Consider the following 144,179-nt stretch of genomic DNA (forward strand, 5'->3'; position numbering starts at 1 on the left):
CCCATATCCACCTGCATGTGATTTTCATGAGTCTCTTCAAGAATTGAAAGCACAAACATATAATGAGAAAGTCAAATTGAAAAGGGTTTAATAGAAAAGGGAAATAGAAATTTCAACTATTTTTTTTGTTTGTTTTTTAGGTATGACTGTGGTATCTATGACTCTAGCATTTAGTACTACCAACTTGTTGTTGAAACAGAATCATGGATTTGGCAGTGTCAAGGGAGAGTTCATCAGAGATCATGAATTGACCCTCCTGGGGAATCCTCTTTCGTACGAGGGACATCCCAAGATAGAGTGAATGACAACATTGTCTTCCAGCGCCTCCTCTTTCTCTCTCTCTCTGTCACTAATTTTCAGCATTGAATTATACACTGAGGATGCTAACAACGGGCAGTTAAAAAAGTCTTAGAAAAGGGTCAAGCATTATTCCGTGTCAGGTGCAGGTGCTAGTTGGAAACGTTATCTCGTGAAAGTTCTCTTGCTTTACTCTCCCTCTTTATCAAATAAGGGAAGTTTTGTAGAATCACGTCACGGTCCAAACCAGAGTTGAGGGGGAAAATGGTGTATGTATGTATATTCAACCTGAACCTAACCACAGTGGCTCAGAGCTGCAGAAGCTTAATTTATATTCCAAGATATATATATTAAGGGTTCATGAAAGGTCAACATCACTTTCAGCCAGCTTTGAAGGGTTGCTATCTCTAATCATAGCCTTGGGATGTGCCATGAAAGTTGGTTTTGCAGCAGTGTCAATTGAATTGAATAAAAGAGGCACAAAAGAAGGTTTGGTTAGAGACACTTTTTTAAAATTACTAAATTCCTGTCCTTTCCCCATGCCACAATGTTTACTAAATAAGTGGACACTAGTCAACATTATCCATTACGTGTCGTGCCTTCCAAATCATCACACAAGTTTTTAACGCCTTGTCAAGTAGTATCCATAATTAGGCGTGGTAAGCACTTTAAAATTGTTTAGCCAAAAAGGTTTAGCAAAGAAAAAAAAAACACCAAACAAAGCCAGTGTCAGTTTAAAAAGCTTGTAAACTTTTGTAGACAAAACCATTTTGCTGAAAAGCAACACAAGTAGTAGTAACACCGAGAAATCAACGGGAAACATGTCGGTTAACTAGCCTCGAAACAATCATGCACAGATATGGCCATTTAAAATTCTCTTTCAACCTATTTTTATCAATCCTCTTAGTCTTTGTATAAAAAGTTTGTATATCTCAAATATCTATTATAAAACACTTTATTTTTTTGTCTAATACTTGTTTTATAAAATATTAACAAGATATGACATAACTAAAGTGTGGTTACAATCTTTTCCTCTTTTTGTTAGTGTATCTCTGATTCTAATGTGCAAACAAGTATATTCGCAGTCTAACCTGGTAAGGCAATAAAGGCATCTGAATGTTTGGCCATCTCTGCCTTCCTTTGGTGCATATCAGCAACAGCTTTTACTTCTCCCACCGTTTCACCAGTTAGCTGCAAAGGAGCATCAAAACAAAGGAATCCAAAGAAAGAGCATTTAGTAATGATGAAAGTTGCAGGGATGAAAATCTGATACATTTAACCTATTTTCAAAATCTATTCCAGTGGAGTACTACAGTACAAGACACCAGCACAAGCATTTGGTCGACAGAAACAAGTTACTAAAAACAAAACGCAAAAAAGAAAAAAAAGTGAGCTTTCAAATACAGAATTGACAACATGGTCGTGAAGGATGGAATAGAATGCATGAGTAGAATCCTTGATGAAGTTGAGAAACAAATTAAATAAACAAATAAACACAAGTAGGAATAGTTTAAAGTTTAAAAGCATGAAGAAAAAGGGGCTAAGCTTTTTCTACTGGTTTAATCAGATATACATACCTCTCGAGGCATGAGCGTCTTGGGAATAACTCTGCAAGAGACAATTACAAGACAAATATAGCATCAATAGTGAAAGAGACTAACAAAAAATACACAGTGGTTACTCATTGACTACGAATCCTTGTTCTTGCCTTTTACCCAACAACTTTGTGGGAAAAAAGAGAAAGGGGAATTAAAAAGAAACAAAAAAAAGGTAAAACGGTGAGGAAAAGAGTGTTTATTTTACTTACCCAATGACATGGCGACCGCCATCATGAACAGCTTGAGAAACTAAACCCATTAGACCAATGCTTCCTCCTCCATACACCAGATCGATGTTCCTTGAGACCTTCCAACATCATTCAAAATAATATTAGTCACCCTAGGAATAGTAAACAATAATAGTGGTGGTTATGATTGCGTATGATCTAAAACAAAGAGTAATGAATGACACTATAGAAAAACAATCCCCTGAGAGTACATTCTTCAATGTTTCAAAATGCAAGAGTAAAAGGGGAAATTATTCCTCAAAGCTCAATCACTCAACAGAAGGCACTTGCTAACCCCGTACAGTGTTCAGTTCAGAGCCCCTGAACCAAAAGCTCAAGAGGCAAGAAAAAAGAAACAATGGAGTCTTCCAGCTCTGAACAAAAACCACTCAAAGTTTAACAGTTTCAGAATGCTGAAGAGACATCATCGTTTGCATTGCGAACATAACCAACTCACGCGTTATGGTTTCAAGGGAATCAATAGCCATACCCAAATGAAAATGTAAGAAAGAAGTGAGCTTACACATGATGAAGTTCACTCTGAGGAAAAATATTTAACACCCATAAGAAAAATAGAGGAAAGAAAAGGTTTTGAAGATGTTGAAGAAAACAAAACAGAAGCATAATGCAGAGAAAATAAAGACATGAATAAACAGCGTACCAGTTCATTGCCGAGCTCAATAGCAGCATCTTGATAGCTACTCTTCTTTCCGGGGCTACTTCCACAGAACACACAAATCCTGTTGAACTTTGAATGCGCTATCTCACAACGTGTCTCCATTTGTTAGTTGTAAGGAAGATAGTTAGTTATATGTTATCTTTCACAGTCACACAAAGACTTTGTAATGTTTGTGAAACAAAAAGAGTGTCACAAAATCCAAATTCTGTTCCAAACACTATCTTCCCCTGTTTCAAGTTGTTACAAACAAGTGTAAGAGTGAGTGAAGCAGTAACAACAATAACAAAATTACACTCCTTGAGAAGAAAAGAGAATTTAGGAGAAGACTCTGTGATTGCTTGGCTACTACTCTTAGAAGTCTCATGCCTTTATATAATAAAACCATGTTGGTCTTCGCACGTGACCGCCATAGCAGTTGGCACGCGCGCACTCTTACCCTCCCACTCCCGAACTCTATTTCTGCAGAAATAGTAACTATTTTTCCGCTACAATATCTCTAAAATTAATACTCCTTATTAATTTTTAAGTTTAATATAGAAATATATGATACCACTTTCACCTGTTTTAATTTTTAAATAATTATACATAAAAAATAAGGTGATTTCTCATTATTTAATGTTGAATTCACAATATATAGAAGTTACCCTCTGATAATTGCATTTCCATACGAATTTCAAATGAAATAATGTCATTAATTGAATATGAAGATAGAAAATATCTTGACCTTTCTCTCCATAATGGTTGAGCTTTTTTTTTCTTTTCTAGTAAAAATACACGATAATTTTTCGTTGTTAATGCTTGTTTGTTCAATAATGGAATTGTACTTTTCTCCATTCCATGCGTAAAATAAACTTAAATACGACTTTTACCGTAGTATCATTTTTTTTATTATTATCATCATTTAATAATGGATCACAGAGCATGATAGCATTATTTACAAAATCGTGTATTTAACACTATCTATAATTCGTTTAAAGAGTAAGTTATTTATGTTGATTATGCATTAAAGTTAAACTATTCCGTAAATGGACTTGACTTAAAGCAATTCCTTCTCCCAAATTGGAATGAAACAGTAGGGACTGTTTTATGTTACATAAAAATAATAATTAGTTTTAGGCTATATGAGAAAGACATGTTGAAAACCACATAAAAGACGTGATTTAAGATCGTAATAAAAAAATTGTTAAAATATGATTGTTGAATTAATTAGCATAGATTTGTTTATTGTTGATTCTGCAGAAAGGGGGGTATGTAGTGGAAACTAAGTTCTTCCAAAAAGGACATGTTTTGGATTTTTTTCGTGAATTTTGATGAGGACCATACCTATGTGGTTGCAAATCTACATACAAGTAGTGGAGATGACATTCTGAGGTCTAATATCTCAGCATGTTGCCCTTATCTCTTCCTTAAATCATGTTCTTGTTCTTCTTTTGAGTTTTTAGACCTGTGATGTGAACATAGAGAACAGAGACTTATCCAAGAACACAAGGTGTGATGCCCAGTCACGAGTCTTATTAGTGTCAATAATGACTATGACCAACATTGCCATTTTTCTTTCCCTCCCACCCCTGACACTTGTTATGTTTTGCATTCATTCAGTTCTTACCCAAAAGTCATGAAATCATTTAGCTGGGCTTTATCTGCATCAACCAACAAAGTCATCGCTCCATACATAACTTTTCAACCAACCAAAACACCAGTGCTTCCTCAACTAATGAGAACAAAACCTCTTCTTAACCACCAAAAACACTTTAAAACAACTAATAATTCTTCCCTTGAAAAGAACAGCATAGTGGGAACTCACTGTCTCTGCTTTAACCCTACAAGGCCACCATGAAAAAATGACATACAATTCTTACCACCCTTGTGCCTTTCATTAGCTTCGCCTCCTAAAATGGAAAAAGGGTCTCCATCAAATCAAGAAAAATCAATTTTTTTTGTATAGAAAGAGTTGAGTTTGTCGTCAAAATAAAACGTGAGGTTGGCACAATTTATTAATCGTCACCGGTGGACACTGCTGTCAGATTTTCTTATTTAGTCTGTGTAGGAAATTTTTTATACGGAGCAAAGAGTTATGGGTAATGGGAAATGTTAGTGTAGATTGGACTCCCATTGTGCATTGATGATTGAGAAAAAACATAAGTGGGTTGTAGTGTCTGATATATATACCACCTTCACCTTCCCTTACTCGATACTCTTGTTCTATGTAAAGGAAACATTTCATTTTTAATTTACACGCTCCTTTCCTTTCCCCATATCCCTCTCTAGTCCCTCTATTCTTCGACCATATTCTCCAAAAATCACTTCTTTATCTATCTACTCATTATATACTTGGCTCTATAGAATATCTGTAAAATGATATTTTTTCTTACTATTGTTAGGTTTTGACAGAGGATTTTACCGAAAAGATACAACACCAATAAGATCCAAGTCCAATCACATAAGACATTGATACCACTTTCAACCCAAAAACATAATTAAATTATGAATTTTTATTCTTATGCGGTACTCTATTTATGACTTACATTTGGATTCCTACCTTTGATAATAATTTAATGTGACTTCAAAATTTGATATTTAAAAAAAATATTATATATTTTAAAATATCAAAATAAAGATCTATTAATATATTTTAAAAACACGTGAGAAAAATCAGAAAATTAGAGAAAAAACATAGCAGAACCATGATAGGGTTGGTTAGTGTATCTGAATTGATGGAGGCTCTGATTGATTGCTGACATTTTGTATATATCTGATTTAGCAGGATTATTAGAAGTGAAGTGATGCCTTTAAGCAAAGGGTTATTATATTAGTTTGAGTTTCAATCCCCAAATAACCTTTTTGGCTGTTGTGGTTTAGCTTTATTGACACCTCTGTTTTGTCTACTTTATTGTCTTCCCCTATGTTTAGATATTATAAACTCATAATCACTCTCTTAATGGGGGATTGAGCTTAGGCATAAAAATTTATGTGAAACTCCTGCATGCTCGCACGCGTGTTACATCATGTTTTTGCGTGTTAGTGAGTTTGCTGCTTGTCTTACTATGGTGGTATCATGATACTGATATTGAAATATGCTTCACCTTAATGTCATAAAATGAAAACTATTGAGTTTGGTTTGATTATGGTACATTCACAGGAATTCAAGGCACATATATACTTGGAATTTTTTTCTGAAATCCTTCCTACTACACAAGTTTTGAGGTTGTAGTCTCTGCAGCTTGTTCTGTTCAAGGTAGGACTAAAAGTTTACCAATTGGGGAAATGATTATTGCATTGAATTGATGTCAAAATTGTGTTAAGAAAAAGGTAGAGGCATGTGCATGTAATAACATAATTTAAACATTCAAATATATATATGTTAATATTTAGAGTTTGACTATATTTTAAACAAAATTGTCCTCAAAACAAAATTGTCTTCAAAACAGAAGACTTAAAAAATAAAATTAAATCTTAGAATGCAAATTTAATGAAAGCAGACATAAATATATACAATTTTTTTAATTATTATTATTAGAAACACATTCGTATATGTGCATCCACATGTATTTACTTTTTTTTATAAAATAAAAAATATATTAACAATAGATCAAATTGATAAAAATAAGTGTCCATTGAGAACGTTCACAAAACAATTAAAAGGTGAAGTAGAAAAAATATTTCAAAAAACTGAAAAAAATAATATACACTACTAAAAAATCTCGTATTACATGAAAATTTTCTTGAAGATTCGTTGAAAAAATTTGTAAGAAAAGACTTTTTCTTGTTATTTTTTCTAAAAATTTTAATTGGCGGATAATTCCTTCGTGGATAATTATTTCCTACAAAATTATAAAATTCGCAAGTATTTCCTACAAAATTTATTGCGAAAAGTGTTTTATACAAAATATTTTACAAAAAAATTGACAGCAATTTTCTGCAAATTTTTTTCATAACAAAATTTATAAGTATTTTCTACCAAAAAAATTTTAAAACAAAATTGACAGGAAATATAATTTTTTTTAGTGATATTAGTAAAAGGTAAAATTGTCCAAAAATTGTGTATACTAACACCGTAATTACAAAAGTTAATCAACATGGTTATATATGTATATTTAATTTATGGTATTTTTCAAAACATTGTTTAATTATTAACTAGATATAGATTATTTTTAAATTTTTTTATTAATTTTAAGGTTTTTAATTTCCTTCCTCGATCATACATCCATTATTTGCACTTTATATATATATATATATATATATATATATATATATATATATATATATATATATATATATGTACTATAATATTATAATTAATAGGAACTAGAATCTGTGAACTTAAAAATATACGTCATGTTGGGACTAAGACAAAAAGTGTGCAAACTACTAGTATGAAATATTTTTTAGTTTGTCTAAAAATTGTGCATACTACTAATACGGACTAAGACAAAAAAGTTTGTCTAAAAAGGCTTAGTAAATGTATTAATATTTCCATTAAAGAAATATTTTAAATAGAAAGCAAACAAATATTATTTGTATATTTAGAGAAACATTATAAATTAATTCATAGATTAATCCAAACTATACGTGAGTTGATGATACATGAATTGACTTATCCATTAAAACTTTAGTATGATTAAGAGTGAAAGATTTATTAAAATAACAAAATTAATATAGAAAAATATTAACTTTTTATTGATGTAAAAACGGTTTGAAGGATCTAAATATTACCAAATATTATAGAAAAATATATTTATATAAATTCAAAAGAATTAACCTTCCGCCATTGTTACTCTTACTCTCGTTGCACATTTTAGATTATGAACTTTTGCTCTTCATACAAAATGGTGTTATATGAAAAAGGATAGTATGTGTTCAATTTATGTGTTACAAAATGGTGTTATATGAAAAAGATAAGTGAAAATCATGGCATCATATCCACATATTATCATATAATTGATTGAATCTTTATTTAACAATGGACCACATTCATGAACAACAGAAAAATTGAAGTATACCCAATGCAGGGGAAATGCATGCATCATGTTTGTATAATGCAGTGGTTGTTGGTTCAATGCAACAATTACGTGTTAACATTTATACGTAACTACTAACACAAATCCTCAATATTATTAATAATATTCACATTCTTTTTTAAATCTATGTTGTAGTCTTGACGACAAATTTCTAAAGGTATGTACATTATTAATGTCATATATTTGACATATGTTTTTTTTTTATGACCTTTATGGATGATGGATTTAGAAAGATTCTATAAATGTATGAGATAATATATATGTATATGATTTGATAGGTTTAGGATATGTCAAGTGTTATACTTTGATGCAACTTGTTTATCATAACTTAGTGCCTTCCAAATTATGCTAAAATGCATGATTTATTTAGATAAATATGGATTCACATGCATTATGTTATACTCCGATATGATATTTAAATTTCATTAGTTTGCTATTGTATGTTTGTGTGTATACTGTGATGATCATACTTAGTACGAAAAATGATATTAAGTGAAAATAAGTGAACACTTCATACGAAGTAGATATTGTTACATGTGAACATAAAATGGATAAAATTTCATATGATGGGTTAACATGTAGTGTAGTGTTTTATTATAATATACTTTATTTCGATGATTTTGAATTATAAATATTTGTATTTGTATGATGTAACTATGTTCATATATTTTGCTTAAATTATACATTATCCTATTAATATATAAATGGAGAGTTATGGTAATCAATTTTTTTAGAAACATTTACTTTCAAGTATTGGATATTCATGAATGAAAAGTGAAAGAAAGGAAAGATGGTGAAAATTTTAATTCTTTGAATTAAAAGATAGAAAGTACCAAAGTGAAGAAAAAAGATAAAAAATTTCTTAATAATTTAATTGATAGAATAAATTAAAAAAAAAAACTATAAAGTGATATATTTATAAAATGATCCAACTATCCTTATTCTTGTAAATTAATTTTTCTTAAATATTGAATTTAATATATATATATATATATTTAAAAAAGTATTATTATTTTTTTATAATTAATTTTATGTTATAACGATCAATTATATGTACATGTAATATAAGCAACTATCGATTATATGATATAAGATACATAAACTTTGAAAACAATAGTAAATACATTAAAAGTTTGATTAAGTTTTCTTTCTTTTTATTTTGTGCTTTTCTTTTGTTATAAATCGGTGCACATCAAGGAAACCAAACACAAATGAGCACTGCATTTTAGTAGGCTTGAACAATATATCAGCGGAAAAGAAGAAGCAAAAAGAGTAGAATGAAAAAATAAACTAGCATAATATAAATGTGTTGAAGATTTTAAATTTATTAGAGATAAGACAAATTTATTATATATAAATGGATACAAATTTCACTTAATAAATTGATTTTGTGGGGTGAGTTAAATTTAAAATTTACTTTTTAACATGGTTTAAGAGTCGTGAGCTTGAGTCTTGGTAGTTTTATTTTGTCACCTATTATCGAAAGATTTATTGTTTGTTTGAACCTTATCAGACCGTTAACGGATCACTTATTAATATTTAGTCTCGTGTGTTCGAGATGTTGATATCTTGACATAGGAGATGTGTTGGGAATCCAACATTGACTAAAGATAAGACAAGTTTATAGTATATAAGTGAGTCCAAACCTCACTTTACAAGCTGGTTTTGTGAGATTTAGTTAGACTTAAATTCTACCTTTTATAAAATAATATGTAATTTTTTAAATTGGTATGAAAATGAAAATGAATATAAATCAAAATTTGTGTGGTCTTTACACATTATTAAATGCACTTTCTGCATTAGTATTATTTTCATATTCATCTCTACTGTATTATTTTAGTGTTTTTTATAATTTACCTGATATTTATAAATACATAAAGAGCTAAGAAAGATTCATAGTAATAAGAGAGGTGGGTTAGAGCATTAAAAAAAAAAAAGTTTGTAAAGCTTGCAATGATGCATAATGATGAGGGTTGAATGAGATATAGGGAGTGTAGAGTGGTGTGGTGAATGGTGAATGTGGTGTGCAATGCAATGGCTCTGACACTTGGCCCCTGTTCCTATCCCTCCATTATCTTTTTCTTTTATTTCTGCCAATTACTTAACTCAAATATGCAGCAATTACGTGTAGGGATCTTCTGTTTTCGCCACCACAAACAAGATGCGACGTTTCCTGGTTCCACCCAACTCATCATCATCATAATAATGTCTCCTTTCTTTGCCTTCTTCCTTCAACCACCCCCTGTTTCCACCAAAACATCAACGCATACGCATTCTTCATCTTCTTCTCTTAACAATGTCAAATACCCATCCAAATGCATATGTAATCAAATGTTTAGATTCTAATTAATCAATGTCAATTAATTCACCCAGGTTCTTATTTGTTCCGGTTCCGATCCAAGTTCATTCGTCAGTCATCGTTAGGAACAATTATCACATTCCTGAAATATTGTCTGTTTTGGAGGGTTGAGTTCCGTCACAATTTTGTCTACGTCGAAGGGTAGAGAAAGGTAAAAATATTTAAATTTTGTTTGACCTCTAAACGATATAAGATTTTATTGGGTACACCGAAACAATTTGGACTTTGATTTATTTTGTTTTCAATTTTTATCTGTGGTTCAATCAAGTTTAATTAAGTGTTAAATTGATTTAATGTCATTCTTTTCATTAAATTAAAGTTAATGTTATTCGAAAGATAATCATGTGTCCATCTAATCAAATGTTTACCTATTAATTTCATCCCTATATTCTTTTTTTAAATTAAATTGAATTTTTATATTATTTAAATAGAAATAATGTGGTCAGTAAAATCAGAATAATTTAGTACGTCTAAGTTGAAGCCATCTTTTCTATCTTTAATCCCTTCTTTTCTAATAGCATAATTCCACCGTCTCATTTAAATTTAATATAACATATGCAAGATCTTTATTTTTGTCAACTGCGTCGTCGTTGGAGATAAACATATAAACTGGATATGATTTATGGATTCGTTCCCAAGATCTATAAAAAATAATTGATGAACAAAAAATTACATTGTTTATATGTAAAAAGAAATATAAAGATTCAATTAAACATTTTATTATATTAACATGTGATCATTTTCAAACAACATTACATAGATTTAAAGTAGAGAACCACGTTAAATCAATTTAATATATAATAATATTTGATTGAATAAAAAATAAATATTAAAAAAACAAAAAACTTAAAATATAAGTAAAAGAATAATAATTAAACCTTGAAAGTACGAGCTTTCATGACTCAAGCTCTTATAGCTTAAGTTCGATTTTCCAACGGACGCTATCAAATTTATAATTTTAAATCTTGAACCGAAATGATGACACAGAGAAATTAATATATTCAGTCGAAATTTATCAAGCCATTGAGTTCTTAAAGATCTTGATAAAATGAGTTGAATCTGAGTTTTTTTTTTTAGGTGAAAAACATAATTGGACAAATTAGGTCATCATCCATTTGCCTCTCTCACCTCTTGCAAACATGACAGACTAGAGTGGGATAAGACGATGACCCATCTGTCACTATGAATTTTAAAAAATACATATAAATATTAAGTATTTATGTTTGAAGTTTAATACTATTTTTTTAAATTAAGAAAACCAAAATATACATTTTTTATTTTTTATTTTAGAAATTCAACCTCTCTGATATTAATAAAAAAACATATTTAAATAAAATTTAGATTAATTTATTAAATATTTTATGTCTTATAACTAAATTAATTTTTTTTACTTTCATGATAAACTTTAAATATTTTTTTTTTCAAATTTAGTAATTTAACAACCGATATCAGTATTGTCATTGTTTAAAGAAAATGTTATTGAATTGAACTAACACGAACAAATTCAGAAGAAAGCATACAAAGGTATTATGATATCACTTATAATTTATGTAATTAATGTACATGGATTTTTTTTTTGTCTCATTTTAAATTTTCACTTTTACTTAATTTAGAAATTTTAAACTCCTACTTCTACCTTAAACAAATTATCAATATCTTTGTTTAACTAGTTAATATCTTGACTCGTTTTTAAGGTGTTGGAAATGAAAAGAAATTGAATTGATAACTACAACACCCTTATCCAGATTCTCGTCCACCTTTGCTTCTTGTGTTTTCTTTTCTCTTCGAAATGTCACTATAATTTATCATGTTTCTATTTTTCTTTTTTAACTATCATTTTTCTTTTCTTTCTTGGTCTCGTAAAGGTGGAACTGGTGAAGCTGAGTGTCCCAATATAAAGGTGGCATTAGGTTCAAAAGTCTTCATTGAAATTACTCAGAAAAAATGATGAATCTTGTTAAAATTGGTGCTTTTTGACCTTGTTCCTAACCAATAAGCAGGAGCGTTATGTTTCAAAGTGAGGCAAAAACTGGGTAGGAACGTGATGGGATGTCGGTAATATTTCTCCAAAAGTAGTTTTTGTGTTGCTTCTCACTTTCACTTTCCAAGCCTAATTAATCAACTTGTCCGGTGTTATTGTGACGTGAAAAGGAACTCATGTGGCTGAATGATAGAAGAGGTAGTTAAGATTACATATTCTTGTTGGAAAGAATTTGGATACATTCTGCATTCGTCTGAGTCGATCACCGAAACCAGCTATCGACTCTGATATCACTTGTTAGGTTTAAGGAGGGAAGGAATTTACTTGGAAGATACAACAATAATAAGATCTGAGTCCAACTACATAAGATATTGACATCATTCTCAATTCAAAACTTTAAGACAATGAGTTTATGAGTCTCATCCGTATATGATGCTTCACTTTTTTATTTTTACCCCATAAACTTACCGATAATAACTTAATAACGACTAAAATAATAAATCTTATTAGGATAGATTTTATAAGTTAATAACAAGTTTACTTCAACACTATGCACTCATACCACTGTTAGACAACTTCAATTTCACCATTTAAACCGGCTTTTACTGTCATTAACTTTCTATCTTAATCATATCGTTAGTCTTCTCAACTATACCTAATTATAAAGTGATTATAATGATGATCTTTCAATTTTTAAAGTTAATTTAATCTCTCAGTTTTTTTCCGTTATCATAATTGATTCTTTTCGTTACTTTTCTTAAACTTCAAAGAGTACATGAAGAAAAGGCGAGTACACACATGTAAAATAAATCCCATTAATTAGTTTATCTAATGTAATGTTAGCATCAGTTTGAAAAAAAAAATGGTCTCTGTTAAAAGGAGATGTGTAGAATGCATAAATAAATAAATGAGAATTATGATTCTAATCATGCTGAAAAACATAAACAATTTCATTTCGTATACTTGAGTTTATTTTTTTGTATAAAAATGTTGTGTGGTTTAGAATTTTTGCATGTGTAGTTGTCCTCCGACTCTTATGTTATGATAGCTATGTTGCGTACAATAATCCAAATAATAGGACATAGATGAAAATGATATAACTGCTAAAACTGTCATATTCTAACTAAAATTGTCGCCAGAAACCTCTCCCTCATATGTCATGGACATTCTAATTTTCAAACGTAGGTCATAGAACAAGGATAACGCGTTATTTGTTGGAAGTGACATATTATTATTATTAAGGGACAACAATACATATATTATATAATATAAGCTATTTCTTACACGGTAAGGAAGACGCACTCTGAGACAAACTTTTATCCAAAACCACCTTTATAGACTATACATGCATTTGAATATTTTTATTTTATGGGAATTGTCTTTGCCTTCCCTCAATTCTTGAAGACAGGTTTACTTGTCAAGAAACATCTACTTTCCTTCAACATAACGTGAAAAAATTGGTCGGAAAACCATTTCATTTCTTTCTTCTGCACATGCTTTATCCTTAAACTGCTGCGGCAATTTGAACCGAAAGTGTATGCAAATTTTAAAATTAAGGTCAATTTCATCTTTTTAGAGAAGATCCTTAGGTATAATGGTGGTCATTTTCTGTCCCCTCCCTCAGGTATTGATGTTCAATTCAAGATTCATATATGCTTGGACGCCACTCAACATTAATGTTAAATCCACTATAGTTGATTTTACTCCATCTTAAAAGTTCATTTGGTACAAAAAGAAATGCATAGATATTTTTAATTAACTTTATATATGGTTATTTTATTTTTTATTGTTATCATAACAAAGAAATCTTGTTGGTATAAACTTTTGGAATAATGATATTTTGACTATTAAATTTTGACAATTTTCTCTTATAACATGAGATATCATCTTTTAAGAAGTTTTTGAATATTAAGAATGAGAAAAAAGAAAAATAGAAAACTACTTAGAAAATGACACCTAAAATTATAAAATATAAGGTTATAAAATATAAGGTTATCAAGATTTAGTAGTCAAAAAATCATTTTCCAAACTGTTTGATATCATATTTAAATATTAAGAAGTAAATTTTAAATTTAACTCAACTTCATAAAATTGATTTATAAAATAAAATTTATATCTGATTTATATATTATAAAATTCTCTTATGACTGATACGAAACTTTTAACATATTTAACATTAATGAATAATCTAAACTCATAGTATATTATTTCAAGAAATATTCATACAAAAAGTAAAAAAATGGAGGGAAGTAAAAGGTGAGGCCTGAGATGTGAAAATGGAAGCACAAGGGTATCTGAAATCCCTAGGGTTTCCTGAAAAATATATAGACAAAGATAAGGGTGGGAAAGTTGTTTGGCAAGAAGTGATTGGCATGTTGTAGCAGTGGATGAGGAAAAGAAATGGTAACATCTACAGTGGAAGAAGACGACAAATTCTGCAAAATGTGCATTCATTGGTTTGAAAATGGGGTCCACAACCACATATCTATCTGCTCGACAATAAGCATTGTGGCACAATAAAGAGTGAGTAATAAACCCTGTGGAAGGGTGATCAATCATTCTCCATTCAATGGGGTCATTACACGTGTCATCCCACTAGGACACTCCTACACGCACCCTATCCCTATGCTATGCCTACCTCTGCCTCTGCCTTTGCTATAGTGACCTCATTCATTACTGCTACAATCATGATTCATCATTTCTCATTTCTTGCATGCAATTGCAGCCTGCAGAGTACGATCTTCCCATTACTTGCATGAAAATCAACCTCACTCCCTTTCTTTTACCTTAGGACTATCTACATAAGGTTCCATTTTTTTGCCATCACTCTTTCTTAACATCACTTTTCAATTATCTCTTTGTTTCTATGTGTTTTATGTGTTAATCATCTATTCTTGTTTGATTTACTGATAAATCTACTAATAGTCCTCGCAGATGAGACAAGTTTGTTGCATTGTTACCATTAATTAGCATCTATGTTTGGAGTGGAAGTTGGTGATTTTACTCATCATTAGTCATGAGTGAAGTCCCAAAGCCTGATTTCAAGGAGTGCGACCTGTGTGAGTGAAGTGAGAACATAATCTGGATTCCCTTGTTTTTTGGAGCCACCTTAGTCAATTTGGCAATTGGTAAATTTAAGAGGGTATTAATGTAATACACACAACTAGAAACAATACACTTTATTTTTTTCGAACCGATATTGGTGTCGACAAAAGACATAGCATTACATTAAATGATAAAGTCTGATTAGTCGGGGACAATACAAGAACATAAATGCATGCATTTCAAAGTTTCTTTTTGCAAAAACGGACACATAAAATACTTTCTTTTTTTCTTGAAGGTGTGTAGCAAATTTGGTCTCTATGACCTAACTTGTTTCCTTCATCGGAAAAAGAAAGGATTTAAAAACATGAATAGAACAACCACCGCCATTAGTTTCCTATATACCTTTGTCTGTTATGCAAACAAACTTCTCTGTTTCAAACTGAAATGCGCAAGAAGCTTCTTTGAATTTTGGAAAGTTTGGACGCGACACCTTTCCTATTCCTATTCAACAAATTATCAACTTTTGGAAAGAAAACACACACAATTATGAATTCACAACAGATCATTTACTTTTTCTTTTCCCTTTTGTTTCTACTTAAAACTTCCACACAGGAAATCCAATCTTGAACCAGCTCTGGTCAAATAAAGGATTCCAAAGCAAGAACAATGATATGTAATCGATTGGGTTGCATGTGCTTTTGATTGCTTTATTCAACATTTGAAAACTGTAGCATATCCCTTACATACCCACATTTTTGGATCATAAGTTATATCTATGACCCACCGCAACTCAAATTTAAAAGCATCTCTCACTTTGTTTAATCCTGTTCCTTACATTCTTTACCGCACATATGCAGTGCTGCCTTTTTATTATTTTCATCAAAAAAATTGTGCCAAATTTTTAAGGTTTAGTCCCATTTTTTTTCTTATAATTCTGAGCTAGCTATGCTGTCCTACGCCATGCCATACATACTAACTCCTTTGTCAATGTGAATTTCACAGTTGCAATGATTGTTTTAAAAGGTCACATGAAAACCACACAATAATACTACTTGTTATACTGTCAAATTAGGACAATAAATTTATTTAAATAAACGCATAATCAACATCAGCCCATGATTGTATAAATTATTATGCGAGTATTTTTGGCTCCATATTCCTGTGCCCAGTTTATTACTTTATTGTTTTTTTCTTAAATATTTCAAAATACAATTTTTTAACCATAAAAACGCTGACGAACTGTTGGATTATATATCCTTTTATATATTTTGCTCGTAGGCAATAATTTTACACACATAAAATATTTGATACAACTTTTATTCCAAAATTTTAGAATAATAATATTATGGATATTTATTTTTATATAATTTTTAATTTTGTCTAAGACGAGACTTTTAATTCACACTTATATTTACAAACGCACATCTTGTTAAACTTAGGCACACCTTCTTAAATGATAAAACTGCAAATCCAGTAGGTGGGTCGAATCTGCCATATGCAAATTTTTGAATTGTGTGACTACAATGTGATGGGAATTATAAAGGTGGATGAAGAACTATCATTTTGGAAGAAAAGACAAAAAAGCAAAGGATGCATTTGAACATGGATTCCATTTGACATGGCTACCTTAAAGACTATTTGTCGCCAATTTCTGAGACAACGTCATACTAAGACTGCATTTCGGCACCACTAAAGCTGCTTCTCGGAACTTTCTTTCTTTCTTTTTCTTCATTTTCTCATGTTGCATGTTTTTGGTTTTTCTGATCATTTTTCTTTAGTTTTTTCCTCGCAAACTTAAGAGATAAAATCATTGGAGAAAGAGGATTAAGACGAGGAATCAATAACTTTTTCTTAGATAAAAATAGAGATTAAACATACTTTTTGAGAAAAAACAAGATAACAGAGAGAAACAGAACAGAAGCAATAAGTTATAACATGATGTGAATGGTATTTTTGTGTCTGTAAAAAAAGCAACCAGTGAAGTACTATAATGTCAAAGCATAGTCCACGCTAGACATGATAGTAAATGAATGAGTTAGCCACATGGATTATTAGTGGAACAAAAGCTTTATGGTATTATTTTTTGTTTTGAGTTAATATTTGTGATTGAGTCAGCTTGCACATGATATTACCAAAAGAGTCAACTCTTGGGTGTACTTTGTCTTACAATTTTATGTACTCTCTAATCATTACATTTAATCAAATCATTATCAAGTAATGAAAATTCGTTATAGTATATATGAAGTATTGAGTTGATACTAATAAAAGATGGTGAAAATTAGTTTTTGTAAAATGAAAGAATTGGAGAAAAATTGAATTCAAAATGGAAATATTATTAAGATAGAAAAATTTTAGAGAGGGAAGAGAAATAGGTTAAAGAATCTTTGGATGAAGTTGGTCAAAAGAATATGCTATGATTCCCATGCTTGTAGACTGTGGTGATTCCATTTATTTCTTTGCAGTCCAAACTTTGTGTCTCAACTACTATTTTGGGACCCACTTTAGCCATTAATGAAATTTTCATCATTTCCCAACGTCCATTCCATTCCAGTCATATATCTCATACCTATTATCATCACTTCATATTCACATTCATTCCTTTCTATCACTTTTTTTTTCCTAACTTTTTAAGAAGAAATTTTACAAATAAAAAATTTTCATAACCAATTTCTCTTAGGTGTAATTAGGTTTTTGAAAAATGATTGAATCTTAACAACTTTTTTTATAAGGTATATTTTAAATAATTTTTATTTTTTTATATTTTAAAATCAGTTAAAAGATATCATTTAAAATTATAAAAAAAAATTGTCAAAATATTATCGTCATTTTCTTTTTTATCTGTCAAATACAATTAAATGTGTTGCAATTAAAATAAATATTGTAATATACGCGGACTATTGATACAATATGTTGCAAACTTCCAAGATCTTAAGCCATTTGTTCTTGTGGAACTTCAATTTACATTTAGACTTTAACATTATTATATATTTTACTTTGAAAAATAAAAAAAATGGATTATTTTAAATTTTGTTTATATTTATTCTTTTTTAAAAAAATTCTAAAAGAGAAATATAAAATTATTTTTATACGAATTAAAATCAATTTATACATAAATTAGTCTGTATAAACGTTCTCATATTTTTCTAATTTTATTTTTAACTTTTTATGATATAATTCTGTTATAAAAAAATCGATTTTTTTTTATGGAGTGTTCCATTCCATAGATCCTTCTGGAGAAGCTCATGCAAGATGATGAATGAAAATGTTTAAAAAGATATCATTATTTAAACAATTTATGTCTATTAAACATATTTAATAAATAAGGGAATTATAAATAGTAAAAGCCCTTAAATTATTGGAACCAATTTGGGCCTGAATGTTTTGTAGAAGTCCACCATAAGCATTTTGCAACAGGTTTTCACGTATGCAACTAATTTTTGCACCCCATGGTTTCTTCCGCCTGAATTTCTATGGGTGTTAAAATGTCCGAAAACATACATCTCTTATATATATTTTTTTTATTGTGAAATTCAAAAATAAGCTTCAAGTTATATCATTCATAATGTATTTTTGGATTTGATAATGCATTTTCGATTACACAATTAAAAAAAATTATTTTAAATTATGTAATTTGTAAATATATTTTTAATTTCTTAATCCTAAAGTTTTCGATTGTGTCTATTATAAGTTACGTAATCTATAATACATTTTTAAATTTATACATTACACAATTTAAAATATATTTTTAATTTTAATTTATATAGTTTAAATACAATTTTAAATGATGTAATCCAATATGGTATTCTTTATCAAATTTATAATATCTTGTAGTGAAATCCAAAATATATTTGTGAATTCGATAATGTATTTGAAATTATAGAATTCAAAATACATTTACATATTTGAGTTATGAATTTTGCTATTCACAATATATACAAATTATACAATTCAAAATATTTTTATGCATGTGTGCATAAAGAAAATAAAAATGTGTTATAAGAAATGTTAAATAGGTTTTTAGTTCTTAGATTTTAATACAAAATTGAATTTTAGTTATGTTCTAAAATTTAATAGAGTTTAATTACTAAATTTTAAAAATAATGAATACAGTCTTCTAAATCTAATAATATTAAATTTTATTTATATTTTAAACAATATCTTAAATGTTTGTCTAAAATGTTATACGAAATATAAAAAAATTAATTAAATTAGATTATGAAGACAATGTCTATTTATTTTTTAAATTTTGAAACTAAAATATATCACTTAAGATATGGACATATTTTATTTCACATGAAGATTTAAAAACAAAAAGAGTATTTAACCCTTTTCTTCTTCACTTAAGTTGTAAAAAGCAACATCCTCAAGCCTCGATCATTACCACTCCTTTTTGTTTTTCTTCATATCCATCTCTGCTTAATTTTTTCATTTCATTTGCGTCCATTCAATACACTTTCACCCTCTTTACTCTTTATCTCCTTTCACTCAAACACACCCAACCATGGAGGTGTAGGAAGAGTGAGAAGAAGAAGATCATCAAGGAAGAAGAAGAAAGGAAAAATAGTTTCAAAAACACTTATGGTGGGAATTTTTTTTAATGCATTCCGAAATGGGTAATCTAAAACATATTTTTAAATCTAAAAATACCTTTCAAATTTCATAAAGTGAAATATATTTAAAATATATATTTTGGATTGTACTGTGAAAGATATATTTCTAGGTTCGAAAATCATTCGGCATTATACATTTTGAAATTATGAAATTTCAAAATATGATTTTTATACTATAAATTGTGCATTTCGAAATGAAAAAAAAAAAGTATTTCAGATTACAAATATATATATTTTAAAATAAAAGGTTTACATTTTAAAATACAAGAATTTATAATAATTGTGATTAAAATTATGGAATTACAAAAAAAAAATGACACAATTATACTTTAAGTGGGTCTGGATAATATCTCCTGTTTCCAAATAAGCCCAATAAATTAACTTACCAATACCGAAGGGGTAACCAATCAAATTTCACTAACTAAAGTCCTATTGTTTGAGGGTTTTTATCCTGTCCAAAAAAGCCTAATAAATTAACCTGCCAAATGTCGAGTGGTAACCGTCAAATGGGTTTTTCTTCCTCCAATTTTTTTTTTTTCACCTCCAAGTTTGACTGTGAAGATCATTATATCCTTAAAAAAATAAAAATAAATTATAAACTAAATATTTCCGTAGCCTGCACCTCCAAGAATGAAATTTGGTATCTGGTTTCTGAAAGTTGAGCAATATTAGTTTCTGAAAACCGGTAAATTTATGATTTATGTATCTTAAATTTATGATTTTTCTATGATGTTTCTTCCAAATTAAGTTTTACCCAAATTAGTATGAACCCTAATTATGATTTTAGGAATTCTTGTATCACATTGACATGAACCTTAATTATATTTTTACCCAAATTAGTACAACCTTAAATTATGAAATTTAAATGTTGTTGTGTTTTCTACTGAAATGGTAAGATTTATGGATATGTTTTGGGTTGCATTACAAATTCAGCTACACATCATAAATTAGTTAGATAACCTTGACTTGAAATAAAAATTATAATATTTCTATTGCGTGAATTCAATGATTTATAAATATTATAAATTAAAAAGTACATACGTGAATCACTCTATGAAAATGGTTTAAGTAAAAAAAATGAAGAATTTTTTATTTAACTAGAAAATTAATTTATATATATAAAAAATTAAATTTGGTACCCCTAAAATTTTTATTCATGTTTCGCCACTGTTTGTATCTTGAAAATCGATAAAATCGGATTCTGAAAGCTGGTAACACCCGTTTCTGAAAGCCGATAACACCGAATTCTGAATGCCGGTAACACCGAATTCTGAAAGCCGATAACTCCGGTTTCTGAAAGCCAGTAACTACAAACCAAAAGGGTATAAGTGAAATTATAAAAAAGTTGGGAGTGTAGGAAAAAAAATTGGGGGTACAGGAAGAAAAACCCCGTCAAATTTTACTTCATAAAGGTCTTTTATTTGAGAGTTTTTCTTTCTGTTTTTTTTTTTTTTCTTCATGAACCTCACATAAATCTTCAAATTACTTCTTATTAAAATTATAATATAAGCTTTTGCATCTAATTTTTTAATTAAGGGTTTGGAAAAATATTTTTAGATCTAAAAAATATTTCCAAAATACACAATCCCGAATGTATGAAAAGATACCTAGATTGAGTGTTTTATGAGATATTTCCGTATCTGAAAAATATCTTTCTAAACCTACCTTCAATGTAAAAAATATTTTTATATTCCAGATTTGATGTATATGAGGAAGGAGAAAAGAATGAAAAATGGAAATAAAAAAAAATAGATTATAATATATTTTACTAAGGTTAGTATGGAAATACTAAATTTTATTGGCGTGCAGAAAGAAAAAATAAAAAAGAGTTGCAGGAAGAAATGTCCTTAATTTAATAAAAGGTTTGTGAGACTTTTGATTTTGGCTCTATACTATTTTTTTACAACTTAACTGCAACAACAAAAACAAAAACAGTTTTTTCTTATAGCACTCCCATATCTTCTTCTTCCTGCACCTTTGAGTACCTGTACCACACCAACTAATAGGTTCAGTAAAAGATTACAACATATGTGATTGTAAGTATATATAATCTAATAAAAGTATAAAAATATAAAAAGTTGAAATTGATAAATAAAAATTAAAAATTATATAGGTTTCATATTAAATGTTGAAAACCAACCCAGATTAATTTGAATTAATCCGGCACATGTGTATATATAAGTATAAAATGTATGAAAATGTTTATATTTTGATATGTCTATATAATTTATACTAATATGATAAATTGTCTTATATTTAAATTAATTTTGACAAAAAACATAGAAGCCAGGTTTGAGATAGAAGGATTGTAGGTAATATTGCAATAAAATTCAATAATAAAAAGATTTTTTTAATACTTTTACTTGAATTTTTTTTGTATGTGTTTGAGAATTATTCATGAACTTTGTGTATTGTATTATTAATTTTCATGTTAATGTTAAACAAGTTAACTATATAAGATATGACTTGTAACTGATTTCACATATTGTTTTTTTAGAAATATTTATTTATATGTCGTTTAAGTTTAAGTATGTTTCATCGTATCTTTAATATGTGTTTTGTTTTTATTATTACAATAAATAAATTGATTAGAAAATTTTATATAGTGGGATTGTATTATACGATACAGGTTAGGTAGGAACACATGTGACTATATATTTTTTGTCTATTTTTCTCAAATATTTATTTGATTATTTATTTATCATAAATAACACAATCAAATTAAACAAATATTATGACAAAAAATAATTAAAACAAAAACAAAAAAATCAAAATTATATTTTAAAAAAATTAAACTGATATTTACAGAAATAATATAAATTGTAAATAAAAATTATTTCAAATTAAAATGTGAAAAAATTTACAAGTCACGGACGTGCACAACTATTATTATATAAATAAATAAAATGAATATCTAAAATACTTTTATCACAATTATAAATAAAAAAATGACATACTTTAGACAGAAATAGTATGTAAAAGATGTTTATTGTTGCACCTAGATCTAAATATAGAAAGAAAATAAGATGGGTATATGGTGAAGCATTTTCCCTGTGGAGGAAGTAACAATAGAAATGGCGTGAAGGTAGTGGTCGAAAGCATAAACAAAGTGAGGATCATGGATCACATGATTTTTTTTCCTTTTGATGGTTCTGAAGTTGACATCCCAAACATATTTTTATTCTCACATACCATTGCTACCAAATCTCACTATAATTAGAATAAAAAGTACGTTTGTATTATAATTTCGCATCCCATTACATCTCTTAATCTAGTTTGTGTATATACTTAATATTTTATTTATACGTTTATCTTAAAATAGGAGGTTCATGATAAGTAATATAATTATAAAATATATATTTTTAAATAAGCATTATATATAATTTAAAAAACAGTTTTTTTTTAAATAATTTATAAAAAATATTAGTGTTTATACATTCCATTATATAAAATATGATATTTTAGTTAACGGGAACAAAACAAAATTCTATAGTTATACATTAATAGTTTTTTTTAAGTTTCATGAAGTAACTTCATTTTACATCTGATAAGGGTTTCATACATAACATTGATATTTTTTAAGTTTCATCAAGTAACTCCGTTTTAACGTGTTTAAAGAATATTTTCTGATAAGGGTTTCATACATAACATTGATATTTTTTAAGTTTCATCAAGTAACTCCGTTTTAACGTCTTTAAAGAATATTTTCGTACCATTATTTTTTTCATTTTTGTGTAAAATATTCTTTTTTAACTAAAGCAACATTGTTTTCATAATATTCTTTAAGAAATCAAGTTTAATATGTTTTTACACAAATAACAAATAAAGTAAATAGAAACCATAAAATTATACCAACAAAAAAGTATAAGAAAAATATTAGAGAAAAAAAAAAAGTCAACCGATAAACTGTTGTGACCTAAATGTGTGATGGTAAAACAATAACAAATCACCACAATTACAACTAAATGTACTAAGATTTGTAATGTAAAATACTTTTTAAATAAAGGTAAAGACAATAGTCTTTTAGATTGAAGAGTTTCGTTATGATCAATGAGGGTACAAAAAGAATATCAATCAACCACACAAAACCAAATAACAAAACTTTCAAATATAGAAGAAGAACACAATTTTCAAATATAGAAGAACAAGAGAAGAAAAACTTATAGAATTACTGGCACTGCTGCAGTGCGAAATTAATATCTCCCAACTTAGATCTTGTATCAACGATACTCGACCAGTCAAAATAAAGAACAATATATTTCGAACCTGCTGTAAAATTTTTAGCTCGATTTAACGGTGAGCGAATCCACAGTGCTGATTTTATGGTGACAGTTTTATGAAAAATGTGAACATATTTATCTCTATCTTTCGCTTGATACAAGATTTTCAAAGTGTTCTAATTTTATTGTTTTACCTCTCTATTTATTTTGCGGTCTACTGTTAAATAACACCTGAGCTTCTAAGTTTTTTTTTTTTTTTGTGTCTTTTTTACACGGAGTCTAATACCCAACAATTTTGAGAGTTTTTGTTTTTTCTCTAAAAATATGAGTTGACTTTTACAATTGATTTGGCTTTTTCAATCCAAACTCAGTATAAATTTTCTTGTTATAAGAAGATCAACCATGGTTCTCTTTTAGTAGGAAACTTGTAAATGCTTAAATTAATATTGTATAGTTTATAATTTAACTAAATCTTTCTGTAACTATAAATACCACCCATTTTTTATTTTTTATTTTCAAACCCCACATCTGACAGTGGAATAGATCCAGAATAATATATTATATTGTGAAGATAAAGTCACCCAACTCTCTCATGTTCAATCAGTTTCATCATCATTTTTCATGTTTTGTTTCTTAATTATATTTCGGCCTTTGGATAAGAACGAATTCAATTGCATTCAATGACCTCTCATCCCCATTCTGTATTTAATTTGATCTTCTATAATTTCATGCATAAAAATTTTACACACTAATTGACACATAAGTTTTTCAATGTACAATCCCAAATACACCCTTTTCCCCCTAACATCCCTTTCTTCCCAAAAAATTCAACCTTCTTTTCGAATCTCACTTTCTCTCTGAATCATCACCCAAATCTTGTTATTCCTTTCCTCTTAATTATGTCAGTAAGCACCTTCAAAGTCTTCATTAATGATACACGTGTCAATTCATTTTCCATATTTCTTTATTTTTCATCGCATTTGTTATTTTATTTTATTTTCTCTCCTTTGCACTGTTGAATTGAATTTCAAAGCACACCCTCTGTTCGTTTTAACTAAGTCGTTTTTGTAAATATTTTCATTACTTAATCTGAATTAAAACAACAATAAAAAACAAATTAATTGTAGTATCTATCTTATATTATCTTTATTTCTTCTTTTTGCGACCATATTAACCAAAAGATTCACATTGACCAAAAGTATTTGGAGTTTCCTTTCTGTCACTACAACCACCAATTTGACTTTTGGTATCTTATTGTAAGAAAGAATCTATATCTTACCTTATTTAATTATGCATAAATACACTTATACGCAAGCATTTAGAAAACAGTATTCAAAACAAAACTCAACATAAATAAAATGCATCCGATGTTTGAGGCAACATTTCACAACTCTATTTTACTTTGAATTTACGTCAAAAGTTAAAAAAAAATGCAGAAACTATTATATTTAACTTTCACGATTACCCTCTATAAGTATAATGAAACAAAGTTTTAAAATCGCAGAAAGGTTCCCAACAAATTTACATAATTGGTTTCAAAAATTACGTCGGTAGGAGTGAGACTGCATTATTGTATTAAAATCTCATAACAAAAGAAAATGCACTTTATATATTTTTAAGCACTGGATTTTTTTTTTAAAATTTTTCTATGCATCTATAATTTCTTTTGACATATTTATCCATAAATTTTAAAGATTAAATATTTTTTTGTTAATTACGTTCTTACTATTTTCATCTAATTTTTAACTAGTTTATATGGTATATTTAGTAAATATAAAGAACAATAAAAATATTTATTATAGTCAGAGAAATTGTTGCATATTTTAAGTTTCATAAAATCTTAAGAACATAAAAATAACGAAGAGCATGATAATTTAAAAGAAGAATTGAATAGTTTTCTTTTTTTAAATTTTTTCTCATAAAATAAAAATTGAAACCATTAATTGGACTATTTAATAAAAATTAATTGTCAATAAAATTAATAAATATTTGAGTCTGAAAATAAAAGATCGACAACTCACTCACGCACATAATCGGTAACACCGTTATTGCAGTTAATAAAGACAACTATAAATAAATAGAATTTTATTTATTTTCTCAACAACTAACCATTTTTAATTGAACTATATTTTCAAATCTGATAGCTAAATTGGAAGTATTTTTTGTACATAAAATTGTATATGAATGTTATATTAATACAGGACTATTTAACAAATTAAATTAAAATCGGTATAATATATATTTTAAATATACAGAAATATTTAATTGTTTAATTTCAATGGAAAATTTCGTATATATTTATAGTGATACAATAACAATTCAACTATTAATAAAATTAACTAATGTGTTCTTTATTGAGTAGGGACATTTCATAAATTTGGGCGAAGAGTGCTGAAATGGTTGCATCCCCTACTTTCCTTTCCTTGACAGAGTATAATTATGATAATGGCGAAGTTGAAAATATTAAAACAAATTATTTTCCCCTTTTTGGAAGAAAAGTTGCAATCAGTTAGAGGTAGATATAAATGAAATTTCATACATAAAACGCCAAAACGGTAACTGTCTTTTATAAGGGCTTTGGAGTTACCAGCCCCTTTTCAACACTCAAACTTTCATACTTAAACATAACAACAACACAACTTTCTCTGTTTGCTTTCCCAGAACAAGTTCCTCTCTCTTCCTCTTTCTTCATTTGTATAAATTACAATAATAATAATAATAATACAAAAGTAAATAGAATATTCCGCTAATATATATCTGAATGCACATGAAACTTTGAATGGCCCCGTGAGAGTGCGTGAGATCTGGTTAGAGCAATTGGCAGATGAAGAAAAGAGAAGAAGAAGAGAAGGTAAATATTTATTTTCTTCGCAACCCTAACTGTACGGTAATATGTGTCATCACCATCGTCCTCGAGTTTCGTGCAAATGGTTATCCCTACTTCGCTTGCATCTGATCCACTCCAAACTTTTCGTCGCCTTTGTTATCTCTCTTACTTGAGCTTAGCTTTTCCATTCACTGAGGGTTTTCACCTCTTTCGCTTTTTCTGCTACGGTGTTTCCTTCTTCTCCGTGATTTTGTAGCTGAGTTCTGTTTTGCTGCTTGTCTTATACTGTTTCCACTGTTAATACTTAATTTGTTTCAACTCTCGAATGCTGTACTATTTGTTGCTCTGATTACTGCTATTACCGAGGGTCATGTGTTGATGGTCTGATTTTTGGTTTTTTGAGGGAGTTTTCATGTGGATTTGGTTGCGTTTTACTTGTTTCCAATTTTGAGGTTTAGTAGTGATGGCGGATTCTCGAGTGATGAATGAGTGTTCTGCTTTTTAACTATTTTTTTGTGATTTTTTTGTTTTGTTTTGGTGCTAATGTTGTTACATTGATCAACTTGATGGTGCAGGATGGGGAAATTCGAGTGGAGAAGTAATGATTATGGGTGTGTTTGTGAAAAGAGAATCGCTGCAGTTGTTTGTGAAGATTGACGTCAATTGGACTGATTTTCAGTCGTGGTGACTTGATTGAAAACCTCAGTTTTTTATCTCATGATCACAGCTGATAGTTGAATATTATTGGCATGCTGCTGGCATACACGGATGTGCTATGCGTTTAACTTTTGCGAGTTGCAAGTGTTTTTTTTTAGCAGCTTAGTTTATATATTTGAAGCTGCTAACATATTTGTGATTGTAAGAAAAATAATCTATTGATAGAGGTATAGTTAAGTTGTAGGAATGGAATTGTCTACGGGTCATGGACAGTTTTAGCTACTTCAAACGTTACGTTCTGGGTATCTTATTCTTTTCAGTAGCTTTATTGTTGCTGGCATGATATCAAGGAGTAAAATGGAGGCAGAGAGATTGAGTCCCATCCACTCTCCTAGCTTTCTTCGTCAGTCACTTCCTGCTATCGGACCTATGCTTTTGATTTCTACAGGATATGTTGACCCTGGAAAGTGGGTAGCGACCGTTGAAGGTGGTGCACGGTTTGGGTTTGATCTGATGGCTTTCATGCTTATTTTCAATTTTGCTGCTATATTCTGTCAGTACATATCTGCAAGGATTGGCGTAGTTACAGGAAAAAATCTAGCACAGGTATTTCGTCTTCCATTTCAGTAATTTATAAAATTATGTTCTTGAGATGACAAGACTTCGTTATTTTGAAAAGCTTCTGCACTCTGAAATGCTCTTTATCCAGCCTGGTATTCACTCCCTGTTAAATGAGTTGTTGCTCATTAGGAAGAACATTGAGAAGAAATTACTTCACAAAAGAAAATGAACCCAAAAGAAAATTACTTGTGTGTGTTTCCTCTAATTTCTCCAAAATAAACCACATTATTTGAGTTTAGGAAAGATTTATTAGTGGTATTTTCCTAGAAAGCACCGACACCTCTGTAGAACGTGTCGAAGAATTTTTGGATACGATACCTGTTGACACATGTTCGACACTTGTCAACCATGTCAAAATAATAAAAAGAAAAACAGAAAATCAGCTTAGACATCTTGGACACCTCTTTGACATGAGTTAAAAAATGAGTCCACACCTATTTGTAACTAAACACTTTCTAGACACTATTATCATAAAAAAATTAAAAGAAAACAACTTATATTATAAATAATGCATGACTAGGCATATTTTGTGATGTTTGTTTTATAAGACTTGACTAGTTATTTTAAATACTAAGAGACATGTTTCTTAGAATTCTATTGTTAGGATTGTTGTTATAGGAAAAATGTAATACTTAACAAATTCGTTTTTACAGTGTACATGGAATAAATCTTAATTCTCAATTAAGATTTTTGTCATGTTGATCATGTCAATGATACTTCATAGGTATTATCACTCTTCTACCAATGAATCTTGTTAATATAATCTCCTTTTTAGTTTTTGATTCTTGACAGACTTAGAAGTTTATAAAAGAATTGCACTTTTGCTAATAAAGTTTTTATTTTTGGTTTGTTTAGTTTGAATCACATGCAGTACCTTGTTTTTTCAAGCTAATTGAGTATCCTTATATTTAAAATTAATTTTCATAAACTGAATCAATTAATTTTCATCCACTAAAAAAAATCAAGTTTCACTCAAAATAAAATAAAAATCAGAATGTTGCCCTCTTCAAAGCCTAATTTCACATTTTATAAATTTAATAAATTTTATCAAATTTCCACTAATTAATAACTTTTAAACTTTCAATGTAATTCATGTCCCCAATTTATTATAAGCCTCCAAATAGTGGGAACCTAACAAGAAGCCCAAATTTGCTTAGTTTTAAAAATAGTTAATTGGCTTAAAAAAAGGCTTGGGTGACTAAAATAACACAGTCTAAATCAATAGGAGAAAAAAAAAACGATTAAGCTTATGGAAATGCAATAATGAACAATTTTGTCTTTTACATTTCCTTTAAAGGGGTGTCTTTGAAGTAGGAAGTATGGATATAACATTTAATTATTGATTTTTATTTTGCTTATTCCATCTTTAAAGAATAACTAAATAGAAGGAATCAGATTATCCATTCCCTCCCATAATAATTTCTTATCGTCCCATTTTTCCTCAATTTTGTTACCACTTTCATGAAACTAAGTTTTTAACATTATCGGTATTAATTCAGTTATGGATAAGATCTTTCCGTTTATAAAGGGAAAATCTATCTTAATATCTTTGATCCTCTAATGAAATATTTGAATCGAGGCAATGAGTAGGGCTGCCTAATGGTCATTTTTATAAGTGTCATTTGCAAAACTTTCCCAAGCCTCAACTGTTTGAGCCATATTAGTTCACCAGTGGGTATGGCCATGACTTGATATTTTGTTTTTGCCTATAATCTTGCAACAACACTTAGAGTTTCCCATAACCTGATTACGATCACCGTCTTCATACGGGAATATGTTAATAATTGCATCTCAAAGCCCTTCGAAGAGAGTTATGAACTAACTTATCACACTACCTGCAAAAGAGATATCGAGACAATTGAGTTAGTTCAGTTTCCCCACTAGTCCTTTATATTTTTCCATATTTGAGAATGATTCCCCCTAACTTAGCAGACGCTTGACATTAGGATCTGCATACATGTTTAGTACCAATTAACTTTGCCTCTTGTAAGATGTCCATTGCATACTTTCTTTGGAAAATGACAATGTCATTTTTGGATCATACCACCTCTATACCAAGTAAATATTGATGTCTTACAACATATTTGTTTTGCAAATGTTGAGTGTGGTGATTCTGTACTTTTGCAATGCTATGGCGATCTCTTCTTGTAAACAATGTTGTCAATATACACAATAAAGTGTATAAATTTTGTGATTTAATGACAATAGAAATTTAAGCGAACATTTTCACTTTGAATCATATGACTCTGCTGAGCGACAATATTAAATCGGCTAAACATGCTCTTTAAGACCTTACAATTATATTCAGATATGACAAAGTAGTTTGAAATACACTCCAACTGAAAAAATCAAGAGGTTGCTCCATATATACCTCATGAATGAGATCATAATGAAGAAAGATGTTTTATGTGAAGTTGGTAAAGAGGACACTGACTAATTGCAAACATGAGCAAGAATAATTGAATTGAGGCAATCTTAGCCAATGGAGAGAACTTACCTCCACAATCCAGTTCAAAGACTTGAATATAATAGCCTTTGGTCTCTAAACAAGCCTTAAGCCATTTAACTTTACCATTACTGTTCTAATAATTTGGACTTACGGCCTACGTAACCCACCAAATTGGTTTATGAGGTGAGGATTGCCTAGCCAAGGGCTCTATTGGTATTTAGTTATCATAAGATCTCAACATACCTCCTCAGGTCGACTAGACATTTGGAGCATGGACAAATATGAGTGACCTAGTAACAGCAGCCCCCATGCCTGGGATAGAAATCTAGAATGTGGACACATACTATGGGTAGCTCAATAACAATTACAGGATAGACTAATTCCATTTTATAACCGGGTATCTCTCTGGATCTCAGTTAACTCCACAAATAAGGTGATGGTATTTTACATAAATGCATACTTACATAAAGCTCCACAAGTATCTTTTGATAATGCTAATTACAATATTTACATAACCTAACATGTTTGCTGAGTTGATTACTGGGTTTATAGTTGATTTATTTTTTGTATTTCTGCCTCTAACTCGTGCAATCAAGCTCATACATGCTGCTTAAAAAGCAAGCTCAGATAAGGCTTCATGCATGTTCTTAACTAGGGTGTTTTGCTTACAGACTAACGTTACTTTCTTTATCCAAAGATTTGCAGTGACGAGTATGACACATGGACATGTATGCTCCTCGGAGTTCAAACAGAACTTTCAGTGATAATGCTAGACCTTAACATGGTAATATTCTTAATTAACCTCAGATTTCTCTGCTCTTGAACAATGAATTTAATTTATACATATAAAACTTTTTGACTTGAAGCTATGATTTACCTGTTTTGCAAGATCTTGGGCATGGCACAAGGGTTAAATCTTATTTTTGGGTGGGACTTGTTCAGTTGTGTCTTTTTAGCTGCTACTGGTGTTGTTTTTCACATACTTCTTGCAGTCTTACTTGTAAGTATCATCATTTGCTTATTCATAAATCTCTTTTGAACAACACTATACTCATCAAATTACTTTGTCTAGGACATTGAGAAGGCAAAATTCCTAGGCCAGTTTGTTGCAGGCTTTGTATTGGTTTCTTTTATACTTGGAATGCTGATCAATCAACCGGAAATTCCATTTTCCATGAATGGAATACTAATAAGATTGAGTGGGGAGAGTGCATTTGTGCTAATGAGTCTTCTAGGAGCAAATCTTTTACCTCACAACTTTTACCTGCATTCCTCTATTGTACAGGTATTATTTCCTCTCATTTTCCTCTATGCATATACAATGAAATGTCTGCGTCCGTGGCATGCTGCAAAAACAATATCTTTAATTTGTTTGTGGATATTTTTTCTCATCATATTCTGCTTGTTCATAAAGGAAAAACTCGCCTCTTGCAAAATGGTAACAGGCTTTCGTGGGCAGTTGCCTTGCTGCTGGACTTCTGAAGGTTTACTATCTATGATAAATCTTATGCTCAAGTTGACAAGTACTTTGAGCAATGCTGGACTTTAATTTCTTTTTTATTATGGAATGATACACTCATTATTCGTTATTCGTACTTGATTGTGTATACTTGTAGCAAAAACCTGGTGTTGTGAGTGGTTATCTACCAAGTCTCTCTGCTCTTACATCATCAGATTGTTTTGTTATCTAATTAAATCATGAAAATTATACATTCAATGCTTGAACAATTTCTAATTTGATTGTGGAAACCAAAACGGGCTTTGAGCTCTCTTGCCTCAAGCTCTACAAGTAAACTATAGGCCCTTTTGGCTGTCTTATGTTTGTTTTCATTGATTACTTATTCTTAAGTTCCTTCAGTTTAATGTTATTCTTGCAAGCACCCTTGTGAAGGGAAATGAGGGCATATATACTATTGCTTTGGATTTTAATATAATATTGGATGCCTTGAAGTTGGCTCAATGGGATTTCATTGGGGCATTTGTTTCCATGAAGCAGGGATTGTTTTAAAAAGGGATTTTATGCAGAAAATAAAACTAGCATTCTTTTTTACTCGATACTGTTGTTTTGGGGAATGCATCATTCACCAATATGCTAGTAATGTTTATGAGTAGTTCCTGTTACCTGTTTCTAAATAGGCGGCCAATCTCAATTCTAAAAGAAGGGTTAGTAACTGATAGTTTCTTCTACAATATGGTTTGGACAAGTGCTCCATCCACTGTATGTCGCTTGCATGGGAGCATGTTCACATCGTATGGTTTTTCTAGAAACAGTTTTTTGAAATTGTGAATATCGATGATTCGATAAAAAAAAAAGGACTTTTCGTTCTTAAAATCCCGTAGAACTATTTTATTAATCATTTAGATTTTATTCCATGGAACACTTTGATCTATGTTTTTTAATTATTTTACTCTAAGGATGTTCATCAGTAGTGCCTTAGATGAGGAAGGTATAAAATGAGCTTACTAAATGTTAATGGCATACTTAAAACGGAAAGAAAAATAGTTTGTCGCATATTCTCAAAGTGACATTCCTTGACTGATGTTTATTTATGCATACAGATGTAGTCCCCGGTAGGTTTATCATGAGTTTAGGCTATAGAAATGTTTCTTTTTATAAGGTTCTTAATGTTGTATTTATGAACTTAGGTTTGTCTTTGTTCAACCATCACTTCCCATATACACCTTTGATCATTTGTGCACCTAGGTGAAAAAGATTGTACATCATGCTTTATGTCAATCTGAATTTTCTTTTTCTTTTCTTTACAGTGGCATCAGGGACCAACAAGCATTTCAAAGAATGCTTTGTGTCATAACCATTTTTTGGCAATATTATGTGTTTTCAGTGGTCTTTATCTGGTAAATAACATGTTGATGACTTCCTCCGCAAATGAGTTCTACAGTACAGGGCATGTTCTGCTAACTTTCCAGGATGCATTGTCACCAATGGAACAGGTCTCCTTTCCCTCTACAATTGGTTTACTAAAGATAAAGAATACTTACAGCATCCTATTTGCCGTTTCTGTTCTGAATGCTGAATAAATATTATAATAATCCTAAGATTCTTATGCAGGTCTTACGTAACCCAATAGCTCTACTTGGGTTTTTACTCCTTTTGTTTCTTGCAAATCAAATCACCGCATTAAGTTGGAGTTTAGGTGGAGAAGTAGTAGTGCAAGGTTTCTTAAAATTGGATATTCCGGGTTGGCTTCACTATGCTACAATTAGAGTGATTACTGTTTCGCCTGCCCTTTATTTTGTCTGGAGTTCAGGAGCCGAAGGGATGTATCAGCTACTATTATTCACTCAAGTTTTGGTAGCTCTACAACTTCCATCTCTTGTGATCCCCCTTTTTCGTGTAGCTACATCTAGATCAATAATGGGTGTACACAAGATTTCCCAGTTTCTGGAACTTCTGGCATTGATCATATTCATTGGGATGCTTGGCTTGAATATTGTATTTGTGGTAGAAATGGTGTTTGGAAATAGTGATTGGGCGAGTGATTTGAGATGGAATGTGGGGAGTGGTGTATCTATCTCATATTTAGTTCTTCTAACAACTTCCTTTTCATCGTTATGTTTTATGCTTTGGTTAGCTGCCACACCTTTGAGATCTGTCAGTGTTCGATTAGATTCTAAGACGTGGAACTGGGATATGCCAAACACTCTGCCAAATCCACCAATTATTGGCGAGAAGTCTTATTTAACTGAAACAAGGTGTCGTGAAGATGCATCTATGCATGTACAGGAACCCACACCAGCTGTAGCAAAGACCTTGGAGTACTCTGACGTATCATATCCAAGTTTTCATCCTGCTCTACCTAAATCTGTAATGGAACCTGAACTCCTCGTGAATGTTGCAAGGGCGAATCATTCTGCTATGTTGGCTTCCACATCAGAGTCAGAAGTTGTAACAACTGTGATTAATGAGATTTCCCATTCTCAATTGGAAGACACCAAAACTATAACAATGGAAACAAATAACCCAATTGAGAAAACTATGGAAGTTGAAGGAGATTTAAATGCTGAAAGAGATGATGATGATGATGGTGATTCGTGGGAAGCTGAAGAACCTTCCGGATTTGCGTTAGCAAATGTACCATCTTCAACATCAGACGGCCCTGCATCATTCAAGTGTCTTAATGGAAAAAGTGATGAAGGAGGGAATAGCTTTGGAAGTCTTTCGAGAATAGAAGGCTTAGGGCGTGCAGCAAGGCGTCAGCTAGCTGCTGTTCTTGATGAATTCTGGGGACAAGTTTTTGATTTCCATGGCCATATAACCCAGGAAGCAAAGGCTAATAAAATTGATCTTTTGCTGGGAGTGAGTGTCGATTTAAGACCCACCAGTTCTTTGCAAAAAGTGGATGCATGTAGAAAGGACTATTCTGAATACTCAGGATCTTTAGGAGGTAGAGTTTCTAACACTTTAGCGAACTCTGATCTATATGATTCTTCCCAGCAGCCTTTGATGCAATGTAATTCAGAGTCTTCTTATGGACTTCAAAGGAGTACTTCCTCAATGCGGCCAGATCGCATCCAATTATTGGATGCATGTGTGCAGAACTCGAGCCACAATCTCCTTGATTCTGGTGAGAGGCGCTATTTCAGTGTACGTAATCTGCATTCATCAGAGACTCGGGATTATCAACCAGCTACCATACATGGTTATCAGACTGCATCTTATCTTAGTCGACTTGGTAAAGACGGAGATTCTGCTAACCTAAATGGTCCAGTGGACTTGTCATCACTGAAATCCCCTTCGATAGTTAATGCAAAGTACAGGGATTCTCTTGCATTTGCTTTGGGTAAAAGGTTGTGTAGTGGTCCAAGTGTAGGCCAACCTCCAGGATTCCCAAAATTAGCTACCACTAGTAGAGATTGCCAATTACAATCTGAGAGATCTTATTACGATTTCTGCCCTTCTGGATCTGTAGATAATACAGTCAACTCAGTTAATACTAAAAAGTACCACAGTTTACCAGACATATCAGGATACTCCATCCCCTACAGGTCTGTTTATGTGTCTGATAAAAATGCTCCATGGGATGGTTCTGTTGGACATGGATCTTATGCTAGTAGGACTAGTTATGAAAGATCACCATATTCAAATTCTGGAACAAGATCAGGGAGTCATTTGGCCTTCAATGAACTCTCTTCATCTAAAGCTTACAACGAGGCAATCTCTTCGCAGTTGAGCTCTGGTTTTGATACTGGACCTCTACGGTCTAGACTGCCTTGTGAGCAGTTTGGGCCTGAGAAAAATATTAACATTGTTATGGAAGGTGTGGGAAATAGGCCTAATGCAATAGTTCAAGAAACTACTTCATTTGTGGATATAGAGAAGAAACTTCTTCTGTCAGTTAGACTTTGCATTGTGAAGCTCTTAAAATTGGAGGGTTCTGAGGGGTTGTTTAGAAAGAATGGTGGAGCTGATGAAGATTTGATTGATTGTGTGGCCTCGAGGGAGAAGGTTGTTTGTGAATTTGAAACTAGGGAGATGAGTCAAGTCAATCATGTGGGTGAAGCTCACTATTGTCTTTCTATAGGAAACTTGGTTTTTCTTCGTCTCCAGTTCCTAATTGCGGGAAGGGATGTATATGGAGAACTGATCTAATAATAAGCTTCGGGGTGTGGTGTATCCACACTATTCTTAACCTTACACTTGTGGAAAGCCGGCCGGAGCTTTGGGGGAAATACACCTATGTTCTCAATCGCCTCCAGGTAAATTATCTAAACTGTTTCTCATCTTTAAGTAATCAGATCAGATTAATTGTCTTGCCTGTATAATTTCTCCACTACATTGGCAGCTCTATATTTTTTTACTTCTTTTTTTGGTCTATGAGCAGGGCATCATTGATCCAGCTTTCTTTAAGCCTCGTAGTCCCTTGGCCCCATGCTTTTGCCTTCAAGTTCTACCCGCGCATCAGCGAAAGTTAAACCCCCATCTTTCAAACGAGATGTTACTCCCAAGTGCAAAACCAAGCCGGGGCAAATGCACAACTGCATCAGCGTTGCTTGAGCTTATCAAGGATGTGGAGCTTGCGATCTCTAGCAGGAAAGGACGTACAGGAACTGCTGCAGGTGATGTTGCTTTCCCTAAGGGGAAGGAAAATTTGGCGTCTGTTCTCAAACGCTACAAGCGGAGGTTATCTAACAAGCCAACCGGCACTAATGAAGGCACAGGTTCACGAAAGACCCCACGTTAGCATTTGCATTAACAGAATCAGTGTAATTGAGCTGTTTTGTGATTTACTTTCTAAAGCAGCTCATGCTATCAAGAAATCTTGACCCCTTGTATCATTTTCCGTGCTGATCATGCAGCAAGTTTAATCCAATGTATATTACATGCACCTTGGTTATACCTTTTTTGCTCGTTTTTTGGTTAAAATTCTCTCCTTTGCATAGAAGGCTGAAGAAGTAATGTTTTGAAATCATTATTACGTTAAGAGCGAAGTCTTTTCAAGTGAGATGTGAATAACAAACTCACAATAAAGTTTACTACGAGGCTATTAGTATTAACGGAATTGAGGTTGATCCCACCAACAGGATTGTTTAATCTAGAATCAAAAGAATGATAGTTCGTTTACAATTGCCTCAGCCTGTATATGATGCACTTGTGTCCACAGATTTTAAATCAGAGCTGACATTTTATTTGGCAACGGAAACCTTCTTCTATAACTTAATACACTAGGATAACTGTTACTCTGCCATTTTTGTAAGAACTAATTAATTAATTCAATCGGATTAAAAAAATTATAAAATGTAGATATTAATATTAACTTTATCTTTATTTATTGACTTTAATTCTCTGAACATTAGTTATTTATATCTTTATTTGCATTCTAGTAACTATCTCTTCACATGCCCCTTTTACATTATGTGCCCACAGAATTCTTAATAAAAAGTTGTTAAGTTGTCGTTTCCCTTATTAAACTACACGACTTACGTAGAAACGGATTATACATTCCAAGGTATTTATTTATAATGAGTTTTACTTAATTTTAAAACTTATGCACTTAAAAGTATTTGTTTTATTATTAAATTCAAACTAAATTTCATAAATCTGTAAACAAGACGGAAAAGAAAGGTAGGTCGTGTATTATTATGCATCATCGTGATGGTGGTATGATGACTTTTGAATGCAAATTAGAGCAGATTGCCCTTATCAATCACCATCAAATTCCCAAGCGAAACCATCTTCACTCATTCACTCAATCGACCACCACGGATTCAATCTTCAATAGTGCTTTAATTAAACCCTCATAAAAGATTGAATCTATACGTTTCAAACTGTCCAACAGTGTTGTGACACGTTGGATACGTTTCACCTACGAACCGTGTCACGAGCTTTGTATCTTATTGCTGCTCCACACTTCCATTCTCGTAATCAGATCGCATCTATTTCGTCCCTTCGATCTTTCATTAAATCTCTTTCCTCTCTCTCTCCACCTTCTGTGTTGCAGAAGCTGCTTCTTTCACCAACATCATCGCTAACAGGTACGCGTTATGTAATTTCTCAATTCAACTTCTTTCTTCCCATTCAAACAATATCCACTAAATTCCAATAAATTATCATTTCTTAATTCTCAACTCATCTGTTATTTCAATTCTGGAATAAAACCCATATGTCGGTCAATCATGCTTCAGTTCAGTGCAGATTTCTATTTTTCTAGTTTGGAAAATTAAATCACGAATATTCTTTGTAACTAAAGACCATAGAAAAGTGAAGTTGAGACTTCAGAATGGGGTTCGTGGTGGTGATATCATTGCCGTTAGTATTGATCATCTTGATACTGGCTTTGGGGTGTTACCTGTTGGGCCGGGCCAAGGGTCGGCGGCAAAACCCACAGCATTATGGGCCTCCTGCTCCTCCAGCACAGGCCCAACCTAAATAACTAGAGGCCTAGAAATGCTACCCTTTTGTCATTACTGTTGCTACTCTGGGGTTTGAGTTTGTTCATCATCAACACTGCAGCCACTTTGGATTGGAGTTTGAAAACTGTTGTATAATTATAAATATATACGTGTATATACATATATATATATATATATCTATATATATATATATATATATATATATATATATCAACACACAGTTTTTTTTTCTTGGGTAGCATGGTTATCTACACAGTTGATGAAAAACTAGTGCAATAGAATGCTATTGTTCATAACTTAATCTTGAATAAAATACTAGAGCATTGACATTTGCTTCCACATTAGTAATGAGAAAAGGAGAGGGAGAGAATAGATAATTATATAACATGAGCATGTATTTTATTATGATCATAAAGTGTTAAAAAGAAATCCTATATCAATTTGTAATATAAACTCATATAGAGTCTTTTTGTCATTTTCTAAAGATTTTATGTTTAAGATGCTTGCAAAAAAGTATACATTCTTATTGATCTAAATATATGTTTATTGAAAAGTTTTTGCAAATCACAAAATATTTGTTTCACGATGTTCCATGCTATTATACATTTCAAATCCAGGAGAGAAATGTGGATATGATAAGTAATATAAAATAATAAATAATCAATATTGAAAAATAATTTTAAACATAACTTATCTCTAAAAAAATGAAAATTATCTTCATTTATATATTGAATGTACTCTTTTTAGATTTTGAAGAATGTAAATGTCGCACATAAGAGTAAATATTTGGGAATAGTTTAATAAAGAGTGGTGCAATAAAATCAACCAACTTCATTAAAATAGTTTTTGATATCATATTAAAAAATAAATTTAAATTAAATTAATTTTAAAAAATAATTTATAAAGTAAAAATTATCTTTACTTGTATACTATGATTAAGTAAATTAATGTTATTGACGATGTTAATGAATTAACGAAGATACATGCCATTGAGTTCAAATATAGCCATAATATACGAACAAAAAATTATATTCCATCTACAAAGTAAAAAACTCCATCAAATACAATTTTTGTTTGAGTTTCATTGGATACATTGATTCCCAATGTTCAAGAGAAGAATTGGACTAGTGATAAACTTTTATTAAATACACATTGGATTTATTTTTAATATATATTAACATTACTGATTTTTATTCAATTAATTCTTTTTTATAATCTAAAATATTATTGAACAAATGAATGGTTTAAATATTTTATCTCATATAATTAACACTCAAACTTTTTGTTAATATTATATGTAGAATAATTTTTGTAATTCATATCTAAAGTTAAGTTTTATTCATTAAAATGAGTTCTCAAATTTTAAATGTTTAATAAAAGAACAACACTAAAGTTAGTGAATACTATAGTTAAATGAAATGTGATATTTCATTTATAATTTTTATTCAGTAATTTAATTATAATTCAGATTTTTATATTGTTTAATTTATGGTTTATTTTTTGAATTCTTAATTACAAGAACATGTTTTACTATATACTTATTACTATTATTTATTTATTTATTTGTAATATAATTATATTATTGAATTCAGTTAAATAATGCGTTTTTATATTGTAAACCATTATTAAAGAATAATATAAAGTTTAAATATTTTATTTTTAGTTATACTTAATTTTCAATACGATTTATAAAAAAATGTTTGTAATTCGTCTTAAAATTAAATTCATTACTTCTTTTTTACATTCTTAAAATTAATTTATATATATATATATATATATATATATATATATATGAGCGCATTTTTGTTATAATTAAAATAAATGTCACTAAATTTTCTATTAAAAATCTTTTACTTTGAAATGAGATTTAAAACTAAAAAAAGTAAATAAAATTTAGGTCAAATTTAATCTAGTTTATATATATGTAGGTTATTTCTTCATCTTGTTCTTAAAGCATGTACCGAACACATACAGCAAATTTGGAATTTTATTTTTATTTTTTCTTTTAACTCATCAAATAGGGTTTTCGTGGGTTGATTTGTTTTTGGTTCATACAATCAAGTTTAATTGATTTAGTTTCAGTTAGCCTTTTAAATATTTTTCAATTAATTAAAACCAAATTGAATTGATTAAGTATGGAGATTGGTTCAAGACACTAGGTTATGATAGATATTTTAAGTTTTTATTTCCACTTATTCTACTATTATATACCTTTTTAGTTTTAATTAATGCGTGAAAATCATCAATTGCTCTTTAATATTAAGAACATGGCAAAGATAAATTATGAGAAAGGTTTTTGTATTATATAAAATCCAAAATCATCTTGAATAGTCTCAATTAATGAGGTCGCAATAAGTCAACATTACTTTGAATACGTTTATCTGAAGTGTCTTAGGCAACTTGATGAAGTAAATTTAGCCAACCCGGAACAATAATAAATAACATAATATAAATTGTACTGATTAATTAACCAAACTAAACAATAATTATCTATTTAGGTAATATCACCGTCCTCATAAAGCTCATAAAAGCAAATGTTCATCAATATCCTATAAGTTAACATACTGTGGACTCAAGATTTTCCACTATTTTTTTTTTGTCCTCTGTTGAACATTAAAAATACATTGTATTAGTATTTTAAATATTTTTTTAATATATTTTAAAACGTTAAAAGTAGTGGTAATTAATGTATTATGGAGTCACAGTAGAAAAACAACACAACAAAATCCACCAGAGAATCTTAATTCACGTATGTGAATCTTGACAATTTTTCAAAACTCAAGTATATATTACTTCTAAATACTTACACTAATTTAGTATTGAAAAACCTTTTATAAATATTATCTTCTGTGTTAAGTAATTTGTACGTTGTTATATTTGGTACGGTAATAATATTATATATATATATATATATAGTTAGTGACGGATGTTTAACTAATATTTTAGATATGTCAAAATTTCGTTTGAATTATTATTTTATTTATTTTTTCATCTAAAATGTCAAGTTTGTTCTTCGGTTTATTTAGTCTTAATTTTGTCATTTTTGTTAAATTTTTTGAAGCGGTTCAAAATGTTTTCATCAAAATTGACATTATAATAATGTTAATTATACTAACAAAGTAAATCATTCATATTCATAACTTCAATTTTGATGAAAAAATCATGATCTATTTCATGAAATTTAACAAAAAGAATTAAATTGTATCAAACTTTTAAAAATCGATACCAAATTAAAATTAAAAAAATAAAATAAACTAGAGGACCAACTTTGTATTTTTAAATGATAATAAGAACAAAAAAAAATTAAATCTAAAATAATTTTATATAAACAAGTAAAAACACTGTATTTAATTTTTGGGTTAAATATGTTTTTGATCTTTTAACTTTTAGTGAAAATTAGAATTAGTCCCTCCTCGAACCTTTAGACCAATTTAGTCTCTCATCTTTAATAAATGGGTGAATTTAGTCATTTTAACCAAATTTTGTTAAATTTATTTGACGTTTTAAAACGTTTTTCAGTAAATATTGAAGCGAAAATGAGTTAAACGATGTAAACAACTAAAATACTATCATGAAATGGGTTTAAAACGTCAAATAAACTTTAAACAATTTGGTTAAAATGACTAAATACACGCATTTTCAAAGTTGAGGGACCAAATTAGTCTAAAGTTTTAAGGAGAGACTAAGGGACCAAAAACATATTTAACCCTTAATTTTTTATGATAATAAAAAATATTAAAATTATTATTATTGTCATTTTTATAATTACAAAATTAAATATAAATAATTTTTATAATTTTACTGAAATTAATTTTTATTTATTATGATTATGTGTAAAAAACCAATCTTGAAAAGGAAAGTTAAATTAACAAATGCTTACTTAAAAGATTGATAAAATAATTACTTTAATTTTAAAAAAATTATTTAAAAGGTAAAATAAAAAAAAAATAAATGTGGACAAAAATAGAGAACTTTTTTATATATAAATGTAGATATTTAAAAGATTTCACAAATATAAAATACATAAAGTATATTAAAAATATATTAAATTATTAAGAGAAATATTTAAAATTATATATTAAATTATATAAATATAAAAAAATTAGGGACCATGACTGCTCTCTGTTCATACAAAGATCCGTCTCTGTATATAAGTAATTAGTTATATGATATATGGATTTATAATAAAAGAACATTAGGAGAGTTAATTATCAAATTATATTTTGAAATTCGACGATTTGATTGTAATTTTATTGACTGAATTGAACTGATTTTCATGGCCATTTTTCCATGGCTTAGACATCTTTAAATTCTAAATTTATTAAGTTTTTATTGAAAAATTATTTTGTTTTGTGTTTTATTCTGTTCATATTATGTTAGGTGAGCTATCAGAGTCAACTTTTGGGTATTTTCTCTCTCTCTAAAATATCAAAATCACTTTAAATAAATGAGGAGATATACATAGTTGTGTTTTAAAATACTACGTTTAATTTAACGAAAACGTTTTCAGAACAAATATTTTTTAAAATAATAAAAATGTCTTTTAGAACTCAATTTTAATTATTTTTTAAAACTTAATTTTTGTGTTTTAAAATATGATTTTAAATTTTTTTAAAATTGTAATCTAAAATGTGATTATTTTAAGAAAACAAAGTCATGTTTTAAAGTCAAGCTTTTAGCAAAAAAATAATAATAATTGTATCAGAAAAATAGAAGGAAACATTTATTATCGAAAACTACAGTGAAGGAGAAAGTTGGAAGAGGGTTGTTGATGAGAAAAAGAAGGAAACACGTTATAGATATTTTAAAATAAAATAAAAATAAAGAGAGAAGATGTAAAGAAGACTGAAAATAAATGAAAAGAAAAGGAAGAGTCTATATTTATATAATCATAAGTTCATAACAGTATTCTTAAATTATTTGTTAATTAATACATTGATGATTTTTATAAAATTAATGTAATAAGAGTAGTTAAAGAGTATAATGTTTAATATATTAAATGTTAAATAATTAACAAGTTCACTTCAGATTTTGAGAGACTAAAAAAACTGATACTAATTTAAACATCAGTTTGAAAATACAACTTTACATTAATATCAATAAAGGAAAGAATGACCTTTCTAATTTTGGGTCAATAAAGTTTAACAAATTTCTTTCCAAAAGCATTAATGTGTTAGTATTTCTAGTCTCTGGTGACTTAAGTCTGGGAGGAAATTCGTTAGGAACTTGCCTCGAGAAATTAAAGAACAAGCTTTATAAAAAGCTATGGAGGACAATAATGGCAGTGGAGTTGGAGAAGAAGACTTAAAAGAGTGACTTTTTCTTCCGATATTTGAATCTCTGTTAAAACAAAAATTTCCGATTTAATGATTGACACGTCGACATGTAAAAATGAATCGATTCTACTTATATAAGTTGGCTCATCACAAACTTGAAAAATAAGTGAATCCAATTCTGTTCACTTTATGGTGAGTCAAAAATTTTGTAATCTGATTTAATTCACCACGGGTTGGTGAGTTGGTTCACCAACCCACATAAAAATATATTTATTTATTTATTTTTAAGAATTTAAATATTTAAACAATTTTTTAAGCAACCCATGAGATGACAATCACACTAAAATCAAGAATCAATGTCTTCATCATCCTCACCACCAATATATGATGAATTGTTTCCAAGAAAGTATCATATAGTATAAGAAAACATGGTTAATATTACACATTTTCTGAGTCATGCTATTGAACAAAATATAAATAAACAAACTACACATTTTTATCATACTAATTTAGAAAATTTTGTTTATTAGACAATTGCTTGAGTAATTTACATAAAGTTTGTAGTTAAAGATTAAAGTATATAATTTGACAACCAAATTAATTAAAATATAAATTATGAATCTATATAATTAGGAGTAATAAATAATTATTAAAAAAGATTAAAAAATTGTAAAAGATATTGGTGGATTAAACGAATCGACCCACCTTCGATCGGAGTCAAACTCATAATCCATAATGAACTAATTTAACTAATGGTTGAGATACGTTTTGACATTCCTATTCACGTATTTGAAAAAGATTGTATGAGAACCTTTTAAAAAACTAATAAAATATATGTCAGTAATTGGATGAGTGAGATACATTCAACGTGTAATAACTCTAAAGCCTAAATTATTTACTGATAGAAATTTTGCCATAAGCATATAAATAAAAGACTGAAACTTCTCCTATTCAAGGTTAATAGGATATGTTTGTTTACTGATTTTTAATGGTAATTTAGTACATTTATTACTTAGTTTAAATTGAGAGGATCCAAATTCCAAGCGAAATGAAATAGATGAACCAAACACATGTTATAAGGTTTGTGCAATTTTTTTTTAATTAGTCATTCACTAAATTTTACATTAACATTAAATTTAAAATTATGTACAAACTGTCCAAGATACATATTTTGGACAGTTCAATATAAAATATAAATATATTTGAAATACAAATATATTTAATATTATTTTAAAAAAGTGATATTTTATTTATTTAAATATTAAAAGAATTCTGAAAATAAATATCATAGAAGGATTTAAAATTTTTATTTTTCAGTTATATTTTTCCTAAAAAATTAATAACATATAAAAGAATATTATGTAAAGATGTGAAAATGAGTTTTAATCTATAAATTAATATGACTCACTAGACATTCACTTAAGTTTTAAATACTAATTTAAGTTTGTATATTGGTATATGGTCTAAATTCGTATTTAAAAGAAAAAAATCTTAAATTAATTCACTAACTCACCCATATACAGTGGATCGAGTTGAATTATAAAAATTTTAACTTATTAACATATGTGTAGGATTGAATTTATCATTTTTTAACTTAACTCATGATAAATCAACCCTTATAACTCGTATGACTGCTTTAACTACTTTAATGTTAACATATTTTGTAACACTTTTTTTTAAAATATATCCTTTATTTATTGCTATTATTATTGAAATTCTATTAAAGCCGTACAAATATTTTTGAATTTCACCACTCAAATATTTACATTACATCATTAACATGTCAAGTCAAAATTAACCCGCATAACATCATCCATAATTATATCTCATTATTTTTAATATAAATTTGTTTCACATCAATCAATTAAAAATCATAAAGTACAATAATTATAAAAATATTTATAATATCACAAAAGAAAAAAACAAAAATTTTCATTGGATACCTTTTAAATCATAATACAATTTAAAAAAAAAAGTTATTTTTAGCGAATTTCCTTAGGTTTTACGAAATGCCTAAATACGTATGTGGAAAAATAAGATACCGTATCATTTTTCCCACCAAGTCAAAATAAAAACTCAATTAAATCAATATCATCTACACTCAAACTATTCGAAGAAAACTAAAAACAAATTTTAGGCTCACCAACAAAAAAAAAACCAAAATTACTAATTTTAATTTATGTCATGCTTCTCCACCAATATTTAATGTAAATTAAACCACTTTTATTAAATTTAATATACTGCTTAAAACAAAGAAATACACATATACTAAATAATAAGCAATACCTAATAATTATAATATAAAAAACGCACTTATTTTTCCACGTTCAACCAATATTCAATCAATCGACATTAAAACTTTCAAGCAAAGCACCAAACAATAAACTTTAATGCCTTTCCAAGTTTCCATTCAACAAAATGCATGGTTTCAAAGTAATATAAATTTATCATTTCTAAACAACATCACATACTCGTATTACTGAAAAAAAAAATCACCTATCCCTATGGTGATGGTGGGTCTTTACATTAAATACTTTATCGGTTTAAATTAACATAAACTTATCTATCTATTTATTTATCTAAAATAGCAAAGAATTATAAATACGGCTAGAATATAACATTAATCGAGCACCGAAAAGAGTACGATTTTACTTACATTTAGTTTTACTTTATTAATTATGTAAAAAAATCATATTAATGTAATTGATATTTCTATTTCTACTAAAATCAACTTTAATTTTTAATGTCTTATTATATTACAACTATAAATTATTAATATTATTATATTTATAACGTGTATGTAAAACATTTAGGAATTAAATATAAATAATTATTAATTGAATATACTAGACAACTATTATGTGCAATAAAGGGAATTCTGACGCTTACTTAACATTATTTTGTCCCACTGGAAATTTTTTCCATAGTGATATATTGTTCGATTAAATATTTAATTTAATATTGTTTATTTTGATTTGAAATATATATTCTATCAGTAACAATCCCATTATAGTTATTTCTCAACAACCAAAATATTATGAAATGACTAAAAGTTAATTACTCCATTTGCCCATTATGGTTAATCACACTGGTGATGGAATGGGAGCAAATCAGTGAAAAAGGGGACACAATTTTCGTAGTCTTTAGTCCAACTACCATTGACTTTGTTTTCAGTTCTTCATCAACAGAACCTCCTTGATTTCTTAACGAGATATTTTCATAACACTTCAAACTAATACTTTTATTTTGTCAATGTCAATTAGTACTTCCGCTAACCAAATACATTTAGAAATGTAAACGGAGCATGTAGAGAATGGGATAAATATTCATTCCGTATCTATATCTATACGGGTATCTGTTATGTGTGTACCTACATATTTTTTTAATATCTACGAATATCTATGGGTACCTACAAATATTTATAAGAGAAAATTTTAATTTCTAATAACAAATTTTAATCATAATTTCAAATAAAAATACAAATCCATAACATTTATAAATTTCAAACAAAGTGAAAATGACAAATTCATTTAAATAGTGTTGAATGACAATTTACAAATAAATAAAGATTTTTTAAAATCAATTGATAAAAAATAACCCATTCAAAATCAATATTGTTAATGTTTTATTTTTTTTTTAATTTAAATTACAGTTTAACAGATACAGATATCCACGGGTACGGATACTATGATACCCGTACCTGTCCCGTTAACAAGCAGGTCTACAAAATACCCATACACGTTACCCGCATGTATCCATTTTCAATATTCATCTTCTACCCATTACGGATTTTATCCGCAAACATTCACAGATATGAATTTTTTTGACATCCCTAAACATATTTCACACCCTTTTTAGTCTAAAAAACTTAATTAATCATCTTAAAACACATTTCACTTAATATATAAATAATCATTGTCCCTCATAAGATGTAGACTTATGCCTAATTCAATCAATAATGTCAGTATTTATTTATATACTGTAATTTCATTTTTTACATTTAGTTTATGTGAAATTTTCAAAAAATATATACATTTTAAAATTTTGATATAATAAAATTTGGATAATTTTAATATTATTTAAAAAAATATATTTTAACTCTAACTCGATGTTACATAGTTGTAATAAAATTTTTACTTGGTTATATAATGTAATTTTTTTTCGTCAATGATCAATACAAGTAAGAATTTACGTGAAGATTTCACCAAGTCATAGAGGGAGGAGAGTGTGTATATAGTAAGGGGTAGGTGGAAATTACCTGTGGATTTTTGTTGCAGGTGAAGTGCAGGCAGAACAGTTGAAAACCTTAACAACAAAGCACATGTTTTTTTCCTTACCTAATATAACGTTGGACTTTTTCTTCTTCAATCTTTTCGTTAGACACGGTCAGCGTTCAAACAGGGTGGCTTTTTTTTTTTTGAGTGCTCACTCATACACATACTTAGCATCTACAAGTCCCCATCGTCGTTTGACGTTAGCACAATACAACGCATTTCAATAATTGTTTAATAAAAAACACCAAGAATTTTCTTCCGATTATTTAATAAAAAATAATACTATAATTTTTATTTTTTGACATAATTTAGTGTAAAATATTAATTCTTTTAAAATAAAAAAAAGATAATGATACATTAATTAATGATCCATACTAAATTATGTACAAAGTATAAAAGTCAAAAAATGGAAATAATAATATATATTTTTTATTTAATTTTGTATTAATAATATGTGTGCCTGTATCACAAATAATCTTACTTTGAAATTAAGAGAATAATATATACTTTTTTTTAGTACTAAAATAAAATTAAAATAATTATTACAATAATAAAAAAGTATTAAGCTAAATTTTAATTTTAATGTTGTTAGAAAAAAAAAAAAAGAGAGATGATGATGAGAGTAGTGTGGGTGGGTTGACTTGAATTGGTTGTAGCTCTCACCCACAGTTTCATGGTAGATGCAAGGGACATAGTGCTCCACCATGTGATGCATACTTTTGTCTCTTCTCATTACACCCCCATTATTACTTTATATTTTTAAGTTCATACTTCTTTTTCCAAATATTTTCTCATTTCTTCATCCCTTCTATGATAGAATATAATACTTATTTTTCCACACTCCTTTAGTCATAAATCTATTCAATAGTCTTTTCCCAACCCTTCTTCTGTTGCATGATATCACTAGTCTTATCTAGTTGCTATCTTTATTAATCAATTAATTCACTTCAATTTAAGCACATGAAAGACAAATATGTCCGTAATACAAACCACTTCAATTTTGTGCATTTTTAATATTTAATTAATATTCATTATTAATGGATTCTAGAATAAATATCTCCAAAATTATTAGTGTATAATTTCTTCATCAAATATGAAGAAAAAAAAAACGCATATACTTATTAAATATAAAATAATCAATCATATGAAAAGTTTAATAAAGAGTATCTCTCATATTTCACAGCAATTTAAATTCCTAATTATTAATGTTTTTTCTTCACATTATTCTTTATTCGTACTTTTACTTAGTGCCGATAAAAAAAACATATGAATATATTGTCATTTCCGTTTTTGTGTTAAACAATAGATTTAAAATTATGTTATTAATTTTATATGATAATGTTGAAAATAAAATGTTGTCCATCAGTTAAATAAAGAATCTATCAACGACGACATTATTTGTAAAGAAAATTATTGAATAAGGTAGTTAAAATGTCCACGTCATCTTTAAAGAAAAAAGAAAAGAGAATGAATTATGTGTCAGGGAAAAACAAGTATAATAATTAACACAAAAAATATATAAAGGTTTTGATGAAATTGTTTAATGAATATGATATTTATTTATTTCACTGGAAAGTAATGTAAAACTAAATTTAAAAATTAAATCATCGAAATGTATAATTTTTTCAAAATTATAATCCTAGTAAAAAATATTAAACACAATTGAATTATATTGTTCTCTTTAAAAATAAATTTCGATTGAAAATCACAAAATTTGTTTGTATTACTAAAAGCTTAGATTGAATATCATAAAAATAATTTATAGTCTTTTAAACTTTTTGAAATTTTTATCCAATACGACCCTTTATCATGCACCTTAGAAGTTGAAAAAAAAAACATATTTTAATAAGGATTCATCCATAATGACTCTATGGCTTAATTATATTTTGATATAATAAATTTAGAAATTTTTAATTAAGTCACATATCATTATTTGCATTGTTACTTTTTATGAATGTACATCACGTAATATTTTGTTATAAAACTGATAACGAGATCTTTTCAAAATATTAATTGTATTTAACAAAAATTGTTTTTAAATTTAATTAAAAATAAAAAATAAAAAATTTAAAAAATATAATTTTATAATTTCTTAATTTTTGTAAATTTGTACTTTTTCAATTTTAATTTTTTTAATTTTATAATTCTAATTAAATTGAAAATAATTTTCGTTAAATACCATAAATATTTGGAAAGATTTTGTCATCAAAATTTTTTGAAATAAAATATTATTCATAGAAAGTAAGAATGCAAGATAACTATCATATCAGAAAGTTAACAATAACAATTAACTGTAAAAACTCAATTAAAAAATTTTAAAATTTAAATAACTCAATAAATTATAAAAATTTATTAAAAACTCAATTAAGAATTCTGAAATTAATCCAAAATTCAAAACATAACTAAACATATCCTGTACTATACTACCGACCAATATATAATCAATTGATAAAGGCTGATTCACGTACAGTTATCAACTACTAAAAAAATTGTAGATATTGAAAAGGACGAAAAAAATACACGTAAATTTGGAAATAGTAATAAACTCTTGTAAAGAAAATGGTTTATTCCAGTCAAAGACCTTGACCACTTAAGTATTAAAATATAGGCCAGTGTATGATTAATTTTTTTTAATTCTTTGGTCACATTTGGTCTCTCACGTGCTTAGACTCAACGAAATAGTGAGAAATATATACAGCAAAATTATCCTATAAACAAGTTATGTCAAGAAAAGTATCCTATAAACACAAGTCCATCCTTATCACCAAATAAAAGTCTTATATACTGATCTATATAAATGTCACAAAAACTTATAAACTGGAATAGAATAGTTAACTAGAACACGTACATATAAAATTAAAAGTCTTTCAACAAATTTTCTATTAGAAAAATTCTACATTTTTGGTAAAAAAGACTTTCAAAAATATTTCTATCTTATATCTAAATAGACAGATTTTTGCTCTATATGGTTACACAAGGCTAGGTCTATCAAAATGAACTAGTCTTATATAACGTGATAAATTAATATTTAAATTCCTATGGATAGAAATGTGTTGTATTATTATATAGGTTCCACTTCAGCAAGTGATGAGAAAAAAATATATATATGGAAGTATAACTAAGAATATTTAATATAAAAAAATAGATTATATATGAATAGAATGTCTTAGTTAATTTGAGGGTGTGGAAAAGTAGGAGTGTGAAATAGTAGTAAAGCAGAGTAAGTGAGATGAGAGGAGGAATTACATTAAAAATAATTATTGACCAAATGAGATGATTAGGAAGAAATTAATTAGTATAGTATTAAGATTACTACATGTGGTGTTTTGTTATGGACGTTATGGACATGCAAGGTTGACCAAGCGTTAACATGCTTATTTCCTCCCCCAATGCTCACCAACCAACATCTTTCTCTGTTTGGTCCACTCAGTTGGGCGCCACCACACTCAGCTACCAAGAAACAACACCATCCAATGCGCTGCTCCACGTGCCACAATCCCACGCCACGCTCTAATCCGACGTTCCTAATTCATTTTCAACAAACCCCATTTCTCGTTCCCTTCAGCTACCTACCCAACACACCAACACACCAACTCACCTCTATATAACTCTTCCACCAAACGCTTTTCTTCTCAGGGAATCCTCAAACTCATAAACACACAAACACACACATTTCCTCTCTCTCTCTCTCTCTCTATACAAAACTCCATTTTTTCATTCTCTTCACTGTTTTAAGATGGAAGCAACCACCCTTACCAATGGCCACCAAAACGGTTCCTTCTGCATGACTTCCACCAAGAGCAGTGATCCTCTGAATTGGGGAACGGCCGCGGAGGCGCTGAAGGGGAGCCACCTCGATGAGGTCAAGCGCATGGTGGCCGAATACCGGCAGCCGCTGGTCCACCTTGGTGGCGAGACGCTCACCATCGCTCAGGTGGCGGCGGTGTCTGCACACGACCAAGGCGTGAGGGTGGAGCTGTCGGAGTCCGCTCGGGAAGGTGTTAAGGCGAGCAGTGAGTGGGTGATGAACAGCATGAACAATGGCACTGACAGTTACGGCGTCACCACCGGCTTCGGTGCTACCTCACACCGCCGAACCAAACAAGGCGGTGCACTGCAGAAAGAACTCATCAGGTAACTGACTAACTCTACTCTACTCTACTCCCTCTGTGTACATAAATACACACACAAACTCTACGTATATATCTACGCTTACTATACGTACTATTTTCCGTCTTTTCAATATTTCATGTGTCCGGTGCTGCTTACTGAGCACGGTACTGGCTGGTGACCTAAATTTAACAGCATAATATCGGGACATGCATGATAATTAAGGTTCTACTTCTAAAAATATCGGGAACCAATTCTCAAACTGTTTTATAATTTTTTAATTATTTTTAAACTGTCATTACATTTTTTATGACCTAATATTAGCTGAGAAAAAAATGTTTTTGTGTCTTTTATTTTTTTGGTTTTTATATAATGTATGATGATATTTTTATTCATAATGCATGTAAAATAATTTTTATTTTAAGCTGGACGGCTTTAAAGAAATTTCTTACTTACCTAACTCAACCAGTATTATCACACAGAATTGGGTTTATATTGGGTAAGCTACAATTAATATGTAATTTTATTTTTCAACATTATATATTTAGGGAAAATATTTGCAATGTTTATATTAAATTTCCGTTTTTAATTATTTAACTATTAAATTCAAAGAACATTTTTCTACTGTTTTGTAATAATTAATTACTGCAAACATATATGCTTTCATCAAGGTGGATATATTTTATGATTAATTTAAAACAAAAATTCCTAATTGTAATTCTTTTATTCCTGTTCAGGTTTTTAAACGCTGGAATATTTGGAAATGGGACTGAATCAAGCCACACACTGCCACACACAGCAACTAGAGCAGCCATGCTAGTGAGGATCAACACTCTTCTTCAAGGCTATTCAGGCATCAGATTTGAAATCTTGGAAGCCATTACCAAGCTCCTTAACAACAACGTTACCCCATGCTTGCCTCTTCGTGGTACAATCACAGCTTCTGGAGATCTTGTTCCACTTTCCTATATTGCTGGTTTGCTAACTGGCAGACCTAACTCCAAAGCTGTTGGACCTTCTGGGGAAGTACTTAATGCCAAGCAAGCTTTTGAATCGGCTCACATCAATTCTGAGTTCTTTGAATTGCAGCCCAAGGAAGGCCTTGCCCTTGTTAATGGCACAGCTGTGGGTTCTGGCTTGGCTTCAATAGTTCTCTTTGAGGCAAATATACTGGCTGTGTTGTCTGAAGTTCTATCAGCCATTTTTGCCGAAGTGATGCAAGGAAAGCCCGAGTTCACTGATCATTTGACACACAAGTTAAAGCACCACCCTGGTCAAATTGAGGCTGCTGCCATCATGGAGCACATTTTGGATGGAAGTTCCTACATGAAGGATGCTAAGAAGCTCCATGAAATTGATCCTTTGCAAAAGCCAAAACAAGATAGATATGCCCTCAGAACTTCACCTCAGTGGCTTGGTCCTCTCATTGAAGTCATCCGTTTCTCCACCAAGTCAATTGAGAGAGAGATTAACTCTGTGAATGACAACCCACTTATTGATGTTTCAAGGAACAAGGCATTGCATGGTGGTAATTTCCAAGGAACCCCGATTGGAGTCTCCATGGACAACACACGTTTGGCTCTTGCATCCATTGGCAAACTCATGTTTGCTCAATTCTCCGAGCTTGTCAATGATTTTTACAACAACGGTCTGCCTTCAAATCTAACTGCTAGCAGAAATCCCAGCTTGGATTATGGTTTCAAGGGAGCTGAAATTGCCATGGCTTCCTATTGCTCTGAACTCCAGTATCTCGCAAATCCAGTTACAAGCCATGTCCAAAGTGCTGAGCAACACAACCAAGACGTGAACTCTCTTGGTTTGATTTCAGCTAGGAAGACGAATGAATCTATTGAGATCCTTAAGCTCATGTCTTCCTCCTTCTTGATGGCACTTTGCCAAGCAATTGACTTGAGGCATTTGGAGGAGAATTTGAAAAGCTCGGTGAAGAACACTGTGAGTCAAGTTTCCAAGAGGACCCTCACCACAGGTGGCAACGGAGAACTCCACTCTTCAAGATTTTGCGAAAAGGATCTGCTGAAAGTGGTTGACAGGGAGTATGTATTTTCGTACATAGATGACGCATGCAGTGGTACATACCCATTGATGCAAAAACTAAGGCAAGTGCTTGTAGACCATGCCCTGGCAAATGCAGAGAATGAGAAGGACGTTAACACATCAATCTTTCAAAAGATTGCAACCTTTGAGGAGGAGTTGAAGACCATCTTGCCAAAGGAGGTTGAAAGTGCAAGGGCTGCTTATGAGAGTGGCAAAGCTGCAATTCCAAACAAGATCAAAGAATGCAGATCTTACCCACTCTACAAGTTTGTGAGAGAGGAGTTAGGGACTGGCCTGCTTACTGGAGAAAAGGTGAAGTCACCAGGTGAAGAGTTTGACAAATTATTCACAGCAATATGCCAGGGTAAAATCATTGATCCTCTTCTGGAATGCCTTGGAGAGTGGAATGGTGCTCCTCTTCCAATATGTTAATTTTATCGTCACTTTCTTAAATGTTTTTTCTTTTGTATCTATGTAACTCGATGTTTTAAAACTATGCAATGTAATTCAATGTTTTCAAATTTCGATTGGTATTCCGTTCAGGTTGAAAATATATAGGTCAATGCATCATCAATTATATTAACTTATTAATTAAACTGAGTAAAAATTCCTTTATTAATTAAAAATATAAGAAAAATGGGCACCGACACTGACATTTTGTTAAGTTCTATCATCATGACAAGTGCACACATCACACTGCTATCCAACAAAGTCTTTCAAGAGATTACTTTGACGAGTTCCTCTCTAATATCTAAAACGTTCACGGGTTCAGTTGATGATGAATCAGGATCAAGTTCAAATGCAAAACTTCAATGATTTTGGATGGTGTGATACTTTGACTGACTTGAACTATGATTTAAAACAATGTTATATCATACATTAACATTTGAAATTATTACATGAAATACATTCTTAGTAAATCCACTACCAAAACACTTTTTTTTTTAAATAACATCTATGCATTCACCTTATACAAATCACACCTACACTTTTACAACACAAAATATTACACTATTAAAGAATTTTACAACATAGTTTTCTTATTTATTACAATACCAACAAAGTTCCCTTTTTCAACGGTAATCATCTAAGTCTAACTCAATATTTTCTATTTAACTCTATTTATATATTATAATTTCAGTGTATTTTTAGTTAAAATATAATTTGTAACACACAACACAATAGGTTTAATAGGAATGGAAGAAGCAACCCAAATACAGATTAGAATAAATAGGACTCTCATATATCATATTAATATAATAAAATTTAAATTTTTCAATATTAATTTAATATTTCATATATATAATATAAATTAATTTTATTTTTAATCAATATAAAATCTGTTTTTATTTGGCGTTTTTGGATCCAAAAGAGGAAAGACTGGTCTGAATTGTGTAGCCAGTCAACAGTGGTTCCTTCGTATAAAAAAGAAAAAAAAAGGAATTTTCGTTGAAGTAAAAATAAAAAATAAAAAATGGATGATTAGAGCAGTTGACTTGAATTCGCATGTTATAGATCAGGCCATGTGATTCACACATTTCTTTGACTTGGAGTTACTATTCATATTTGCACATGATTTCCCTTTGATGCTATATAAAGTATGTTTAATATATACCATTTTAATTCGTCAAATGAATGAGTTTAGATTTATTATATATCCCATATAAAGGATTTCATATATTGTTATATTTTAAGAAAAATTTCCTTAATGATGTTTTTTTTATAATTTTTGGTTAATTTTAATTTATGATATATAAATACTTTCATTGAATAAGTATCCGTGTTAATATTCCTAAATATATTTTTTATGGACGAAAGAGAAAATTATAAAAAAAATCGTAAACTTGTCTAAAAGTACCTTTAGAATGAACTTTTCATATTCCTAGTACTACTTTTTAAATTATAATTAAAATAAAAAATAAAGTACAATCAAGCCTATAAAATAACTTCTTTTATTTCCAATTACTATAATTTACTCAAGCTCTTAACGTAGAAATCTATATTGTACAAATAAGAAATATAACTTTTTTAAGAATAAAATATATATTCTAATACTTTTAATACCTTCTAACAAAGATAAAAATAAGCATACGTACTTTCAAATTTATACTAATAAAAAAGCTACCTGGTTTTGTAAAAGAAATTTACTTACAAACTAAGCTATTAAAATAGATGGGAACTCGCGAGCTAATCCGATTCACTACGGATTCAAATTATATTGGGTTGAAATTCTTTTACAAATTTTAATACATGTTAACTTTTGACTCGACTCACCTAAAACCTAACTCACTCGGATTGAACACATGAAGAGCCGAGTTCGTTCACCAACCCACAAATAAATGGTTACATAAGTATTTTTTAGTATTTTTTGTTAAGTTAGGCTTTGCATTTAGGTCATGTTAGGTTATTTTTTTAGCCAACACATAGATAATTTGTACTTTTGTGATTTTGATTTGTATTTCGATTGTATTAAAGTTTATTTAGATTTTAATTAGAATTAGAATTTAGTTTTGACTGAAAAAAAATTAAAAAATTGTATTTTTTTAATTAAGTGAACCTCTGAGCCAACCCGTGGTGGGTCCCGTGGTGGGCCGAGTCAAGTTCGAATTTTTTTGGCTCGCTAATAAGTGAGTTGGGTTGGGTTGGCTCACTAAGTGATCGATCCGTGGTGGATGGGTCGAGTTGTGGTGAATTAGGCCGAATTACCCGTTTTGACAGCTCTACTTACAACTACTAGCAAATTTGATTAGAAAATTGACTACCACTTATCACAATAAATTTTCAAATGAGTAATCTTTAAAATTGAAAAAGAAAAGAACACTATAAACATTTCTCTGAAGACAATGGTGTATTTAGTAAAAGATTTTCTCGGATTGTTTAGGAGGGGCAACAAAGAATTTTAAAACATTATAAACTAACTACATCAATATAAAAAATCGAAGATGATGTATTCATTGAGTCATCTTTATACCTGTAAACACATGAACACCATATTCTTCTACAATATGTCAATTTTGACGTAGAATTTCATTATCTCATATTTCTTCACTTTCAAAACTCCATCATGTATATTAAAAAAAAAGTTAACTTCTTGAAAAACTTATAAATGGATTTCTATATTAATAGAAAAACATAAATTAAAATTTTAGTTTGAAGTATTGCTACGTTTGATTAGAAGGCGTACGCGTATCGTAAGCCTTACATAAACAAAACTTATACACTAGATTTATCCGAGAAACAATTGATTTGCCGTAAACATGACGTATATATAATTTTATTACAGAAAAAAATTATATTTAATGTAGAAAAATGTAATATGTGAATAGTAATGAGATAATGAGTGAGATTAGGAGTGATTAAAAAAAATGATTATTGAGCACACTAATTTGAAGTAAAGGATTAATATAAAAATATACATGGATAGAGACTTGACCAAGTGCTACATAGAATGTGTTGTTCGTAGCAAGTCTCACCAACTACTTTAGTTTGGTCCATCCCGTTGGGCGCCACCACACTCAGCTACCAAGAAACAACCTCAATGCGCTATTCCACGTGTCACAATCCCACGCAAAGCTCCAATCCAACGCTACTAATTCATTTTCAACAAACCCCATTTCACATTCCCTTCAGCTACCTACCAAACACCGTTGCATGACACCACACGAACCAGACCTCTATATAAATCTCAACCAAACTCTTTTCCTCTCAGGAAATCCTCAAACACATAAACTTCTAAGCATTTCCTCTCTCTCTCTCTCTATACAAAACTCAACTCCATTATTTCATTCTCTTCATTCTATCAACATGGAAGCAACTACCCTTACCAACGGTCACCAAAACGGTTCCTTCTGCATGACTTCCACCAAGAGCAGTGATCCGCTGAATTGGGGAACAGCCGCGGAGGCGATGAAGGGAGCCACCTCGATGAGGTCAAGCGCATGGTGGCAGAATACCGGCAGCCGCTGGTCCGCCTCGGTGGCGAGACGCTCACCATCGCTCAGGTGGCGGCGGTGTCTGCACACGACCAAGGCGTGAGGGTGGAGCTGTCGGAGTCCGCTCGGGAAGGTGTTAAGGCGAGCAGTGAGTGGGTGATGAACAGCATGAACAATGGCACTGACAGTTACGGTGTCACCACCGGCTTCGGTGCCACCTCACACCGCCGAACCAAACAAGGCGGTGCACTGCAGAAAGAACTCATCAGGTAACTAACTAACTCTACTCTACTCCCCCCTCTCTCGGTACACATACACTCTACGTATATATACGTTTCGTAGTCGAATGTATTTTCTGGGTACGGTACTCATCGGGTTACCTATAAATAATGTAACCGTTTCATAAATTACTACAACTTAAAAGTAAAGTTTTAGATATATAACTTTACTTGCGTATTTCTTGATATTGAATTTTTAGTTTATGATTGAATTGTCATATTTTCTTTATTTAAAATTATTTGTAATAAAGTTGGTTTAAAGATATTTTTATTTTTTAAAATAAGTAAAATCGGATAACTTAGTGTTGGCTTACAGTAGAACACTAAAATTATATATATCATTCTATTATTGCTTTTATGTATATCATTCTATGATGAAGAAACATGTTTTCTTAGAAGGAATTGTGGCTTTTATGATTTATTACAATTATTTTTTTAAATTATTATTAATAGACAGAAATAATATTAAAAGATTAAGTGTATAAAAGGGGTGGAGTGGACCAAATTAACCGTCCCGAAAAATAATCACATTTTTTGGAAATATGACTTCGATGTGAAAACAGTGATGAAAGGGTTTGGGTGGGAGTTTGAGATGGAGAAAAAAAAAATGTAATTTATTAGCATGGCATCTTTAAGTAGGGGGGTTGGTGAGACTGCAACCCCTCGTATCATCGCAACTACTACTACCCATGTTTGACTCAAGTTCTTCCCATTGATGTCATTTTCTAATTTTGTTTTATTTTATTTTATATTGGACGGCTCTCACCAAACTGTACCCAGATCGGAAAATTGCTATCAAACTGCCACTTATACTTTCACGGCTAAAAAGATTCAACTTTTATATCAACGATATCAAAGTGAAAAGGTTTTACGCTAAAGTGAAAATATTTTTTATTTCAAAGAATAAGTCTTTACATTATCTCTTTTAGTTATGATTTCTCACTTACCTGAATTATCTGAGTCTTATCTTAAATGTTTTTGTATTAATTGTATGTAACTACGCGCTTTCTTAAACATGGATCAATTTTTTAATTAATTTAAAACAGGAATTCCTAATTATGATTCTTTTATTCCTTTTCAGGTTTTTAAACTCTGGAATATTTGGAAATGGGACTGAATCAAGCCACACACTGCCACACACAGCAACTAGAGCAGCCATGCTAGTGAGGATCAACACTCTTCTTCAAGGCTACTCAGGGATCAGATTTGAAATCTTGGAAGCCATCACCAAGCTCCTTAACAACAACGTTACCCCATGCTTGCCACTTCGTGGTACAATCACAGCTTCTGGAGATCTTGTTCCACTTTCCTATATTGCTGGTTTGCTAACTGGCAGACCCAACTCCAAAGCTGTTGGACCTTCAGGAGAAGTACTTAATGCCAAGCAAGCTTTTGAATCGGCTCACATCAATTCTGAGTTCTTTGAATTGCAGCCCAAGGAAGGCCTTGCCCTTGTTAATGGCACGGCTGTGGGTTCTGGCTTGGCTTCTATTGTTCTCTTTGAGGCAAATATACTGGCTGTGTTGTCTGAAGTTCTATCAGCCATTTTTGCCGAAGTGATGCAAGGAAAGCCCGAGTTCACTGATCATTTGACACACAAGTTAAAGCACCACCCTGGTCAAATTGAGGCTGCTGCCATCATGGAGCACATTTTGGATGGAAGTTCCTACATGAAGGATGCTAAGAAGCTCCATGAAATTGATCCTTTGCAAAAGCCAAAACAAGATAGATATGCCCTCAGAACTTCACCTCAGTGGCTTGGTCCTCTCATTGAAGTCATCCGTTTCTCCACCAAGTCAATCGAGAGAGAGATTAACTCTGTGAATGACAACCCACTTATTGATGTTTCAAGGAACAAGGCATTGCATGGTGGTAATTTCCAAGGAACCCCGATCGGAGTCTCCATGGACAACACACGTTTGGCTATTGCATCCATTGGCAAACTCATGTTTGCTCAATTCTCCGAGCTTGTCAATGATTTTTACAACAACGGTCTGCCTTCAAATCTCACTGCTAGCAGAAATCCCAGCTTGGATTATGGTTTCAAGGGAGCTGAAATTGCCATGGCTTCCTATTGCTCTGAACTCCAGTATCTCGCAAATCCAGTTACAAGCCATGTCCAAAGTGCTGAGCAACACAACCAAGACGTGAACTCTCTCGGTTTGATTTCAGCTAGGAAGACAAATGAATCTATTGAGATCCTTAAGCTCATGTCTTCCTCCTTCTTGATGGCACTTTGCCAAGCAATTGACTTGAGGCATTTGGAGGAGAATTTGAAAAGCTCGGTGAAGAACACCGTGAGTCAAGTTTCCAAGAGGACCCTCACCACAGGTGGCAACGGAGAACTCCACCCTTCAAGATTTTGTGAAAAGGATCTGCTGAAAGTGGTTGACAGGGAGTATGTATTTTCGTACATAGATGACGCATGCAGTGGTACATACCCATTGATGCAAAAACTAAGGCAAGTGCTTGTAGACCATGCCCTGGCAAATGCAGAGAATGAGAAGGACGTTAACACATCAATCTTTCAAAAGATTGCAACCTTTGAGGAGGAGTTGAAGACCATCTTGCCAAAGGAGGTTGAAAGTGCAAGGGCTGCTTATGAGAGTGGCAAAGCTGCAATTCCAAACAAGATCAAAGAATGCAGATCTTACCCACTCTACAAGTTTGTGAGAGAGGAGTTAGGGACTGGCCTGCTAACTGGAGAAAAGGTGAAGTCACCAGGTGAAGAGTTTGACAAATTATTCACAGCAATATGCCAGGGTAAAATCATTGATCCTCTTCTGGAATGCCTCGGGGAGTGGAATGGAGCTCCTCTTCCAATTTGTTAATTTTACTGTCACTTTTATAAATTTTTTCTCTGTACCTATGCAAGTGAAACCATAATCAATTGGTTTGACAAGCCTTTTAGTAAATCTATACGGAAAGCCTTATTCTAATGTTTCCTACATGTCAAATAGGACCTTGTAATTTAATATTATAGTAAAATTCCAGAGTGTAATTTTTATTTTCTATTGCTGACATTCCCAACACATCCACTTTTCCCTCTTTGGTTCTCTTCTCTTATTATGTATCGGAGAAGCTCTCTGATACAAACTTTTTAATCTAGAAGCAACAGATTGAACCCATGATCAAGATACACCGCCTTCAACATTTTGTTGTTAATCCCTTTATTCCTTCGCAATATCTCTCCCTCTTTGATTGTGATCTAGGCAAATAGAATTTTATACATTGTTTGGGAAACACGGGATCAACTTATTCTAGCATGGTTGCAATTGTCTCTCTGCGTCATTCCTCGCTCGTGTTCATGGCTGCAAGCACTCCTTCCAACTATGGGACAAGATTCATTTGTATTTCCACTCCTAAACTAAAGCTAAGGCGAGCTAGTTGTGCACCGAACTACACAATATGAAGAAAGGAGATCGTCCAATCACTGGGTGTTTACTCCGTCTCAAAACAAATTTTCATTCTCTTAACTTCATTGGTGATCCTGACTGCGAAAATGAGCAGCTCGACATTCTAATTAAAGGGCTTCCAGTTGAATATGAATCCTTCATATCGTTAATCAATAACAAACTTGATTTGTTCTCTTATGATGAAATTAAATTTCTACTTGTTGCCTAGGAAGCCAGAATTGAGAAGTTTAAACAATCTGGTGACAATTTCTCTTTCAATCAGGCAAATTCACAAACAGTTTATGTTCCTACTGTTCAGCTGGCTCAAGCATCATCTGCTTCATCTCAGACTTATTCTCCTCATCCTTTTCATCGTGGTGGTTATGTTCATCGTGGTAGAGGCAATCGAGGTTGTCGCAGTGGCCATAATGGGCTTCCCTCTACACCATATTACAATCCAAATGTGATCTCTCAATCACTGTTCCAGTTGCAACTTTCACATCCTAGGGTCAACCACAATTTTTTATGGCAGCAGCTTCTAATTCTCCACCTCTCATTCCTGCCAATCCATCTCCTGATTGATTCAAGAGCTTCGCATTCACGTTACTTCTGATCCTAACACTCTTGTGCAAGCCATACCTACTCCAGCAAATGCCAATGTTTTTCTAGGGAATGGTCAAGGTTTGCCTCTACACGTTTTTGGTTCTGCCACTTTTTTCTAACATATTAAACCTCATGTCACCCTTTATCTGAAAAATACTTTACACATTCCTTCCATGAGTAAAAATTTTGTGAGTGTTAGTAAATTTGCAGAAGATAACCATATCTATTTTGGATTTCACTCATCTACTTATTTTTTCAAGTCACAGGTTAATCAATCTGTTCTTCTTACGAGATATCTTGGTCCAAATGGGTTATACTAGTTTCTTCTCTTCCATTGCATCCTTCACCCAGACCCTCTCACTGTCATCTGTCCTGACACTCCATTTTTAACACCAGTCATCATCATCCCACTCCTACATCATCTCCAACCGTTACTTGATATTCTTTGTGGCACCATAGACTAGGCCAACCTTCCTCTACTATTTTACATAATCTTCTGAGATGTTGTAATATCTCTTCAGCAAATAAAACACACATTGACTTATTTGTTTCATGTTGTACGGGGAAATCTCATCAATTTAACTCTCAACCCTCTTTAACTATGTTTAGTCGTCCCCTTCAACTTTCTTTTTGTGATCTTTGGGGACCATCCCACATTCCATCATCCCTAGGATACAATTATTACATTTTCTTTGTTGATGCTTATAGTTGATATACCTGGATTTATTTTTTCAAGCACAAATTTGATGCATTGCAAGTGTTCAAACAATTTAAAACCCATGTTAACCTGCAACTAAACCAGAAAATTAAACCAGAAAATTAAAGAAGTTCAAACAAATTGGATAGGTGAGTTTAGGCCTCTAACTCGGTTTCTCCGATCTGTTGGGATTCATCATAGACTCCTTTGTTCACACACTCATCATATAAAAATGGTGTTGTCGAACATCTATTTTTTCCTCTCCTGAGTCACCTCCACCTTGTCCTGATAATTCCTCCAATGAATTACCACACACTCATCTAGCCATTGACTTACCTCCTCTTCCTTCCACAACTGCACATCATGCTCCTATTGTTCCTTCCACTTCCCAATCCATTCACCAAATGCAAACCAGATCCAAGTCACACATTGTCAAATCGTGTCTTTATCCCTATTTTCTTCTCACTACTGCTGAACCTACAACTGTTAAATAGGCCTTGTCCTCCCCTCTTTGGTGATAGGTTGTGGCATTATCATTTTTATCAGTTCATAGTATTTCTGAACAATATAATACTAATAAATTTAGTGCTGATGACTTTCCCCATGTTCAAAATTTGCTTTTATAAAGCTTTTTCATTTCTCGTTTTATTCCTTAAAATGGAATAAGACTTCAATTTCTTATCAAGAGACTCTTAAGATTACAAGGTTAACTCATTCAATCCATTGGATTGAAACCTCTAGCGTGTGCATAATATTAAACCTTACTAAATAATTTAAACCACTTTAAGCATTTACTTAATGATTTTTGTATTTCTAACATAATAATTTTTTTATTTTCTAACAATAGTATATTTTTCCTGTTTCATATACTGGGGAGCACATAGCAGAGACAATTTTAAAAGTTGTTCAGTGATATAGCATATTTACATTCATTTCACCAGACGATTACAGTGGTTCAAAATTTGATGTACAAATACATCAGCCTAGTGTTTTACAGGACACGCCCCACCAGCATGTTTTACCTGGTTCTTCTAAATGATACTAAGGTTGCAATTTGTACATAATGTCAAGGCAAAATTGCTGCATAAGATGAAGCAGCTGCAGAGGGGACAAGTACACCATAGCCATCATGAGAAATCGTTGCACAACTGAATCATGGGATCAAAGCATGCTCTGAGGGGGTTGATTTCTTCTGGAATGGTTGTCCTGTCCGAGGATTGACTATGATTTCTTCTGGATTGACCTCGACCATCACAGTGGGAGTGAACAAGGATGGGTTAATTATGAGTGAACTTGATGAGAACTGGGAATTCCCTCTGCAGAAGGGAAGAAGAAGACTACTAAGTAGATCCAGGAGTTGCATATGCATGAAATAGAAATAATAGGCACGCAAAGTTGCATTCACCACATCAATAATTATGCAGTTAAGGTACAAACAACTAAACTTAAAAATCAGGGTTGGTAAACAGCTGAAAGAATTATGTTTAGGAAAAACAGGGTTCATAAGTTAGTAAATGAGTCTAGACTACATTTAAATCTGGATTGGTGCGTTGGATTCTAATGTAAAGAAGATGGGTGATTACTAATGGAATAATTAATGTAGACTTCTTTCCATTAATCTCGCTAATCTGTTTCTATTCTATCTAATGACTATTATACACTAAATGGATAATTAACAGACTCAATAAATATACAAACCATGATCTCGATACCTTGTTCTGAGCATTGTCCCACGACCATTTCACAATCATGAAGCATATTATGGATCCAAACTTCAGCTAATTCCTCACTGCTTGACACTAATTTACATTGTGTCTCAAATTCCATTTTTTTGAGTGCTGCTTCAGTATCAACATTCTGAAGCAAAATCCTGTACTTTTCATTCAATTTTTCAACTTCCTCTTTATATTCAGATCGGAGCTGCGATATCTGCTTCACAGATAAATAAATGTAAGCTAGAAGGAATTGGAAGGAATCAGAATCAAAGATTATGATTTAAGAAAAATGTGGGGATAAAGAAAGAAATGGATTGCTGCTCATACCTTCTTTTCATGTATCTTGAAGGCTTCTTCTTTATCCTTTTCTATTCTCTCCATTGCAATTAGTAGTGGATCTATGAAGGCTTCTTCATTTGTGTTTTCTATTATGTCCATTTCATCCAGTAGCGAGTCTAGATAGGCAACGTCGGATATTTCAGATGCCACATGGTGATGTTGAATATAATCACTGTTCATATATCCAGGAATAGTAAAGCTGTCAGGTACATGTGTCCTATTTTCATTCATGGGCACACTTGTGAAGGGTTGCAGTATCACAGGTGAACCAAAGGAAGAGTTAACTGGTTCCACAGCGTCATTTGGTGCTTCCAATATTACTTCAGCCTCGTGAATGTGACAATGATCCTCACGACTATGATTAAAAATATCATCTAGAGGCGTGACAGCACTAGCTGAATTGAGCTCCGGAAAAGATGGAATATATGACATTGCCATCAGAAAGATACGAGAAACAGGTGTGAATGCATATGATGAGGATATTTTCAGAGCACTCCAAATAAGCATCCCATGACCATTTTATCTTATTTATTATGATAAAATAAAAATAATTCTATTTCTGTTAGAATAATAAAGAAAATCTTTCTTTTCAGTAACCTCTAAGTCAAACAATTCAATAGAGAGGCTCCTTACAGCACAGGAAACTACTAAACCAGAAAACACAGACAAATATGAGCACAATAGACTAAGGAAAACTAAAGATCAAAAATAGGAATGAACATTATAGGGAAGTGTGTACTCCTCGCTTACCAAAGTCCCCTCCTCTCTTGAAAGTCTGAAACACTCTAATAACTCCCCGTCCCCAAAAGTATACACTCATTCAAGCCCCTCCCCTATCTTATTTCCCTCAGCATTATCCAATTCTCTTCCCCTGTTAGTGTATATATGGGTCTCTCCTGCTACTTGTGATTAACTAACTCCTAGTAAGACTTAGTTGGATTGTAACTGTAATGTGGAATAGCTTTGCTTATTAAGCTGTACTCAGAACCATATCAGAGGTTGTGCTGGTGGAAAAGGTAGACGTTCAGTTTAATGCCAAGGGTGCTACAAATTTGACGTGAAGCCCAAGTCTGAGAATCTGCGTTTTCAAGTACCAATCTCTGCTTCCTAAACAAATGCATTTGTTACAGCATCAGTCTTCTACTCCTATTCAGTTTCTTCACCCTAGCCATGGTCAACCATGTCATCCCTGGAAGTATCAACCTCAGAGCACATGCGATAGTCTTCACTATATAGCTATATGAAACATGAAATTGGACTGGGGTGAGATTGAAGCAAAATTGCAGCAGCAAGATCATAGGATCAAGCAAGCTTCTCAATCCTGCATGTGGAATGTTTTATATCATAGAATCTTATGATCCTTATTACCATCCTATGTTTTGCGATATTGCAACAACGCTCCCCCTCCCAACTCCAAGTAGGATCTTCATCTTTTGAGTCTTGACAACATTGGATTATCATTTTATTTTAAAGGAAGTGTAAAACTATGTTCACAAAGAGCTGCTAATGTGGTTGTTGTTAGAAGAAAAGGACCCCTCTAAACAATTTTAAGTGAGATAGATCCTTTTTCCTTTAACATGTTGAAGAATCTGATAGTAGATGCTTTCACATTACTAAATAATAACTAAAAAAGCTATATATCACCTTTGCTCAAGACCATTACGCTAAACATGTAGCTAAACCACAAGCTCAACATAATTATCCAATAGAAATGTAAATGAAAACGGAAGAAAAAGGAAAGCCTGGATTGTTCGAAAAAATGTTTGGCTAGAAACTAGGGTCATCTAGAAGAACGAATTACAAACTTAACCACCCAAGTGATGTACATAATGACTTTCAAGTTTGTTGTCATGTTCACGAGGCAACACAAGAAATGACCACAGTTTGTTGTTTTGTTTCTAAAACACAGATAATCAATAAAAACTTGAAAAATAACACCAAAAGGCTTTTTGTACAAAAACTACTAACCAGAGGCAACGACCACAAATTAGCATCCGATGGTTGTGTATTTGGAAAGGTTGTCTCAGCAAACTTCAAACCAGTTGGCTCATCACATACAGGACTCATTACACTGCCCCACTGGCTGGCCTCAGGAACAGCAGAACCAATGGAAGTTACAGCATTTGCCTCAACACTTTCAAGCTGCAAAGAATGAGTAGGCATATTCATAAAATTCTCAATAGCAGCCAATTCATTCACTAAAATTTGAGGATCTTCGCAAACTTTGCCATCAGATTGTGTAATATCTGTACTTCTAATAGGACTCTGTTTTTCCAAATAATCAGTACGAGGGTTGACATCATTGCCTCCGTGCTCAAGAGCTGAATCTTCTGAAGTTATTAAGGGTGTAGATTCCATGACGTCATTTTCTGAGCCAAACTCCGAGGAAAGAGCAATTGCTTCCACAGGAATACTTGCAGGTGTCTTAGAAATGAACAAATTTCATGAGTAGAAGTCTGGTCACATGAAACCACTGTAGTGGGAGATTTCATTTGAAGATCAAGTTCATTCGTGATAGGTTTCACGAGTTCTGTAACACAAGTATCCAGAAAAGCCTTCTGCTTTTCCTCGGTCAAATCATTCAGCTCGGGCACGTTAGTTTCTGAAGCACCATTTATATTATATTTCTCAACACACAGTCCATTTTGTATATAATTAGAAAATGTCTTTGCATGTTTCCAAAGTTCTGAGTAGACATCGGTGGCTTCCTCTTCAGTGCAATTGAAATTCAAGTACAGTTTTGCTAGAGTGAGTGAATCCTTCTTATCAATGTCATGTTTCAACAAAGATGCTGCTAGCCAACACTGAGATACAAGTTTAATCACACAACTATGATATAATGCTTTATGACTAGTAATATTGGTTTCACAAAGTTTTCTCCAAAACAAGTAGTCACAAACAGCAGCGAGCAAAAATGACAGCCCAAAACACCTTTTGCAACATATTTGGTGCAGTAGGCAAATTGAACTCAAACATGATTTTCGACCAACCATACACTGATTTGAGACAGAAAAAGAGAAAATGAATGGTGAATTCTCAGCTTATTTTGAGATTTCTGGAATTCTTAATTTTCTTTTAAAGGAAGCTATGCCCTACCTAAAAAATTACCATAACTTAGCAGTCAAAACATTCATAAAAGTTCACACAACATTCCAGCAGTTTCCCAAAATTCATAACAAGTGTAGAAAATATGCTACAAAAAGCATAAGCTAAAAGAAGTTCTCAAGAACTAACTGTTGCTAGCCATACCTAGTTTGAGACAGACATGCATTATGAACAATCGGGGAGCTTAAACCAATAAACAAGGACAAGGTAGTAAGAATTCAAATTATTTGCAGAAGAATTTAAAAGAAAAAATATCAGTTCTAGTAGCTCCAACGTTTTGTCCATAATTGAAATGACTAGCTACTAATGTTTTTTATATAAAAATTCAGAGCAAATACTAACCACAGATATTTCAAAAGCCTGTACAGTAGAAACTTCTTGGAAATTAACATTGTACTGTTTAAATATGTGCTCAAGAATCCTCAGGGCAACAACCTTGACATTTTTCTACACATGAAGAAAAGCATCAAGGTCAATTACGATCAACAAAGAACCTACAAAGCTCAAAAGCAGGTTTTATCATATTGTTAATCACCCAGCTATACTAGTTGAACTACATTGGGATCAAAAGAGAAATGAGAATAGCATAATGAGAATGCTCAAATCAAATGTTTATATATGGCTACACAAGAAAGGAGACGATATGAAATGATTATATATGAGCAGATATTGGTGTAACACTAATTCAGGAAAAGATGCAGAAAATTAGTTCAACACGTATAAAGAAGGTCAATAGAAGCACCGGTTAAGGGAGTAGATTGCATGATTATTTTAGTCCTGTGAGAAGGGAGAGAGAGAGAGAGACAAGGAGGGTCATTGGAAGAAGTTGTCAAAAGGAATCGTATAGTGAATAATATGTCAAAGGATTTCATATTTAACTGAGCCAAATGGCATCATGTGATTCATGTAGCCACCATCACCCAATGGAACAACACTTGTCTTGTAGATGATGGTTGTAAACTAAAATGATAAATCTTCCCTTTTTTCATAGCATTATTGTAGTTTTCTTAATAAGTTTCAATGGGTTTGAGAATGCAAGAAAAAGAAACCTAAGGCAAAGTATAAAAATCTGCAACAAAGCCATTTCACACAATATATATACGCCTTACGTACCATATACTTGCATGAATAGTGTACTGCACACTTGAATTTTACCATATACCCAAGATTATTGTAAGCCTGATAACTATAGGTAGAGAGTCATCTTTTAGAGGATTTTCATCAAGATATCCCCCATCAACTTGAAATAGATTAAATCCCTCTTCATAAGACTAGGGGTAGTAAAGTAGGCCATGACCCGCCCAAAACAGGAAGGGCCAAGTTGAAATTTTAAACCCACCAGTCTGTTTTGCCCGGTCCACTAATCAGATGGACTGTCAAATTGGCGGATCAAAGACAGACCAGCCAACCCCAGCCTGCTTTTTTATTAATTTAAAAATTAAAATAAAAAACAATTTAAAAGATTAACTTTTCTATATTATATTTTTTCTAAAAATGAAAATATGCAATAGTATTTTAATTTAAATCATTAATACTTACAAATTAAGTTCCAACCATTAATTATATAAGGATAATTTAACATGTAAATATAATAATTATTTTAATTTTAATTTTAATTTATCTAATTAAAAATATTCATTAATCAATTAAAAGTTTAGAAAATATTTATATGATTAAATATGTTTTTAATATTCATTTATATGTATATATAAACAAATTTTAATTAAAAAAAAAAAAAAAAGTGGCAGTTTGGTCTATCCTGTGGCAGGGTGGGTTAAGATTGCTGGTCCGTTTTTGTCAGATAGGCCATCCGGCCCATTATTGGAGGGTCAAAGGCGGGTCGGGCCAAAATGATCCTTTCACCTCAGCTAGCTTTAGGTGTTAAGTTGTGCCTCATTCATTTCTAATATAGTTTTATACTTGCTTCAGTCTTGAATTTAAGCCACTGCAGAATTTACGCTCCAAATATTCAATCCTATGGAGGAAGGTGGATGTTAAGATGTCTCACATTGGTCACAAAAATTGTTATGTTTTGGGAGGAAGTTGCACCAGTTCTTTTCTAATACTATGGAAAGGAGAAAGGCCTGAAACTGATTTGGGGTGATTCAATGTCATTGAAAGTTTCACTACTAAAAAAATTCATATTTCCTGTCAATTTTGTTTTGAATTTTTTTGTAGGAAATACTTATAAATTTTGTTATAAAAAAAAATTTGCACGAAATTGCTGTCAATCTTTTTGTAAAATATTTTATATAAAATACTTTTCGCAACAAATTTTGTAGGAAATACTTGCGAATTTTATAATTTTGTAGGAAATAATTACCCACGAAAGAATTACCTGCCAATTAAAATTCTTAGAAAAAATTACAGGAAAAAGTCTTCTCTTGCAATTTTTTTTAACAAATTTGCAAAAAAAATTCCATGTAATATGAGAATTTTTAGTAGTGTTTGAACTAGGACTCCCTGAGAGAGTATGCTTGCACCACCATGGGGAGCCATGACCCCCACCTGAAGGTGTTTCTAAAGTTTTAATAAAAATAATGCATATTTAAGCAAATGATAGTTGAGTGAGTATTGAGACCCTACCGGAAAATGTAGAATCTCACAAAGACCTGAAATATCCGACTTTTGCAAGAATTTGATGCTATTTGGTCCCTCAAGCAGTTTCCTTTTCTCTGAAAGTTGCATGTTTGTAACAGTTTCTCCCGTAGTTTGATGCCCTGAGGAATCAAGTACACTAGACAAACCATTTGTACCTGAGGGCATGAAAATAAATTAGCACTAGCAAGTACCTAAGAAAATAGTTCTGCCATGAATAAAACTCATGGTTTACAAGTAAAAAGTTGGTTGAAGAAATAAATTATAAAAGTGGAAGAAAAAAATTAGGCATACCATTCGATTTACTTTTACTATTGGCAACACTTGAATTCTTCTTGCTCCTCAATCTTGGTTTCCGATATTTGGAAGCAAGCATTTTCTTGGACATTTTCCTGCGCCCAGAATTAACAATACCATTGCCGACCTTCCTAGTCTTAAGATCAATGGCATGATTTGACAGTTCCCTCCCCTCTGTTTCAACAATGTCTTTGGACACTTTCCTCCTCTTGGGCTCAACTTTATCCTTGGTCACTTTTCTCTTCTTGGAAGCATTTGATGCTGTCCTCTTTCCCATAATTGTATGATCTTCACATTCAGATTCATTTATTATGTAATCAGAATGCTTGGCCCTACTCCTCATCCTCCGAGACGAAACAGACAAAAATTTCCACTGAGGATACTTTCCTTCAAGATCACTCCAGGAAAAAGCACCTGGCTCACTGTGCAGTTCCTTCATTATTCTTTCTCCTAGCAATAAAATGTTCCTCGAATATTCCCCTCGATTCTGCTGTATTGTTGATATGAATGAGCATTCACGATAATCAATATCATCAGCATCACAAACCAATTGGGATGATAATTCACAGAGTACATCATGCAGAAGAGTTTGATCTGCAATGTCTGGAGTACAAACAGCAGTTACACTGGCATGTAAATCATCCAGCTTATTGAACATATGAGAGGTGCCCCATTTTAGAAGGGTGTGAGAAATACTATGACTAATCAACCGCACGTTACTGTCAAGAGATATACCCTCCTTTGCAAGCATTAAAATCTTTTCTTCAACAGTGTAATATGAGTACAATCTAAAAATGGTTAACTGTTTCAACTGCGTGCTGATAGACATCTTTTGTAAACCTCTTAGGTCATTCTGTGGGTCAAAATCACTGTCAAACAGTACAACAATGTCCACTAAAGAAAGCTTAACACTAGGGAGACAAGCACGGTTTTCCATCAAGAAGACAAATTTACCACTGTCTCTATCATTAAATGTGTCTAAAGCAGCTTCCTTTGTTTTAGGGTATAAGCTCTATCATATCGCACATAGCAATCTTTTCCAAATCTCTGACAGAGAACATCATCCAAAATATCTCCAATCGATCCAGAACCACAAGATGACTGTAGTTTTTCGAAATGAAAAAGAGCTAACTGAATCCTCAAGAATCTTAAACAAACAGTTTACAACCACGACAATTAACAGCCACATACCTTGTTTTAATTGGAGCAGCAATTCTCGTATTTTCTAAACCCTAGACATGCAGTATAAATAATAACTAAAAAAACAAAAAATTCATATATTCACAAGGTAAGGAAGAGAGACTAATGTAATATTCAAGAGTAAGTCAACAAGGACGCAGTACTGACACAACAATTCTCGTATTTCTAAACCATAGACACATAGTTAAAATAATAACTAAAGAAAGCCACAAAATTCATATATTCACAAGGTAGATAGAATGTATAGGAAGAGACTATTTTCATATTCAATAAGACACGGTACCGACAAAGTACTTGCACTGCTTCAAGTTTACGCATTTCATGGAAATCATATTCTGATGTCCTTGTAAAAGATAATGCAATGCAATACTGACGAAGTATCTGACAATCTACTTCAGAAAGCTCTCAATTTCAGTATCAAGAAATCAAAATTGGATGACAATTTTTATATGCTAGCCATGGACTTCCTATTTTCGTGGCAAACTTTGAAGAATTCTAGGCGGGCCTGATTCTACCAACTTCCCTGTAATATTCCTAATATGGGTTGTGCCAACCAGCATAAAAGAGTAGACAGTAGACTCCATTCACAATTCACAGCTTAAAGTAACAACAGTGGTCAACTGAAATAATACAGTAATACTATACCAAATTGTTGACAATTGTATGTGCTTTTCTTTTAAATTTAAAAAAGAATTATAGAAGATTTAGATAGCAAAGATCAGGATCAGATTATTCAGATCTGATTTGATTTTATTCTCCTTTATTTTCATCCTATCTTACCTTTATATTTATTTTGTAATCCCTGCCCAGCTCTACCTTTAGAACTCTTGTAATTATGGTCAATCAAAAGCTTTGGCTCTCTTATGTAATTCCTCTCCAAAAATTACGTGGTATGTGTTAAAATTATGATTGTTACTTGTATTCTACAGCTTTCATAAAGCTCTCTTTCACACACACACACACACACACACACACACACACACACACACACACACACACACACACACACACACACACACACACACACACACACACACATATATATATATATATATATATATATATATATATATATATATATATATATATATATATATATATATATTGACACACACACACACATCAGCTAAGTAGTACTCAGTGATTTTTATCACATCCAAATTCAAGCTGGTATCAAGAGCCCTGTCACCGGACCACCACTATCCATTGTCTCTAGCCATCACCATTTTGTTTGACACAGTCAAGGTTAGGAGCACCTTGAGAAGTGTCACCTAAACCTGAAGGTCATGTGACCACAACTTCGTGATGCACTGATCTCCGTCAGCCGCTCACCAGGTGCATTTGTCCCACACACCGCCTCACGGTGCTAAAATCACATCAGACCACTGCCGTTCATCTTCTTGGCTTCTTCTAGGCACACTTCTGCCCTTGTCTTCCTAGTTCAACACACTTGGATAGCTGGTCAAGGCTCTCTCGACAAAGCTTAGGGTTTTATTCCCTCTCCTCAAATATGTTTGTGGCTGTCTCTGGAATGGCTTCTACTATTTCTACTTCTTTTGCTGCCACTCCTACTATTACCACAACAAAACTCAACTGGAAAAACTACTTATCTTGGTCCGCATCATCCATGGAATTAAGGTTCCTAGGTCAAGGATACCATGATCATTTGGAAAAGGATACCACAATATTTGGAAGGGCGCCCTAGTTGCAACAATACTAAAGGTATGCTATGTAAGGGAACTTATTGCTAGTTACAAGTGAAACTAGACATATCCTGGTCAAAGAGCAAAAACAAACTTAATGCTCTCTTTATATTATATAAGGGGGGAAATTTGACCTTATTCTCTTCTTTCAGTTGACAGACAGGTTTGCTAACTGAGCTACTGCTCATCTAAATTCCAATCACAACAACAATCATAAACAATAATGAAAAGAATAAAAAAATAAAAAGTACTGTATAAGTTAAAATGTATAGAATAAGTATATGATATTAAGATGATGATGATGATGATAATATGACCTTCAAGATTAACTGATTAAAACAACAATGTAATAACAAGCAATATCTGTATTATCAGATCATCCCATAATTTTGCACTATAAACAAAATATTAGTTGGTAGATGTGTATTACATCATCGATGAAACATGCATAATATTACAATCAAGCAATCAGCATTAGAGCTTTGTCAATATAATATAACAAGTCAATGAACTCACAATAATACAACAAATGATAAACAAACAATAAATTTGAATAGATGACTACCTGGAATAATATTAACACCCTTAACCCACGACATTTTGCTTCCAAAAGGATTTTTTCAAGAAGTAGCAGTTTTCCGCTTGCTTTTATACCAATATCTAAATGTTCTTCAACAGGTAGACCCTTAGCAACAGAATTATGCAGTGCCGGCTCCAGGAGATAAGGGTGGTCACAGCACTATAAAATAAATTCACATATGTAACTATGATCGTATTGTCGCATTAACATTTAGTGATATAGCTTTTATAAAATTTGAAGTAATATGAAGAAAGGAATATCGGAACTACAAGCTAATGGAAAAAAATATGATGCATGAGATTTTAGCTTATTTGAAACTGTGTTTCTTTTCGTGTCTACCTTCCTTGTAGAGATAATAAGCTCATGGAGTGCACCAACTGAGTCGGACTTCTGGCCTGAGCATAACAAAATTAAGTTTGAAAGCAGCATTGAACAATACTGTTCAAGCTGCAAATGAGAAAGGCAGGCAGGAACCCAATACTCTACAAACCTAGTAGAGCCAGATTTGCATTTGAATACAACATATTTTTCCAATTGGCTCTTCAAATTGGAAATGCTAGCACTGAAAGAAGTTTCTATTGGAGCAATACTTGGCCCATGATGTGCAGACTTGAGGAATGAAAGCAGTTTGATATAATCAGATCGATCTTCCTGAAAATATATCACATACAAGTTAATAGGATGAAAAATATAAATATCAAACACAATTAGTTTACCTTTATTTGTCCACTAACAAGAAGGAGCTTCATTTCAGTTTTTAAAATCTTGATACTGTCCAAGTGTCCTGAAATTCTGGATTGCTGGCATTCATCAATTATTATCGCTTCCCATGGAATGCATCTTAGTTCATGTAAGTCCTGTATATCAAATTAAAAAATAATGAACAACAAAAAGAAAATTAACAGTCTTTACTTTGAAACTTATTATAGAATTCAAAATTGTTTCTGGAGTCACTTATCAGATGAAACTTCAGATATAAGAAAATACCTCAACAACAATATCAGAAGATGACAATAGTATTTGAAATAATATACCATTTTCTTCACTATAAAACTCTAATGCCCTGATGCCACTCCGTACATCTCTGTTTCCCTTGTAAACTACAAGATTGGCAGATGGTGCCAAATGTAAGAACTCTGTTTCCCATACAGAGAGGGCAGTAGAAGTTGAGATGATGAGAAAAGGCCTCTTGCTATTACAATTCAAAGATAATACAAACAAAATCACCTTTATAATGCGCTCCTGCAAATGTAGTTTAACAATAAAAATCAAGAATTCTAATATGCATAATCATAATTGACGGTTATTGCAACCTACACACTTCTTAGACAGTTTGAAAACAAATGCAATATTATACTTATAAAAGGTCTTCTCATCAACATTGCAAATTTTTGACACCGTCTTCACTATAAGCATGCACCAAAGTAATAATAGCCATCATGCTTGGTTGATGACTGAATCTGAATCTCTTTTCCTCCCTCTCCCCTGAGTTAGAGCTGTGAAAACGGGTCATCCAATCTAGCCCACCATGAGTTGACCACTTATTACTCAGCTCAAAAAATTTGAGTCTGACCCGACCCATCACGGGTTGATGGGTTAAATAGATTGACTCACTTAACTAAAAAAATGAAATTTTTTTCTTCTTCAACCTAACATTTTCTTTTAATATGTAACAAAAATCAAAAAATTTCAAACCTATCTTAAAAATTTGTTTTTTCCTCATCTTAAACAATAAATAAATCATTCATCCCAAAAACTAAATCATAATTCTAAATAAAATCAAAATAATCTCAAAAGTCAATCCAACATATTCATCTTAAAACTTAAATTTCAATACAATCCAAAATCATGTTAAACTCCACATACAATCTAAAATCGTGTTAAACTCCAAATACAATCCAAAATCACAAAAATACAAATTACTATCTAATATCAAATCATTGTTGCCTCTCTCCCCCAAAATTTCAAAAAAATAAAAGTTTGTTTGTGTTTGGGTTGGACTGTTAAGAGTGAGGTGGGTTTTTGTTTCTTTTTTATGCCTAGGTTTCTATTTTTGGTCCGTATTGAAATTTGCAATTTTTTGTTAACATAATCCAACTCGAAGTTGTGGTAAGCCGAGCTGGCTCCCAAGTTCTAATCCATTTTGACATCTTGTGCTTGTCCATTTGAATATCCTATATTTGTGCACATATCATACACAATATCTTCAAACCCTTGGAAGCATACTAATTGTATGCAAACTATCGCATGTCCTTATCTTCCACAGATGTTTGTTCACTGTGTTTCCATTTTCTTGACAAAATCATTCTTTTCATCATTTCTTATACAAATTTAAAACAAGGTAGCATTTCTACAATTACTTGTTAAAATAGAAAACATTTTCTCAACTAAAACAGACCCTAAAAGACTGACTCACATAGCTTTTTGGATACATGTTATTTAAATGAAGTACTACAAACACGATAAATGTCATTTAATAAAGATGAATTCGAACAGCTAAGACATGAAGTCACTGTATAACACAAAAACTAGAGTATATGGAGAAAAAACTGACCTGGTCAATTTGATCATCTACAATAAGAGCATTTTGGCCTTTGTGCCAACACTTGCGAAGCTTGTTCACATAACTCAAATACTGGTTATAAAGGCCTGGTGAATCTCCAAATGGCAACACTGATAAGTCGACAATGAAAGATTTTGTCTCCTGCAGTGTCAAACAAACTGCTTATTAAAGAAACATACTTTTAACATAAATTTAGGACATGTTTCATAAAGGCAGTCAATTGGCTAATAAAAGTCGAGATTTTGCTTTTTGTATCAGAAGTATCGTCTCCATCATAGGTTTAAATCTAATCATAAATGACTTGAATCTCCAATTACATGTGTTTCCCAACTTGACTTGTGGTGAAATCTCAAACAAGTGAAAATAACAATTTTACAATATAACACTTTACCATCCCTACCATTTTATGGACATACATAACTGTCGTGTAAAACAACCCTCGTTTTTTTTTTTCAAGCACATGGTAACCGATCAACTTTTTAAATAGCCTTGATAACTTAAGTTGAACAATGCAACAGAAATTTTCATAACATAAAACATTAGTCCAAAGCTGATGATAATTCCACATTTTGCAGGTTACAAAACTATGTTATACCATTTAATTTTACCTGCAAGCACATTTATAGAGAATTAAAAAACCAGTTCAGATTAAAATAAATTATATCAGGAAGTAAAAGACATTATGCTTCCCGACACTAATATCGTTCTTCAGACTTTTCAGGAGTGTAAAAAATGCAGCTATTTAAAAACTTCACGTTAAAACCTTGACCGTCAAAACTAGTAAAAATATGGCACTGTAATATATACCATAAAATTAAATTTTGTATATCATGTTAAACTAAATGAAGCACCTCATTGTCTTCAAAGTGACTTTTTGACAGTTTATCAACTCTCTTTCGACGACTTTCATAATCACGTATGAGTTTCCTGCCTTTTGCTGATGTCAAAAATGAAGCATCTTGTAACTCCCATGTGGCGTTATCATAACCAAGACCGGTCCATTTGACAAGCCACTCATAACAGCAAATTGGATCATTGTCACCATGCACGGCATAATGCACAATTTCTCTTTTAAGGAGTAAGCGGTGAGGTATACTCCAATCTCTTTTCCACCTGGTAACCTGATAACTCGGCAACATAGAAGAAATTATTTTCATGGATAATTCCAAAGGGAGTGCAGAATAACAAAACAAAGGACCATTGGTGGTCCAAAGAATGTGAAAAGGTAACTGAACCTGCGGTTTACTCTTAAACTTGGTCAAGAGCTTAGGAGCCTCAAGAAGCATTGTTGATTCTGTAATCCAGCGGTTATGAGCATGAGCGAGACCTTGATACTTGACAAAGTAATCCCTTTGCATCACTAGCAACATGCCACTTACTATCAAACATCATCTCAAGCATTATCTAATATACATCCACGAATAAGAAATGTAGATGAAATACAAAGAGTGAACTCCCATTGTAGTCCCTGAAATTGTATGTCCATTACATTGGTCCCTGACTTTCTAAAACACATTCAGTTGTCTTTTATCTTGCAAAAGACAGTGTTAAACAAATTAAAGTAATTTACTTTTTGTAAAGATAGCAGTAAGAGTGAGTATTCTTTGAAGTTAATGATTAAATTGACCAACGCTTTCAATCTCGAAGACTAAAATGGGAGGTCTACCTGTGAGCAAACAGGGGAATTTTATAGACCATACCTTTATTATTCGAAACCACTTCTCTAGAATCCAAGATGGATTTCACTCCTTTAGAAATAGAATGCACACCAAACTCTACTTTTTTCATAGTGCACCAGATACAATGCCAAAACCTCAGAGGAATGTACTTGAGAGGAGGATCGACACAAGAGGGATGGTACCTCTTCTGGCATCCTTTTCCAGAGCAACATCTAAAATATCGTTCCACATTGATAAACAAAAGCAATTGATAACAAAAAAAGAAGTCTTAATTTAAAATGCCCAGATTCATCTTAAACAAATACAGATAGACAAAAATATTTTTACTTGCTACAAAGACAAGTGGAAGTATAAAAGCAATCATTTCAGGAGATGCTCGTTTTCGTGCTGATATCCTTAGAGGTTAATACATTTTTAGCCTAAGTAAAGTCGGTCAACACGTGTCAACGAGGTGGCAATGTGTGACATGGGTGACACATGACATCTACATGACTACCATGCAGCAAGAGTTATTTTAAAAATGTTTTTATCCAAAGAAAATTTACAATTTTAAAAATGAAGGTGAAAACAGCCTAATCAACATTTAAAAGTGAAATATGGAAACTCACAAAAGTACTCCACCACCCAAGCAATTGGAACATACAACTTCCTTGCCACCTTTTCTATTTTTCATATACGGATTTGCTTGTGCATTATTTTGATACTCTTTAGCCAATCCCTCAATGCACCCAGAACGGGCATCCCCTCCATCCTAGCAAGATGTATGAGTCAAATCAATACAACCACTAACAAGTAAACTATGCATCTCTAGACAGACTGCAATTCTTGATCCAATTAAAGTCATTGTATATATGTTTGAATATAAGAAGTTATCTAAAATAGATGGAATAGTGATGAGTTGGTTAGTTGAGGTTTTTGCCATATATATATATATATATATATATATATATATATATATATATATATAGAGAGAGAGAGAGAGAGAGAGAGAGAGCACTTCCTCCATATGAGGTAATGGTTTCATTGTAGTTTTGTCTTGAAAAGGCATCTTGATGGATTAAGACAGAAGGGTATTTATGAACTACCCATGACCTCAACACCTAAGTAATGTGTGTCAGATTTCACCTTTAATTCGTTGAAACAATAGAAGAAAAGATAATTTTGCCAAGATGGATGAATTATAGGCTCTCATACCATTCCAAATCTCCTCTTAAAATCAATTGCCATTAAGTGAAATTACCCAATAGATATATAAGTTAAACTCCAAGAATTGAGGCACGCAATATGGGACTTTTAAGTCTAATAGAACAATCCCCACAATCAAGGTTAAAGGACAAGAGTGGTATTGATTGTCCTTCTAGCATCAATGTTTTGACCACAAACCCGTAAACATCATTGGGGCCATCACATCCAAAATAATATCCCCTTTGATGTTCAATGGCTCCATAACAAGTTTGTCCTGAAAAAGCAATTTAGTGTGTTAAGGGAGGATGGCGTTTCTATTATGTCCTTGAAACTTTCAGATTTAACCAAGCAGATTTCTCCTTCAACAAAGAGTTAATGTTCAATCTACAAATGAACCTATCAACCTCTCTCCTATTCCTCTACCCTACATTTATATTTAACTACCACTTAACCAACTAACTCATTAATGTTCTAACTATTTTAACTAACTTTTTCTTCTCCTTATACCATAACAATACACCCTTGTAAAAATCAACCTTGTCTTCAATTGTGGAAGCTATATTTTGTGGCTCATCTTCATCACCTTGATCTTCATTTGACTTCCTAAAAGCATTTTTATGCTTTCATACCATAGGAATGGGAACCCAACAGACATTGCATGCAAGCCAAAGTCCAAAAGCTAAGGTGGTAATAGGGATGAAGATGGGTCCTGTATAACATGAATCACTTAGACTGCCTTTGAACCTTCATTTTTCCTTAACTCCATTGTCAAGCAATCATCCAGAGACGCAACAAAGTTTAATGCTATAGGTTCACCCAACAAGCTGAAATTTCAAGATTCTAACAGCATTTATATTAAAATCACCTTCACGATCGAATCTAAGTTCAACAAGTAACAATACTTGTATGGAAATCTGATTTTGAAAATAATATGCTTGTTTGCATCTTTCCCTTTAACTTCCTTCACGATCAACTCCAGTATTGGGTTACCAAGAAAATGGTCTTCGTAGCCCAAAATCTTCACTTTATTTTCCTACCGTTTTTGCCTCCTAATTGATGCATTAGCTTTGTCCTCCATCATAATCTTTGTTTATCGTCAATTTTTTATTTCATCAATTTTGATTTCCTCTTTTCTCTTGCAAATTTTGTATTAGGACAGATTGAATACACACACTCACGAAAAAAAGGATAGATGAAAAGAACATAAAGTAGGAATACTTGAAACAAGGATTTCTTTCTGATTATTATACATCAATGAAACAGTACATGTCTTTTAATAAGTGATAACTGTCATAACATAAACTAACAGCAGTTTTGTTTCAGTTTTTGCCTATTTTTGGATTATACACAACACTCCCCGTTAATTCAAAAATTTAGGTGACACAACACTCCCCTTTAATTCAAAAGTTTAGGTGACACAACACCTATCCATCCCCTTAGTTTTTAAAATCTAGCTTGTCTCAAAGGTTTGGTAAAAATATTTGTCTCTTGGTCTTCAGTGCAGTAGTACTCAAGCTGCAGTTTCCCTTTGCTCACTTGATCCCTGAGAAAGTGAGACTTAGTATCTATATATTTACTTCTTCCATGGAAAACTGGATTCTTTGACAAACTCAGTTGATTTATTATCAACACATAGTTGTACTGGTTTCTTATAAACCGGTTTCAACTACTCTAGCATAGACTCCAACCACAAGCTTTGAGAAGTTGCCTCAGCCGGAGCTATGTATTCAGCTTCATAGGATAAAAGAGCCGCCACATTACACAAGAAATTGGTGCATTTAGATATTTAAACAAATATTCAAATGTACTGTTCCTTTCTACTTCGTCTCCACACCAGTCCAAGTCCGAAAAAGCTTCATGAACAGCTTCACTTTGCTCATCTCCCTTTGGCAATAACAATCCAAAGTCAGAGGTGCCTTTCAAATACCTCAATATGTGCTTAGTTGCTGTCATATATTGTGATCTTGGATTATGCATAAATTTACTGATTAGGCCAACACCATAGCTAATGTCGGGCCTACTATTGCAAATAAACCTTAGTGAACCTACAAACTGTTTGAATAGTGTTGTGTCCACCGGTTTGGCCTCCAACTCTTCTACCAAGGTTTCCCCTTCATACAGAATTTATTCTTGCACAAATAACTAAATGTCAGTATACCAACACTCATATCTCCCTTTGTCCTATCCTTCTTCCCTTGTATATACCAAACTAACACCTCAACCAACAAACTCATTAATAATCTAACTATCTTTACTAATTTCTCCTTCACCTTTTACCCTAATAATATCTTCCCAAGATACTTCTCATAAGCATATATCTAGACTCTTTGTATTTTTCTGCTTAATTTTATACATTTGAACCATACTCCCGAATTTTGTCACTAATTAGTGTATACTATGAGTATATAACTACTTTCCTACATTTCATTTCATTATAGCTCTTTGTACTTCACATTTTATTCAATTGGACATTTCATTTCACTCCATTACATGATAATTACTATTATTATTTATTTACTTTAAATAATAGTTAAATATGTTTTTAGTTCTCAAAATTCGTCGTGAAATTATAATTCATCTTTATTCCAAACTTTGATACAGTTTGATCTTCAATCTTAAAAAATGAATAGATATAGTTCTCATAACCCAACTTAAATACATTTTTTGAATGTGTTAATAGACGTTTTAGACCAACATTTGAGTCGTTTACAATATCTGACACATTCCAACTCAAATGTTAGTTCAGAAAGTCGTTAAACACGTAAAACGGAAATTAACATCATTGAGTTTCCATTCATTTTTAAAATTCAGAGATCAAATGTATTAAAATTTGGAATATAAATGAATTTCAATTTTACATAAAGCTTTGAAAACATATTTAACCCCTAAAATAAAGAATAGAACACTTCACTTCTGCATGCGAAAAAAGTAGTCGACAAAATGCCAAATGAATTACAAAACCTACTTCATCCATAACAAGTGTGTGGTTGCTCATGTCAAACAGAGCAGCCTGGTTATCTGGAGAAGTATCTCTCTGTTATATAAATCACGGACTACCTGAAACATTAAAGGAGAAGAATCGGTAATGTCTATTCTAAAGGATGGCATAATATGCATAACCTCCAAACAAAATAATCTGAAACCCAAACTACATTCTTCTAACTTAATTAATTTACAGGTAAAATACCATCTTTTAGAGCAAAGAGCACCAGACCTACCTTATAAAAATTCATTTTCTTAACTTAGTCAGACGAAGAAAACAGCTCATCAGCAAGAAAATAAAATCGGAAGTTCAAACACTCCGCCGTACAAGTTTTCTTAAGTATAATCCACCGAAACCCTACTGTGTAATAACCCTCACCTTACTGTGATCACAAGCAACTTTTGGTATATATACTACGAGCCTGTACAGAGTAAACAAAGAAACTGCAAAATAAAGCAATGGATCGACTACAGCTACTCCACCTTAAACTGCAAAATGTGAGAAATGAAAATATGGCATTCACCAACTAATATATACTATGAGTCGGTTTAGCTAGCTACTGTTAAAGAGTGATTTATCAACATCTACCCTTGCATTTACTGTTTAGAGTTAAAAAGAACATAACAAAAATAGCATGCAGAGGAAGAACGGACACACAGAAGAACCAAGAGAACCAAGGAAGAAGAACCATGGCCACAGGCAGGGCCATGCCTCATATAATTTATTGTCTCACCTTGAGATCACACGTAGTCCCAAACCGTGAGATCACAAGAGTTTTTTCCAAAAAGTGAAATCTCAATAGTTTGAAATACCTAAAGCAAAAAAGAGTAATGATACAATGACACCCAATTTTTATCACTTTCTTGACCACCTGACTTGGCAGCAGTATTTGAATTTAATTTTTTTATTTTTGAACAGAAAAATGAAATTGGCATTCAGAGACAACATTTCCCTGCCAAGCGCGTGTTGTCACAGCCTTTTCCCACTCCTCACACACCACCGCTCCACCGCTTCTCTACTCTCCCCAAATTTGGCCACTGACACTGAACACTGAAAGGAGAGGCCAGTCCCCTTCCCCGCACCACACACACAATTCTGCTCCACACTCCCAAATCCCTTACCGCTCCACAAATCCTCTCCCGCACCCTATCCCCTTCCGGCGTCATTGTTCTCACCCCAAAATCCCTGTGCGCGCGAAACCCTAACCCAAGAAACCGCAGCTTTCTTCTTCGTTTGTGAATCCCCGAATCCCTCTCCACACTCCCAAATCCCCAATTTCATAACCTAACCTAAATTTTGCCCCAATTTCAACAATCACCATCGGTGAGGCTCACTTGTACACTCCATTGACGTTCACTATTCACGACCACCTGCCCCCACTGGTTATCCTCACCTGCCATTTTCTTATTCACGCACTCGTGTTCATCAACATTGGCGGACCTTTTTGTAATTTAGCATGCGACCTAGTGAAATATAAGCTGTAACCCAGGATAGACTTTTTGGACAAATAACTTGCAGGATTTTTTTAATAAAATAATAATCCCAGGCCATTGGTGGACCCCAGTTTGTGTCCCCCTTTGATGGCAAACAATATTTAATTTCTTTTACTCAGTGCATATTTTTTAAGTGGGTGAAAACATTGGTGGACCGTTTTGAAATTTATCATGCAACCCAGTGAAATATAAGCTGTAACCCAGGATAGACTTTTTGTACAAATTACTTGTAGGATTTTTCTAATAAAATAGTAATGTCAGGACATTGGTGGACCCCAATTTCTAATAAAAGAAATTAAATATTGTCTGCCAAGTAATTTAAGAGGGAAACAAACTGGGGTCCACCAATTGGAGAAACAAGGGTCCGGACCCCAATTTCTAATAAAAGAAATTAAATATTGTCTGCCAAGTAATTTAAGAGGGAAACAAACTGGGATCCACCAATGGGAGAAACAAGGGTCCACCAATGTCCTGGCATTACTATTTTATTAGAAAAATCCTACAAGTAATTTGTACAAAAAGTCTATCCTGGGTTACAGCTTATATTTCACTGGGTTGCATGATAAATTTCAAAACGGTCCACCAATGTTTTCACCCACTTAAAAAATATGCACTGAGTAAAAGAAATTAAATATTGTTTGCCATCAAAGGGGGACACAAACTGGGGTCCACCAATGGCCTGGGATTATTATTTTATTAAAAATATCCTGCAAGTTATTTGTCCAAAAAGTCTATCCTGGGTTACAGCTTATATTTCACTGGGTCGCATGCTAAATTACAAAAAGGTCCACCAATGTTGATGAACACGAGTGCGTGAATAAGAAAATGGCAGGTGAGGATAACCAGTGGGGGCAGGTGGTCGTGAATAGTGAACGTCAATGGAGTGTACAAGTGAGCCTCACCGATGGTGATTGTTGAAATTGGGGCAAAATTTAGGTTAGGTTATGAAATTGGGGATTTGGGAGTGTGGAGAGGGATTCGGGGATTCACAAACGAAGAAGAAAGCTGCGGTTTCTTGGGTTAGGGTTTCGCGCGCACAGGGATTTTGGGGTGAGAACAATGACGCCGGAAGGGGATAGGGTGCGGGAGGGGATTTGTGGAGCGGTAAGGGATTTGGGAGTGTGGAGCAGAACTATGTGTGGTGCGGGGAAGGGGACTGGCCTCTCCTTTCAGTGTTCAGTGTCAGTGGCCAGATTTGGGGAGAGTGGAGAAGCGGTGGAGCGGTGGTGTGTGAGGAGTGGGAAAAGGCTGTGACAACACGCGCTTGGCAGGGAAATGTTGTCTCTGAATGCCAATTTTATTTTTCTGTTCAAAAATAAAAAAATTAAATCCAAATACTGCTGCCACGTCAGGTGGTCAAGAAAGTGGTAAAAATTGGGTGTCATTGTATCATTACTCAAACCAAAATACATAAAATTGAAGTTAGAAGAGAGTTAAAATAAATTTAAGAATGAAATGTTTTATATTTTAATAAAATATATTTTAATTTTATTTCAAAATTATTTATAATTTATTGTAATTAATTTTATTTAACTTGTTTATGTATTTAATAAAATTCATATGTTTAATATTTATGGAAATATTTATTTCATTATTTTTTAATTTTGTAATTATTTTAAAATATTTGATGTTGTAAATAAATTTAATTCATCTAAATTCAATAAATTATTATATTTTAAAGTTTGTAAAGTTCAGACTTTTTTAAGTATTTATGATATTTATCTTTAAAAAATTATATATCAGTAATTTTAGAAGATATTTTTTATTAATAAATTTCTTAAATTTATAATAATACTTTTTTATTGATTTTGATCGTATATATTTTTATCAAGAATATATATTATTTAATATTTAAATGTTCTCCTAAATATGATAAGTGATAATCAACATTATCTTAAATAATTATTATTTATATATTCTCTAGTATTCATATATGTGCACATATATTCAAACAATAATGAGCATTCATATGTATTTTTTAATTCAACAATCTTTTTTATTTTTATAAATTTGTTTATGACGTCTTTTTATAACGAAATGAAAGTCTCTTTTTTTTTTCTTTTAAAGTTTTGAAGAATTTGATTTATAACTTTATATAAAATAAAAAGTTATAATATAAATTATTATTAAAAATAATTATATAAAAATGAGTAAAAAATAATAAAATTTGATTTTGATTATGAAAAATAGATTCGATAGTGAACTCTTACTATATTAAGATTTTAAATTTCTTTTTTTTTAAAATAAATACTTAAATTTCAATTTTTTCATAAGTAAAATTTATTTTAAAATTAATTATGCAGTTAATCTTGAAATAGAAACTTATTAATATTCAAATAACTTATTTATATAATAAAAAAAATATGAGAATATTGTATTTAAAAATATTAAATTAAAATATTTTTAATAAAAGAACTAATTATAATTTAATAAGGGAAGGAAAGACGAGTATGCATTGGCGCCGAAAGCGGGCCACAACAAAGAAGATGAAAAGACTGCAACTTTTTACTTTAAAATGATTTTACTCAATGAAAACATAACATTTATAATTATAAGTAATAAATAAAATTATCTATATATGTATGATAAAAAAAAATTATATTTAAATTTTTAATGAGAGTCGACATCATTTATTAAATGTCGTAATAACAGTATATTTTTTTACTTGTAGTTGTGGCGATATACAGTGAAATAGGATTTACATACATTTTAATAAGTTTTTAAATGATTTTTTATTTAAAAAGTTTTTTAGGAAAACTCGTTGTTAAATATAGACTTGGAAGAATGGATATAGGAAATAAAAGTGAAAGTGAAATTGTTGCAATTAAGAGAAAGATTGTAAAAAAAAAAATATAAAGTATTTAAAAGAAGAGTTTATAAAAATTAATGAATAATGTAATATATTTGATATATTAAAAAATATTTTAATTAATAAAAATAGGATAATTTGTTTTTTTTCTATTTTTATTATTATTATTATTATTTATTATTTTATATTATTATTCTTTATATTATTTTCATTACTATTTTATAATTCTATTATTACTATATTTATATATATAATGATTATTTATTATATTTAATATATTATAATATTTTATTTATTTATATTTGTTGTTATCATGAAATTAAACTTATTCAACTGTAAACAACTATGTAAGGAGAAAACCGTCATTGTAACGTATTCCATCTCAACTATTCTAATTTACAAAGAAAGTTAACATTCAAATATTTGTTTCGCTTTTTTGTTTTTAATTATTTTTTTGTTAATCGATTTTTGTATCTCTCGCAAATATTTTATTTGAAATAAACACACGGTTAAAGATGATATTTTTTTTTCTTGTTATATACATCATTATTATTCTAACATATAAATGTGAGTTTGATATATTGTTATAATTTTTTTAAGAAGTAACTAGAAGAAGTTTGATAAAAAGAAATTGTATTAAAAATATAATATTATTTTTCACCCAAATTCTTGAATAATAAATTTATAAATATTTCCATCTATATATTATTATTTTTATTCATTTTCAATTGACATTAAACTTCTAAATCCTCTTAAACATAAAATGGAGAGTTTCAGATCATTTAGTTCAAAAACTTCTTAACAATAACTTTAACATTAAAAACTAAACCCAGATAATAATACAAAATACCATATCCTTTTATTTTTATTTTTTTTTCATGTTTCAAATAATTGACATCCAAAATTTTATACACAGTTATCCTGCTAAAATATGTTAGATCAAATAAATATAAAATTCATTTAACTATAATTGCATAATATATTAGATATTAAAGTGGGTTAACTTAATTTAAACGAGTGAGTTCGTTATTACATATTGAGCTAAAAATATCAACCTAATCTACTTCGTCTATTCATAAGCCAAAACTTTGTAATAAAACAAATTATCTTATTTAGGAATGTTTTGTTTTTATAAATAATTTTATTTATTTATTTATTTATAGTAAGATAAAAATTATTGACTTAATTATTTTTTATAACGGTGAAATTAAAATATTTATCTAATTTTTCAAATATTATTGTAAGACAATAGTTAAAAATTAAAATATTAATGTATATATAAATTGATACAAAAATAAAATAAATACATTTTTGAACAATAATTTAGTATTTAAAAGATGAAATTGTATATTTACCTCTGTTTGATAATAAGCCTATTTCTGATTATAAATCTTTTATCTGATATTATAACCACTTATACTACATTTACAGGGTCTTACAAAAAGTTGTGTATTTTTATTTAAAAATTGACAATGCTATACATATTAGGTTGTTCCTTAAATAAGAGATATAAAATTAATATTACAAAGAAAGTACTAATGCACCTCTATACATCACCATAAAGTAATACAATATAAAAGGAATGATCTAATATATTTTTATTGAAGAAGAATTTCATATAAAAATTTGATATAATATAATTATAATAGTTATAAGTGCTATAATTTGTTATTAGAAAAGTTGTTCATATTGAGTGTTGTAATCATGAAATAAATGTATTCATTCACATCAAAATTATTTTCTTATTCTTCTTTTTATTATTCTTTTTTCTTTAGTATTATGATCACCCTTCTAACATTTATTGTATTAATATCATTGAAAATACAAATTCATTATTTATCTCATTTTGAAAGCAATTATTTATATAAATTGTTTGATGTTAAACAACATTAATTAACACAACTTGTCTTTAAAATACTCTATGCTCATCTTTTCCAACAAGAAGAAGTACATGTTAAACTAAGTACACAAATAACAAACATTTAAGCTTTGAATGTTGATCTTCATAAGACTCTCAACAAGGTTTTTTCCCAATCGTCTTAATAGTTAAAGAGTTACCAAACAATTTTTCTTGGTTTTTGAGATCTCTCCAATGAGAAATCAATCAACCATTATTCCTCTAGGTCAGCCACTATCTTTTGTATACACTGTAGTATGTCAATTTTAACTTTTGTTTTCAGCTTTAAAATCGAAAAAATAATGCAATTCAAAATTTATATAATAATATGCAACATGTAAAGACCTATAGAGTTGATTGTCCTATCTCCTATCAATAATATTCCACGTGTCTTCATAACTAAAAATACAATTAAACAAATGTTCTATTATTTTAAAATATAAAATATAAAGATAAAACAAAATTTTAATTTGAAGATTAGTAAATTGCCAACCTTTTTCTTATCAGACTCTTTTTGTATATTTTCTTTATCCTGATCCATTGACTCGTAGATGAAATTCATAATTGATTTTTGATCCAAATCTATCATTTTAAGCCGTTGCATTATAGGAAATGACCCTTCAAAGATATATGACAATATTTTTCCAATATAGTTCTTCCTTTTTCTCATTAATGACTCACCTGCTATTTTATAACTGGACAACATTCTCCTCACCAATTTCTTAAAAAATGTCATCCAACTTTTTAGAAAATTTTATCAGCTTTTTTTAAATATAAGATGCATCAATAAATTTCAAAAAAGGTTTCCTTTGGACGGTTAACTAAGAAGTTTAAAATAGCCATTCCAATTTTGTCAATCCACCCATTAGTCATTATTATGCAACTCGTTTTATTCCATGCAGTCCTATGAACCTCCAAAGCATCTTTTGTTGCCTTAATTTCTTCCTTCAAATACTTTACTCTAATTTCATGGTATTGCCCTAATTTGAAACTGAATCAATCATTTTCCTAAATGTTTTGCTTGTTGCCACATTAAACGGTATGGCATTTTCAAAGAAAAAGTTTTCTACATTTCTACAAGTACTTTCTCTTTTCTCTTTTATCCTTTTTGAACATTTGATTGATTGTAACGTGAGGACGTATTCCTCTCTTCTTAAAAATATTTTTACTATTGCTCACGTCCTTTTTTTCAACCTTTTTTTTCAGTCTCTACATCATTATCATTATCCTCGATATCAAACCTTGGTCTTTTCATTATCTTTGTTGCAAGCCCATAACAACTTCAAACATTTATTTTTGACTCCATCCGTCAAACTTTTGCAAGCAATTACATCCCTTTGAGTTCCCGCCAAGTGGCGCTTCAAGCGATAAACCCCTCCTATTATAATATTTTGGCAAAATTTGCACTAAATTCATTTTTTACTACTTTTTAGAGTGATCATTTAGTAAGTTGTCAGCGACACCATAAAGGGTAGAAGCATCGTAAACCATTGTAATGTTAACCATACGTATGCCTCTTGTTTTGTAGAATGAATATATAAATGTAAAAAAGAGGATACACAAAGAAAACGACAAAGATACCGATGGAAGAGATAAAAAGAGTGTGCAGGTACCTTTAGTGTAAGTGTTGTGTCGACGAACAAGGAGTGTGCAGATAACTTTAGTATGTGAATCTTTTCAGGAAAATAAACGAGAAGCAAAAGAAAATATGGTAGAATTTTACTCCTTGAGTGCCACTAAATAAGTAATGTTTTATCTAAAAAAATAATCATTGGATGCAAGCGAAGATTAATCCAACTTTACCCTCTAAAATTTTAAAAATATTTAAAAATAATTAACGTAATCAAATATGAGAATACAAACAAAATTAAAATAAAATAACAGACGAAAGATAATCATAATAACTTATTATTGTATATATTAAAATTTAATAAATTGAATACATAATACCAAAAAAATTTAATGAAAAAAACACATAAAAAAAGTGACACAAATAACATTAATATATTTTGTTTTATAAAAAAATAATAAATAACAACATTATTATGTTTTTATACGAGAATTAATAAATACTTACAATCAATAAAGAAGGGTGTTAACAAATGCCTGGATAATGGTTAAGGAATAAATATTATGTGTTGGATTTATATTCTTACATTGAAAACTGGAATAATTTTATTAATTAAAATAATATAAATGCATATAACTAATTTTATGAAAACAAAAATATCCTTTAAAATATGTAAACAATAAAAAAATATTTTGGAAATTCAATTAAATTTCAAATCAACATTTTAATTACTTTTTTTGTAATTTTTTTAGTTATTTAATACTATTTTTTGTTAATTTTTCTATTAATTTAAACTTTTTATGTTTAATTATATTTTAAGTTTTAATAACATTAAAATATAGTTATTTTATTATTTAATTATTTTTAAACTTTTATCGGTAAATATTAAATAAAATATTATAACAACTATATAATACTTATGAATATTCTTATTTTTTAAATAAAGAAGAATGTTAACTCGTGTCCTTTAAGACACTCATTAAAGAATTATTAATGTTCATTGGTAATATTATTTTTACATTGAAAACTGAAATAATTAAATATATTAATTAAAATAGTATAAATGCATATTGCAAATTGTTTAAAGATAAAAATACCTTTTTAATTTTTAGACAATAATTTTTTATACAAAATACGGACTTTAAAATTTTTAAAGTCTCTACTCAAATTAATACTTTAATTATTATTTTTTTATAATTTTAGATGTTGAACACTATTTTTTTATGAGATTTTTTTGTTAATTTAATATTTTTTATGTTTAATTATATTTAATTTTTAACAACATTAAAATATATTTATTTTATTATTTAATTTTTTTTAATTATTATTGATGAGTATTAAATAAAGTATTAAACATATGAAACACTTAATTATAAATTTTATGTTTATTAATTATACGATAATGAGTTAATATTCTCCTATTTTTTTATTACATACAATTAAAATCATTGATTAGAAGGACCGACCATTATGGTTAAATTTATTGTTTCCATCAATTATCCATGTTACTTTAAATATAATTTTCTACTAAAATGTTAATATTTATAAAATAAATATATATTTTAATTACAAGAGATAATAACAAAATAGAAAAATTATAAAGACAATAATCGTATCTATCATCTTCTTTTTGTACAGTATTTGTTAATAAAATTTGACCTAATTACAAGATAGAATTAGGTTAATGTTTTTGAACTTACCAAGTTTTGGTTCAGTTTTAGATATTTCATCCACCTTCGATTATTTGGATCCTGACGAAGGTAAATAATCATTTTAGTTTATTTTTATCTGTGTGATGACGTGGAAAATGGCAAACAAAATATCAATTTCAACGTGTGGGCCCAAGAGACGCACGGCGCTGCTAAGTAAGCACCACGTATAAAAGCGTAGCATTGTATTTTCGTCGTTCATTCTCACAGTCACTTACTCTTCTCTTACCGTTTTGTTTGATTCGATTACAATGGCGTCCGAAGGCATTCTTCTCGGCATGGGAAACCCTCTCCTCGACATCTCCGCCACCGTCGACCCTGAGTTCTTGAAAAAGTATATACTCTCGCCACCTTTCTCTTTTGCATGCCGTTATTTAACGATTAACCTCGTTTCACCGTCGTTGTTTTTAATTTCCTGAGATAACGATTAACCTCGTTTCTTGGATGGTGAAACGACGTCGTAAGTCGTGTGGTTTGCTTCTGAATGTTCTTTCTTTTGTTTTTCTGTGACATGACAGGTACTCTCTGACCTTGAACAATGCGATTCTTGCGCATGACAAGCACAAACCTATGTAAGGATTTCTCTGTTTAAGCAGCGCTGTGTTTTTCTTCTCTGTTGTGTTGATTATTGGTCTTGTTCGTCCTGTAACGCCGTCGTTTTGCTTGGTTGAGTTTTGCGGTTTGTTGATTTGCTTTGGTGACTGAGGTTTTTTATCATTGGAACGTCGAATTTTGTGTCCTTGCAAGCACTGCAGTCCTTTACACTTTGGAGCGTGATGTTGTATGACTTTTGAATGTGTTCTTTGGGATATCAGAAACGTGCTAGTTTGATACGGTTCTTGGTTTGCGTGGGCTTATTCTTATTTGGACAAAACTTAGATACAGATATATGGTCAATAGTTGCTTTGGTGATTCTTATTTTTTTTTTAAATTAGAATTAAAGATTTACTTTAACAACCAGGCTAAAGATCTGCATTCAAAGATTTACGGTGAAATTTCAACTTTAATTGAAATACAACGCAAGAAAATGTTTACAGAACTGGATCAAAGTTTTATATCAACTATTGAAGGAATACTCAGAATCTGGCTTATCTTCCCTTAGATACATGGTAATTGATATCAGTGTGTGTATTTTTGCATGATTGTAAAGTAAAGACTTGTTGCAATAGTGCATGGGGTATTCAGCCTCATATTTTAATAAGATTTTGGATCTTTCTCTGCTGATCTTTAATTGCAGATTCTTTTATGATTACTTGTTAAAAGATATCTTTTTAGTTCATTTGATAAGATGCTCCATTTCAGATATGAAGAATTGGTTGAGAAATATGACGTGGAGTACATTTCTGGAGGTATTTCACTAGATCTGGAATATTGGATAATATCTTAATATTTAATGTCAAAAGCGAATTCAATAAAAGAAAGAAAGAAAGCGATTAGCAGTGGAAAAACATAATTGGTAATGACTGTTGCTACAATTTGTTTTTTGTGCCGGCAGGTTCTACTCAGAATTCAATCAAGGTTGCTCAGGTATGTATTTGTATAGTTAGTTAGTAATAATCTGGATGTGCAGTAGCTTTGGTTAAAGTAATTTACCATTACTTCTTCTTGTAGTGGATGCTCCAAGTTCCTGGTGCAACAAGTTTCATGGGTGGCATTGGAAAGGATAAGTTTGGGGAAGAGATGAAGAAGAGCTCAAAGCTTGCTGGTGTAAATGTAGGTTTAATCACTCATTTTCTCCTTTCATTGGCATGTGCTTCTCTGTACTGGCTTAACAATTATCTTATTTTTCATTCACCAGGTTCACTATCATGAAGATGAATCCACACCTACTGGAACTTGTGCTGTTTGTATAATTGGTGGCGAAAGGTCAGACAATCAAAATTTTCTGTACCTTTTGCTTCAGTGTTTTTTATAATTGAAATTATTTTATGCCGTTTATAAATAAAGTATATCCTTCGGCCTGACTTCTACTTGATTGCAAATTTTTGGAAGCCTTACATTTTGATCGCCTCTGAATACAGGTCGCTTGTTGCAAACTTAGCAGCTGCAAATTGCTACAGGTCTGAGCATTTGAAGAAACCAGAAAATTGGGCACTAGGTACTTTGTTGTTGGTCTATGCAGGCACTTTTTTTTTCTTCTTTAAGTTCTTCATGCCTGAGTAATTCAAACTTCGGTTGACTGACATATTTTGCTGTGCAAATTTCCCTCACACAGTAGAAAAGGCCAAATATATTTATATTGCTGGCTTTTTCCTCACTGTATCACCAGATTCTATCCTGTTAGTTGCTGAGCATGCTGCTGCAAATAACAAGGTGAAATATGATTGAAAATTTTGTTTTTTTCTTTTGAAGGAGGTTTCCGATTCTTAATTTTATTTATGTATGCAGATCTTCTCGATGAACCTTTCGGCCCCTTTCATCTGTGAGTTATTCAGGGAGAGACTGGAGAAAGCTCTACCGTAAGGATTCATCTCGGATAAATTAAAATGATTGAAATTTTACATATTTGTTCTTAAGGATGTCCATTATGTGATTCAGGTATACAGATTTTGTTTTTGGAAATGAGATTGAAGCAAAAATATTTTCTAAAATTCAAGGCTGGGAGGTAACCCTTGTATATCAGATCTTTAGAGAAGTTGTGGTTTTGGACGTAGAATGTTAAACCATTACATTTATTGGTCTTTTTTTTTTTTTCTAGACTGAAAATGTCGAGGAGATAGCTCTAAAGATTTCGCAGTGGCCAAAGGTATCAGGAAAGCATAGAAGGATAACAGTTATCACACAGGGTGCGGATCCTGTATGTGTTGCTCAGGATGGGCAGGTGAAAATGTTTCCCGTGGAACTTTTGCCTAAAGAGAAACTAGTTGACACAAACGGAGCAGGTACTGTGCTACTGCTTTTAGGAGTTCAAATGCGGTTATGTTATCCGCCTATCACAATGAAACTGATCATGTTTCATCCCTTTTATTTTCTCTGTAGGAGATGCATTTGTTGGAGGATTTCTTTCACAATTGGTTCAGGAGAAGCCCATTGAAGAATGTGTGAGAGCTGGCTCTTATGCAGCAAACGTTATCATCCAAAGATCTGGCTGCACTTATCCAGAGAAGCCTGATTTCCATTGAGTGGTTTCTCCCGGTTGTGTTGTTGCCTTTATGAACTTTTGATTGTCATCAGGAAACATTTTGTTGTATTGTGATAGTTGCTGTTAACTGATTTTTTATTTTTCATCCCGAACTACTAGGGTAAACGAGGAAAAGTTTCACCGGAGAATTGAACTTTTTATATGGTAATCTTATTTTTGCCAAGTTTCTTACAAAGTCTTTTTTTAATTAGATATTTGTTCTAGCCAGAACGTAAAAATTTGATCAGTTTGAGCATGATTAGATATTTATGGGTATTGTTTAAACTCGTCCTGTTTTAATGAAGAATTCTCATATTGATTGGGTATGAGTATAAAAAATTTCTAACTTTTTAATTAGGTATGAGATGTATATATTTGTCCATGTACCTGTCATAATACTTGTTTCTACCATATTTTTATCCCATTTAAATTATTAAAATATTTATATTTAATTATGTAACATTATATATATATATATATATATATATATTTTATTTCTCCTAATTGTTTGGTTTTGGTTTGTCATTTGTATTTTCAATATATTTTTTATCTTATCATAATCTTTATGTAATTATGAAATTATGTTCATATAGTGTATGTTAATTAAATATTTTTTATGTTTCATATTTGAATATTTTTATTTATTATATATTTTTCTTTCACACGATAATATTTAACCCTTTTAATTTAAGTGTTTAATAACGTAAATCTTTCATTTATCTTCTTATTCTATTGTTATTAATTTTTGTTTCATTTGAATAACTCTTTTTGTTTTGCTAAAACAATTTTTTGTTATATTTCAACCATTGACTTGATATTTGAAAAGGTTTTATTAAATCTCTAAGAAATTTTTCATTTTATCATACTCTTAATTATACATTTGTTTTGTGTTGTGCAATTTCATTCAATAGTCTCTCAAATTGTTTTAAAGATACATATTTGATAATTTTTTTATATTTTTATTTGTTATTTATTTTTATCATGTAGAATACTATTTTGATATATTTTATATACTTATTTTTTATTTTCTAATTTATTATCAATCATACTATAATTTTGTTATTATAATTGTACAAATAAATTTTATTTATTATAATATAAAAATGTAATATAATTGCCATGAATTTTTTTTTATTAGCATCCAACATATATTGAAGTTCAAAATATACAATATCTATTTTAAAATATTATTATTATTATTATTTTAATATTTATTCTTTGTGTAATTTTAATCAAGTGGTATATTATAACTTCTATTAGTGTATAAAAAAATATTTATTAGAATTTAAAAAATTGAAATAAACTGACATTTAAAATATATTTTAATTTGAATATTTATTTAATTTTTATATTTTTTAAAAATATTTTAAAATTTTATCAAATAGATTCTATTAATGTTTGCAAATTTAATAAATGTTTTAGTTTTGATAAAATTTTATTTGGTATTCTAACTTAAGAAGTATACACTTATGATTTCTTTCTAAATAATTGATACCAAATAAACAACTCCCTCTTAATATTAAATATTTGATAATATTATGTTTTATTTACTATTTTTTTTATTTTATAAAAATTAATTAATATTGAAACACTAAAAAAATGGATACGATAATATACTCATTATTCGGTGGGGATGTGGATGAGATAAAAGTTTTATATTCATTATTTTTGGGTGTGGGTATAAGTATGAGGATGAATTTTTTCTATGGGGTTGCATATGAGATAGGGAAACCCATAAACCCACTTAGTTGCCATCCCTATATATGATCCCCTATCTCTCTTCTCATGTGCTCCTGTTTATTCTACTTTTTATGTCTCCTCGACTTCTTTGCTCCCTTAATGCTCCTCTAGTGCACACGTTTAATGCCTTTTATTCACTCATTTTAATGCCTTTTTATTGCACTCCTCTACCTCCTATTATCTGTTATCCGACTTGACACTTTAATTTCCTCAACTATCATCATGTGGTATCCTAGGTAGCACTTAATCTTTTTTCCCATAAAGTGTTCAATCGGTATTGAACTAACTAGTTGGGGCCTGTCACAACATAGTCTTTCAACTTTTAACTTTTTGGTGCGTAAGGTTAGGAAATGCCTAACCTAATAGCATAACCAGTATTGGGCCGATTGGTTTGGGTCTATCACCACAACCCCTAGCCTTTAGCTCTTTGGAGCCTAAGGTTAGAAAAAGTTCTAATTTAAATGAAACACTCCTATTATGAGCCCAATCAACATTGGGCCCAAAGAAGCTGCTATAATACATGGCGATCCACCACATTTTCCTAATGTTCCAAAATATGAAGTGTCCAAAGTATTAAAATGTTCCCTATCTCAAAATGATTCATTGTATGCAGCGTTTTCCTCGAAGTAGTTTAAAATACACAATAAAATATGCCATGAAAACTTTAAAAGTAAATACCTTATGTTATCTAAGGCTCAACCAATCGCCTTTTAGGAGATTTATTTTAGCTTTACAAGCATTTTAGAAAAATTAATTAGAATACATACGTTTTATAAGCGAGTCTTCAAATTTCTCATGACCTTTGTTTTGTAAATGAAAGATCTAATATTCAACTCATTTGCATTTTACAAATGAGTGATAAGAAATTTTCTACTCAAACTTGCATTTTATTAGTAGGTGATTGAATTTTCATCTCGTTTTACAAATGAGAAACTTGAAAAATATTTGTCTAAGCTGCAACTAGACCTGCACCATCATAGTTAAATGTGTCATTAGGGAACATAATTATCTTATTTTTTTTTATCCTCTTGTTATTCGTCATCTATGATTTTCCAAATTACAAGACACAACTTCAAATTGCATATTACTGACTGATATGACTATAATTTTTAAGAGACTAGTTATATTCAACAATATTACCATCCTTAGAAACAGAATACCTCTAGTGGAACTTTTTTTAGGAAGTATCAATTACTTAAAGTCGATTGATTAACTTTACAAAAATTGTGTTTTTTTTAAAAATATTATCTAATTTATGAGAAAAACAACAAAACAACACTTTTTCACATTGCATTTTTAGATATTTGAAAGTATGCTGCACTGAATTTTTTTAATATGAACATTGAATTTGATGAGTTTGTTTATCTGGTTTATTAGTTCTTTCAATAATTTTATTTCAAAATTGTGTGCAATGTCATGCTTTTATATGAACATAATTTATCGGACAAGAAGGAGACAAAAAGGTCACGAAGTATTTCATTATCGTGTAACAGGTGATTATCCCGTTGCTTAGATCATATTACCAATTGATTGGTTCTACGGCTTGTTTGGAACAAGGACAGCTTTGTGCAGCTGGATCGCTACAACATCGTCATCCAACATACTTTTCCTCATTAAGTTTAGTAAAATATTATCGTACATTTTATTTAGTGATGTTTAAAATTCCGTAGTTTTAATACTTTTTAATCAATAATAAAGTGTAAGCTATCAACACTGTTTTGCTATCACTTTTCCTAAACTATTTATCATACATTTATACTCACTTTCCGTAATTCGTGCTCCTTTTCTTTTGCTACCGACCAATGCTTTGTCGTTACTTCTGTACGTAAAAGGGTCGTTCAAATAATCACCACATTACTCCAACCAAAATAGCCTAATTAGAGCTATCAGAAACAAATTTATTTTGTTTAGCAAAGACATTACAGAGCTTGGGTTGATATTTTATGACTATTACTTTCATGGGTATTCACTGTTCAATTCAATTCGAAATCTAAATCAACCTTCAAATAATACATTTTTTATTTCAAACAACACAAGTCATTTCCATGGTAGTTTTTTTTTTTTTGCCAAATTAGTGTTTTGCTTCCAATTTTTAAAATTTTTGTTGAATTGAATTAAGTATGTTCCTTTATTTTTTTTCTTTTAATTGTTTTTTTAAAAAAATTGATTCAATTAGATATTATTATCTTGTAATCAATTTGATTCTTATATTTATTTTTTAATTTAATTTAATTTTATTTTTCTTTTAAATGTAACACTGTTATTTCTGTCTAAATTGAGATCAAATTTATTTTTTTATAAATATTATATTTTTATTTAAATTTAAATTTATAATTTTATTAAATATTTCTGAAATTATTTTTAAATCAATTCTAACGATATTAGTGTATTCCATTTAAATAAATTACTTTCAATTTTATAAAAAAAAATATGCGCTAATAATATACTAGTCTAAAATACCCACTCTTTCTGTAAATGGATCTTAAATTTATTTAAAAAATACAATAATATTTATATATAGATATTTTTATTAATTAAAGGAAATTTAAATGTATTTATTATGATTATTGAATAAATAATACAACATTTACCTTTGTTCTTAAAATAATATTCATGTAATTGCAAGTTGTCAAATCTTCATCCACATGCACATCATAAAAGAAAAACAATTAAATTTTAGATGCAAGTATAATAGGAAAAACAATATAAATAAATGATTAAAATAATTTTTTGGTCCTAGTTCAATTATTAATTAAGTCTTCTATTATTTTTTTAATTAAGTTCTATTTTTTAAAATTTAATCCAATTTGGTCCCAATTATTAACAACATTAATATCGTTAACAACGGATGGATAGTTGGTAAGTGTGTGCAATGTGGTGATGTTATTTGTTTCTAATGTGGACTTTTTCTTTATAATTATTATGGTAAAAATTGAGAATGAAAAAGTGTTTAACTTGAGAGAGATGGGAGAAAAAATTCGTGATAGATTTGAACTAAAACATTATGCGAGAAGAATTAATGTATCGATTTTGTGAATTAGAGTGTTTTTCCTCGGAGTCTCAAAGGCGTTCAGTATCAAAGGTGAGTTTAAATTATTATTATGCGAACGTGGGTTTCATTTTGGGTTTTTTTCACTAGTTTACTGTTGCGACTTGTTTCTAGGTAAAAAATGTTGTGGATTGTGTCATTTTTTATGCCATTTGTCAGTAATATTGTGTGGGAAAGAAGTACATGGTTGTGTAACCCAAATAGATGGAGTTTGAGGTGGAGATTTGGATTGTGTTTGAGTTTTAGGTGGAGAGTTGGACTAAGTATGAAGGTCAGGGTTTGAGTGATAGGGGAATAGATGAAAAAGTTGGTGATCTTTAAGTACTAGTTGATGTGAATGTTAATTGTGATATAAGTGGTGTAGTTGAACATGTATGTCTGTTATACGATCACTTTTATTTGGTTTTGATCACAAATTCTGTATACGCCATATGTATATACTAATCGAATCAACTTTTAAAATAAGATGACTTAATTGAAAAAAAATTTAGGAAACCTAATTGAATATTTAAAACAAAATTAAAAAAATAAAAATTAAATCAACCTCAACGATAATTTTACTTTTGTAATCAAATTGATCAATTTATGATTTTCTTTTAAATTTAATTAAATTTCAAATTTATTATGAACGTAAATGTTTTTAATTGAGTTTCTATTAATTTGTTTTAAATATTCCAAATTAGATTATGTTAAGCATCACTATAATTTTTTCTATTAAATTTATTTAGTTACTACAACATTTATATTTTTTAATTGAATTTTTATCCTTTAATCTTTTTAATTGAGTAATATAATTAATATCTTGCTATTTAATATCAAACAACTTAATTTTGTTTACTGAATAATAAAACTTATATATTATGTTAACCTTAAGTTGACAAAATAATAAGTAATAACAATTAAGTAAAGTGAAAAACAAAATAATGACCACGTTAATTTATAAATTTAAATTTTTTAAATACTGAATAAATAAAAATATAAAATTTATTGTTAACTTGAAATTTACTTAAACTTTTTTTTTTTTGTATAACTTAAATAATTGAAGACATGAATAAAGAGTGATTTGCAAAAGCGGTAGTTTCATTTTAACGGTTTTGTTTTATCGTGGTAAAGTAAAGGTTTCTGAAGTGGAAGCCCAAATCAAGATCCCCGACGAGACGACTCATCTTTTCATTCTCATCTTCTCATCTCACCTCAGAGTCTCCTCTCGTATTGTCACCTAGAGCGTTCAATGCACGGCCCTACCGAAGCGCGTGAGGAAAACTCCCAGAGTCATAGCCAGCCAGCGACAACCACCTTCTCTTACCTTTGTTGAAAGAAAATCGCAAGAAAAGAAAGGAAATCAGAACGTAACGAACGAAACAAATCGGAGGCATTCTTTGAATCGCCATGAGCGACCACCACCCACGGCTGCATCACCTTCGTTCCACATCGCACCTATTGAAGGAATCTCTGTCATCATTCTCATCCAATTTCATCACATTCCTTTTCCTCTCTTTGCTAACCCTCTCCTTCCGAACCCTTGTCGAGACAGGCACCGCCCATGTCACCTCCTTCATCGACCGCGACCCTTCCCTCCGGGCCCTCCTCTCCCGGCTCGACCTCGCCGGCAACGCCCACCATCACGACCACGGCCACGACCTCCCATCCACAGCTGCCAACCACGCCCTCCGCCACCGACGCCGCCCCTTCCTCCACCTCACCCGCGTCGGAACCCTAGACGATGACTTCTTCTCCGGCGACGACGACGACGACCGCTCCCTCTTCGGCTCCATCCCCAAATCCCCCGCCAACGCCACTCTTCTCACCCTCTTCCCCTTTTCCCCACCTCAGCCTTCTCCGATCTCCTCGCCGACGACGGAGTTAGGGTTTCTCAAGTCATCCGCTCTGGAACCACCTTCAATACCCAAGGATTGTCCTCCCCGTCGTCGCGAACGCCTCGCGACGACGATAGCGAGGAGGAGAAGCGAAACGAGAACGCGGAGAGGAAGGAGGGCGTGGATTTGCAATTTTTCGTGAAGGGGATCGAGGTGGGTCGTCGGGACGCGGCGGCGCTGTTTTTTCTGGTGAGTTTCCTCTCCGCCGCCTACGGATGGGTGATTCTCGTTTTTCTCGTGACGTATTCGTGGGTGTTGGGTGTTGTGTACGTTTCCGTTGTGAATGATCTGTTGGGGAGGTTTAGCTCCGTTACGGTTTTGGTTTGGGATGGTTCGAGGTTAGGTCTGAAGAGGCTTTCGGGGTTTATTCTGATGCGTTGGGCTGTGAGGGACGCGTTGACTCAGCTTCTGGGGTTGTGGTACTTCGGAGAAATTGAGGATCAGTACTCGTTTTTCAAGCTCTTTGTGAGGTTGAAATTGATGCCCTTCTCTGTTATGTCTCCTTGGGTTAGGGGATTTGAGAGAGAGATTTCTGGGTTCTTGTTTACTTGGTTTCTGGTGGATACTTTTGTTGCTTTTATATTCTCTGTGGATGCTTGGGTTGCCATTGTGGACTCAAGGAAGAGTGGGAGGGAGATTGTGAAGGAAGGGTGCTATTTGATATCTACTATGTTCAACCAGGCTATTCAGGTTAAGTGCTTGGAGGCTATACTTTGTGGGTCCTTTGTCAGGTGGGGTTTAGGCCGGGTTTGCGGGAGGTCCTTCGCCAAGATGTTTCAGTCCACCATGGAGGTTTACTTCATGGTTACTTGGCTTTTGTTTTACTTTGCGGCAAGGTGTAGGGACGCTGATCTTCATGGTAGGAGATTTGGACAGAGGGAATTAGAGGGCTTGGTTGAAGGTCTAAGATGATGTTTGGGGGTGGTTGAACTAGGATGGATGAACGTGGTTTTTTCTTTCTTTTTCTTATTGTGATGCACAAGTAGCAGCAGCAATGTTTCAAAGGTTCTTTGTGTCTCCCACTTTTACCGTCGCTGTTGCCGCCATTCTCTAGTTTTGTCACCAGCGATGTGTCGAATGTGTACTTCACCAAAAGGCTGATTACTTCTCGTGTATATTCTGAATGAGGGTAGTTCTTATGTATATTATTCATGGAATTGTTGAATTAGTTCACTCAAATATGTGTTGGTGATGATAGTCACAGATTACAGGGTTTGGGGTATAATGAAGAATGGTAATGATTTTTCTCCATGCAACTTGGGCTTATGTTGTGATGACAAAAGTAACTGCATAGCCTTCTGTTTGTTTGGAGTGATGCTCCATCTATTAGGGAGATTTGGTGGCATGACTTGGACATAATCTACAAACAATGAAAAGCACTTTAATCTGCTACATAGAATAGGGACAATTATTAGTTTGAGTTCTGCATTGTGTCCCCCTTTTAGAAATTCGCCAGGAAGGCTGTTCATGCTAAAACTTTTTGTTCTGTATGATTATCAAATCCTTTTCATTACAAGCCTTCACATTTGCTGTATGTATATAATCATCTTGTAGAAAGTTCATAAAACTTGTTTTGCATCATGGAGTTACTCGACTAAGTTTGAATGAGAGGAAAATTTTGGCTGATGATAACAAAACTAGGGCTACATCAAGGGGCATTCCAAGTTTTTAATTATTTTTTGGAGAGTTTTGTGTGTACTTCTGCTAGTCTGATATTTGATAGTTAGAGTAAACAGTTGGTGTTTTCTGTCTGGTGTTTTGTATCTTTACTTTATAGTCATTTGTCTTCCTGAATTTACAACCCTTTCCCTTTGACTAGCATCGTGGAATGCGATTTTTTATGTATAAATGTTTTGTTAGAGGAAATGGGATTTACCTGAAGATGAATTGTGATATAAACTATTTGTAAAAGCAACTAGATTGCAAATTAATGAATTGTACTCTTCCTCCTGGTTGTTTGTGACTGATAGGATTTTCCGGTTCTTTTAACAGAGCATATGTAAAATTGTTGGACAGTATTGTCCTTGGGAACAACGAAATGCAAAATAAAAGTGAAAATACTTGAGTTTCGATGATTTACTAAATAAACTGTCTTTTTGAGGGTGATTTCCCTAAAGACCAGAGGATTTCTTAGTATTACTGCAAGAAAACTATAGAGGAGATAATTTTGAAATGTACATTGAAGAAAAAATGGAGAGAGGGAAAAGCATAAAAATTTGTTTTCCAAAATGAACCTTGCTTTCTTTTCATTGCATTAAAAACTTGAACGAAATGAGAGACCAATTACATGGTTACTTTTATTTGTTTATTATATCTTGGTATGTAAAAGCTGTAGACCATAAGAAGAACTCTCTTAACTCAAAGTTAGTCACAATAAGACCAAAATAGGTTTGTCGTCTGATGAGAGGAGTTACTGCATTGTTTATAAGTAAAAATTGTTTACAAATCACTTTTCATTTCCTTAAAATCTAGGGAGATATTTTAGTTATACGAGCAACAATCAAGACTCGGAACCACCAGTAACCGAGCAAAATTAAACGTGTTGTGTAAATAAGGTAATTTAAATACATAGTGAAACAATTGTTAGGTTAAGACTTTCATGCTGATCGACCTCCCTGCTCGGTGCAGATGCGTCCAAATGCTAACTTGACTTTCTGAAATTTGAATGATCATGTTAAAATTGACTAATACTTAGATGGTACATAACCCTTCAACCTTGAGTTTGTTGGCATTCCAATCTTTTGCAAAACATTCTCCTAGGCTCATTATGACAACTTTTCCTAACTTATAGCTTCAGTGCACGTGCCTTGCATTTTTGTGTTTTTTGACAGTTAAGATTCAACTTTGAGAAGTAATTATTACTATTCCCTCTTTTTTCACACTCTTCAAAACGTTTTTACTTATATGTTTACTTATAAACTACTTCACCTTCAAACTTTGCGTTTTCCTCTGAACAAGTCCCTGATGTTTTGCTCCTTTATCTTTTTTCTTGCCATTTTTTCGTTGCCATTTCTTTCTCCATATGTGTTTCTATTCTATATTTATTTGCATTTGGCCATATTTGCATGTTCTTTAAGTGTTTGTTCTTGGATGAGTGCATATGCGTCTTTCCTCTACACCTACGATTCCCTGCATACATGTCTTGGTAAAATAGCATAAATTTCTACCATTTAAATGTTTGCAATATACTCGTTCTGATTGTTATCTACATATTTCTCCCTATAATCTTTCTAGGGTTTTAATTTTTTGTTTAGTTTTAGGTTTAATGTGTGTTTGGTGTTTGTTTTTGGGTGTTATTCCTAGTTTACATGAACTTGTTTATTTCTGATGATCTCGTATACCTTTATTTGTTTATATGCTATTATTTAATTCCTTTTTCCCTCTTTCCCCCTTTCTGGGTTTTTAGATTTTTGGAGTTTTAAACACTTACGAACTTTTAAAACTCCTAACTAACCATCTGACTAACTTATAACAAATCGACCTTCCATCATGGCAATGTCTTATGACCTTTATTATCCTTGGGCAAGCATGAACCTGAAGACAGAATACACTACCCTATACTCGCTAAAACAAATTAAAGCTTTCAGACGTCGCTAGGCTATATGAAAGAGTGATAAGAAAGATGTCATAGTCGGTACCTGTGACCTTGATGAACCTATAAGCACTTTTATTTGTCATTGTTTTTGAAAAACTCATTCCCCAATCTAATTTCATCTAATAGTTGGGCCTTTGTGAGGGAGTCACATATCTTGTTTATCCACTTCGATATAACTTTGACCTCTAACATGTTTTTCTACGTTTTTGAACTTGAAAATGGTTCTCCTAAGCAAATTTGGGTGATATTGAATGGCGTTAACGGTCGTGGTTTACTGACTTTGAACCAATCCTTATATAAAGGTTTCAATCAGATTTTTGGCTAAAATTTTAGCTCCTGAACATAACCCTTCTTTATCGGAAGGTTTCCTTTTATATTGGAGTCCAGACCCTCACATCCAAAGTGCTTGTCAACTGGAAGATCTGGATCATACCAAGCAAAGAGATTGTTTAATGTTGGAGACATTAGACATTGTTTTTTCATTGTGTATTTAAGCTATCTTGTTTACATAATATTTGTAATTTTGCTCGGTCACTGGGTGGTTACAGAGTCTTAGTTGTTGCTTGTATAACTTAAATATCTCCTTGGATTTTAGGGGAGTGAAAGCTATTGGTAAACACTTTTTACTTATAAATAAAGCACTCTTAAAATTTACACATTTCATCCATACATGATATTCATTCATAAATGCGCTCAAGACAAAAACAAAAAACAAAAAGTTGGATGCATTACATCTTTGCCTTTTGAAATCAAGGCATGAGATCCATAGATCCGGACAACCAATGATATATATAAACATATTTTTTTTAAGTGAATGATATCGTTTTAATAAATTTTAAGAAATCAAGTTTTATATTAATGATTGTTAACTTGTGAAAGGTATGCGATCTCATTTTTATATCATTTTTTTTTTCAATCTTGAGACTTAATTTGATATATTTTATAATAATATATTGACATGTGTTAGTTTTTAAAAGATAAAAGAGATATGTTAGAATAAAAATAGTATATAATAGGAGTTAAATATGTATAACAATGTGTATTAGCAATTCCTTGTTTTAATACACATTTTATGTTATTATTTTTTACTTAATTATATTTTAAAATCTTAATATTTTTAAATTTAAAATTATTGTTCTGTCATATATATAAAAATAAGAGTGAAATAGACCATGTGGTTAGTCAACAATCTACTATAAAAAAAGCATGAAGCTCACTAAACATTTGAACATGTATACAAATATATCTTTCATAAATCATCATAATCCATATTGATCAAAGTACTCGTTAACCCGTCCAATCTTACAACCTATATATATATATATATTAATTTTGTATTATTGTGAGTTTAAAAATAACTAAATATTTCCATTCATTTTAATTGTGAAATCCATAATACATTTTTTATTTAATTTTTATTTCAAATTAATTGAAAATACAAAATAAAAAATACATTATGGGTTATATATCTTGAAATGTATTTTTCGACGAAAAAAAGAGGATAAAGAGAGAGAGGGATGCAAACTGGTGTATAGTATGGAGAAGGATATTAAATTTCACCATCCCATGAGTAGTGAAAGTTGAAATATATGGAGGTTTTCTTTTGACGGATTTTAACTAATAGCTTTTTAAAACCAAAATAACGTATTTAAAATTTATATATATAATTATAGTCACTAATATAATAAAATTGAATACATAATATAATTATAAGTATAAAAGGATAATTCGAAGTTATATATTTTCTTTTCCTTTTAAGTTTAGAAAAATAAATTTAAGTTTAGAAAAATAAATTTAAATACATTTCATTGCGGAACTTAAATTTTCCAAAATAATTATGAAGTAACTTTCATTTGAAATTTATTAAAAACAAGAAAAATGATATTTTGACTATTAAAAATTAACAAATTAAGTGACATCTTTTAAATTATTTTTGAAATATAAAAAAATAAAAAAAGAAAAAAAATGAGAAACTATCGTAAAAAATATTATTTTAAAGAATTAAAAGTTGTTAAAATTTAATTGTTAAAAAATATTTTTTTTATTTTTAACCAAATTTCAGATGAAAGTTACATCAGAGTTTCTTTGAAACTTAAGTTGCACAGTGAAATTCATTTAAATTTATTTTCTAAACTTTAACCTAAACACCACATAGTTACTCGAAAGCAAGTGTTTGAAGTGATTTGGATATGAAAAATAGAAACATTTTCCTTGACAATGATTTTGATGGCTCCAACAGATGAAGACGGAAAATCTAGGTCAACCTCTGCAAATATCTTTAGGTTAGGCCCAATGCTTCTGCTACAAACTGTTTGGGAGCTATCATTTGCAGAAGGACAGAATGTGTTGGATGAGAAGACAAAACTTGTGTCCATCAACTCAGTATGACATGGTGTCACAGGGATCACCAGAGCTAACTCTCAATAATTGAACTTCCCAAAAGTTAGACCTTAATTTTCCTCCTTTAATTTTTTTATACAGTTTTTAAAGATTAAATCGAAATATAACTCTGACTTCTAAAGAAAATAGTATAAAGAGACTACTTTATCATTTCTACTTTCATGTAGAACTTAAAATCTCCTCTCTATATTTTCTTGTATATGGCAACGTGAGAAACTTATATTATTAAAACAGTTTCCAAATACATCCTTATCAAAATATAAATGCTGTTCATAATGTACATAATCAGATCTACCTTGGACTTTGGTGGGCACACATGTCTCCACAAACTTTTAACTTTTCTTCATATATTTATAATCGTAAGTACCTTAAAATGTGTGTTTGTCTGCACATGTGTGTATAAAATACCGTAAAACTTTAAGTTTTTTATCCGTGATAATACAATTTTATAATATATAAATAAATACAAATCTCATTTTATATAATTTTGGAAGATTGATTTAGGTTTAAAACTCATTTCTTAATAAAAGTTATGAGTTAAAATGTGTTTAATAAGATTTATTATTTGTTGGATCTATATTGTTATCCGTTACCAAATCATTTATTAATGAGTATGCTAAAGATACCACGTCGAGATCAAACAATTTCATATTTATTAATGAGTATGTAAAGATACCACGTCGAGATCAAACAATTTCATAATATATAAACTTGATTCTTAACCTTCGGAGTATTATGCGTATTTGCGGTTCATTTTCTTAGTGGTATCAAGAGATCCTCATCATCCTTAAATAATCCAAGGATCAAGTAATTAACTTATATTGAAAACTAATGAACTTCCCTTAATTTACTCAATGCGCCGATTAACTCTGCATGTTCCCTGATGAGAGAAAAAACACAGATCAAACAAGAACCTGGATCTACAACATAATATTATGGCTACATACATATATCCTGGTAGTTGTTAGAGGTAAATGATGACTCAGACACAGAGAGAGAGTCGTTGGTTATGCGGAGAGGTTGCGCAGCGAAGAACAGTGAGGAAAAGATGCTCAGTGCAAGGAATATAGAGCTTTGAGTCAGCAATGAAATCGTACTCATCCTGAGCCTGATCCAGCAAGGTCTTGAAGAGAGGATGATGGAGCAACGTGATCTTGATCACATATCTCTTGTGCTGTTCTCCCACGTACACAACCAAATGACCCTTTGGCACATCGTTGGGAATATCAGATTCTCCTTCGTTCTGCATCGATGGCCACACTTCCCATTCGCAGCAGTAACCGTAGGCACCACACTGGATCACTCGACTCCCCACTTTCTTCCACTTGTTAAGACACCCTCTCAGAAACTTTCCCTTCATTATTATTCTTCTCTTGAACCTTCTAAATGTGTGTGTGAGAGAGAGAGAGAGAAAGAAAGTACGTGGAGTACTGGGAACATGAAAAGGTTTATATAATTGCGGCATGGGAAGTACAAATGCTCCAGAACATTATGGGAGTGATTTTGCTTTTCTAAGTCAGATACTTTTTTTTTTCTCCTTGTCTGATATAAAACTCGTTTTTCTTACCTACTATTCTTTTAGATTTTTGTTTTCAGTGTGACATGCAACTTTCATTTTAAAATGGTCTTTCTAAATTAATTCAAGCATGGCAGGAAGACTCCAATCTGAAAAATTAATTCATTAAATGGAAGAATAAGCACTGCATCAAGTAACTTGCTCTTGAACACACGACTCTTAACAATGAGAAACATTTTATTTAGGATTTGTGTTACATTCGACTAGCTAGGTTTTACTTAAGCTAAAAAACCAAAGATACAGTAAATGGTTGACATGATACATCGATGCTTTTGCCTATACAATTATGGCGGAAACATCAATATCCAATAAGTGTGTCAGATACTTGGATACATCAAAATCTAATATATATTATTCTAAAGCGTGTCACAGATACTTAGCTGACTTTACTTGTTATAGCAGCTTCTTTGTAGTATTGTACCCAGTTATGCTTAGCATTAAAAATATTTAATTTTGGTATTTTAAAGATATTTTTAATATATTTTAAAATTTTAAAATTATTTTTCATCGATGTATTTTGAATGTATAACAGATAAACAGTACATCAAAATCTAATAAAAAATCCAAATTCCATTGCACTTACCAAATTATACCAGCATGCAATGACAGAGTGGTTATTTAGAAAATAGTAAATTAATTTCAGTTAAAATACAGTCAAAATAAATTTATTTTAACTCTCCCTAGATAGATATATATGTCACATTATATACACGGAGGGTATTATTATCTGTTAACAGGTGTTTGATTTATAGCAGTAAATTTAATTATAGAATGTTTTGAATTTTAAGTTAAAAAGGTGATTTTTAACCAGGTAAACGTATTGAAAAATCTAGGTTTTATGTAATCTTGATGGTACAATAAGTATTGTCCGAATAGTTGTACTTACAATTACATTGGCTCTTGAACTATTAGAATCAGGCCAAAATGTCAAGTATATACCAGCAGTTAAAATATGAGGAATCATATTTACATAACCTTTTTATAGAAGTTATACAGAAGAGAATGAAATATATGATAAAATATATGACATGATTAAGAGAGACAGAGAAAAAACAGTATAAATAGTAAACAAGTCTGCAACATTATAAATAGAGTTTAAAAGTAACCTATATTATGAACATTAAAGGTTTGGTCATAAAAGCCACTTGACAGTAAATTCAATATTCTAATTTAATTAATATGTATCCCAAGATGTAAGGATAGTGTCTTTCTCTGTAATTCTTAAAGGCCGGTGGTTGATGGAGTGACCTTTCGAAGTTCTTAACATTCAGACCCTACAACTTGGGTAGGAAAAGATAAGATATGAATGAGGGATGGGAAAAAGTTTCTTGGGTGAAGTGCAAAACCACTTATTTCTCTTCAATATCCATATTTTTATATTCCTTTTTATTTTACAATATATAAGTGATAATAATAAATTCTAGTATAATTATTGCTGTGTATCACAGATAAATAAACATGAGAAGCCACAAACATGTGTCTCGAGAGAATGTGATACCCACATCTGTTTATTTTCTTTAGTGTATTTAGATCTACTCAGACACTTTCACTGTAGAACGTTGGTGTCTTTGTCAATTTATTTTTTTATAAATTTGGACTTGTTTCAGATACAAAAACCTTGTCCAAGGCTTTTACTTTTGCATAGAATGAGGAGGTACTTATCCGTACAAAAATGTTACTTATTCAGTCCTTTAAGAAAATGAGTTTCATTGTTCCTACTTGGCCCTTACGTATTTAGGAATATGTTTCCTCAAAACTGTTTCTATAGTCAGGGAAGTTTTGGGAGAAAATATATATATATATATATAAGATAACTCATAAAATGAATGATGCAATGAAAATAAATAAGTAAAAAAAATGATAGAAAATTGTTAGAATAAAATATCTGTTTTATGGGCTATACATTGAATAAGGGATGGAAGAAAACATATACATTTGCAGACAAAAGAATGACTCTCACAGTTCTTTACCCTGCTGAAATCTTTGCCTTGATATATGTGACATGTTTGACTTGATTCCCGCAATCCGGTTTCTCATGCAAAATTCATTGGTTTTCAAGTTTCAGTTATTTATTGATCATAATCTTATCATTTTGTAGCACATGAAACTTTCTGAGAAGGAAGGTGAACGGTTTTTACCAAGAAAGATAATTTTGTAATAAGAAAGTATATACTATACTGATAAACTGAAAGTGTAACCAAAAATATAAACTAAAAAGATCAAAGAACCAAACAATTTGTATCAGACAGATGATTTTGCCATTCTATTTTGGTTGAGATGTTGAGGAAAAGGTAGGGTAGTTCTTAAAATCTTACCTTTTCATACTATAATTAGAAAGTTATAAGGGAGCAGGAAACACTATTTTCTACGGAGAAAAACTTTTAAAACAATGATATTTTAACTATTAAATTTTGACAATTTTTTCCTATGATATCATCTTTTGAGTGATTTTTAAATATTGAGAATGAAGAAAAAAAATGAAAAACTACTTAAAAAATGACACCTAGGATTGTAAGAGAAAGTTGTCAAATTTAGTAATCATGACACTTTTACCGAAAATAATTGGCGATGGGGTTTGTGATCTTTTTTTTCTGGTCTGTTCTTCTTAGACAGATGCTCAGAGAGCACTGATACTCAGTGTGCTGATCGTAGACAAAAGTGGGTCGTGCTGGGTTGTTTGAAAAGAATAGCATGTTTATTTTGGCACAACCTTCAACAGTTTTCCAGATATGAGAGGGACCATGCCAAGTATGTGTTATGGAAAAGCCTTCTTGTGGATTTTGTAAAATTAATTTTGCAGTGGAAATACTATATTTATACAAGAAGATTAGTTCAACAATAAATCTGGACAATTATTTCCATAAAAATTGCCATGTCAAATAACCAAATTTAACAAATCTGTGTAGAAAAGGAAAAATCATGAATTGTCACAAATGAAAGTCAACAACTTCCACTTTCAAAACTATAAACTCAATCTTACAGTAAACAAACAAATCTCATTATGAGAGGTTTTAACACATGACCTTACTTGATATTACAGTGACCTTGCTTGATATTACAGTAAGAAGTGAAATTTAAGTCTAACTCAATTTTACAAAGTTGACTCGTTGTATCCACTTATATATTATTGTAAATTAATTTTATCTCTAGTTGATCTGAGACTTCCGACTGTTATCTATATTATCTGTAGTTTGTGTTATTATAGTCATTGTTGCTGCAAATTGAAATGGATCATATCTGTGCAATTGTTGATGTAACAGTTATTATTGTTGATCCAAATGCAATGACTACTTGTGCAACATAAGATAAGATAGGGTCTTCAAGGCTAAAGAGGTAGTTGTTCAAATTGAGATATGATAAGATTCATGGTGCAAGTGATATTCTTTGTTTGTAGAGTGAGAAGTGGAAGAACAGGAACTTGGTTACAAAAAAACACTAACACAATTGCAATCACCATCCATTTTGTGCACTGAAATTATTTGATTTGACTTACTTTGCTCCCATTCCACGTGCATTTTCTGTTCACATGAGCTGGTGCTACAGGCCACTTTATCACTTTGTTACTACTTCTTCTTCCTGAGTGCCCCATCTACATCCCTCCATTAATTACTATCCATGCTTCCTCTTAGGGAGCAATGCCTCTCTGTACACTTACTGTGGGGATTTCATTATGTCAGAATCGTGTGTGAAATTTAAATTTAGTGTCGGTTGAGTATGTGGAAACCTTGGTTTTGAGAACTAATACCTACTATTTTCTTTAGTTGTCATTCCATATATAAGAGTTTTAAATAATGTTTTAGAGCTTGATTGATTGTCAGAAATAAGGTTTGCAGAATGTCCTAAAATGGAAGACAGAATTATAGGCAACAGCAGATTGTATCTCATTTTGGACTTCAAATTATATAAGTACATGTTCTGCATTATCAGCATTATCCATACATGAAGCTAGCATTGTTCATAAGAATGACATTCTTGTTTTCTTCTCACTATGATTGGATTCAAATTTGAACATTGCTTTTTTCTTTTTAAACTTCAGTACACAGTTACAAGTTTTGATGTACTAATTTATGTTTGAACTTTCTTAGCTTTAATTCAGACATGTAATTCTAAATTTATTTCCTTAAAGAATGAGGTTTTCCATCAGAATCACTTTTACCTTACTAATACTATATCTTTAATGTAAATTTTGATTATGATGATTATTAAAGTTATATTTCAATTGTGATGAAAAAATAACAGCGAAGAACATCTAAGTTTTGCTAAATTAATTGCTGACATGTGTCTTTCATCTTCCTCGGGCCCTCTCACACAATCATTTGACATGAAAATGTAGATATATGGTACAACAAGCGGGTACTATTGTTAAAATGTGATGTGATGTGTATTTACAGTGTTCGTTCCTTTGTTTTAACGTTAAACAGAACAGATGTTAGATAGAACTGTTATAAGCTAGTAAACACAATTAAGATGCGTGATTAAACTAATTTCATTTCTCTAGTGAGAAAACTTGGTTCTTTACCTGAAATAAACATATCTTCAATCTCTTACTCATTTGCATCATAGTTTAAGTGGATCTATTAATGTTTCTGACATTTTCTTGTGTGAAATGAAATGATTATCTTACTCTAGAAATCGCGATTCAGGTACTCTAAAAGCATTTTATGAAAGAAACTTTATGGTTTTCACTGCAAAGAAAAACTTCAAAAAAAAAAAAGAAGAAAAAAATCATAGAAGCAACCCGAAAGGATAAGCCATGAGCTGTCAAATTATTTCTTTATCTGATATGACACAGGTAGGGAAAACTGAAATCAAAGAGGAGATACCATTATCCTTTGCCTACATTGTTATCGCACGAGATTCAAAAATTGAGCCTTGGTGCAATTGTGCAAAACTCTTCTTTTCTAACAACCCACAACAATCATAATATAACATAATTAGCATCTGTGGTACTTGAGGCTTTCATTTTCAATTTTACAGATGTTAGTTGCATTTTCTGAAGATGGTGAAAATAGAAAAGAAGATCACACTTGCAAACTTCATCTTACATGCTACTTTTGTGATATTAAATTAGATTTAAAATTCACCTCTTAATATCAGAGTTCTGGTTAAAGTTTATCTTTGAGAAATGTGTTGTTTATTGAGTCTACTATTAGGTTCGCTATCGGACCACACCATATCATCTATTTTTGTCTTACACTCAAGGTGAATATGTTTCGGCGGAATGGAATCTGTTGAAAGTCATACATCATCAACTAAAATCAAAACCAATTTTAATATATAAGTGAGTGCAGATCTCATCTTAAAAATTAATTCTATAAAATTGAGTTAAACGTCAAATTCATTTCTTTGTTCCGATTCAAACATGACTCAGCATGCATAGGTTGCATGTGATGGTCTTATATATGATTGCTCTTTGTTGGTGGTGGTAATATATTATTTTTTTTTTTTGTATATGGTTAACTTGGCATGAGATATACGAATTGTTGGCACATAACATAACAGGGGACATCGTTTGGGTTGCTTAGTTGATTGGAGTGTATGTTGGTAGTTTGTAACTTTTTTACTGTATCAGTACTAGGGATGTCAACGGGGCGGGTAGGGTACGGGTAGTAGCTCCCCCGTACCCATATCCGTTGGATATCCATTATGCGGATATCTGTCTATGTTTTTCATATCTGCGGGTATCCACAGGTACCCACGGATATTTACAAAAATAAATATTTAATTATAATTAGTGTTTGAATCAACAAGTTCACCTTCTCCGATTGATTCTTGAAAAACAAACAAATAAAAAATCACTAACAATTTATATTGTAGTTTATTTTTGAATGAAATATTAAAGAAATTACTAACTTCATCAATGTCTACATCTTGTGCAACACTATATATATATATATATATATATATATATATATATATATATATATGAGGATATTTTTGTGAATTAAAGTTTAACGGGTACGGGTATCCATGAGTACAGATACTATGATACCCGTCCCACCCCGTTAACATGCGGGTATCAAAAATATCCGTACCTGCAGGTAGCGGGTATTCATTTTTAATATTCGTTTTCTACCCATTGCAAATTTTATCTGCGAATACCCACAGGTACAGATTTTTTTTGACATCTCTAATCGGTACTTTAGTTTACTTACACTATTGCAAAAAAGGAAAGTTGATGAATTACAATGTTGATATTTTTTATACACGATATTGTTTTTCTTTTTCTTCTTTTGGGATTTTGGTCTCATGTTTTAAATATTTAAAAAAAAAATCAATTTCCAATTTTATATACACTTTAATTTATTGCCTTCATTTAGTTAAACTTCAAACCAAACATGTTTTAAGATACAGAAATAAATAATTTCATTAATGAAAATCTAAAAGAACAAGTCAAAACTATAATTTTTTCTGAAATAGAAAGATTAAAAAAATACATATATGAAAATCCTAAGTCAAAAGTTGAAGTGTCAGATTTACTATTTAACAAATAACAATTACTATTTGCTTCGTGTTTCATTCATGATTAGCATTTAAAGACTCAATACTAGAAGTATTTGTTAGCATATACAACAAAATCAAAATCACAAAAAATTATAAAATTTTAATTTAACAGGTTAAATTTGAGGTTATTATTTGTTTAATTTTTAAGACCTCACTTTGTTATGCAATGGCATATAAAACTACTTGTAGACATTGCCTAAATTTGTCATGATTTTGAATATATATATATATATATATATATATATATATATATATATATATATATATATATATATATATATATATATATATATATATCCGTGTTATTGTTTTTATATACACCTCTTTTTTTCAGTGTTTACTTTTTTTTATAATATATTTGATATTTATGAAATTGTTATTTAGAATTCTATTATTATATTTATAACTTTTTTTTGTTGTTTCAAATTAGATTTTATATAATATACTTTTTCCCATAATTTTTATTTTTTTAAAGAAATTATACATTATATTTTTATACAATTATTCTTCAATGGTTCTCTCATTTTCAATTAGTGCTTTCTTGTTGTATCAGGAAAAGTTAAAGTTTTATTTGATTGTATCATGGTTTTAATTTTAAAATTTCTCACATTTTTCGAGCAAACCCTATGCGCCACGATTAAGTTAGTGTGAATACATGTTACTTCTTCACATAAATTTTGATTTTAGAAATAGATTTGATGTCATAATATAGATTCTCTTAATTCATAGATTTTGATTTAACTTCTTGTATTTTTTGTTGTATTGTTTCTTTTTCTCTTATATGTGCTGGAGATGAGAATTAGTTACTATTTAAACAAATATAGACACAAATATGATAATATTATTGCTTTAACAAAAAATAAATAAAACCTAAATTCCAAATGAGCATCTAGAATAGATGCTAATTTTTACATAAAAAATAGAGACAAGTATAATCAAATCCAGACCGGTTATCCCAACACCAGTTTAAGCTTGTACATACCGTGTTACTTGCTAAATAAACGAATTACCTCCTTGATTCTCACTTTCATGTCTCCTGGATTCCTTAATTAACATCAATTTATAGCTGGAAATTACTTCATTCAGTTCAATGATGACCAAAGAGGTGAGATTAAAAAGTCAATCATCGGTGAATTGAACGTACCATATTTTCCATTTAGAACATTGTGAAAACAGAGTTCCCAGTTCTCGCAATGGTTTTGAGAGTCAGCACCAAATATAGACAATTGTATTCTTGCTACTGAATTTTTACTTGCCTTCATCGAACATTACAAATAGAATTCCAGTTACAGCTAACAGAAAGTCCAGCAGCATATTAAAGTATTTAAGGTGCATAATTGTTGAGCAGTCAGTAAAGCTCTATGTAGTAAGTTCTCTCGCTTTGGCTTAACAGCTATCACAACTAAAGATTGTCCTTTGGTTCCTTGATCTCCAGGTCTCCAATTGTCTCACCATTCGGTGTCAAACCCCGAATTTTAACATCATAATAAACTTCTTCTACTTTTCTTAGGTCATACTTCATGCCTGCCATGTCAAAGGTTGAAAGATATCATCCAAACGGACGGTATGAGTGAACACAACTCCTCTATGAAAAAGTAATATATGCAAACAGTGCAAGTATCTTTGGTGCACGTCTTTTGGGGAGGGAGAGTGAGCCATAGCTGGTATATATATGTTCTTTTAATTATCGCCCGTTTCTGGGTAATGCCGTTACTCATTGCAGTTAGTAGACTAATCTTGCTTTAAGATGATAGATATTTGTGTCAACATTGAGAATGCATGGACAAGGTACAAGTAATAACATACCATCAAACTTCTTTCGCAAAAAATCATTGCGAAGATTAAGCATACGAAATGCAGCATGGAGGTCTGTCAAGAACTTTACGACCTTCTTTGGACAATCGTAGTTCCCAGCTGTCACTTGATTCACCACATACCTTGGCTGCAATGTCAAATGAATAGAAAATTAGGTTGCAATAGTCATGATATTTTTTTCTTAAAAATACAGAAGTATGATAATCTGTTGTGTCAGTATATACAAACATTTATCCACATCTCTAGTCTACGTTCCTCTTGACAAAATATGGTTAAAACATAGTGTTAGTGAATATCTCCTCTATTTTGTGCAAGATGATACGTAGCAGTTCAGAGGAAGTTAGTTCTTACCAATTCATTAGACATAAAACAGACACCTGCATGGTAAAAAATGAATCAGTACACATACGATACGACAAACATATGAAATTTTGGTTGACTAATTTAATCAGGAAAAAAATTAAGGAATCATCAGTACTAATGAAATGACTAATGATGACTAAATATAACACTAACATACACATTTGAAAATTATAACCATATTTAAGTTGACCACGCTCCCTGATGGAAGCTAGCCCAAGAATATGCGCAATAGGATCATATTCATCTCCAGAAACGATTATTACACAGTTAATGCCAGCCAAGTACATATTTTAAAAGACTCACCTATTAAGTAGTCTTCAACGTCTAGACCAAAGTCTGAACCCACTGCAAAACAACAATTAGCATACAGAATTACTAAATCTCAGTGACTAGGGATGAATGGTAAGTAGTCGACGTCATGGCAAAACAACAGGGAGGAAAAAACAACACAATTTGCTTCCACTTATTCTGAGTGACGAAATACAATTGCGGTATAGTGCATATAGAAGATAAGTAGATAAATTGCCATAAACTATCAACCATACAAGATTACCACAATCCTAAGTTAAATGCCTCTTAGAATTTAAAACAGTGTTGAAAAAGGTTCGAAAATTTAACTTTCCAAAAGATGCTTAGCTCTCTGATTTAGATGTTAAAACCCCCTGTTAAGGGAAATTTACACAAGGCAAGAAACTTAAATACAAACAAAGAATTCAATGGCATCTGAGGCGATAAAACCGTTGATTGATTGAATGGAAGGCTTTGGTACTTCTAACATATGTAGGGCATACTTCAAATTTTAAAGAGTATTAAGACATACACCCAAGTTTTTCCTCAGCCTCTTTGTGCTCGAGAAGGCTTCCTGTTTCTAGCCAGTGCATGAACGTAAGCATCGAAACTACAGTCTGTGTTTCACTCTTCCAATCACCATGATACCTACATTACACAAGAAAAAAAAAAGGCAAAATTACAAACACACGAAAAATTAAAACATATAAAAAAAAAAAAAGATGAAAAGTTCCTCCGAATTTAATCACCGATAGTATTGCCCAGAGCTTCCTCCAAGAACTTCAGCGAGTTCCTTATACTGCTCCTTTAACACACTGACCTGAGACTTGGCCTTCTCTAAAAGCCCTGTTCGAACCCAAAAAATCAAATATCCATGAGATAACGACAGAATGACAGAATGCATTGCCTTGCTACAATAAACTAAATCATAAACAAAATAAACTTGACACACTTCAACCCTCAAAGTAGTTAGGGTTAAGGAAAGAAGAGGAGCATAATGTGTTCGGTGGTACCGGGAGTGGGGCGAGACTGATGAACGAGAAGAAGAGTGGCATAGATGAGCCTAGTGGAGGACTCAATCTCCGAAACGACGCTTCGAATTCGGTCGCGGAGCGTTCCAGATTGTTCCAACTGAACCCTAAACGAGTCGAACTGCTTCTCTAGCGACGACTGAGGCTCCGCCATTGAGGAGGAGAAGCACGAAACGGGGGCTGAAAGGTGAAACGTTTCGGGTCTCCGAAACGGGGATACGAGAAGGAGAGGGTTAGGGTTTAAGGATCGAGAGAAAACGTGGCAGTGGGGTGCCACATTTCGAAACGCTGGTTTCATATATTGCATGGTATTAATGTGAAGGTTTTCGTTTTCCCTTTCTTTTGGTGCATGCCTAGTGGCGCTCTAAGCAAAAATATTTGGGTTCGTGGATATTTGTGGATAAAATCTTTGATGAATAGTTACTATTTATAGATATTTATTATTTGCAATAGTAAATATTTTAATATTTGTTTATAAATAGGTTAGGTACGGGTATCATATTATGTGTATCTGCGAATATCCACCTCTTTTTTATGAATATTCCTTGATCTACCTCCTCTTTTTTATGAAGAGAATGAATCTTTTTATCGAAGGATCATAAAAAAATGGGTCCAGACCTCTTGCGGAAATAATGTGAAAGATCCAAAACCTAAAATAGTTGTATTTGCTAGCAACAACATAATGGAGGCAGTCAATCAATATAGATTGATTCGAAATCTGATTCAAATCCAATATAGCACCCATGGTTACATAAGAAATGTATTGAATCGATTCAATTGCAACTTCGAATATGGAATTCAAAGGTATCAAATAGGAAATGATACTCTGAATCATCGAACTAGAATGAAATACACGATCAACCAACATTTATCAAATTTGAAAAAGAGTCAGAAGAAGTGGTTCGATCCTCTTATTTTGATTTCTCGAACGGAGAGATCTATGAATTGGGATCCTAATGTATATAGATACAAATGGTCCAATGGGAGCAAGAATTTCCAGGAACATTGGACTATTTCATTTCTGAGCAGAATAGCCGTTTTCAAGTAGTGTTCGATCGATTACATATTAATCAATATTCGATTGATTGGTCTGAGGTTATCGACAAAAAAGATTTGTCTAAGTCACTTTGTTTATTTTTGTCCAAGTTACTTCTTTTTTTGCCTAAGTTTCTTCTCTTTTTGTCTAACTCACTTCCTTCTTTTTTATTTGTGAGTTTTGGGAGTATCCCCATTCATAGGTCCGAGATCCACATCTATGAATTGAAAGGTCCGAATAATCCACTCTGTAATCAGTTATTAGAATCAATAGGTCTTCAAATCTTTCATTTGAAAAAAAGGAAACCCTTATTATTGGATGACCAAGATACTTCCCAAAAATCGAAATTCTTGATCAATGGAGGAACAATATCACCATTTTTGTTCAATAAGATACCAAAGTGGATGATTGACTCATTCCATACTAGAAAGAATCGCAGGAAATCTTTTGATAACACAGATTCCTATTTCTCAATGATATCCCACGATCCAGACAATTGGCTGAATCCCGTGAAACCATTTCATAGAAGTTCATTGATATACTATTTTTATAAAGCAAATCGACTTCGATTCTTGAATAATCAATATCACTTCTGCTTCTATTGTAACAAAAGATTCCCTTTTTATGTGGAAAAGGCCCGTATCAATAATTATGATTTTACGTATGGACAATTCCTCAAAATCTTGTTCATTCGCAACAAAATCTTTTCTTTTTGCGATGGTAAAAAAAAACATGCTTTTTTGAAGAGAGATATTATTTCACCAATCGAGTTACAGGTATCTAACATATTGATACCTAACGATTTTCCGCAAAGTGGCGACGAAGGGTATAACTTCTACAAATCTTTCCATTTTCCAATTCGATACGATCCATTCGTTCGTGGAGCTATTTACTCGATCGCAGACATTTCTGGAACACCTCTAACAGAGGGACAAATAGTCCATTTTGAAACTTATTGTCAACCTCTTTCAGATATGAATATACCTGATTCAGAAGGGAAGAACTTGTATCAGTATCTCAATTTCAATTCAAACATGGGTTGGATTCACACTCCATGTTCTGAGAAATATTTACCATCCGAAAAAAGGAAAAAACGGAGTTCTTGTCTACAAAAATGCCTTGAGAAAGGTCAGATGTATAGAACCTTTCAACAAGATAGTGTTTTTTCAACTCTCTCAAAATGGAATCTATTCCAAACATATATACCATGGTTCCTTACCTCGACGGGTACAAATATCTAAATTTCATATTTTTAGATACTTTTTCAGACCTATTGTCGATACTAAGTAGCAGCCAAAAATTTGTATCCATTTTTCATGATATTATGCATGGGTCAGATATATTATGGCGAATTCGTCAGATTCCATTGTGTCGGAATCTGATAAGTGAGATTCCGGATAATTGTTTCCATAATCTTCTTCTGTCCGAAGAAATGACTCATCGAAATAATGAGTTACTATTGATATCGACACATCTGAGATCGCTAAATGTTCAGGAGTTCTTCTATTCAATCCTTTTCCTTCTCCTTGTTGTTGGATATCTCGTTCGTACACATCTTCTCTTTGTTTCTCGAGTCTATAGTGAGTTACAGATAGAGTTCGAAAAGGTAAAATCTTTGATGATTCCATCATACATGATTGAGTTGCGAAAACTTCTGGATAGGTATCCTACATCTGAACTGAATTCTTTCTGGTTAAAGAATATCTTTCTAGTTGCTCTGGAACAATTAGGAGATTCTCTAGAAGAAATACGGAGTTTTGCTTTTGGTAGCAACATGCTATGGGGTGGTGGTCCCGCTTATGGGGTCAAATCCATACGTTCTAAGAATAAATATTGGAATCTCATCGATCTCATAAGTATTATACCAAATCCCATCAATCGAATCGCTTTTTCGAGAAATACGAGACATCTAAGTCATTATTTTGTATTCTTTTATATACAATAAATTAACCTACTTTTTTAACCTACTTTTTTGGAATTTCTTTTTAATATTTGCGGGTATCGGGTATCCACGGGTACCCGCAGTCTTTAAAAATATTTGTAAGTATTTTTCAAGCAGATATCCAACGAATAAACGAGCGAATAGTGAACAGATTTTTTTTGGCGGGTCGGGTTACGAATAGGCATTATCCGTGCCTGACCCGAACACTTGTCATCCCTACGCCCTGTTGTATCTATGTAATGAATATGTTTACATTTGTTATTTACATTTTTTTTCCCTTTCGGTTCATCTCAAAATTGTTAATTATATAAAAATACTTACATGAGATTTGGATTATTTTAACTAAAAAACTAACATGTCCTAAGTGACATGTATTACATTTTTTTTATCAAAGTTGTCATGACCTTACATGAGTTTCAAGAGTTTGACAACAAAAACAATCATTCCAAATCAAACTAGTTTTTTAATAAAATACTATTACTTTAATTTTTTCTCTCTTAACCCCATTTGCTTAACTATGTTTTATTTAAATCTTGTAAATAACTTGTTTTATGTTTAACTTGTTTAATTTAGGGTCTTTTATTTTGAAAGAAATTATCATTTCAATGTATTAAATTTTTTTTTTATTTAGAAAATCTAAAAACAGATTAGAAAAACAACAATAAAGAGTAAAGCATTTATAAGTCAAAACTAACAATCTAGAATGGTGGTAAACTTATCATGTATCAAGTTCATGAACCAGGTAGAATGTTTCTCTTTGAAAACAAGAAGGGAATAACTTAAAATGCAATGATAAACAACACACATTTTTTATGCATATAGATAAACTTAGAGCATCTCCAATTAGAGCAATTTAGGACTTAAAATATCATATCATAATCAAGTTGATTTAGTTATATTTTAATAGAAGAAATTATAAACAACTCATTGTTTTACATATTTATTTATTTATTTAAATAATATAATAAAAAGTGTGGAGATAGTTATTTTTATTAGTAAGTAACAATTACATGAAATAGGAAATTCTGATTTCTTTTATATTGTTCATATCAGACTTTGGTCTTCAAGATGAATCAACTTCTAGAGATCGACAAATATATATATATATATATATATATATATATATATATATATATATATATATATATATATATATATATATATATATATAGTTTATCAATATTTATGTAACTGTGATTACGAGCATTTTGGGTTCAATAATATAAGAAGAATTCTCGAAAAACTTTTGATTATGGAGAGAAACTTAACTTTTGACAATTTTTTTTAAGACTTATACACAATGATGGAAACAAAGTAGATAACCGTCAATTACTCACAATTGATGTTCATCAACTTCTATTTGAGATTTGAAACTAAAAAAAAAAAAAAGACAATATAGAGGTCTAAGCAATTTCAAAGTATATAATATATGCATTGTTGGATATGTAAGACCGAATTGGCTAAGTGATGCTCATTAGCGTTATTTGTTTTTCAAAAATGATATTAGGAGAATTTGTCTTATTATTACTTACTTGATACTTATTTAATAAATACTCATGATTTCTTTTACCCGTAAATATTCACACATACTTTTTTTTTTAAATGTTAGATTATTATATTATTTTAAAATATACAACCAAATAAAAAGAATGATCTTAAACTATAATCCAAATAAAAATATTAATATAAAGAAGGTAAATAACAAAATATAAATTTAAACAAATTAAATTAATTTTAATTTCATAAGTCAAAAAATATTTAAATATATAAAATTATTTGTATACAATTTTGTAATTGTTAATATTTTTCTAACTAATCTTTTAGATTTGGTCAATTGATTTCAAAAAATGGATAAAAATCACATGAATGGGGTATAATATTTGGTAAATAAATTTGGAATAAGTTTATTTTTATTATTTTCTTTTATAAAGATTATATTTAAAAAAAAATGATCTTTTAACTACTAAATTTTGACAATTTTCTCTTATAATTTTATGTGTCATCTTTTAAGTGGTTTTTTATTTTTTATTTTTTTCAGTTTCAATCTTTCAAAACCACTTAAAATTACACATCATGTTATAAGAGAAAATTATCAAAATTTAGTAATCCAAAATATTTTTAAAAAATGGCCTCTTGTCCAGTACCTTGTTTACTCCGATGCGTAAAAATATATTTGAATCATGACTCCAGTTATCTTTTAAGACACCCCTAATACAGCAATTGTCACTAATTGTTTGAACAGTCTAATTTATAAACACCATTCACTTTTTCTTTTTTTTTCTCTTTCTTCTTCTCTCAATTTAAACATTTATATACACTCACTCACTAGAATATCGTATTTTTATAAATTATCCTAAGAGATTAGTATGAATAAGATACACTCTTTGCAGTTACATGTCTATGCAGAAAAATAATAAATTAATTACTCTTCCATGTATGCAGTCAAACACTTAACATGAAAGGAAGAAGCGTGGTGGAAGGTTCACCATGACATGACTATGACGAAGAAATGAAATGTGCATTTCTTTCATCGTTGCTATCTTAACTTTCCAATTATATTCCTTTTCATTCTATTGTGCTTCTTCCACGTTCCTTCCAAAGTTTTTCTTTTCACGTTTTGGATAAGTTATTTCATTTCGTCCAAATTCTGCGTATATTCATTTATGCACTTCACTATCCACTGTTCCTACCATTAGTGTAAGAGAATGTATGGATCAGAATATTTATAAAAAATAATGAGATTTTCTTACAGTAGTCTTTTGTTTTTATTTTACTTACTTTACAACATTGTTTTTAAGATTTTCTTTTTAATGTAAGAAATTTATAATCTAAGCATTATATTAGAATTAAATAATCGTAATTTTAAAGCTCATAATTTCAACATTTAGGTTCTTAAATTCTAGAGTCACTCTTGTCAAATCCAAAACCACACCCTTTTCACACTCTTTTTATCATGTTAATGAAGCTTCCAATATTTATTACTTACTTTATTAGGCTGAACTTTGTTCGGTAAACTAAGGTGACCAAGCCAGCATCTGCTGCCGTGTGGAAAACTTCTCTTAAACTCATTCTTTCTCCTTTCACTCTCTGAAGTCTCCACTTTTGGAGGCAAATGAAATGGTGCTGGTCCTCTTCGGAATCTTGACCCAAAGGGGACTGCCAACATCTCACTTCTGTTAGATCAAAAGTTTCCTTTTGCACCAACCAGAGGTGAGTTTCACCCCCAAAAATCTCTCCTTTTTGTAGTTGTTCCTTTTGTATGAGTAAAGGGTGCATGCAACTGATCCCATATGATCCTTAATACGATTCCGGGCTTCTACACTTTCAGATTGTGATATGGATGACCAATTTGGACACTTTCTAGTCTTAATCTTATTTCCCGAAAACAAAATTTTGTTTCCATTACTAATTTTTAACCTTTTGTAGTTTTAAAAATTGACTTATCTGGTACGGGTTGATGGTTTCTGTTGGTATTTCTGAAAGTATAGAGATTTGGTATTGCCCCCAAAGACAAAAATTGAATTCATTTTGTATTTCACGAAAGCAAAACTTAGTTTCTGTTAGTATAAATGGTTAATTGGGCTACTTCCTAGATTGTGACTGGTTATCTGAATACTTCTGACTTGTTTAGCTTTTGCTGGTGGTAAAAGAGACATGGAACAGTGATTGAAAACATTTATATTTGGATTATCTAAAATTGGAGATGTCGATGACAGTGGGAATTAGGCTGACAAGGATGCTCTAGAAGGTGTTTGATGATATGGTTATTTGAAGCAAGTGTTTTTTTTTCTTTGTGAATTCAATTTGAGGATTCTTCGTCATATATATGTCTTTACATTAGATGCTGTGTTGCTTCTAAATGAATATAAAAATCTCAACATTCTCTTCTGAAAATGAAAATGCAGTACAGTCAGCAGCCATGAAGTGTTTTACATTCTCCTATGGAGAGAAGAAAGATGAGCCTAAAGGCTTGCGATCAACATCGGGCCGGTCGGAGAATTCCACGTGTGCTGATATTAGAAGATCTGGTTCTGAGTTAAATTCTCAGGAAGTTTCAGACAATGGCAGCACAGAATCTCTCAGGAGGAATGCAATACCCAGTTTGTCCCAGAGGTCCAGCAACCTCAGAGTGTTTACTGTTTCTGAACTGAAATCAGCCACAAAGAATTTCAGTCGCTCTGTTATGATTGGAGAAGGCGGGTTTGGGTGTGTCTACCTGGGATTGATCAAAAGTGTGGAGGTCCCCTCTGGAAGAATTGAAGTTGCAGTTAAACAGCTTAGTAAAAGAGGAATGCAGGTAAGAGTTTGGCTTCTGTTTTTATCTTAGGCCCTCTCCAATGTAGGGTTCATCTTATGATGTCTCATTTATTATGTGTGTTCCTATCATTTGTAAATCTTCTTGCATTTTTTGCCTCTGCAGAACACCCACAATCCATTTTTTTATTCTTATGATTCATAGTCTTGAATTTCATGTTACATTAACATACTCCTGTCTTAAGCCTGTGATCCTTGCATTGGAGATGCCCTTAGTAAAGGCATTGTCATGCACTAGTCTGTAATTAGTTTTCTCTGTGCTTTTTGATATCTCGAGGAGAGATATAATGTATATATTACAAGGGGTAGCAAACTAGATGGATTAGATAAATTTTATTTTGGATAATAATCGGTGGGATATAAAATTTCATTAAACCATTTTGATCCATTAAAAAATTACTTGAAAATCCGATCTCCTATCTGATCTACGATAAACTTTTACGATTACTTTTTAGAAAGTTTAAAGGAAATGTGGATGTTTGATATTTTCATTGCATACATCCGATGCACATGCTTAAAGTTAACTATAGAAGCCATGAAGAGTAACTTCTCTGTTGGATGTGAATTTGATGTGCGTTCCAAAACACACTAAGATGCTATGGTTGCTACTGAAGATATGAATTATTTGTTTCTATGTATTGTTTCCTCCGTTTTAAATTTTGGTACTCTACTTTTGGCTTGTAGGGGCACAGGGAATGGGTGACAGAAGTGAATGTTCTTGGTGTTGTTGAGCATCCGAATCTTGTGAAACTAGTGGGTTATTGTGCAGAAGATGATGAAAGAGGAATCCAGCGGCTTCTGATTTATGAATACATGCCTAACAGAAGTGTGGAACACCATTTATCCCACCGATCAGAGGCTCCTCTCTCATGGAGTAGGAGATTGAAAATAGCACGAGATGCAGCTCGTGGATTAACATACCTGCATGAAGAAATGGGTTTTCAGGTATAGGTTTGTGGCACAAGTTTCATAAATTCCTATTCAATTTAATAAGCCTTTCTCTACAAATCTTTCTCTGCACATTTATATAATCCACATCCCCAAAGGAAAAAGGTGAATTATTCTGTCCTCACCAAATAGATGCTAACATTATACTTTCCTCTCCCTCCCCCTATGACATGAAATGTGTTAGTCCATTTAATGCAAATAACTACTAATGAGTTCCCCAGGGACATTTTTCCTCTGTACAACTTCAGCTAGTTTTGAGCATCCTATCATTGATTTTACACAGACTTTAGGACTTCAAATAATGAAATGATGTTTTTAAATACCCTTGTTAATGACTTTGGAACTTAAAATCTTTATTTCATCTTCTAGCATTCCAGAGTCTACCTACTAAGCTAAAAGGCTGTTTGTTATCTGATACATTTTTTCATATATGGGAATCATGAATCGTAGGAATTATAATACTCATGAATGACTAAATTCTATTTGGTTAATAAAAAATATTGCTAGAAATTTTTAATTTATTACTGTGTTAAATGATGTAATAAGGCTAACATGGTGTTTTTGTCATTAAAATTTGTATTTAATTAAGAAAAGTTAGCTTCCTACCTTCTTTCGTAAGAATCTTTCTTGAGGGTGTTATTTTTTAAAGTAAACTAAACATACAAAATATAGTTTACCAATTTCAGAATTCACGGGAAACTAAAATTTTTCTTTCTACTCACAAAGATAGGAAAACTAGTTGTAAGAGGCTTGTTCACGTTAAAATAGACTAAAGCATAAAACATGTTAGTTTCTTGGGGAAGGCACTGTAATTTAATCATATCTCACGAGAGAAGTGTAATTTAGCTAGAAAAGAAGAAAGGTATCTCGGAGGAGTTAATTTGAGTACTTTGATCAATGTCATGTTTAATTTATATACTTGGTGCAGTTGATTAATGATATGCTAACTATGTACGCATAATGCAGATAATTTTCAGAGATTTCAAATCTTCAAATATCCTTTTGGATGAACAATGGAATGCAAAGCTCTCAGACTTTGGGTTGGCTAGGTTGGGACCATCAGATGGACTGACTCATGTCTCAACCGCGGTATGCCTATGTGTACTATTAATCTATGATTTTGTAAATAGATGTTGCTAACATTTGAAGACCGGTAATTGCCTTTAATCTTTTTAACTAATTATTCACATGAGAAAGTAGAGAAATTCAAAACAAGACTAGGGTAAATCTGTGTTGGCAATAATCCAACCACAATCTTTTAGTGACCAACCCATATGAAAAAAATAACTCATCAATCTTTAGTCGTCTGTAGATCTAGTGAGGCTGAATAAAGATTGTGTCAAATATGAAGTATAATAGAATGAATATTGATTCAGTTCTGAAAATCGTAAGAAAGTCTCTGTCAAAAATTGAGTTCATTTCTTGATTATTCTTACAAAATGATTAAGGCCTAACTCATGAGGCGAGGTTTATATCCATTTATATTCTGTATTTGACATTATTTGTAGTTGATACGAGATTTTAAGTTTTTTTCCAATACACTTTCTCACATCAGATACTATTGGACATCATATGTGTATAACATGGCGAGTAATCCTTTTAGATAGACTCTAATATAACAGATAAAGAAAGAAGAACCTTTATTAATTCTGAATGATGCAAAAGCTATCTTCTTAGGGTGAACAAAAGCTATCTATACCTGTACAGAAAAGCTACGAACATAGATTACAGTTAACTAACACTAGCACATAGTCAAGAAGCCAACTAATGACTATTTTGATACAAAATAAAACAGAAAACAAAAATTATAACAGCAAATAATGTATACTCAATCTAAATTCAGCTTTCATTTTATCACTGTTATTTCAACATGGGCATGCAGATATTTAAGTTACCCTTTTAGCACCCCTTTTGTTGTTCAAGTGTGTAGCATATTGCTCAACAGCACCAAACCATAAAAAACTGGAATCCATGACTCTATATTACTTGTGTTCATATGGCTGCCTATGCTTGTCAGGTTGTGGGAACAATGGGATATGCATCTCCAGAATATGTTCAAACTGGACGTCTAACATCAAAGAATGATGTGTGGAGCTACGGTGTCTTCCTTTATGAACTCATCACCGGTAGGCACCCTATAGATCGAAATCGCCCCAGAGGTGAGCAGAAGCTCTTGGAATGGATAAGGCCATACCTATCAGATGGGAGGAAATTTCAACTGATATTAGACCCAAGACTTGATAAGAAACAAATCTTCAAATCGGCCCAGAGACTTTCTATGATAGCAAACCGATGCTTGGTAAAAAATCCAAAGAATCGCCCAAAGATGAGTGAGGTATTGGAAATGGTGAATGGGATGGTAGAATCATCCTCATCCTGTTCCAGTCCACAATTGCCCTTGAGGAGTGTGTCAAGAGTGGAAAGTTCCCAGGATACTGAAACAAATAACAAGAAACGGACCATGGATCAGAAGCCTGGAGAAAGTAATTGGTTTGCTAGGATGTGGAGACCAAAGCTTGTAAGAACATGTTGATTATTGCAATTTAAAACCATCAAGCCTGAGAAAAATTTCTTCATGATCAGGGAAGAGCTCATGCTTGATATGGTGTCTCCATCCATGCTGTCATAACATAAATACTGTGTGCAACTTCTCTCTTGATAGGATGTGTATAAATCTGCCATCACATACTACTTACCAAGTACCATAGCTGTTTCTTTCTTGTCAAGTTATTGAGGAAATTTTCTGCGATGATTTGTGAACCTAAGGAGAGACGACAGGTTTCTGATGTAAAATAGTTTAGCTATAGAGTTTTAAATTAATCTTGAGCCTCATCTTGTAATTTTACTCCTTCTAATAGAGGTCCCTGGAAGTTCTGCAGTGTCTGAAACAAATGCATAAAATGCATGAATGATTCTTGCCTAAGATCACAAGCCAAGAAATTAATTCCTACTTGGAAATCACCTTATCCTTGAGTTTCTTTGGTTGAACTGATATAGGTTTAAAATTACGTGAACTTGTGATTGTTGAGATATTATGTGCTCTTAAAAAAATGTACGAATGATTATTATGATAGTTTATTTATATAGGTTGATTTTGTCTGTGTAAGATTTTCATATTATTACCAAATCATCATGTAATAATGTCACAATCAATGGTACCAGACTTAAAACCAAAGTCAAAAAGGGTTTCATTGCCTTTCTGACATTAATATCGTCTAAACCTCAAGCAGCAACATCCAGCCATTGGTAAGTCATAAGGGTGGGATTTATATGTAAAATGACCCATCATTGAGAATGAATAAGTTATTTGCTTTGCTCATAATCCTAAGCTTTAAGAGAGGCTATTGAGGATAAGAAGACTTGATAAAAAAACAAGTGATCAAATTAATCATACTGGAACCATGCTATGATTGGTGAAGAACTGATGCATATTTTACAATGGCATGTTGTGGCAGAAAAGTGCAGCCTTTTTATCTGCTCTTAGAGATGTGTATAAATCTGCCATGTGCCAGCATATGCAACTTGTGAATTAGCATAGGTGCTGCTTCTGTGTTGTCAAGGCAATTGAGGAAATTGATTATGAATCTCGTGGGAGACTATAGCTTTCCATGGAAGACACTGTAGGCATCTTGGCTGATACTAGTGGTGCTTCTATCTGTTCTACTTTTTAGAGAAACCATAATTGCTGAAAAGTAACCACTCAAGAGAAAATGGTTGCAAAAGTCTAGCTATATTTTTAAACAAATCTTCATCAAGATATTCTGGTTTTACTACTTCCATGAGAGTTCTCTACAGCTTTTGCAGGGTCCTACATGCATAAACAGATTTCATTTTAATGTTCTCAACACAAATATACACATTTCCCTAATAAATGTATAAACATTTCCCTACAAGCCATCAAAGTTTACACCAACTTAATTTTTTTTTTTAATTTAAATGTTTCATAAATTGAATTAAATAGTTCATGAATAACTTTTTTTATACCTTTATATGCGAATAAAGTAATCACACACCCTTATGTTTATTTAGCAAGTACTATTAGAATAATCTTTTGAGGTAGCTTATTAGTTTAATAATATGTTTGGATAAATTTTCTATAATTGTTAAAAGGGTAATAAATTAAAGCTGGTTTATATATGATGTTAATACATAGATAATTACACTGACTTTTCTATGTATACAATTTAACTTATCTATAAATTAAAATTTATCTTTGTCAATTTCTTAAACGAAACTCCTTAGAGAAATAATTATTAACCCTTAAAAAAAATCGTAATTTTAATTTATACAAAAATCTATGTTATTCTCTCTTTTTTTTTTAAATTACTTGAAAAATAAGTTATTTTTAAAAACATTATCTGATCATGTATGTCCTGTCACTTTAAGAGAAATAACCATGACAACGCGGTTATTTTGATTGCTTAATATTATGACTTTTTACTTTGCTTTTTTGGGATAAAAGAAAAGGAAAAAGAAAAGTGCTTTTCCTTTCATTTTCCATGGGGAAACAGTTGTGCTAAAAAAGAGAGCTAAACTCTAGTTAAAATGTAAAAAAAAAAAAATAAAAATTATACGTAAGAATTCTTAGTTTTTGAATTTTGTAGTTTAAGACAAGTTTTTCTTATTATATTATTTTCAAAAATTTTATTTCATTTTATTTGAAACGTATAAACAATGATGAATTTGATTGAATGCAATTGTAATCGGATTGAATTGAACGTATCGATTTGCACTCGTCATTGCATATGTGATTCTTCCGTGGACGTGATTAGAATTAGAAGTGTGTCTTACAAGTTGCAACAATAATCCAATTCTTTGAATTATATGACATACTAACTTTGACGTTAAGATTTTAGGATGCTTGCACTGACTTTTTGATACGTTTAAAAAAGGGCAACAAGAAGGAAAAAACATATGAGATTGAGAGCGACACGAGGAGAAACAACAAATATTTGGCTATTACAACTATAACGTATTATCAAATTACACCATATGCTCTGTGTGACATAGAGGCGGAACTTAAAAAAATGGGATAGACCTAGGAATGTAAAAAATATTCGTATCCACGGGCACAGGTACCTTTGGATAAAATTCGTAATAGATAGGAAATAAATATTAAAAATGGATACATGTTATCCGCAGGTACGGGTATCATAGTATCCCTACTCGTGGATACTCATACCCGCTAAAATTTAATTCACAAAAATACCCTTATATATATACATATATATATATATATATATATATATGTGTGTGTATATATATATATATATGTATATATATATATATTAGTAAAAAATATTTTAACTTAATTTTTTCTAAATTGCACATCTTGTCTTCTGTCTTCATTCTTCCCGTTTCAAGTATTAGTACATTGTCTTCTTCCAAGTACATCTCTTGACATTCTTCTCTTTCCCTTCTTTGAAATTAGGCATATACATCAAATTCTATATAAATCGTGACTGGGCATATACATTAAACCCTATATAGATAGTGACGTTTATGATATGCTTGTTGTCAAATGATGAAATCAAAATAAGAATACTTGACTCGTGACAGTTAAGGTTTATTATTTGATTATTTTTCATGAATCAATTGAAGAAAATGAGTTTATTGATTAAAGTACTAATTAAAGAATCTCCATAGTATTGAACGTCATTTTATTATTTATTTTTATAATTGTCTGGACTTGTATGGACTTGAGTTTATTTGAACTTTATTTAAAATTTAGGACAGTAATATATTTTATTTTATTTTATTTGAATTTGTGATTAAATATTTATTTTTTAAATAATTTTGTAAATACCCACGAATATCCGTGAATACCCGCGAATATGAAAAAAATAGACGGGTACCCGTATAACGGATATCTAACGGGACATATATTTATCCAGTGGGTAAGGTACGAGGGAGCTAGTATCCGTACCCTACCAGCCTCATTGACATCCCTAGATAGATCCATTATTTTCAAACTTTTTTTTTTTAAATAGAGTTAAAAGTTAGTTTTATTAACTATTAAGGAGTGTGCAGATGTTCAAGTAAAAGTGGTGAAGCAAGATAAATTAGCTCAAACTACCTAAATTTAGAAATTTTGTATAAAATTTAAACAATATTAGGTTTAATTTGAGTATATTATTTTAACTCTTCAATTTTATCGGTTAAAATCCTCAAATAATAATGTAAAATACAAAATAAAACTTTCATGCTCCACAAATATTTAACCGTTTTGCATGTTTCAATCCATTAAATAGTCTCGCCAGTTAAGGACAATTTATATTGTACCTTATTATTTTAACTCTCCGAAATAGTTTTTAAAGATAAAACCGTAATAATAGTTTCAAGTTTTAAAACAACCGATATATCATATCTAACTATTAACCTTGACAATGTTATATAAATGAACTAAATATCATAATACTATAAAATAAATAAAATTTATTCAATTTTCTTTACCAAATCTTATTAACTATTTTACTTTGATTAAATATTTTAAACCCCAAATATTTTAGGGTTAGGTCTTGACATTTACGATTTGTCGTTTTTTTTGGTTGATTTTTTATATATAGATTTAGAAAAAAAAAAAAGTAGTCGGATAAGATTGAAATCAATCGTTTACAATCCCACGAGGAAATAAGATATAAGGGCTACAAAACTCACAAATAGATTAAATTATCAAACACTTTTACTTAGTTCAAATAAATTTAGTGATAGACTCAAAGTCAATCACGTCTTAGATTGATCAATTGTAACAACTAAAACTAAAGGTAATATAATTGTTAGATTAATAGAATTTATAGGATAGGATATGAGTACAAAGAGTTTAAAGTTAATAATTTAAGTAACTGTTAGAAAGGTCATAGTTAAAAAACATGACAAAAGACATAAATTAAATAGGAAAATTTGATGAACATGAAAAAAAATTTCAAAAATAGTAAAAGTAGACATAAAAGATAAGTGAGACAACATATTTTGAGTATTCTGATTTATTGGATTTTAAACCTTTCGGCTAGACCATAAATAAAATAACATTATTTTTTACTAAAAAAATATTTATTGAATGCTATAATATTTAATATTTTGTAAGTTTTTTTAATAAAAATTTGAATTTCCTGTTAATTATTTTATGAGTTTTGTAAAGTCACACCAAATATTTATAAGCAAATTTCTACAAAATATAAACAATTAATATCGAAGAGATTGATTTTTCAAATCTAGAAATTGTCGAAATGAGTTTTGTTTTTCTTGAAAAGGTTTTTGCTTTTATACGTCTAAAAATCGAATGTATGAGAATAATATGTTTAAATATCTAACTATTAATAATTGTGTTAGATTTTTGTTTCTTACATAAAATATTTAATATGCTTTTTTTATTATTATTTAAGCTTAACAAAGACCAAAAGCTTACAAGAAATGTATTGAAATTAATTTGATGTTCCTTGTTGCATGGTATTCCGCTTGCCAACTCAGACCTTAAGATAAAAACAAGTTTCTTTCATAGGAAACCATTTTTCAAACTGCTTGAAGTTAAGAGAAAGAAAATATTACTTGTAAGTTAGAAAGTCACATATAAAATTGAATAACAGCATAAATATTAAAGAAATGAACAAAAAGTAGTAACTTCTCATTTCCATCTCCAACGTTTTGTATAATTCCATGAAGTTAGTAATTGCAATAGTTAAATTGTAGTAACTAATATTTTCTACGTGACCACCATAAATATTTGTTGTTGTTGTTGTAAGATAGTTGATGAAATAGACTCAAATTATATAATGCAGATAAAGTAAGAAAAAACTGTAAAGGAACAAAATTAAATTAATAAAAATTATGATAAGTAATTAAAAACATGATAAAGCCAAACTTCTAAAATTCTCTACAATTCCGATTCATTAACATTATTAACCAAAAGTTTCTTTTACTTAACTATAATAGGATAGGATACAATGTCAATCAAATTGATATCACAGACGGGATATATATACCATAGTATTTGTATATATGAATATTTGTATCCGCTATACTTTAATTTAAATTAAAAAATAAAAATAAAAAATCACATGATTAAAATATTAACTCATTCATTTTGAATGATTTTTTCATTAATTGATTTTAATAAATTTCTATTTTTTTATAAACAGTTAACAAATACTATTTAAATTAGATATTTGCATCTTATTTCGTACCCGCACAAATATGAATACAAAACGGATTTATCAATCACATAAAATAAAAAAACCAATAATTATATAATTATATACTACCCCCTCCATTTATATTCCTGGTCTTAACCATTTAGTTTTATTTTGGTAAAAAAGAAAATTCATGGGTACAATTTTAGTACACAGAAACTAAAATAAAACTATATATTGCAATAAAACATGAGTGCGTCATCTCGTACTGAATTTCTGCTGTTGGGTCCTCATTTTCAAATGATTTTTCTAAGAAAATAATTTTATTTGCTTAAAAGCTTCAAGGGAAAGCAACTCTTTCTGAATTCTTGTTTTTCTTTTCTTCCAAATAATTGCTAAAGATACTATAAATTATTTATCTTCAAAATAAAAAATATATATTGTATTTAATTATATTATGAATAAAATCTTTTCACTTTCTTTTTCCGGATTACGTTTTACGAACAATAGGTATACAAAAGTTTGAAAGTAGTGTGCTAGATCTTCGGCATCCAAATGGAAGACTGAATTTCAGAAAAGAAGGGAGAGAAAGGTAAAAGAAAATGAAAAGTCTATTTATTTATTTGAAAACAAATTTCTGAGAATACTGCACCAATCAGAGACGTTGATTCTCTGTCTTTTTCACAGAGCAACAGATCTGAACCGTCCTTTTCTTTCTACAGTCTCAGATTCGATCCACACCCAGCCCCACCCCTTAATCAACGGTCATTAGTACAGAAATTTCCCCAAGATCCCCGACACACGAAGAGCATCACCGTTCGGAGATTTCCAGGATCGAGGATCATGGGTGTGATCAATACACAAAAATAGAAACAGTAGTACAATTAAACACAACATAAGTAATAAACGAACGTGTTCGACCTTTAACGGCGTGGCGAACCGTATATAAGCGCGTCAGCGTGAATTGGAGTGCGCCTTTTTTTTATTTAATTAATTTCAATATATATTTCCCTCTTCGTATCATAAATATTCATTCAATTCAATGCATCCATCGTCGTCATCTATTACGATTGTACCTTCCCTATGTGAACAGTGATTTCACCTCAACAACCCCTTTTTTCCTTCTTCTCTTCTCTGCGCTTTCTCAATTCAGTTGGCGCTGAATCGAAGGTGGGGAACTTCTTATCTCTCTTCTTTTTCATCACCCACTTCCATTGTGCTTTTCAATTTCTAGTTCACTTTATTTTTCAGTGTTTCCTTCTCTGCATGTTACTGGATTGGATTACTTAGCGTGGAACATATTTGGGTTTCTTTAGTTTTAGATTGGTGTAAGCGGTAATCTCGAGGTGTAGGGTAATAGTTGTTTGATCTCCCAATAATGAATGGTGAATATGGAAGAATGTTTATACTTTTGTGTTGTGATTTTTTATTTGTGACGCATAAGATCCTCGAAGGAGGCGCATTTTGATTCGTTCAATTGAAAAGGAGAGCAAAGTGTACTGTTTTTTCCTTTGATGATTTAATAATATTGGGTGGTGTTCAAAGTTGAAAGTTGAAAGTCATTATCATATATAGTTTTATAGTACTTTTATGAACGATTCCAATTAGTTAACTTCTTATTGACCAATGCCTGGGAAGCTGTCCTTGCGGGATTGTATATTACTATTGGAGTTTAACGTGGAAAATGCTTTCAGTTGGGTTTTTTTACAAGGGGAATATTGTATACTTTCTTGGTATTGCATTGATTTGCTTAGCTTTTCTTCACTACTTGCATTGATTTGCATTAATCTAAGTTTATGTGTATAGGTGGGTTCTTTCTGGTTTGGAATCATTTCAACTTTGTCAGCAGAAAAGGCTTTTGGCTCCTTGTCATGATTAATGTTTAGAGATGGTTTTGTATGAGCATTCAGATGTTTTTCAGTGGGGTCTTAATCTTCTTGATGGTGACCCTGCTTATGGTCCTGGATACTATGGCAACATAATTCAACATGATTCTGGAGACATCTATAATGGACACTACTTCCATAGCCATTATGATAATGAATGTAACCATGTAGAGAATGATGAGATCATTGCCCGTACACTTCAAGAAGAGTTTTCACAGCTAGAGATTGCTGAATCTTCTGGATATTTTCAGCAAGGTGAACAACAGTTCCATGTTCCTGAGACTCAGCCTGCATATGATTGGCATAACTCTTCAATGATGAACTACTGTTCGGGAGGTATCATTCAAGATGTAAACTTATTTTTCTTTGGTATATTTGGGATTTATTTATCTTTTTACTGGGTATTGGTTTATTCAATTAAATATTTTGCACATGCAGATCATGATTATGCTCAAGAAGGAGTTGGTGATGGAGAACCCTCTAGTTCATGTTCTAGTCCTTGTGAAACAGAGGAATATTCATTGGAGCTAACTGACAATTATCCACTTGATGATGAAGTTGGGAGGAGATTGAGTCAAATGATACCGATTCCCGTATGTTAAGCCTCCTTTGCTTCTGTAGATTCACTTTTGGATCAGCTATTGAAGCAATAAATATATATATATATATATATATATATATATATATATATATTTATGCCTTTTAATGCTCATTAGGTACCAAGAAGCTAATTCACTGTGTTGTACTTTTGTCAACTTATAGTGATCTTTTTCTAGTCCACATTTTCATTTTACCAAATTAATTGGTATTTATAGTAAGAAAGTCATAATAAATTATCGGTTGTTGAAAGTCTGAAATATTTAAGTCCTACAGAGCATTATTTTTCATGCTAATTGATGAGTGAAGCAACTTCTGGGTTAAGTCATCTACCATACAGTGGTCTATTCAGTAGAACAAAATAGATGCTGAATTTATCTAGTTTTCTAACAATGTGGCTTCACAAGCACTCACTTTTAGAAGTTTTAACTTTTTTTATTTTTCCTTTTTCTTTGTAATGATGAATTTTGTCCCTTCATTGGCAACCTGCTGCTTTTCACTTGTAGTATGATTTTAAGAAAGTTCATTTCTTTGGATCAGTTGTAAGACTTTTGTATTTGAATGCAGTGCTTAAAATGCCTTCGTTTTCTTGTTTAGCATGTTCCAAAAATTAATGGTGAAATTCCTTCAATTGACGAAGCAACTTCAGATCATCAAAGGCTTCTGGATAGGTATTAGTCACAAAAACTTAATATAATTGCTAAAATGTGAATAATTTTTCTCCAGTAACTGAGTATTCACTATTTTCTTTGTTGTTTTTTTTTGGTCATGTGCCACTTTTGCTTCTTTTCTGTCATTCAAGCTTTAGCTATTGTCACATATGGGCTTCATTTCAAATTGTTTTGTTTTTGAATTTTGTAAATAAATTAATGGTTAAAATATTATTGGTTGCATACATTTTTTTTTATCTGATGTACTTTTGACATGCCAAACTAAGCTGTCAAAATTTCAAACAGATTGCAGTTATATGACTTTGCGGAGAACAAAGTACAAGGCGACGGTAATTGTCAGGTGTGTCACTCATATTTATTCGATTCTAATGTTCTGAAAATCCATTGGCTAGAGTAGATTTCATTTGTTTTAGAATGTAATTATTGAGAAATATCTATTATTTTAATATGATTACGACATTATACTGAATATCAGTTTTCAAACGGGTTAGTTTTCCATTTCTGAAGTCATTTGTTGGAGGTTTCTGGGTCTTCTATTGTTCACCATCCTCATATTTCATTTCTAACCTAGTATCCACAAACACAAAGCCTCAGATTTTGAGCAGCCAAAGCCCAATACAGTTATGCTCTTACATTGGATGAGCTACACGTAACTACTTGCTCAACCTACCTTGAAAACTTTCCTAATCACATAAAAATAATTTATATTTTTCTGCTGTATCAATAGTTAGAGTACTTTATAGTTTTCATGTAATTTCCTCATGATTATTCCTCTCTAGTTCCGAGCACTGTCTGATCAATTGTATCACGCACCTGATCACCACAAGTTTGTGAGACGACAAGTTGTCAATCAGGTTTGTTGCTTGCTGTATTATGTTTCGCTTTTCTTTTATGCCTATCAGGCTTATAATATCTGCTAATGGTTTTGTGCAATTATTCTCGGATTCTTACTTTAGTTGTGTTTTTAACCAGCTTAAATCTAATCCAGAGATTTATGATGGATATGTTCCCATGGAGTACGATGATTATTTGGACAAGATGTCTAAGTAATAATCTCCCTCTCTCTCTCTCTCTCTCTCTCTTTATATATATATATATATATATATATATATATATATATATATATATGAGTAGTTTGCGTTTTGTTAACTGACAGACCCTTTTGCTTGGTTTTATCATAAATGGAACTAGGAGTGGCGAATGGGGTGATCATGTTACTCTTCAAGCAGCTGCAGATTCGGTATGACTGCAACCTATTACTCTTCCATGTATACTTTTCTGTCGCACTTCTCTGGTCCGATTATTATTCAATTCTCTGCACAAAGACAAAATGTTTGGTTATGGACAACCTAGCTACTGTATCTGCTTATAAAATGATTCATTTGTCGGATGTTCTTATAGTGTGAATTGTCATACCCTTTCATATTAATAGGGTTTTAATGAATAGAGTCTGTCAATGTGAGTTTGTAATATTTAAAAAATAAAAGATGAATGTTAAGAGTGTGTATATATATCATTTGAGGCATTGTCTGGTAGAGTTTGTTAATCTTTTCGCCATTTTTAGTTTTCCATAAATTACATTTTGTTTCTGTAGACATTGTCAATGCAAAGTTTACAGTAATATTTGGAATTGGCTATGAAATTATATGTCCTTTTAGTTGTATTATTGTATTTGATTTTCTTCTTTCTTTTTCCTCCAGTATGGTGTAAGAATATTTGTGATGACTTCTTTCAAGGACACCTGTTGCATAGAGATACTTCCTCATTTTGAGAACCCAAAAGGAGGTTGGTTTTCTTCAAGAGTCTGGGAAAGGATTCTCCTTTAACTTTTTTTTTTTTTTTTCTAAATATTGATTCCTCGCTCTCATCTTTTTAATCCTTTTCTTTTTCTTCCTTTGATTTGTTCACCTCACATTATTTCTTGAATCTTTCTGAACCTTGATCATAATTTAACTTCATCCTTTTTTCCCTTTCAAGGGAATGTTGTGCATGCTTTTACCAAGATTCTATAACTTCATCTGTTTCTATTGTATTGGAAATCTTCAAGATATTTGTTTCAAATAATTTGTCATACTCACAAATTGTGATAATTATTTTTTGTCGTGTGCCATTAGTAGTTTTTGCATTTTTCATCATATGAACAACTTGGCTAATTTGTCTGTTTTGTTGCAGTGATTTTCCTGAGTTTCTGGGCAGAGGTGCACTACAACTCCATTTATCCCCAAGGAGGTATTTTTCATATTTTGCATTTCTCAAACAAGCTCCGAAATTATTTGAACACTTGATTGGAGTTTGTTCGAATAGATTCTCTTGAAGCTTCTTTGTGTTTGAAAAAATTTACTCTGACTACCTTAATAAAATTTAAGGTTGGATATATGTATATATTATTGATGACATGTTTATTTATTTGTCAAAAAGTTTGGTTATTATTTTTTGGCTAATCCTGTGTATGTTTTTCCATGGTGATCCAGATATACCATCAAATGAATCTAGAAAGAAGAAAAGGTGGTGGAGCTTTGGCAGCAAGCATTAGAGTCTTAGCTGAGCCAGTGAGCACACACCATTTTGAACCTGTACAATTTTCCTTCTCCAGGAATGAATTTATATCTCCATATTTTAGCTGCTTATTTTTTATAATTAATTTCATTTACCTCTTCTATTAATTATAATCATAAATTTGGGTCTGCTCACTTCACACAGTTGCATTCCAGTGACATTTTGGATGCTTTGGCCAAGAAACTAAACTTTATACATAAAAATGATTATACTTTAAAGTAGATACGATGAATGGTTGCTTTATACAAGTGTTTCCATCTTGATTAGCCTTGGGAAAGTGTGAGTAAGTTGATTTTGAAATATGTTAATTATGTTAAAAAAATCATTTTAAAAGCAAGTTATAAAAGCTTGGGATAATAATTCTTCTATCCAATATTAGACATGTTTATAGACATTCTTAGTGATCAAGAGTTGAAAGGTGAACATCTTCCTATTCTTGAATGGATAGTTTGAGACTATATTTCATAAACACTTAGAAAATAAATTAATATAAAATGTATCGACCTGCTTAAAAAGGCTAAAATAAGCTTATACAATTCATTTATCTATAAGTTATATTGCTTAATTTCTTCGAAAGTTAGAGATGTATAAATTAACGGCTTAATTAATTATGATAAATTTTAATATTTTTAACAATCTTTATTGCGTACTAAAAAAAATTTTGTTTTTTAATTGAATTTTTATCGATTAATTTTTTAAGTGGGTTATGTGATTAATATAAAGTGATATTTTAAGTAATTTTAATTATTTTAATTGAAAATGTGTTGAATAAATGGTGGTGATGGAGATAATCTCTTAATCGTTGTAGGTGGATGTGGAAGTCATACGAAAACATGATCATTTTATTATATATCACGTTTTTAATTGGAGCAATAAAAATTATATGATGTTTTACATTTACTGCAATATTCATTTTAGATTAATTATAGAACTTTATATTTGTTATGAAGATAAGATAAGAGACGCATTAAACAGTTAAAAGAAAAATTAAACAAATATAATATAAATATTTTGAGTATTTAATATAAGAAAATTTGATAAGAACACAGTTAAAAATAATAAAATTTATGAGAAATTTGAAATTTAAGCTTATATTAATTTATGAGATAAGTGCAATTTTTTTAACTTCTAAATGTTTATGAAAATTTCATTTACACGAAACTAAGATAGATTAGTTAAATTTTCTATTGGAAGTGAGATAATGAAATTATTCATTAGAACACACGCAGAAATGATTTTACATTAAGGACTAATAAAAGAACTGATAATTAATATGCATTTCAAAAAGCTTATTAGCCCATAAAACGAGCTTGTTATATATTTGAGTATTGTTGGTGGTAAAAATTAGTGAAATGAAATATTAATAACAAGGAACGGTTACAATACATGAATGAAAGAATTTAAATAAGTTTGAACTTGTAAATAAGAGCAATAATGTACATTAAATAAAATATTTTTGAACTTGTTTAAAAAGTTTAAACAATCATACTATAGAAATGTAGAGAGTTATTTATTTAATAATATAATCCGACAAAAACATAATGTGATATATATCATAAATTTGTTTGAGTTTTATTTCGTAAAGTTGAGTATTCATATATTTTTAACAATCAATCTCTATAGAACTATAGAAAAAATTTATTGATTAGACTTTTTTTCCACTCAATTTCGAACTATCCGAAGTACTCTTTACCATTCATTATGAAAGAAATAGAAAAAATATTTTAACCGCTAAATTTTAACAACCATTTTTAATATTTTTGTTATAGAGTTAATTTAATTTTATAATTAATTTTTTTAAAATCCACAAATCACGTTGATAAAAGAGTCATAAGAAAAATGTCATCTCAGACTAAAATAATTATTTTAAAAATTTGAGGTGAGCAAAAATATTGGGGAGGTGCATGAAGTAAAAACCCTTCAAGAATAAAAATTGGGCTTCGGGAAGGCCGTAACTGTGGGTGTCTTTTTTATTCTTTTTAAGAAAAAAAAATTATTGCCCAGACCGAAACTTGAGGTGAGGAATAGTAGCAGTAGCAATAGGTTACACTTCATGACATAAACAGAAAACTAGAAAATAAAAAAGGCCTTAAGCTTCATACTTTTTTTTTTTTTTTCTCTCTCAGAGATATTTTAATTATGTCAACATTATCTACTGCAATTGCAATCCCTCCATAGAAACTGGAAATTGGAGACACAGAGAAGAAAGTAATTGAGTGTGTCTAAGACCATGTTCTCT

The 144,179-nt window shown here is 31.0% G+C and overlaps 12 protein-coding genes across 16 annotated transcripts in view; 8 read left to right on the forward strand and 4 right to left on the reverse strand.

The window, feature by feature from the left end:
- The window catches only part of LOC114176978 (cytokinin riboside 5'-monophosphate phosphoribohydrolase LOG3-like), a 4,260-nt gene extending 1,097 nt beyond the window's left edge, over positions 1-3,163 (reverse strand). The window contains exons 1-5 of the mRNA XM_028062186.1: positions 2,784-3,163; positions 2,105-2,202; positions 1,875-1,905; positions 1,389-1,488; positions 1-11 (exon numbers count right to left, since the gene is read on the reverse strand). The exon at positions 1-11 is cut by the window's left edge and continues 60 nt beyond it. Coding sequence (XP_027917987.1) covers positions 1-11; positions 1,389-1,488; positions 1,875-1,905; positions 2,105-2,202; positions 2,784-2,903 — 360 coding nt within the window. The 5' untranslated portion in view covers positions 2,904-3,163. The remainder of the gene's footprint in view (positions 12-1,388; positions 1,489-1,874; positions 1,906-2,104; positions 2,203-2,783) is intronic.
- Positions 3,164-26,630: 23,467 nt separating this feature from the next.
- Positions 26,631-36,973, forward strand: LOC114186220 (ethylene-insensitive protein 2-like). The gene is given in 9 exon segments (XM_028074263.1): positions 26,631-26,885; positions 27,437-28,124; positions 31,286-31,372; positions 31,478-31,588; positions 31,661-31,873; positions 33,355-33,540; positions 33,659-36,125; positions 36,128-36,306; positions 36,432-36,973. Coding segments are annotated over 8 exon segments (3,870 nt in total). The 5' UTR covers positions 26,631-26,885; positions 27,437-27,857; the 3' UTR covers positions 36,792-36,973.
- Positions 36,974-51,642: 14,669 nt separating this feature from the next.
- Positions 51,643-54,708, forward strand: LOC114184506 (phenylalanine ammonia-lyase class 1-like). Its single transcript, XM_028071816.1, has 2 exons — positions 51,643-52,144; positions 52,858-54,708. The coding sequence occupies exons 1-2, from the start codon at positions 51,747-51,749 to the stop codon at positions 54,605-54,607; spliced, it is 2,148 nt and encodes a 715-aa protein (XP_027927617.1). The 5' UTR covers positions 51,643-51,746; the 3' UTR covers positions 54,608-54,708.
- Positions 54,709-57,883: 3,175 nt separating this feature from the next.
- LOC114165156 (phenylalanine ammonia-lyase class 1-like) lies at positions 57,884-61,406 on the forward strand. The gene is given in 3 exon segments (XM_028049822.1): positions 57,884-58,088; positions 58,091-58,376; positions 59,467-61,406. Coding segments are annotated over 3 exon segments (2,145 nt in total). The 5' UTR covers positions 57,884-57,979; the 3' UTR covers positions 61,217-61,406.
- Positions 61,407-65,263: 3,857 nt separating this feature from the next.
- On the reverse strand, positions 65,264-84,476 carry LOC114165148 (chromodomain-helicase-DNA-binding protein 3-like). The gene is given in 17 exon segments (XM_028049816.1): positions 65,264-65,529; positions 67,103-67,938; positions 68,582-68,686; positions 70,826-70,995; positions 71,132-72,139; positions 72,142-72,235; positions 74,603-74,776; positions 74,957-75,268; positions 75,334-75,474; positions 75,605-75,859; positions 77,172-77,321; positions 78,032-78,301; positions 78,416-78,540; positions 78,881-79,071; positions 79,468-79,610; positions 83,010-83,101; positions 83,406-84,476. Coding segments are annotated over 15 exon segments (3,633 nt in total). The 5' UTR covers positions 83,040-83,101; positions 83,406-84,476; the 3' UTR covers positions 65,264-65,529; positions 67,103-67,473.
- Positions 84,477-92,702: 8,226 nt separating this feature from the next.
- LOC114180669 (adenosine kinase 2-like) lies at positions 92,703-95,813 on the forward strand. The gene is made up of 12 exons (XM_028066972.1): positions 92,703-92,839; positions 93,024-93,077; positions 93,808-93,854; positions 94,001-94,032; positions 94,117-94,218; positions 94,304-94,371; positions 94,527-94,603; positions 94,721-94,818; positions 94,894-94,964; positions 95,044-95,110; positions 95,204-95,387; positions 95,485-95,813. Exons 1-12 carry the CDS (start codon positions 92,757-92,759, stop codon positions 95,625-95,627), a joined length of 1,026 nt encoding a protein of 341 aa, XP_027922773.1. The 5' UTR covers positions 92,703-92,756; the 3' UTR covers positions 95,628-95,813.
- A 5,740-nt stretch (positions 95,814-101,553) lies between these two features.
- LOC114185008 lies at positions 101,554-104,242 on the forward strand. Its single transcript, XM_028072481.1, is given in 2 exon segments — positions 101,554-102,237; positions 102,240-104,242. Coding segments are annotated over 2 exon segments (1,398 nt in total). The 5' UTR covers positions 101,554-101,804; the 3' UTR covers positions 103,205-104,242.
- Positions 104,243-109,133: 4,891 nt separating this feature from the next.
- LOC114187581 (auxin-responsive protein SAUR50-like) lies at positions 109,134-109,676 on the reverse strand. Its single transcript, XM_028075893.1, has one exon. The coding sequence runs from the start codon at positions 109,645-109,647 to the stop codon at positions 109,270-109,272; it is 378 nt and encodes a 125-aa protein (XP_027931694.1). The 5' UTR covers positions 109,648-109,676; the 3' UTR covers positions 109,134-109,269.
- Positions 109,677-117,497: 7,821 nt separating this feature from the next.
- LOC114173168 (translin) lies at positions 117,498-120,187 on the reverse strand. Its single transcript, XM_028057417.1, has 7 exons — positions 119,847-120,187; positions 119,583-119,679; positions 119,366-119,481; positions 118,849-118,890; positions 118,534-118,559; positions 118,174-118,309; positions 117,498-117,891 (listed from the first exon to the last, which is right to left on the reverse strand). Exons 1-7 carry the CDS (start codon positions 120,169-120,171, stop codon positions 117,770-117,772), a joined length of 864 nt encoding a protein of 287 aa, XP_027913218.1. The 5' UTR covers positions 120,172-120,187; the 3' UTR covers positions 117,498-117,769.
- Positions 120,188-125,769: 5,582 nt separating this feature from the next.
- Positions 125,770-131,196, forward strand: LOC114187162 (serine/threonine-protein kinase PCRK1-like). 2 transcript variants are annotated; one of them, XM_028075320.1, is made up of 5 exons: positions 125,770-126,052; positions 126,748-127,139; positions 127,841-128,101; positions 129,071-129,193; positions 130,122-131,196. In XM_028075320.1, the coding sequence occupies exons 2-5, from the start codon at positions 126,762-126,764 to the stop codon at positions 130,635-130,637; spliced, it is 1,278 nt and encodes a 425-aa protein (XP_027931121.1). In that variant the 5' UTR covers positions 125,770-126,052; positions 126,748-126,761; the 3' UTR covers positions 130,638-131,196. The 2 variants fall into 2 exon arrangements, with proteins under 2 accessions (XP_027931121.1, XP_027931130.1); XM_028075329.1 differs by having other exon boundaries at positions 125,835-126,052; positions 126,753-127,139.
- Positions 131,197-137,145: 5,949 nt separating this feature from the next.
- LOC114171481 lies at positions 137,146-142,161 on the forward strand. The gene is made up of 11 exons (XM_028056487.1): positions 137,146-137,400; positions 138,037-138,452; positions 138,555-138,709; positions 139,311-139,384; positions 139,670-139,724; positions 140,164-140,238; positions 140,357-140,430; positions 140,576-140,624; positions 141,085-141,169; positions 141,557-141,613; positions 141,856-142,161. The coding sequence occupies exons 2-11, from the start codon at positions 138,119-138,121 to the stop codon at positions 141,915-141,917; spliced, it is 1,020 nt and encodes a 339-aa protein (XP_027912288.1). The 5' UTR covers positions 137,146-137,400; positions 138,037-138,118; the 3' UTR covers positions 141,918-142,161.
- Positions 142,162-144,023: 1,862 nt separating this feature from the next.
- The window catches only part of LOC114191898 (RNA polymerase sigma factor sigF, chloroplastic-like), a 5,411-nt gene continuing 5,255 nt past the window's right edge, over positions 144,024-144,179 (forward strand). Inside the window, exon 1 of one of the 4 annotated variants that reach the window (XM_028081365.1) lies at positions 144,024-144,179. This exon is cut by the window's right edge and continues 37 nt beyond it. In XM_028081365.1, the coding sequence (XP_027937166.1) occupies positions 144,171-144,179 (9 nt within the window). In that variant the 5' untranslated portion in view covers positions 144,024-144,170. The other 3 variants (XR_003606034.1, XM_028081357.1, XM_028081348.1) reach the window with 3 other exon arrangements.

This window comes from Vigna unguiculata, chromosome 1 (genome assembly GCF_004118075.2).
Source record: "Vigna unguiculata cultivar IT97K-499-35 chromosome 1, ASM411807v1, whole genome shotgun sequence".
NCBI classification, from domain to species: Eukaryota; Viridiplantae; Streptophyta; class Magnoliopsida; order Fabales; family Fabaceae; genus Vigna; species Vigna unguiculata.

Bases quoted from the DNA above. Each gene is read 5' to 3' on its own strand.
- LOC114184506 (XM_028071816.1), top strand. From the start codon at position 51,747: ATGGAAGCAACCACCCTTACCAATGGCCACCAAAACGGTTCCTTCTGC. The intron at 52,145-52,857 runs GTAACTGACTAA...ATTCCTGTTCAG, and splicing joins CTGCAGAAAGAACTCATCAG to GTTTTTAAACGCTGGAATAT.
- LOC114180669 (XM_028066972.1), top strand. From the start codon at position 92,757: ATGGCGTCCGAAGGCATTCTTCTCGGCATGGGAAACCCTCTCCTCGAC. The intron at 94,033-94,116 runs GTATGTATTTGT...TTCTTCTTGTAG, and splicing joins ATTCAATCAAGGTTGCTCAG to TGGATGCTCCAAGTTCCTGG. The intron at 95,111-95,203 runs GTAACCCTTGTA...TTTTTTTTCTAG, and splicing joins CTAAAATTCAAGGCTGGGAG to ACTGAAAATGTCGAGGAGAT.
- LOC114187581 (XM_028075893.1), bottom strand. From the start codon at position 109,647: ATGAAGGGAAAGTTTCTGAGAGGGTGTCTTAACAAGTGGAAGAAAGTG.
- LOC114173168 (XM_028057417.1), bottom strand. From the start codon at position 120,171: ATGCAATATATGAAACCAGCGTTTCGAAATGTGGCACCCCACTGCCAC. The intron at 119,482-119,582 runs GTGATTAAATTC...TGTGTAATGTAG, and splicing joins AGCTCTGGGCAATACTATCG to GTATCATGGTGATTGGAAGA. The intron at 118,310-118,533 runs GTAAGAACTAAC...TTGACATTGCAG, and splicing joins GTTTTATGTCTAATGAATTG to CCAAGGTATGTGGTGAATCA.
- LOC114187162 (XM_028075320.1), top strand. From the start codon at position 126,762: ATGAAGTGTTTTACATTCTCCTATGGAGAGAAGAAAGATGAGCCTAAA. The intron at 127,140-127,840 runs GTAAGAGTTTGG...TTTGGCTTGTAG, and splicing joins TTAGTAAAAGAGGAATGCAG to GGGCACAGGGAATGGGTGAC. The intron at 129,194-130,121 runs GTATGCCTATGT...TATGCTTGTCAG, and splicing joins TGACTCATGTCTCAACCGCG to GTTGTGGGAACAATGGGATA.
- LOC114171481 (XM_028056487.1), top strand. From the start codon at position 138,119: ATGGTTTTGTATGAGCATTCAGATGTTTTTCAGTGGGGTCTTAATCTT. The intron at 140,239-140,356 runs GTTTGTTGCTTG...GTTTTTAACCAG, and splicing joins GACGACAAGTTGTCAATCAG to CTTAAATCTAATCCAGAGAT. The intron at 141,170-141,556 runs GTTGGTTTTCTT...GTTTTGTTGCAG, and splicing joins TTTTGAGAACCCAAAAGGAG to TGATTTTCCTGAGTTTCTGG.